This window comes from Lepidochelys olivacea, assembly GCF_965140295.1.
Source record: "Lepidochelys olivacea isolate rLepOli2 genome assembly, chromosome: 13".
NCBI lineage: Eukaryota > Metazoa > Chordata > Testudines > Cheloniidae > Lepidochelys > Lepidochelys olivacea.
Genome location: NC_140423.1, coordinates 22,468,229 through 22,612,407, shown reverse-complemented (window position 1 = coordinate 22,612,407; position 144,179 = coordinate 22,468,229). Strand labels below are relative to the sequence as shown.

General features: G+C 42.7%; 1 long non-coding RNA gene across 1 annotated transcript; it reads left to right on the top strand.

Annotated features, from left to right (window-relative positions):
- Window positions 1-42,995: 42,995 nt before the first annotated feature.
- On the top strand, window positions 42,996-130,137 carry LOC311529824. The gene is made up of 7 exons (XR_014713883.1): window positions 42,996-43,333; window positions 47,988-48,113; window positions 63,505-63,559; window positions 78,970-79,148; window positions 83,579-83,658; window positions 90,970-91,087; window positions 130,003-130,137. It is a non-coding gene; the product is annotated as an uncharacterized lncRNA (long non-coding RNA).
- Window positions 130,138-144,179: the final 14,042 nt, after the last annotated feature.

The window sequence follows — 144,179 nt, the reverse complement described above, 5'->3', positions numbered from 1 at the left end:
AGAAGGCGTAGGTGCTGGTGTAGCAAAGATTTTCTTTTACGTCCTGAGGAAAGCTTATTTCTTTGGGATCCAAAAGTCACCGGTTAAATTCTAAGCATCATAGCATGGTTCAAAACTGTGGTCTGTGCTACTCCTTTGTGCTTGCTGGAGTTGTGTATCTACACACACACACAAAATTGAATGCATTGGAAAAACTATAGATGTCTGAACATAAGAACGGCCACACTGGGTCAGACCAATGGTCCATCTAGCCCAGTATCCTGTCTTCTGACAGTGGCCAATGCTTGGGAGGAAGTGTTTTGTTTCAGTGGAGAAAGTATGTGAGGGTCTCACCACCTGGAGGTGACTGGAGGCCTGAGAAAGTCTATCATTTGCTGCAATTGATCACTAATGTGCTCTACCTCTAGTGTCTATAGCTACCATTTTTGCCTGAGAAAAAAGTTCTCGCTTCAAGCACAGAGAAATTCCCTACAAAAAATTTCTCTGATTGGTCTGCTTTAGGAGAGGTAAAGAGGAAAATTATTGACAATGTGTAATGCTGTCTTGTTATCAACGTCTGTATGCTCTTAAGTAGCATAAGACTACATAGCCTGGCGCAGTGCAGACTACTCCAGTGGTCTAGCCATTTGGGTCTGGACAATGAGGGAGCTGTGTGGTATTTTTTTATAACTATCATATGCCCTCAGTTCCTGTCTGATATTAATCTGCCTGACTGCCAGGAATTAAATCAAAGGAGGCTGTTACGGGAGAAACCAACAGCAAAAGAAACAATGACAAAGATAAAGCTATGTGGGGAAACAATAGAGACGCTATCGATTGGGGATACCCCCTGCCTGGCTCCAGCTAGTCTGCCAAGGTGTATTCTTCCCAGACCAAAGCCTCAGACCAAAAAGGATTCTAAACCTTAAAAATGCTGGCCGAAGGAAGGAAGGCTGGGAGTTGAATGAGTTGTCAGCAGACTGAGACTGACATCCAGACCAACAGACCCAAGGATGTGGAGGGTCGTGCCCAGAGGTTGGAGCAGGAGTCAGGTGCAGTGGCTGCAGCCAAGGGTCAGAGCTGGAGTCAGAGGCCAGGTGCCCAAGCCAAGGGTCAGTCAAAGTCAGGAATTGAAGCTGATGGTTAGGACTGGATTACTTGCCATGAGGCAAGACCCAGGCCAGGGCTGGCTTCAAGGCAGGAGCAGAGCTGCAGGCTGGCTCTCCCAACCCAGAGATGGGAATAACCGGGACCTACCTGAGTTATGGCTAGAGAGGTTCAGCTTAGGTAAAGAAAATATGCACGTAAGACTCCGTTGTGTAAATCCATTTTCCCTCAGTGCCGCTGGTTTTGAGTCACTTTCATCATCTAGAGCAGGCTAAACCTGGAATAACTGCGCTGGTTCCAGTGGAGTTGCTGCAGCTTTACGCTGATGTAGTTGAGGACAGAACTTGGCTCCTGTGTTTCCTTTTATTATAATATTACAACACTGCCCGTATGTTATCATGGAGTCTATTTTTGTGACTTCCGAGCAGCTTGGATTGAGGGTTTGAGGCCTCAGTGGTGTAGCTGGTGTGTGGGAATACTTTGCTTCCTTTTTTTGTGACAGGGCCCATGGGTAGGATAGACCTCAGATGTGCATGGAAGTCAAACTCTTTTATAAAGGCCCTGAGGGGCTGTTCCTTTCTTCGTGACAGACCTCGAAAGTCAACCTTTTCCCTGAGCTCAGCATCCACTCCACTACCCTGGTTCGAGGCATGTTAGGTTCCCTACACTTGGATTATTTTTTTATTCTGGCGGAAAGCATGTTCTATGCCTGATTGTTGATTTCAGCTCTATAATTAAGGTCTTGTATATGTGCAGCTAGATCATAAGCAAAAGGGGTGAGGGATGTCATCAAGTCATAATTTCCACAACCTAAAGGCATTTTTTTGTTACACCATATATTTTTTTCTTATTATTTTGGGATTTGGCAGTCCACTCCTTTAAAAGTAGGCCATCATGTCCTTTCCTATGGTTTATTATGAGTGGGCTGCTAGGAAAGCTTCGGACTGCCAAAGCCTCTATTTTGGTTTCCTTTTGCAGTATGAGGACAAAGTTTCCTTGAGATAAAGTTCTAGTCAGCGAGCTCTGCTGATGGACTACAGCATATAATTTTATTCAAAAAACAAAACAAAGGCACTATAATCCACAACACTTTCACTATATGTATCTCTATAGATCCATATAATATAGTCAGTGCTGATGGCAACCACTCTACAGTTAGGGTTGCAGAAGAGTTTCCATTATGACACCCTGTTTTCATATGCTGAGAACTTTTGGAAACATTCACCCACTTGTAAGTGGGCGATTTGTCCCACCATAGTATGGGAGTTTCTCTATGTACACAGTACCCTGCTGAACAGAGTGATATAAGGATCTGAGTCCCTGCCCCCATTCACTTACCCCAGTACTGGCCCACCTTGTGGAGCCAGTGCTCGGGGTGGGGGCAGCACGCAGAGTGCCGTAACCCGCCCCCCCACCTGGGAGCTGGACCTGGACCTGCTGGCTGCTTCCGGAGCACAGCGCAGAGCCAAGAGAGGTAGGGACCAGCCTGGCTTAGCTCCCCAGCCCCATCGACTGGACTTTTAACGGCCTAGTCAGCAGGTCATCCTATTCTGCACCCTTTGCCAGAGCTGGCTGGGTCTTCCAGACCCTCTCCTGTCCATTGCAGAATGGGGATCAAAGCGCATGCAGCATCCAGCCCCGCCAGTCTCAGAGCTCCGCTCACTGAGTCCAGCGGCCCCTAGTGGCAGCCAGAAATTCTGTGTGGGAAACAGGGAATTCTGCAAAATTGTGCAATGGCATAGAATTCCCCAGGAGTATTGGGAGCAGATGTCTGTCTGGGATTAAGAGAACAGGAACAGGCAGGGTTCAGGCAAGTAGGCAGGGTCCATAGTAACAGCCACTCAGGGATTAATCTAGCTGCTCAGACAACTTCCAGTGCCTCTTTTGGGTTTAATTAGAAGGTTGCAGCCAATTGATGGGACTGGATATCTCCCCCAATCAGAAGCTTCATGGGTGGGGTTCTTTGTGAGCTAGAGCTTCACGGGCCCCCTTCTCCAGCAGTTTAGGTGAGCTACTAGGTGACAGCCATGGTCTGAACCCTAACAGGGGACCCGAGGGCCTGTGTTTGAGGCCTACAATCCCTCACGCCTGCATGACTGAAATGTTCTGTTTGGTGATGGCCTGAAAAAAAAATGTGCAAAATCCATCTAGTCATTTTTTTGAATTATGAGAGAGCAAAAACTCCCCACAATCCATGTGTCAAGAAAAAAATTCTAACTACACTTTTTTTTTTTAAGTTCCAACTCCAGCAAAAGTGGCTGAATTCTGGGCCTTGAAATTCAGCACGCCCCTACTTCACATTGAAGGCTAGCCCCTTTATTTGATGGGGAAGTAATGCACAATTGGCATTGGCTACGATTTTAGCACACTTTAGTGCAGCACTTGCCCCATTTTGATATTACTGTACATTCTTACTGCTTAGCTTGAGCCAGTGGCTGTGTGGGAATAAAAGTTGGTTCTTTCAGGTTGCTGCTAGGAGAAGTTTCATGATGGAGATTGCCTCTCATCGAAACATAAACAGCAAAATCCTTCCCTCTAAAATTACCTTAATATCCAGGACAGAGGAAAATGGAGAGCACAATAAAAATACATTTCCCACATTAACTTTTGCCACATTCCACAATATTCTATACATCCTAAGCTTTAATTATGAAAAAGTTTTTTCCACTGTGAAGATAGTTATGAAAATGGAAGCAGATGTGCTTCTGCCCTGTCAACTAAGTTTTGCAAGATACTATCTCCAAGCACAGAATTGCATCAGCAAGATGTGAATTTTAAAGCCAAAGTGAGAGAATTTTAAAGGCTGAAAAGATTATTCATAGGATTTTTTTTTTCAAAAGAGCTGCTTCTGATTCTCAAGGATTTAATAGGCATTAAAAATCCTTGAGATGGGCATAAATGTTAAAACGGCTAGTGAGACAAGGTGAGTGAGGTAATATATTTTATTGGACCAACTTCTGTTGGTGAGAGAGACAAGCTTTTGAGCTACACCAACCTCTTCTTGGGTCTGGGATAGGTAGTCAGAGTGTCATAGCTAATTACAAGGTCAAACAGATAGTTTAGCATAAGTAGTTAGCACATATTCTAAGGGACACTTCAAGGTAAAAGGGCCAGTTAACATCTCTGTGGTCCTAGGACAAAAAAAAAAAAAAAAAAAGGCAGGGTAGGGGGTTACAGATTGTTGTATTAAGACATAAATCCAGTGTCTTTATTAAGACCATGATTTTTAGTGTCTAGCAAAGTTATGAATTTAAGCTCCCAGGCTTGTCTTTTGAAAGTGTTGTGCAGGTTTTCTTTGAGGACAAGGACTGATAGGTCCTATACAATGATCGTTTTGTGAAAAGTGTTCACCCACAGGTGATATGCTAATAACAGACAGGAATAAATGTACATGTGAAAAAATGACACAAGTGTGGTGAATCTCTAAGTGCAAACACTCAAGCTCTGTCTCCATTTTAGAGAGTCACACTGGTGCCACTGCATCAATGGAGTTACGCTGATGTAGGTGAGCAGCTTCCACATGAAGTGGGCTGTGCACCCGTGCAACTTACTACAGTAAATTACCAGAGGAAGCTGTGTAGGTGTAAGTTGCACTGGAAGCAGTTATAGCAGTGTGAATTTTCTTAAAATAGCCAAGGCCTCAGACTTTGCACATGCAGTAGAAGCAGTACTGAGTAAATTTCCCACTGTTCATTAGTAGAGCTGGGTGAAAGATTTGAAAGAAATAACACACACTTTGCACCTTTTGATGTCTGAGAATTATCTGTAATGAAACAAGAAAGTTTTTTAGCACATTCATTACTTTAAATTATTGTGAATTTCTTCAGTGAATAATATTTAATCTATAGATGGTTTATGAACAACATGTGTGATTGTACAAAGGGTACATCTACACAGCAACAACAACAAAAAACACCCCGCAGCAGCCAGTCTCAGAGTCCAGGTCAACTGACTTGGTCTCTCAAGGCTTGTGCTACAAGGCTAAAAATTGTGGTGTTGACATTCCTGCTTGGAGTGGAGCCTGGGGTCTAAAACCTGGGGAGGGGAGAGGGAAGGGTCTCGGAGCCCAGGCTCCAGACCAAATGGGAATGTCTACACTGCTATTTTTAATCTACCTAGCGTGAGCCCTAGTCAGTTGACCTGGGCTCTGAGACTTCCTGCTATGGGTGAGGGGTGGTGGAGTGTAGAAGTCTCAAATCTCACTGTTAGTTATATAAGCCATGTGGCATTGTTTCTCTTTGCTGATGGTTTGACTTGATGTAATAATCTAATCGACAACAGCACAAATTTCTAATTGCACATTGGATTCAAAATTAGATATTCTGTTCCCAATTTGGAATTTGAATGTCATGCTATTGACTATGCTGTTCAGAATTCCTTACAGAAACTTTTTGAACATTTGCCATTCCAAGTTTCTTTTAACATGTTTCACCTGCAACTTTCTTTCAAAATTTTGGCTGCAAGACATGGGTCTGATTTTCAAAAAGTGTGGTGTCCAATTGCACATGTGAAAATACAGGTACAATTGCATGCTTAGTTTGTGCACACAAAGGAGTGAGTGCACAAATTGAGCATCTGCACATATACAGATGGCTAGTTATGCATCCTACTTGCTTGTTAATAGCTTTCTGGAATCTGCTAATATCTGGTGTTTAATACTGTATTTGCAAGTGGCCAGTGATGTGTCCAAGCGACCATTTGCATTTGCAGATTGCAACTGTAGTAACTGCATATGCAAATTATTCACAATATTGAGGACCAGATCCTCCATTGGTGTACAGTGGTGTAATTCTAATGGAGTCAACAGAGCTATATCCATTTATGCCACTTGAAAATCTGGCCCTGAGGGTGCATTGGTCAGGTACAAAGCAACAAGAACAATCTATTTCACAAGAATCCTGCAATGGGGCAGAGAGTCCCCACAATGTAAAGGAGAGGATTACCGAGAGCATGTGGACACAATTGGCTCTGCAATGCTACACCTGCTGCAGATGTCAGACATGGAGAAGAGAGTTAAAAGGAGGAGACTTAAACCACTTCAGGGCTGAACAGGGAGAGCGAAGCTCTGCTTCTCCTGATGTGAGAGAAGCCTAATTGCAGTCCAAAGACTGAGGCAGTTTGCTGATTAGTTGGGTCTCCTGGTGGAAGGGATGACCAGACCCTATGAGCCTGGCCAGAGTACAGATTATTTGAAGTCAGGCTCTGAATAGAAGACCGGGGTCTTACTGAAGGTTCATTGGATGATCCTTGAGTTGTGGTTTTTCCAGATTTCTTTTGAACTATAACACCCCGGAAAGGGTAGGACTGATGTGTGCCTTGGATTGAGGGCTAAAATAACTACTTCATTGGATCCTGTGAGAGACAGGGACCTACTAGTGGAGACCGCATGACTCAGTGAGTTGTGTCCTGACAGGCCACAAAGGGGTGCAGCAAAGGCAAATCCAGCTATACTCCCTTTTTGTTTAAACAATGATTCCCTTGTCCTTCTGCATCAAAAGCTGCACTGGTAACAATAAGTGATGATACAAGAAAGAGATCAGAAATATAGAAATAACAAAATTGAATATATCTTGGGAAAATCCCAAGTGAATACAGTTGGAGAAAAACAGTCTGAAACACATTGTTTGTGGGATGAAGAAAGTGTGAGAGACTTAGCAATGACAAAAGACAAGTGATTAGACTTGTTTGCAGTGGGAGATGGTAGTAGAAAAGGTCAATGCAACTTTGGGTTTCATCTTCCGAGACATCACTGGGCACTGGCTGCATTTCACCCCACAACCTCCGATGATTTAGCCATTCATCAACAGAAAGTTGGACACATACTGGATATGGATGATTAATGTGCCATATGAAAACCATGTTGAGCTCTTCTGCCTTTGGAGCTCTGTGGGTTTGTCAAGGCTGGCTAGCTAGTCTTGTGCAGCATCCTGTTACACCGGTGGCACTGTAATATGTTGTTCAGCATGTGTTGTGTGTCACCTCTAGTGGCTGGTCCACAGACAGTATAAATTTACTAGAGCTACACACTAAAGGAGTTAATCTTTTAGCTCAAGTGGCAGCTGTACAAGCTTTTAGGAGTGCAGGTCTTGGGTTCAGTCCCTGGTGACATCCCATGGTGGCAGTCATACACTGTCACTTAATTCAAACATAGGTGACCTCTGTGTGACATGTAATAAAGATTCTCTTTTTACCATAGTGAATAAATAGGGTTTGGTGCTAATTAGAATCACTCTGCTTCATGAGCATGAGACTGCATTTAAAAGTAGCTCTAGCTGGTGTGCATGTGTAGTAGAAAAACAGTGATCTTGTGCTTTTTACAACACCCATTTCTCCCCCGTGTGTCTTGTTCCCTTTCTCGGGACATATGGTGGATTTAGCCATAAGGCCGGGCTTCCTCTGCACATCATGGACATTCCAGGGTTGAGCTCAGCTTGCATTCTAATTATTAAGCATTGGGTTTTATCAGAAGCTGCCAAGACGCATCACTTACTCTTGGGGAAAAGAGGGTGGGGGAGGAGGCAGAAATGTTTTGATTTGAATAACTGAAAGGCGCTTCTTGACAAGTGACTGACCAGCAGTTTACACACAATTATTTGTCTTTTAAATGCTTAGCAAACAGCAGGGCAGAGATCTGTATGAATTCTGGCACTGCTGGTGTGTATGATAAATTGATACAGGTTATAAGCTGGGCCAGCTTGTTTGTAGAAAAGCACAAGCCAACCCACAGAAGAGCTGCTTCGAATTTTGGATACTGAACAAAGTTTTCATCTCCAGTAGGGCCCGTATGTTTCTTCCCTTACCCCTCCCTTAAACTCCCCCTTTCCTTTGTTTATTTTATTTATTGTTTTTCATTTGCTTATTTCCCTCTTTAAATTCTCAGATCTCTAACAGCTCAGACGTGACTGGGATGCAGGCCAAGCTCCTGGCATGTGATGCCAGATTTTGCTGGCCTTTATCTGACAACAAAGTTGGTACAGGCCATGGCAGTTTTCTGAACAGCCAGTGAATACACCAAACCGGTGGGTGATGTAACCTAATCCAAGGACTTGGCTTGGTATAATGGGCCTGAGGTGATAGGTTTAAAAAATATTTGTGCCTGCTGTGACCAGCACACCAATCTGAAAATTCACCAGGTGCGAAGCCTGTTCTGCCACACGCAAATGAAGAGATGGAACTGAAATTTAGACAGTGGTTTTGAAGCTTCTTCTTATAGAGAAATGTGACCAAAATATTAGTTACTGTTTATATCACAGTAATACATAGATAGCCCAATTGATATTGAGGATCTGTTGTGCTAGGTGCTGTACAAATACATAATAAGAGACTTCCCTTGACTCAAAGAACTTACAATCTAAATAGACATGACAAAGAGCAGGGGGGAAAAGTGTATTGACATTTTGCTGATAGGGAAACTGAGGCACAGATGAACTGATTTGCTCAAGGTGATACAGCAAGTCTTTGGCCAGCTGGAAACTGAATGTGGCCATCATTCTATTCTATTCCTTATAGCCCTCATCATTATAGTATCTGAGGATTGCATTCCAGCAGTGCATTAAGTGACATGACTAATGTGTCACATGCGATCTGTTCTTTCTCTCATCCTCTTCCCAGAAGAGAATTGTGTATGCTGTGTACTGTTTCCTTTTGGTTGCCTTTTGTTCTTGGGATTTTGTTTGTTTTTATATGTACGTGATGCTCTACATTTATGTTTGCTAGTAAGAGAAATGAACTTGCATTTGGAGTGGAAGTTGATGAGGCGAGATGGTGATGGTCCTTAGTTCCTGTGGGAGTTCTTTCCCCAGTCTAGGATCAGCTCTAAGAAAGTTCTGTCTAAGAAAGTTCCAGATGAGCTTCACCCTTATGGTAGAAAGCATCATTGTGCAAGAGGAGTAGAGTTATTGACCATGGTCCTTATCCTAGAGCTGTAGATGACCTTTAAGATATGCTGGCCCTAGGCCAATGAATGCCTTGAAAAGAAGGACTGAGGCCTTGAATTTGACCTGATATTCTATGGGAAGCCTGTGTAAAGAATGGAGGACAGTTCTGACGTGCTTGCAGTAGCCCATGTTGCTGAGGAGCATTCTGTACAGTAGTTGTAGTTTAGTAAGGGCTCCTCTCTTCCTTCTGTTGCATCAAAGATTTGTGGTAATGGTAGTATAAGATCCCAATATTAGGAACTCTTGAGTTTGTGCTCTGATACAATAGTGATTTAAAGGGAGAGATACTTATAGCCTTTATCATAAATATTTGGGCTTTAATGAGATGGACTTGACTTTTCAGCCAGGCCTCATCTAGCCTTGACTTTAGTTGGTGCAGTTTTGTGCGCACAAATAAATGTGCTAATTTTTCTGAACCTGCATTCCATTTTTGGAGCAAATATAAGTGAAGTTGCTAACTACTGGCAGGAGAGACATAGGCTCAGACAGGTAGCTGTGTATCTCACTGTCTCCAGATGCAAAGGTGCAAAATTGTGCCCACAAAAATGGTGGCCAATTGTAAAAATCAGGCCCTAACTCTCTTCTGATGTGTAACAAATCAATGGCTAAATACTGTGCATTTGTATTGGAAAGCAGGGAGGCCTTGACCACTTGGATTACTCTGCTTGTGCAGCTCACCCTCAGTGGTTGCCACTAGTGCTCATATCTCTCCTCGAATCCTCCAAGATAGTCGCAGTTCCCTGCTCCTTATTGCCCTACCCTTAAACACATTCATAAACCCATCCCTGTTCAAGACCTCACTCTGGCATGTGCTTAACTTCAAACATCTGCAACCGTCCCTTTGACTTCAAGATCTCATTGATAGCAGCGACTTGGCGAGATTCAGAGAGGGACTGGACACTTAACGAGTGCATAGCAGGAATATCCAGAGCTGTTAGAGTTAATGCTAAAAACAGAACAGCCGCGAAACCTCATGCTTCAGGGCTTTAGCCAATCTGTAGCTCTTAGGGGTTAGGAGGAGGGTTTCATGAGGGGCAGATCATCCCAGATTCCCTATTGTGACGATCCTTACTCCTATCTCTGAATCAACTGATGCTGGTCACTGTCGAAGACAGGATACTGGAGATGGACCATGTGGCTATTCCTGTACAGGGATACCTTCCTGAACTGGATCCATAATACCCACACTCTGAATGTCACATCATTGCCCTGTACTTTCTCTCCTGAATCCCCCTGTCCCAACTACTATGCCATGGACATCATCAGCCTTGTGTCTCATATTTCTCCCCATTCATCCACCTTCTCTCTCATGCAACCCCTATCGGCCCTCCTTCTCAGTGGCTGAGTGGGGAGATGTAAAGGTTCAAAGAAAAGGCATTGTGTGTGTGGGTTAACCATTAAAATGCAGCAGGGAGCCTAGAATGATTTAATGTTGGGAGGGAAGCCAGCTGGGCCATTAAAAAGCTACATTTTTGATGCAACAAGGAGGTTATATTCTGTTTAACAAACTTGTACTGCATAGTGTAACTATACAAAGCTGAGCAAGCAGCATGGTCTAGTCAAATCAGTGCTGGACTGGGAGCCAGGAACTCCCGAGTTCTAATTCTGCTTCTGTCATATATCTCATTGTGTGGGTTTGGGCAAGTGACTTAACCTTTCTGTGCAGCCTCAGTTTTCCCATGTATAAAACAAAGTTGTTAATATTTCTCTTGCTCCTAGGGGTAGTTAATTCATTTTGTAAAATGTTTGTCCAGTACTCTGAGGACATGAGATGTTAATAATTGTCTATTGTTCGTAAAAAGAATTGGGATTCTCAAAAATGCATATTGCAAAATGCCACAGAATAGATAATGTTAATGAATAAGAGTGGTGTTGTTTTGTAATACCAAGTAAGATCTATTGGAAAGCTAGTTGAGAATATCTGTAGGTACAAATCACCAGATCCCAAGTCATAAATATCTCCCTCCTCAGACACTCTACAAAATGGGTTGATTTGAAACAGATCCCTACTGGCGCTGCAACCCATCCATGGGGACTTCCGAGCAACATATGGTGAGACTGTCTAAGAATTCAAATGTTCTGGGAAATGATCATGCAACTAATTCAAAAAATATTGGTCTCTCCAGTTAATTTAAATATGTTTGACTTGTTAGGTGTAAATAATGCCTCCCCTTGAAGGAAAAAAAAATACTTTTGACCTCAGCCTGTTTTTGGTGTCTTGCACAATCCATACATTCTTATCTTAACTACTTTGTTTAATACAATCCATTTCATCTTAATGACAGAGAAATTCACATGACTTAAAAGAACAAGAATATGCAGTATTTTGTAACAAGGTCCCTGTCTATCAGATATATAGCACCCAGTAAAGATGCTACAGAGCCAGTTTAACTTCCATTATTCCTTACTAAATTGGGAGAAGTTAATTTATTATTCTTGTAACATTTTTCTTCAGAGTGGCTGGAGCAAACAATGTTATAGGCTTTGCTTTCTCTCCTCTGTAATTCTGCTGATACTTATCTGTTGTATCGGTCATGTGCTTGGAATTTATTCCAGATATTATATGTTGCCTTCCTTATTTATGTCTTTACTGGATTCTGGTTCAGAGAGTTCTGCCTTTCTTTCTTATTCGGGAATAGGATATCTCCTCCTAGGCCCTGACAGAAGGAGAGAGACCTACAATTAGCGGCCATGGTAATGGACACAAAAGTGACTCTCAGTGCCACCTGGTTTCCTCCCTTTTGTGCTTTCCTTAGGGTTGGCTCTCTACTTGATGCATGTTTTTTTAACTGTGCTTATCCCATTAACACTAATAGCAGTTACGTGAATAAGTACTTGGCTTTGTTTTGAGAACCTCCCTCATGTGTCTCCCAAGTTAGAGCTGTTCATTTTAATGACAACTAGTATTTGTTTCCCTACAGAGTCCACGTGGCTGCAGGAGACCAAAATGTATCCTCTTCTGTCTCATCCACTGATATAGGGGAGAGATTTTCAAAGGCAGAGATGGGAGTTAGTCAATGAGTTAGGTACCTAACCGCCCTGTGTGCCTTTGAAAATATCCTTCAGAATTACCAGCTGCATTCTGATTCTGGAATCTTTGTAGTTATCAGCAATGTACGGAGCCCAAAAGACATACTTTGACTTCTTAGATTCCACATGCAACTTCCACTGTTGACAGATCAACCGTTTGTTTTGGCTTGGAAATATCAAATTTGATATGGAAGTCGCTGATGGAGAATAAACACAATGAGGATATGCAGTACTATCTGAACACCAGCATGACACTCTTTAGTCAGGACACTTTGAAAGGCAGCTGTTTAGAAGGCCTGATTGCTCACTATAATGTCTAAGAAGTGGACCTTGTCCTGAAGTCAGTTATTTCCACCAGAAAATTAACCCGTAAAGCATTTAAATATTAAAGGAAGCCTTAGTCAGTCCTAGTGGTAGCAGGTTGTGAAACCAAGATTATTTCTTCATAAAGGTGGCCATACTGGGTCAGACCAAAGGTCCATCTAGCCCACTATCCTGTCTTCCAACATGAATGAACAGAACAGGTAATCATCCAGTGATCCATCCCCTGTTGCCCATTCCCAGCTTCTGCAAACACAGGCTAGGGACACCATCCTTCACTCCTGGGTTGCCCATGATGGAAAGTAGCCTGGTTCTTGACCAATCCCCTCCAGCTGATTCATAGATGGAAGCATAGGGAATTCCAATATGGCCTCCAAAACCTGCAGTCTAACTTAAAAAAGCACATGATACTCCATAAAAAAAAAAATACACAAAAAGCACTTAAAGTTCCTTATAATGGGAATACTAGCCTGGGAGCCATTTTCTGCACTGCCATGGGAAAGACCCATAGGCTACAGTGTTGAGTGAGGTCTAGATAGATTGTTTGTGATCTAACCCAGTCTCTCCATGGGCCAGCAGGATTTGCCACCTGTTACCATTCTATTTAAATACCATCTAATATTTAAGAATAGAAATAAGAGCAATCTTTTGCTCACTTTCTGCCTTCCCAGCCTGTTGAAGAAATTGCCTGCTTAAATATAGGGGGTTTTAACTGTTTGTGTATGTGAAAAGCATTTTGTGGAGAGTTTAACATGCCTACTACTTCACAGACAAAATAAAACACAGGGTCCCTCTTCTAAAGATAATGGATAGTCTTGTTTTGTTGTTGTTTGCATTATTGTAGCACCCGGGAGCCCTAGTTATTGACAGGACCCTATTGTTTAGATCAGGGATTGGCAACCTTTGGCACACGGCCTGTCAGGGAAATCCACTGGCGGGCCGGGATGGTTTGTTTACCTGCAGCAACTGCAGGTTTGGCCGATCACAGCTCCCACTCGCAGCAGTTTGCCGTTCCAGGCTGCAGGAAGCGGTGTGGGCCGAGGGATATGCTGGCCGCAGCTTCCCGCAGCCCCCATTGACCTGGAACAGCAAACACGGCCAGTGGAAGCTGCGATCGGCCGAACCTGTGGACACTGCAGGTAAACAAACCGTCCCAGCCCACCAGCAGATTTCCCTGACAGGCTGTGTGCCAAAGGTTGCTGAACCCTGGTTTAGATTCTAGACTTAGACTCGGGGAAAATTACCTGACTGGTAGTCTCTATTTTAAATATACAGAATCTTTCTGAAATCAGTAATATCATCCAAACCAGAATTAACTTTTAAAGAATGCCTACTGTATATCACAGCTGGTGACCTCAGCAAAGAGGCCAAGGAATGACTGGAGTATGATGCCAGACAGCTGCCCCACGTCAGTTCTGAGGCAAAATAGGGAGCCTTGCCGTGTTGCTGCCTATACTGTACCAGTTTGAAAAATAATCAGCCTGAAGGACTGCCAGACTGGCTTTCAAAGCTTAAAAAAAATAATGATCCAGAGATTTGGTCTGAAAAAATCTCTCTGTAGGTTTTAGTTCTAATTTTTCCTCACATTTCTCATGTCCTGATATACAGATGCGCCTGGATGGCTATAAAGGTCCATGTGGAGTGCATTACACTAGCCCACCAGAACGAAAATAAGGAAAATGATTTAGCAGTGATGCTTAGCAGTACACATAGGATCCCGCCCTCTTGTTTCCTGACCATCCTGGTAAGAAAGTATTTTCTTGCACGCTTCGAGAAGGCTCTGGCCACACCTCATTTAATTTACTTTCCGGACCAATCGGGTCAAGTCCCTGCAAAATCCCCTTGGATTGCCTTTTTAAACAGAGATTTGTTGCCTTTTAAGCAAACAAAATAAAAGTTTCCTTTTCAGCTGGCATGAGCTGGAGTCCAGATGCAGGGCTCTGACCCAAAAACAGCACTCAATGAAGGACCCAAATACCAAGAAGGGTGGCTGATTTCTTCCTGTCCACCCCCCATCCCCTTTTGTTTTTTGCCTTGAGAAAATCTTTGTGATGCACAAGGCTACAGTCTCTTTAGATTTCTCTCCATATGCAGGCTTGTGTGAAGAAGAAAAGAGTGGGCGCGTGGACACAATAGGGCCTGGAAAGTAGTGCTGTTTAATCAAAACCAGTCACGAACAAGAGAAAGCTGAGGAGCCCAGGAGGATAATTATATTTCACACATCAATTAACATTCTTTCGCTGCCACTTAAGAAATCCCATTTAATTGCCCTAAGTCTTGATTGCTGTAGATGTCGTACAGAAGGTGAACGGGCTATAGCAGACGGTGCCATGTTATGCAAACTCTACAAAGCTAGATCAGTAGGAGAAGGCCTGGCTTTCCAGCATGTTAACCCTGCATGCTCCCCTGAGTGGATAACACTGAGGAATGTTTAGTTTTGTTCAGGCTCTGCAGCAGAATTACAGGCACTGATCCAAAATCTAGTCTCAGTTACTTGATTCCACTTAGATTGTTTGCTCTATTTATTCACGTATGATAGAACCTAAAAGGTCTCAGCAGAGATCCATACAAACATAGTGAGGCACAGTCCCTGACCCAAAGAGTTTACAGTCTAAATAGACAAGATAGACAAAGGGTAGAAATAGGAAGTGTTGTTCCCTGTCTACAGATGGGGAACTGAGGGATGGAATTATTTTCCCAAGGCTACCTAAGAAGAGCTAAGAATTAAGCTCAGATTTCCTGAGGGGAATGAACTCTCAGTAATACTTCTGGACCTGTGTTCTGTTCTATTTAGGTTTTTATACAAAACCCCTCACCATAGTATGTAAGCATGTAGACCATGAACCAAGACCACCAACTCATTACACCACTAAGCATCAGATAGTAGTGACTTAAAATTATCTTCTGATTACCATACCAGAACTGAACTAGTGATTTAGATAGAGGACTCCCTTTATCAGTCAGCTCAGCCCTACTTCCCCTTCTGAGCTGCTGTTGTGACATTTTTCAATAAAAAACATGGATTTGGAGGGAAGGGGGTAATGCTTATTGGGAAAAGGCATATATTTGCCCTATATCTGTGGTGTGTAATGTACTGCACAGATAAAGAGGGGCCAGGTTTTAAAAATATCCAATTTGTCATGGGCCATCTTTAGTTTGAGTGAGACTTAGGCTTCTGAGTGCCTGAGTCACCTTTGAAAATGGGATTTAACCCCCTAAGTAAAGAGAGTCGAGAATTTTTTGATTAAACATTTTTAGCCAGAAAATGCGGATTTATCGAACCTGAAACTTTTCACAGAAACGTAGCCATTGTGATAAAACTTTCAGTGGGACTGTTTCTCAGATTCAGCATGCAAGAGGGAGCAATACCCCCGGACTAGCCAATAGCCTGCTGGTCTGTGCCTTCACATGGGAGGTAGGAGACGCAGGTTCAAGTCCCTGATCTGGAGGGGGAACTTGAACTGAGTTTCCCATATCCCAAGTGAGTGCCTGAACCACCAGGCTATTGGTTATTCTGTATGTCTCTTGTTTTTTCTGTGAAACATTTTGAAAGGTCTCATTTTTGTTCTGATGGGGAACAAAAACAAATGTCCAAACCTTGACATTTTTCACCAAACAGAATTCATGTTTTCCAGCTGACATAGAGCTGTCCACACCAGTGCTTAGGTCAGTGTAACTCTCGTTGTTCAGGGTATGTGTGTGGCTTTTTCACATTCCTGACCAATGCAAGTTATATCGATTTAAGTAGTAGTGTAGACCTACCTTAAGAAATTAAAAATGCAGCACAATTGCTTCTTTAGTGGCAGCCAAGATAAATGCTCCTTTCCCTGTGGCCTGAAAGGTACAGTCACGGAGCTGGGGTGTGTGTAAATCAAAATATCAGGCGGAAAGGTCTGACTCCTTTCCTGCTTCAATCCTGAGAGAGAAAGATGGAGAAATCCTCACTTAGTGGAGCTGTTTGGTGGAGACAGCCATCCCATCCCTTGATACTGCAGCTCTGTTCTAGCTCATTTAGCACCACAATCCTCCATAAACCAAAGGGAGTACAACATGCCTAATGTAGCGTGAGGAGCAAGGCGGGGTTAGCCTGGCTGTGGAGAATTACTGCAACCCTGGAGAATGATGGGCTTTAGTGAGCAAGTCCCCCCGCCCTTCAGCATCACCCCCCCCACCCCCCCCCACCCTCGATGCACTCTAAGCCTTTTGCTTTTCCTCATTAAAAGTGCCAAGATGCATGTCAAATGCCTGGAGCAGTCTCCTGCTTTATAGTTGTATTATGGTACTATTATGACTTGTCTAATTTCTTTTTTTTTTGTGGGGGTCTTAGTGCTTATACTGCAAGTGTTTATGTCAAGTGGAGACAATCTTGTGTGTGTGTGTGGGGGGGGGGGTTTCTGCTCTTAAAGGGACCTGCATCTTTTCCTTTTTCTCCTCTTGCTGTTTATGAAAATCTTTTTCATACGAGAAAAAAGAAATGTCTTATTCTTTTTTGAGTAGTGTCCATATGGGTCCTCCACTGCACGATGTGTGCACAACTGTGCCCTCTTGACTGGCCGTGGGTCGGAAGCAGGGAGGGACTATCTTCCCCTATCACTGGCCACTGACTCTCACCACTGGGTGGTGTTGCCAGGTTCGGACTTCAATCCCCTGACAAGGATGATCATTGTATTTGTGTTTCATAAATTGGGTCATATTCATAGCTCCTTTATGTCAGTGCAAATCCAGAGTAACTACAATGGGTGGAGTGATGGATGTATTTGAGCTGTTGTAAGAGGGTCCAGTGTGTGAACACTAAAAGTTCTGACTGGGTGTGACCTTAGTCATGTGGTTTTGCACATGATGCTTGACTGGAATAGGTTAGGTGCCACTTCTGTGGGGTTGTGCCAAATGTCCCTAGGGCAAGGAAAACTTTAATGCAACTATAGCCACTGTGCAATCTTAGTTCTTGCTTCTTTGAGCCTGTCTCATCCTTTTCTCTGATAGCTACTCTTGCTAAAGCTCAACCTACCTCAGAGCTTTGGATCGCTTTCTGCACACACCTAGCACTAGCCTCCTCTCTGTCCCTTCCATCAGTCTTATCACTGTTAGTGACAGCCTTCTCCTTGGCAGCTTGTGCCATCTACAGCAGCATTCCCATAGCTCTCTGCCACATCAGTTTCCAAGCTTAATCTCTAAACATATATCTTCTCCTTGTATCTCTCAATTCTTCTTTCTTTGCTGACATTTTGTATTTAGCTTTATAAGGCATTTGGGGCTACAGTTTGTAGAAAAACACCCTGCATAATAAAGTTGTAATGTATTGTACTGTATTTCCTCCATACAGCAAAACCAAATTTGGTCTAGTTTCCTTTTAAGCATCTCTAGTTCTTTCAGCATTAATTGTTGCTGCCAGACTGGAAACCATAACAAGGAAGTGTAGAGAGTCAGAACATTGCTGTGGGGTCAGGACCTTGGTTTTGTGACTCATCCTTCTGGAAAGAAACCTTTCCACATAAAAGTGATGCTGAGATGGCACTGCTGTAAATGGGATGTGAGATAGGTTCTCAGCCAAGATCCAAGCTGTGTTCCCATTTGGACAGGAACAGGGGAAATGGACCTGCCTCCAAGCAGAACTCAGAATCCTTCTCCTGCCTTTTCACCTCTAATCCTAACTGTTGCCCTTCATTCACTAATCTTTAGAATAGGAAAAGTAAGTTACTTCCTGTTCTCAAGTTCTGGATGCTTGCTGAGTGCACCAGTGCCAGCTGGGTGTGAATGGGGTACAACTTCCCTGTAACTGGTTCAGACCTGGGAATCCCAGCCTTCTGTGCAAACTATCCTCCCGGTCCCACTTCTCTGGGCACCTGTTGTCATGTTTTGTGTGAGACATTTTGAATGTCTTGTATATCCCATGTGAGACCTGTACATTGCGGAAAGCCTGGTATAAAGCCAATTTCCAATGTCATGAGTTAATTTTTCTTCAAATCTTCCAGGAAAAGGAGCCCCTTGTTAGATTTTTAACAAGTATTGAATTTCCTACAGACTGTAACATGAAGAAATCCATTTTGACTGAGAGTCTTTGCCATCAGCAAGAATAAGCAGGGACTCCACGGCATCTCAGTTGTTGCTTGTGGTTAGTTTGTGACCTAAATGTTTGCCCACTCCAGATAACTCTGAACCACTTTGCAATGGAGACTAAGGAACGAAGAAATGTGCCTTGACAGTCTGTTGTTTTGTTCTGTGGGAACTAAACCTCAAAGGAGTACTCTCCGTCTAACAGCAGAACTGACACGAAATCTGATGCAGCTGATTTGCCATGGACATCCTTCAAGTCCTGAAATCTCGAACTCTCTAAGTAGTGGGCTGCTATGCATGGACACACTTCCTGCTAATCTCAGGGCATAAACACTCAGCGGCTCCAGACACTTGGAGAAATAAACACACTGACTCAGTATTAATATTTCATCACAACGCACTAAAGTTAAACCTCACTGATCCAGAGTGACCTGCAACCACTCAAGAAAATGCTCCGTTTCTTTTTTTAATAATTTAACTTTTTATGGGGTAAAATAAAGCAGAAATGGTTTCCTGCATGGCAGACGTAACTTGGATAAGCAAAGGCATTTCAGCTATAGTAAAGCTGCTTTTTTACAGAGACGTTACTTTGAAAGTTCAAGGAGGACAGTTAACTGATTTGGTGTTTTGCCTATGTCATCTGAGGTGAACTAACAGGATTATGTGTGTGGAATAGCAGGATTCATGATCACTGCACACTGAAAGCAGCAATTTCAGTCATATATTACATAGTAGCCATTGTTACAATGAGATACAGCCTTGAATATGTGCACATGTTCCCTCCCTTTCTCCACCTTTTAAAAAAGCACAGACATTTATTCAATGGCTAACAACCCATACCATCATTTAACGCCCTGGACTGCATGTGAGCAAAGGCCATTTCACTCACAAGCAGGTGTTAGTCAAGTGCTGAGTAGAGTAGCTTCCAGCCAAAAATAGCTGAGCTCAGTGCCAAGGGTCTGATCCCAACCCCATTGAAGTCAGTGGGAGTCTTTCCATTGACTTCAAAGGGCTATTGGGTAAGGCCCTAAATGACTTTGCCAGAGGGAGTTTTTTCCTGTAGTCATTCTGGGTAGAAGAACATCTCTCACACCAGATGGATGCCAGCTCCTCTCTTGGCTATGAAAGCCTTGGAAAACACAGCCAGTTCAAATGGGTTGGGGGACTCAACTGATTGTATAAAAAACTCCAATGTGTCTGGCCAGCAGCTGGCAGACACCACTTGGATAAATGTTCCTTAAGGTCTAAACTAAGATTGCTAATCTTTCCTTGTGCACTAAGTCACATCTGACCTGTGCACTAAGCCGCATCTCTAGAGGTGAAATGTCAGCACATAACTACTTGTAGCATCTCGCATTTGAAGCATGAACCCCAACAGAAAATATTTTTGTTTCTCTTGTAGGATAATGTAGTTGAACGAATATGTTAGTGGAGTTTCTTTTTCCATCTAGTTTGTTGATCTGTTGTTGACTGTGTTTAAATCAAGTCTTAAAGAATTATTTAATTTGCCTTGCTTTGTTTGTAATGTATGTTGTTTTATTTCATTTGACTGTAAGCACTCCAAGATATGAGCATGAAGCGTGCTATATAAGTGTAAGCCACTGATTGATTGAGGCAGGGAAAGAACAGGAGCAACATTTTCTTCTCAACAGTCTGTTAGTGGCAACCAATACCACACGGGGCAGTGGAGAGCATCAGACAGAATTGTGATGTCTTATACTGGGAAACACATACACATGGCAACATTTAGTAGTGTAGGTGCTCCAACGTTTTACCAGGTTTACAAGAGCCACGGTGAAATATAATAAAAACTCAAGTGGAATTTAAATGGTAACATTTTGACAAACTTGGGATCAGCTGGTCTTGATCGCAGTGCAGTGTGATGCAGGAGTACCACTTGTGCGTTATGAGTGGGGTGAGTAGGAAGCTTAAAAGCAGCTGTGCTGCTAAATTTGCTCACTCTCTATATTCAGACCTTGGCTTGAGAGCGCAAAGGAAATTAGATGTGTTTGCGTAACCTGGTTGCAATCAGTGGAAGCATCTACTAATTGTCTTCTGTCAGTACCACTGCTGATCTTTCAAGAATCTAACAGGGTTCCTCAGAGGTGAAGGACAATTTCATAGAAGGTTTTAGGCCTGTTCAAACTGTATAAGTTAGAATCACATTTAAACAAAGTTCTTGAGAGCATGGTGTTATTGTGGGCAGAAGAACAAGGGCTGACCCACTGAGTGTCTTGTTATAAACAGGTTTCTAAGACCTTGCTGCAGATCAGTGGTTCACAGCCTTGCCAGACTACTGTACCCCTTTCAGGAGTCTGATTTATCTTGCATACCCCAAGATCCACCTCACTTAAAAACTACTTGCTTACAAAATCACATATAAAAATATAAAAGTGTCACAGCACACTGTTACTGAAAAATTGCTTACTTTCTCATTTTGTCTGTGTGGAATGTGTTTGTACTGACTTTGCTAGTGCTCTTTATTTAGCTTTTTGTAAAACTAGGAAAATATCTAGATGAGTTGATGTACCCGCTAGGAGACCTCTGCGTACTCCCAGGGTTACATGTACCCCTGGTTGAGAACCACTGTTGTATACGGTCTCAGCATAGACAGTTTTTTGGAAAGTGGCTTATAAGGGGATTTATTCCTGTCATCACTGCAAACCAGGGGAACTGGGTTATAATACCTTGCTAGCGAGAACTCTGTTTATAGCATCATTCTTTCTATAAGGCTGAAAATCTAGTGCAGATGAAGCTAAAGGCCCTGAAGGACAGAGGAGTCGGGAGAGCTTGGACCAGTACTGAGAACTTGGAAAAGCAAGGATCCATTGAGGATGCCCAGCACTTCACAAGACCGAGCTCTGTCTCTTTATGTGTTTATACACTGCCTAGATCTTCACTGGGGCCTTGGGTTTTACAAATCCTAAATTATAACAACTAATAATCTGTGCCCTGTCTCTCTCCCTCCTGCTTTTGGAGCCCACATGTGAACAAGATCACCAATTTCCTCCACACGCTCCTGTCCTCTTACTGCAGCATCAGATCAAAATCCTCAGCTAGGCCTATGAGCACAGCACAACTCAATATGTGCTACTTAGTGGTTTGAGGCGAAAATGGGTATTGAGCATGGAGCAAGACCCCTTGGGGAATTTGGAAGCCTGTTGGCTGGAGGGTGGGTGGATTGAAGGACAGGACACTTTATGTCCACAGAGTTAATCCGGCAGCCTATCTCTTTCTACTTCTCTGGAAGGAAGTGGGTGTTTTTTCTTGTTTTAGCCCACCACGTTGAGAGAGTTGCTTTTCTACCTCTGGTTGAATTTATGCCTAAAAGCAATGAGGTTTGTCTAACTAATTACTGAACAAGCCTTCTGTGCATGCCTGGATTCTACTTGTGGTTTCCAGCAAAATGCTCTTGCTTGAATTTTAACTAAACCTCAACAGGAGCTACAAAAGACCCATGTCTTAGAAGCACTGTAGAGCTGAATACATAATCTTTGGCATGGCTACCAGTCTTTACATAGAAAGAGTCACTCTTAAATTCCAGGCAATAGAGATTGGAGCCTTTCTCCCCTGATACCATCCCCTCTTCTTCCTCCTCTAATCATGACTAAATGGTAGGTTTGTTCTCATGTGCCCCTCTCCCTCTGTAAACACAAAATTCCTCAAACAAACCCAGTGATGGACACATTTTTTTAAACTCTTTTGTTTATTAGAATGAGCTAGCTAATCCCGGTGTTTATGTGCAGTAGGGTGTGTCAATCTATAAGCAAGCCCAGCTAATGAAATTCATCTGTTGTCCACCTTCCAGCTGAAGGGAAAAGAAGAGGAGGGAAGAAAAACCCACCCACCCCTCAGTGTAACGTGGTAATATGACCAGCAGTGGTGTTTGCAACCATTTGCTCAGAAAGGGAATAGTGAGGTGGGAGGAGGTAAAGTGACTGAATGGGAGAAGTGAAGGGAAATATCCCCCCTTCAATTAGAGTAATTAAAAAGTAGTAAAAATAAACCACCCAAACGAGAGTCTGGCCAAAACAAAGTCTTAATGCACAGTTATGGTTTTGAAGAGTCTGCCGTTGGCCATCCCTGCGTGTTGGCACAGTGCTCTGGTGTCTGTCTCTGACATTAAGCAGACACCACCGCAAGAATGAGGACGGGGCAGCGTTTGGATTTCACTCGGGTATGCAGTGTAACCAAAGGCTGAGCTGGCGAGGCACAGCACTAATCTAAGAGGGCCTGCCAAATGCCAGTTTCTGTGGCTTTCATCGTTCCAGGCTGCAGTGTTTAGTTGAAGTTTGGTACACTGTACTGCACGGAGCCATTCTAGAGGTCGCTCCAGTCCTAAGGAATTGATATATGGAAGGGAATTATAAACCCGCTTGACAGCAGTATGGTTCCTAATAATTCCCTCTAAACAGGCAGTTGTCTGACTGTCATTGTTTGTTTTATTACAAAAGGACAGCTTGGTAGCTTGATATAACTTCTTGGTCTCATCATCTATTTTTTCTAGCTTTCTTGATTCATTCTGGGCCAAATCAAGAGCCACTTTATTTTTTAAATTCAATCCTTGCTCCCTTTGACACCAATTGGAGATTTGCCTGAGTGAGGATTTCAGGACCAGGCTATTTTACAAGAGATTCTCACTGGTATTTTTTTGTCAGTTCAGTGTTTATGAAATGTATCATCACACAAGCTACAGTCAGATACAGTATAGACGAGTGTTGTGGGAGTTCCTTACACATTCTGTGCTACCCAAGGAACCTCAATTCTGACTCCCAGTACACCTCCACTGATCGTCAGGCCACATTGCATGGTGGTTTTGTGATGTGGATAAGATAGAGGCACTAGGCACCAGATTGGACATTTCAAACTAGTGAGTGGAGGGTTTGAATCTATGTGAAAACGTCTTAAAACCTCTGCCTTTTTTATGCTGCAACAGGCTCTCCTGCTACAACATGTCAGTGTGAGAAACACCAATCCCTGTTACATATGTAGTGATAATATAATTACCTCAAGCTCAGAGGCAGGAGTTGTAGTTATTCCAACCACTAGGCCTTATTGCTTCTAGTGCTTGGCTGGGTTCCTAAGAAAGAACTAATAGTAAACTAGTCTTTACTAGGGCTGGTAGAGAAGAGAGGATGCAAACACTCTTTGCAAAAGTCAAAGGCTGGAATTTGCAAAGTTAGATATCTAAAGGTAGGTTCTTAATTGCACACAGACATTTAAATCTAAGTGGCCTGGTTTTCCAAGGAGCAGAGCATTTGCAGCAGCCACTGACTTCAGTGGAGTGTGGTGCTCTGCACCTGTGGGAAATTTGGCATCAGGACTGTGAAGTTTAGGATCCTGACTTTGGGCACTCAAAATGGAAATCTTAGAAAGACAAAACACAGAAGTATCCTTAAGTAAGCTCCTGGAGGTTAGTTCAATAATGTCACTTTCCTGTTTCCTTGTGCTCTCCTAATCTCTTTTATGCACCTGTTGTCCATAGCCTGACACTTAGATTGTAAGCTCTTTGGGGCAAGGACTGTCTTTTTGTTTGTACAGCACCTAGCACAATGGGAGCCGTGGCCTCTAGGCACTAGCATAAGACAAATAATCATAAAATACAAGTGTGTCTTATCAGTGAATAGTGACCCCTGTAGTGGATGAGGATTACCAAAGGTTAATACCTCTTATCACATGAAAGGAACTGGCGTCAAGAAATAAATCCAGATTGTTGTATGCATCCCGTTTATTACAGGGGGGATGCTTTTTCCTGTAGGGTACCCAAGAGGCCACTTCAAGTCTACATCATTTCCTGCTCACAGCTGGGTTAGCCAGCAGGGCAGTACACACCCGAGCCCCATCTACGCTACACCAGCAGAGCTGAGCTAGTGCAGAACTGCATCTCCGCATATTGCTGGTGTAGAGCGATGAGGACTTTAAACCTAAGCCAGGCACGATATCTCCAATAGCTCCTGTTGGATCAGTGTGCACTGCCCCTGACTGGAGCCAGTGGCTTAAAGCAACAACCTGCCCAGTGCTTAATTTGTAATGAAAGAGGTGCCGGGGCTTAAGCAATATTTTTAATTTCATAACTGATGTGGCAATTCCCGAGGTGCCGGGGCTAGGGACTGCCAAGCCTAGAGGTGCCAGGCTCAGCCCCGGCGAGCACTGGCACAAATTAAGCACTGAACCTGACCCTACATTATATTTTTGGCTTTGAAGTGCAAAATATGTATAAACACAAACAAAGGTGATTGATTTTGCTTTGACAGAACTGCCCAGGCAAACCGTAACTAAGAAGCTTGTTTTCTTTACCCTAGTTGCTGTTTATTTGGCTGCAGGAGCCGATGGAATGTAAAGTGGAGCTGGTGGGAAATCATCCAGTGGAACTCGGAGAGTGTTGAAATACAAATGTTTCAGAGACCGCTTGATTTTGTCACACTTGTGACGGAACCCAGGTAAGGTTCTGTCAGAAACCTGCCTGGGTTAATCCCAGCTCCTTGGCATCCCATGTGGCGAGGGGCTGTGGAGCACTGACTGCTAGGCTCCTGGCTCTTTGGAAGCCCCCCAGCAGGCTAACAGAAGCCAAGATCCTGGAAACCCCAGCTCCCAGGCTCCTCCACACCTTGCCTGGTGAGCTGCTGCAGAGTATGTCTCCCAGGATCCTGGCCCCACATCAGCGTCTGTGGCTCTAGAGCAGCCTGCAGTGTGACCAGACACTCCCAAAGTGGAATGAAACCAAATTTCAACATATCAACATCTTCTGCAAAATCATTCTATGCACAGCTCAAATATAAAACAAGTGGACTTCACACAGGAGGCCAGTAAGTGTTGATGCAGCCTTGTGTAATCCATCTTGCTGTCTGTCGCCTTGGCACCAGAATCTTTTCCTAGTTAAATGACAAGATCAAGACCATTCCCATCCTTACTGACGTTGGTTTGGTCAGTTTAGGTATGATTTCTATGACTGTCTCTGCCACCAATTTGCTGTACGATCTTGGACAAGTCACTTAACCACTCAGTACCTCAGTCTCCCCTTCTGGACATATGTATTACTCATAAATAAGAATAAAACCAGCTGTTTCATAGTGTGCTGGAAGTCTGCATTCATTGATGTTTGTGAAACGCTTTGAGATCCTCCGCTGGAAGGTGTTTAAAGAGTGTAAACTTTTTTTTTTTGTGTGTAGGGACAAAGTTTCAAGGGTGCCTCAGCCCAGTCTCTAAATAGGATTTGTGATTGAAATCACACAGCATGAAATCTACCGACCTAATTTGCTCAGTGGTACCCTCTTGGTATGCTTTTGAAACTAAAGGATTGTGTGCACAAATGTATCCTTGCAAATTTAGGGGCCATCTGTGAAAATTTCGCCAGTCATGTCCTTGTTTATAAAATAGCTTAAAATAAACAGTGAAACCTAAATAGAGGAAATTATTGGTTTTCCTGCATCTTTCCTGCATTTGGGATTCTTTGCCTCTGCTTTCTTGGTGGCTCTAGCAAGACCTTCATTGTCAGGGGCGGAGTATAAAAAAAAAAAAAACCAACCAAACACATGTAGTCTGGGATCAATCAAAATCACCCCATGGACTGGGGAAAGTAGAGCAAGACCTGCCAGGAGCAGAGAGGCATCCCTGGAATTAGCAGGGAGTTCCTCAGCAATAGCTGGGGGAAGAAGCAGCAACAGAGCAGCAAAAGGCCCAACTAGGACCCCAGCTCTCTGTCTCTGATAGTCACAGACCCTGGACACCTGCAGACCTTAGAACTTCTTACCATGGGACCTCCCTTCTGTCTGCTGATTGGCTATTTGTTCCAACTACCTTTCCACCCTGCAGAATCCCTCTGCCGCACACTGCCAGCCTCACTCACGCTGCCCTTCATGCCACTCAGCCTTCATCTCCATTTTTCTCCTTCCTTCTCCAGATTCCTCCTCTTCTTCCTTTTACCCCTGTCTCTTTTGCTCCCACTATCTCAACCCTCCTGCCAGTCCCCCTCACTGTATCACTGCCTTCATAATAAAATATTAAAATTATGAATGAATAAAGTAGTGTATCAGCATTATTATATGAATCATACTAACTATGGTGCAAATGTGTTGGGGGCCGTATTCTGTCTAATGCTGGTTTCAAGGTATGGTGGCCACCATAGGCCATACTTTGAAGCTGAATTCTTATGTAGCCGCAGAAGCACAAATTCTTGGTTACCCTTTGAAGTTTCAGGAAATAGGTCCCGTGATATATTTGTTTAGATGGGATGAGAATACAATAGGATAGTGGAGTCCAGAGACACCATGTGCAGGGCTTGGTGCAGAAGAACAATATGAAGTATGAAGGTCCACCTTTAATCTGAGAGGCACAGATCAAAGCTGTCTAGGAAAAAAAAATCACAACTGAGGTAGGGTTTACATTTTATGCCTGGAGAGATGCTTAGTTAATAATTACATAATCACCATAATAAAATAATTAATGCACCTATTTTGGTAACTACAGGCAATGATACTTGATAAACATCAGCAGCACTATGCCAGCTTCCACTGTGGTGTTTTGGGATAACTGAGCAAAATTATATTAAGTCACCCCTTGATATAAAGATGACATCTTGCATCAGTGACTGAGTTCTGGACAACTCCGGTTGAGTCCTAAAAGAGTAGTTGAAGTTTCTGAGCCAATTCTTAGGTCTGTGATCAGCCTGCTAGGTGCTATACTGAAATTGCTCATGCCATAGTGGAGACGAGAGTATCGGCTACTGGGAGGGGACTTGTATTGATGCAGTTGATAAGGAATCTAAATTGAAGCATAAGAGAGAAGAGGAGAGGATGCTATAATATTTAAAAATGGCAAACTAAATAATATATAATTTGCAGAAAATGACAGGGTAATGCTGAGACTATTTTTAAATCGACAGTAAATTAGAATTCAAAAAACCTCTGATAGGTTTAGCAGATGGTCTGGATCCTAGAATCAAAACCCACACACTTTATTTCCTAGTATGCTAAGAGCAAAATAATGTCATGTAGCCTATGTAACACAGGCCTGAGATTACAGAACATTTGTAGGCATTAAACTGTTCTGAAGTTAACTTTTAACCAAGTCTGGATGTACTGGATTTGGAAACCAGTAACAACTGTAATCCAGCTGGTAAGTGAGTAAGAAACAAGCTGTCTGGTATTTTAGAGCCACATCCAGATGGAGAAATTTAATATAGCTTCTGTGGATACAGGTTACAAGTCAATTCCAGGTCAGGGAAATGGGGAAGATCGGGGAATGTGATATGCAGTCCACAACCTGCATGGCACTGACTCCTATATGGTCCAAGATAGTCATATTTTCTGTTATTCATCCATTTCTAATCAAGTGGACACAATCCCATTCACCTTCTACAGAAATTCATATAAGCAACTTTTTTGTTTGCAAGGATGTGGAAAGGGAAGTGTCCTGAATACTCTTATGAATTTGTCTCTATTCATGCTGGAAATGTTCATGCAGCCATCTTGAAAGTTCACTGTGGGACTGAAAATCATCCCTCAGGGAAGTCATCCAATCAGTGAGCAGAAAGACCACATACTGTAGGGTGCATTTACACTAGGAAAACTGGTACCTGTTTTCCAGCATTGATGCAGCTGCATTCTTGCTTCCACTAGTGTAGACAGGGCTCACTGTGTCCTGAAACCCTCTCTTAGCTGAAGTTGCTCTAACTACTAGATAATTCACTTATTATTCACTTACTAGCTGGACTATAGTTGTTGCCAGTTTTCCAGTGCCCGTATCAGCAGCATTACATGCAGACCTGGTTCAGAGCAATTGGTTAAAACACCTGAGTCCTTTCTACAGCAATGCTTACATTGCTGTTAGCAATGGTACACCTGCAGCATTGCTGAGCAAAGACTACTAGTATTTCTAGTGTAAGAATAGCTTTCTGTGACTGACCACACATCCTAATTAGCAAATTCCAAATAAGAAATAGTTAAAGAAATAGTTGCAGCAAGTAGTTTCCAGTCAGTCAATAGACAGAAATACGTTGGTATAAACCATTCATTGAATAAATTAAAATAATAAACATCCATAAAAATGTAATTGCTCACAGATAATTCACAAATGTCACAGGGGCTTGATGAAGTCCACTCTGGGGGCCTTATTCCCATACACACTAAGACCCTTTTAACTGCTCAGAAAAGAGAACCTAACTGCCAGAGTGGTGTTAGAGGGTCTTAATATAACTGAGAATTCAGCCTGGCTATCAGTTGTATGGTTGGCAGGCATGACAGTACTCTCCTTTCGCAGTCTATGTAGGGTATTTTCCACCAATTATCTTCAAGATAACCACCTTGAGGAACTGGAAAGGAGCACCAGCAAACATGAGGAAGCTGTAAAGCTAAATAAACAGTTGTCACATTGCACCTGTTTTTTGTGGGGTGGAGGAGGGAGAAGCCAAATAATGGCAGGCGTTTTTGGCTCCTTCTGGGTAGTTTTTAGTACACCATCTATTCAGGCCATTCCTTGCCTCTCTTGGCAACTTCACACACTTTTCCTGGAAGTGACATTGATGGCCAAAAATACGGATTTTTTTTGTTTTGAGTGGGGAAAAGGTTTCATTCCCCATCTATCACTATAGCTATAATTATTTGTTTCAGCACACATGAAAGGTACCAGATTGACAGCCCTAGAGACAGAAATGCTCTGTTTATCCACAGAAGGGATACAGCTTGGGCAGCAGCAGTGCAAGCTTTCCCTACCTTGCTCCATCAGTGTGCCTTTACCATCTCAATGGATGGAGGGTAGTTCAGTGTCGAAAGCTGACTCGGTCATTGCCTTCTCTGCTGAAATTGCCAGTTCATGCCAATTCTGATGCTTATTTTTGGGGTGACTCTTATGCTCCAGCCAGAAGTCTGGCACCGCCAACTTATTTCATGTGATGTAACACTTTGAGCCAGGAGATACCAGCATACGAATTGTCATACCAGATAATACCAGTGGTCCATCCAGTCCAGTATCCCGTCACCAACAATGTGCAGCACCAGATATGCAGAAGAAACATTGTAGTAGACAATTATGGAATCACTCATGACAATTATGGAAACATGCTCATAAGATAAGCTTCTTCCTTATCCTAGATGGTTAGTAGTTGACTTATGCCCTGGTATTTTTTTTATTCCATCTAATGTAACTCAAAGTTGTAGTTATCAATATAAATGACTAATCATTTTTTTGAATTCCTATAAGCACTTGGCCTCAACAATGTGATATACAAGGCAATGAGTTCCATAGCTTAGTTATGCATTGCGTAAAAAACAAAATGTCCCTTTATTGGTTTTAAACTTGTTTCCCTTTTAATTTTAGGGGATATTTCTTTGTTTTGTGTTACAAGTATAAAAGGAACATCCATTCTGCCTTCCCTACCACTAAGTTTTATTGACCTCATTTTTAAACTAAACACGTCATACCTTTTCTCTCTCTTCAGATGGAAGTATTCTATGCCTCTAAACTCTTTCCTTGCCCATCCCTAGACCTTTTCTATTTCTGCTATATTGGTTTCTGAGATGGAATTACCAGGACTGAACACAATGTTCCAAGTGAGGGTGTGCCTTCAATATATACAATGGCATTAGTGCTACTCTATAGCAGAATGTTCTGCAAAAATTGGCCCAATTTTATAATATATATAAAAAAGTGAATTGGGCATTGTGCATTAAATTACAAATATTTGTCAAGTTTGTGCTTGGAGCTCCTCTGAGTTGCAACCTTGGGCTGGAGTCACCCAAGAGATTACTTGCTTTCCCCCAGGATTTGTGGGATGGAATATCATGGTGGAAGTTGGGTAGAGATATGATGGAGGCAGAAGAATTCTTCCCACACAAATTAACAGGCAATGCTCAAAGGCTGGCTCCTTAGCTAGTGTAAATCGTCAATGGAGTGATGCCAGTTTACACCAGCTAGCCCATAATCTAGATTTCCATTATTCAGAATAAGGCCAGTCACACAGATGTTGAGTGCTTTGGTTAGTGACAGAAACCTAGTTGCAGTTCCAGCTGGAGAAAATGTGGGATTCATGAAACTTTAGGAAGGTGTTAGCAAGAGTTGCCCTGATATTGCTGATTTCATTCCTGCTTTTTGTTTTATATTAGTTGGCTCACTAGAATCGTTTTCACTCTTTGCCAGGTGCAGAGTTGAATGGCAGGTCACACTCAAAGGTTCTTCTTTCACATATCCACTCACATTATAGATTTGTGTGTTCATTGTGCTCTGTGACATACAGCTCTTGAAAATAATGTCTTTGGTTTTGACTGTGTTTGGACTTGTAGTAGATGTGTTTGAAACTGTCTAGAAAGGACCAAGTGTGACCCCCATTGCAAAAAAGCAGGGGCCAAGGACTTCATTGGCCATGATCCTTAGAAGTGGATCTACCTATGAAAGGGAAGGATTTTTTGGCACACGTGCTGCTCTTGTTATACCTGTGCTGTACCTTTCCTGTGGCTGTTTCCAAAAAGAAAATAGAAAAAAAGATTATTCTTCATTCAGTGGCATTTGTTCAGCATCAGCTGTATATTTTAAGGTGTTCAAGTTTATCCTATTTCAGCCTTTTTTCTCATAATCTACTAGGAAATAGTCTAGTGGGAATTTTTTAATATCACCCTTTTGCCTGTAGCTCTCTGATTTTGATTATGCATTGCATCACGGGTGAAATTTGGGTTAAAGATAATTGTAAATATGGTATTGATATTAAATGATGTTTTCCCAACATTGCAATAATGCTTGTTTTGTTTGCTGGAGAGTTTATTACTTTTTGATCAATAGCATATGAGATTTGTGAGGGAAATTAGCATAGTGAATAACAATTAGGAGAAAAATCAATGGCATTCAGACAAATAAGTGACTTGAAAAAGTCCCATAGGTACACAAACACTCAGAGAGATTCTTTTAAGTGTAATACATCTCATTTAGAATTCCAGAAGAGGGGGAGGGCTATTTGGACCAGAACTAAAACTGATGGAGCTACAATTCCACTATTGTGGGACTATTTGTTGCTGCTTATTGTTTCTAACAGTTTGAATATATGACTCTAGTTTACCTATTGCCCCAGGGACCGCCTCTCTCTTCCTTTTCCCCCTAAAGTCTGCACCTATCTCCTCTCTGGAGATACCCCCATAGTGCCTCTTGTGTCCCACTTGAGGTGCCTCCTTCCCCACTCCAAATGAGGTTGTTGCTTCTCTTGTTGCTTTTGAGGACATGGAAACATTGAGTTCCTTCTGCCACTGCAGGTCTCCCTCTTCGCTGATCCCTTTGACTTGATTTGGTTCTTCCACTGTGCTGTCTCTTTCCATCCACATTGTTAGTTCAGGGAAGGTGTGTCAAGGTGAGCTGATCCTCTGAAAGGGTTGAGGGATGCACATGTGATGGATCTGGCCTGCATCCCCAGGTGAAAGCAATGAGTGAAGTCACTTGACAAGGGCTCAGGTGACAAGGAGCGGGGCCTACAGGGAGATAAGAGCAGACTTGGGAGAAAAAAGGACATCAGAAGGAGTCCTGCAGCAGGGGGAGGCAACACCAATGAATGGTCAGCTGCTGTTGTGTTTGGTGAAGGAGGGAGTTGAGATCCTGGAGTCTGAAGAGACTTGGAGGGAGATTCCTTGGAACAGTACCTGACCCTGGACCCCGGTAAGGGTGAGCTAGAAAAGTCAGTGAAGCTTAAAACACAGCCCAAGGAAGGAAGGCTGTGGAGTACCCTCTTCCAAGGGAGAAGAAGCTTGAGCTCTGGAAGGAAGGCAACAAGTACAGGAAGAGGCTCTGGGAAGGCGAAGTAGGGCAGGTGAGTCTACAGGGGTGGATGGCCCAAGTTATTTAGGGGTCCCAGATCTGGGGACCCAGAGTAGAGAGTGGATGTGGATTCCCCCTTTACTGCCACCTGGTTCGGTGAAGCACTGACCCTGAGATAAAGGAGAGAAAGGACTAAGCTGAGCCCAGGAAGCATGGATGTTGAGCCCAGGAAGAGAAGGACAGACCCGGCATAGGTTTGGGATGGAAGGCTGGTGTTTTCCTTTGGACTTGGGTTACCCCAGAAGGGGTTGGACTTTGATTTAGCTGGATGGCAAGGCCACCTCAGTGACTTGACCATGCTGAAACCCCACTTCACATGCAACTCCTGGTGGGTGGGTTGTGCAGTATAATCCTGCAGAAAGCAGTCTGGGATAGCTCTGCAGAGAGTAGGATGGCCCTAGCAGGAGCCCCTCTGTTAGGCTAAAGACCCAGAAGGGTGGCTGACAGAGGCGAGGAAAGAGAGCCTCTTGGGTTGTAGCCCTTGTTGGGCTTTGCTTTGTTTGGATGTTTTCTCATACATTTGGTGTTAAACCACAGGTTGTACCCAGAGCAGAGGGCCTTAGATGAACTTGGGTGATCATCTGCGAAACTTCCTGGGCTGGGGTGAGAGCCCACCAGATCACAGGAAGAGTTGGTTCAGCAGCAGGCAAATGGGCAGGAGATCAAGGCAGTCCTACTGCTGCTCTTGGGCGGCTGGGAATTCTAAGCCCCTGAATAGCTCAAATCCTTCCAGGGTCCCTACTGACTTTCAGAAACCCACTTTCCAGGTCTCAAAGGCTGTCTCTGCCCACACTACCCCATTGGTGTGCTAAATCCTGACCCAAAAGGGATGCGCTGAATCCTAGAGTGCTAAAGGAGTTGGCGGATGTGATTGCAGAGCCATTGGCCATTATCTTTGAAAACTCATGGCGATCCGGGGAAGTCCCGGATGACTGGAAAAAGGCAAATTTAGTGGCCATCTTTAAAAAAGGGAAGAAGGAGGATCCTGGGAACTGCAGGCCAGTCAGCCTCACCTCAGTCCCTGGAAAAATCATGGAGCAGGTCCTCAAGGAATCAGTTCTCAAGCACTTAGAGGAGAGGAAAGTGATCAGGAACAGTCAGCATGGATTCACCAAGGGCAAGTCATGCCTGACTAATCTAATTGCTTTCTATGACGAGATAACTGGCTCTGTAGATGAGAGGAAAGCGGTGGACGTGTTGTTCCTTGACTTTAGCAAAGCTTTTGACACGGTCTCCCACAGTATTCTCGCCAGCAAGTTAAAGAAGAATGGGCTGGATGAATGGACTATAAGGTGGATAGAAAGTTGGCTAGATCGTCGGGCTCAATGTGTAGTGATCAATGGCTTCATGTCTAGTTGGCAGCAGGTATCAAGTGGAGTGCCCCAAGGGTCAGTCCTCGGGCCGGTTTTGTTCAATATCTTCATAAATGATCTGGAGGATGGTGTGGATTGCACCCTCAGCAAGTTTGCGGATGACACTAAACTGGGAGGAGAGGTAGATACGCTGGAGGGTAGGGATAGGATACAGAGGGACCTAGACAAATTAGAGGATTGGGCCAAAAGAAATCTGATGAAGTGCAACAAGGACAAGTGCAGAGTCCTGCACTTAGGACGGAAGAATCCCATGCACCGCTACAGACTAGGGACCAAATGGCTCGTCAGCAGTTCTGCAGAAAAGGACCTAGGGGTTACAGTGGACGAGAAGCTGGATATGAGTCAACAGTGTGCCCTTGTAGCCAAGAAGGCCAATGGCATTTTGGGATGTATACGTAGGGGCATTGCCAGCAGATCGAGGGACGTGATTGTTCCCCTCTATTCAACATTGGTGAGGCCTCATCTGGAGTACTGTGTCCAGTTTTGGGCCCCATACTACAAGAAGGATGTGGATAAATTGGAAAGAGTCCAGCGAAGGGCAACAAAAATGATAAGGGGACTGGAATACATGACTTATGAGGAGAGGCTGAAGGAACTGGGATTGTTTAGTCTGTGGAAGAGAAGAATGAGGGGGGATTTGATAGCTGCTTTCAACTACCTGAAAGGGGGTTCCAAAGAGGATGGATCTAGACTGTTCTCAGTGGTAGCTGATGACAGAACAAGGAGTAATGGTCTCAAGTTGCAGTGGGGGAGGTTTAGGTTGGATATTAGGAAAAACTTTTTCACTAGGAGGGTGGTGAAACACTGGAATGTGTTACCTAGAGAGGTGGTGGAATCTCCTTCCTTAGATATTTTTAAGGTCAGGCTTGACAAAGCCCTGGCTGGGATGATTTAGTTGGGGCTTGGTCCTGCTTTGAGCAGGGGGTTGGACTAGATGACCTCCTGAGGTCCCTTTCAACCCTGATATTCTATGATTCTATGTAGAAGTGAAAGACTCTCATGATTCACTCTCTGGTTGTTGTGCTAAGAGAGCCAAGAAAGGAGACAATCGGTGCCAGTTGTGACAGTGCTATCTGCAATGTGGGCAGCTGGCCACCAGAAGCTGGGCCAAGCCTCCCAGACTTGTTCCACATAGTTCACCGGATGAATGGTAATAATTTTCTGTCACTAACACCCTGAGACCCACACAAAGATGCTGTGGTCTTTTCAAGGAAAACATAGGGTGATATAGGAAAAAGTCATTGTCCTGTGATAGGGTTGTTGATAAAAAGAGCTTGTGCCATGTGTTTTCTAAGGGGATAATGATCCTGTAAAGAAAACTGGGACCCAGTACCCTTTTTTTTTGGACATAGCTAGATGTTTGCATTCAAGCTACACATATCACAGTATCTAAGAGCTCTGCTTTCCCGCAGACCTGTTCAGGAATCGATGTTCAGAATAATGGCCCTGCTTGCCTCTGAATTGAGCTGGTTAATAACCATTGCTGGGGAAATCAATCAGTTCTATGATATCTTATTACTTACACTAATTTAATCACAGGGAACGGATCATTGCTTCAGTTCAGAGGGCAAAGTGAGTGTGTGTGGGTGGGACGGTGCAGGGGAAGGAAGCGGGGGTGAGGAGACTCAGTGAATTGCAGTACAAGACTGAAAAAATTAAAGTCATGATGTGTGTGTTTGGATTGGGGCGGGGGAAGAGAATCCTTCACAGTGACAGAATATTTTGAGGTCTCTTTTTATTGTCCAGTTTTCTGCTCATCTCAGCCTTACATGGCGTAGAAGCCACTAGATTGTGATATATAATAGTTTAGCCCCTGACCTGTCTGTCTTTACACATGATAAAGAAGGAGGATTACTAAGGAAAAAAACAACCCCTCTCTCCCCCCCACACATCAAGTCACTTCAACCAAAAGTACTTGCTGTTTATTTTGGGTCTGTCTCTGGGACACTTAGCTTACCCAGGGGAAAGGTAAATGCAGATGAATTGTTCACATCCAAAGTTGTGGACAATTACATGGTAATTACATGGTAATTACAAACAGTCTCTGAAGTAGGTGTCTACAGAAGTAAGTATAGATCACCAAATGTTCTTATCTTTGCAAAGATTGTCAAAATTTACCAGCCCAGGCACAAAGTCTACTTGCCTGTACTTTTCCAGGGTGCTGATCATGTAAAATGCCTCCTTCTAGGAACTCCACCTACTTGCTTCTGAGCAAGTGAGCCTTCTGGATAACGTGCAGGCTTGAAGTAGGAGAAATTGGTCTGCTGCAAGGGGGCTCTGCAGACTGATAAATCCAATATGCAATTATAGAATATGATTTTTTTTCTGGGCAAAGGAGTCTTCAAAACCAGAACACAGGCTTTAATCCCCACAAGGAATCTCAGAGTAACCCATTTACACTAAAAGAAAAGGAGGACTTGTGGCACCTTAGAGACTAACAAATTTATTTGAGCATAAGCTTTTGTGAGCTACAGCTCACTTCATCGGAACTGTGAGCTGTAGCCCATGAAAGCTTATGCTCAAATAAATTTGTTAGTCTCTAAGGTGCCACAAGTACTCCTTCTCTTTTTGCGAATACAGACTAACATGGCTGCTACTCTGAAACCTGCCACTTACACTAGTGGAAGTAATGTTTCCTGAGGGGCCAAAAAACATGCAAGTGGACAGTGAGAACTTCAGCTGTTAGCAGTCGAACCAGAAGGATTTCAGTGAAATTAACAAAGGGCAAGGAAGTAAAAAATGGGAAAGAGATAAACAGCTCCATTGCAATTAGACTAATATCATCAACCTGTCCTTCCTCCAGTCCAGTCAAGCACCTCTCTGAATAGATCTCCCTTATGGAAAGAAACTTGCAGCACACAGCGTATGTTAACTAGGGCTACTGAGTATTCGGTTACCAAAAAAGGCAAAACATTTCAAGTATCTGGGCCTAAAGTCAGGCAGCTGAGGGTACATCTAGATTGCAGTCACAGCATGTGATTGCAGTTCGAGTAAACATACCTGAATAAGCTTTAATCTTGCTAACTCAGGTCCCAGAGCAACAAAGCCATGTTAGCATGGGCTGTACAAGCCCGCCTGGAACCTTGGGTAGTTACTCGTGGGGCTATCCCATGCTTCAGCATGCTCCTGCCACAGCTTCCCTACTCCAGGACTGAGCTAGGTAAAATAAAGCTACCCTGGGTGTGTCCACTTGAGCCACCATCCACCCTCTGGTAGCAGCCTGGACATACCCTAAAGCCACATTTAAAGTCAATGGCCTGATTTTTCAAAGGCCCTGAGCTCTTGCAGCTCCTACTGATTTCATGGGAGTTTTCTCAAGCGGTGGGGTTAGGGCAGAAAGATGGGAATAGTCTCTCAGGAGGGATGGGGTCTCTCTAAAGGTTAAGGTTGTTGCAACTTACCCTCAACTGTAGGAAGTGTTTCCTTAGCTCTGCTAAAGTCTTGTCCACGTTAGTGAAAATGCAACCTATTAGAACAAGTGCCAACAAGCACAATTTAAAAAACTGGCTGTTCTTAACCTTAATGGGCCATTGCTTGTTATTTTGCAAGTAGTCTGAAGTCAGTGGTACCACTCATGGAATTAGATGTATGCCACTCTAGCAGGTATGTCATTTGCACTGCGGCAGAGGGGCCAGTTACCCCTTCCCCAAAGCCTTAGCTTGCCCCCCACTCCCAGACTTTTCATACCACAGTGCTGGCTGGCAAGGAGCTATGTCCCCCAGGCCTGCAGGAGCTCCTGTTCTGGCCTGGGCTCCTAATCACCACATTGTTAGCACCAATCCCCTCTCCCCACTGGCCAGACAGGAAGCAGCAGTGACATCCTGGGCTGCCGCTGAGCCTGGAGAGAACCAGGCCCCAACCCCTGCCCTGGGCTGGTCATCAGTGAGAACCCCCTCACCGCACATGGCATGCCACCTTTCTTAGAGATGGGACTGGCCTGCCAATGCCGTACAAGCAGTTGCAGCCCCAGCAGGGGAGGTAGAAGGGGAGATGCTGACAAAACTTTCCTCCTCTAAAATTTTTCTGAAATGACACCCTTGCTACTCAGCAAGAATAAGGGAGCCACAGACTGGTCCAGAGTAGTGCAAATGTTTATACTACACAGCAGTTAATACAGGACTCCATCATGATGAAAACACCACCACTTTTGTCACAAGCAGATTTCACACACAGACGAACCTAACACTGGTGCTTTCTGTATTTCTAACTGCTGCACAAACATTATCTAATCCATCTGATTAACTAGTTAATGAACTAACACCATTGTAGCTTAACTGAAATAAATAAATACATTAATGCTGTGAATTAGAGTAGCCACCTTTTGATGGCTTCTGTTATTCACATTACTTTAAAATGTTAGTTTTACTCCAACCATTGAAGGACACATCTCCTTATGCCCCAGGGAAGATCGGCAAACATTTTTATTGGCCTTTTATTTTTGTACCATGTTTACTTCATATTTTTTCCCTCCCGGGATGTTTATTTTCAGTAATGTGTTTGGCAAACCTATAAAGCAGTAAACAAGCAAGGGAAATTGTCAAATCTTAACAATGACAAGACTGAGTAGCAATTTAAATTGGGGATTTTCTAAAGGGCTCTGTGTTGGCCTAATTCTCCTTCCACAGAAGTCCATAGGAATTCTACCTTGGCTTTCAATGGGAGAAGAGTTAGGACAATGCTGAGCATTTTTGAAAATTCCACTCACTATTTGTAGTCTTTTTGCACTAAGGGTTAAATCTAGCCCCCTTCCCCACAGCCCCAAATGGCCCCTTGCCAGTAAAACAGTTCCGTTCCCTACTTTCAGGGGGTTGTGGGCTGGATGATGCGGGGAGAGCAGAGGGAGCACATCCACTGTGTGGTGCAGAGTCCAGTTCTGTGTGGCAATGCGGCTGCATCCTTCCCCGAGTTGAAGGGCTGTGTAATGCTTTATGGAGGCTACTCTGCAGTCCTGGCGCCATGGATTCCTCCCCTCCCAATCCTCTCTAACCCATGTGCATCAGCCCAGTGACCAAGCCAGCTGCTTAGGCTGGGAGGTGCATTCTAGATCTCATCTTAAATGTGCTACAACAATGGTACCCAAACTATTGTCCACCTAGCTTTAACTAAGCTAGTGTAAGGCCGACAGATCCTGGTCGTCGGTGGGCGGGATCGAACCGGGGATCTCTGGAGCTTAGTGCATGAGCTTCTAATGCATGAGCTAAAAGCCAACTGGCTGTTAGCTAAGGCTGTAGAGCAGACTCATTTTTTACCTCTCTCTAAGTTGTCTCGGTGCGACTAGATGGGACAGAACACCACTCCCAGGAGGTATGTGAGTTACCCTAGCATGGGTAAAAGTAGCAGAGAAGATGCAGTGGCATGGACTAACATACCAAAGGTCCCAGGAACACCTGTATTGCCCATGTTGAAGCCTGTACTGCCACATCTTCGTTGCTATTTTTAGCCATGCTAGCTAGATTAGAGCCAGAGTGGGCCTATCCTTGCTACAGTCACGCTTTTGATTGCAGGATGCTTAACCTGTGGGCCAAGCTTGTTAATCTCCACTCAATGCAGATTGATTACTCCCCGCTTTAATTTTTCTTTGAAATGATAAATTCATCAATTTGGGGGATATCTCTAGAAGAGCACAACTGACTTTATTTTTTTTTTTTAAATGACCCTGGAATAAATACATTAGTCTTGCATGAAGCAAGAACATAAAATTTCAACTGAATGAAAGTCTGAGTCTATAACCTAGTACACTCCTGAGATAGCCCAATGCTGCTATTACATTTATTAATGAGGGCTGTGAGATCTTAACAGGAATGCTGGCACATCATTGCCATTTTGCTCTGTTGTTTTATAGTATTGGGGAAAGATTAATAATACAGAAGATTAATTATAAGGGGATCTACTCATTGCAGTGGTTGGCTCTAGAGAGAAATGTTTCCTTTTTCATTCTGCCTAATTCTTTACCAGCTGTTATGCAACACTGCTACATTATCTGATGGTGTCCAGAATCAGGGCCCAATCCTGCCACCCATTAAAGTAGCCAGCAGTTTTATCATTGATGGAACAGCTGAGCAAGTAATTTGAGAATATGTTTATTTAAGAAATTTGGCTTTTTCTGGTCATCGCTATCAGTTGCTCTTGTTTCTAATAGGGTTGGTGGTGTTAGCTTCATTACCGTGCAATCACTGCATAATTGACTTGTGGCGCTGATGTTAGTGGGGTGCACAGAGAAGTAAACAAAAGGCAGCAGGTGTAGTGGTGTCTTCAGTTGCCTGAAATAGCTAATTTTAAAATAGCTCTTTTCCTTTGTAGATCTCAAGTAGCTTTACAAAGAACATAAGTAACAGTATCCCCATTTTACAGATGGTGGAGGCACAGACAGGTGAAGTGATTTGACCAAGGTTAGTCAGCAGACCACTAGTAAGATTGTCAAGTGGTTAGAGCACTAGGCAGGGACTTGAGAACCCAGGTTGAGTTCCCTGTTCTGCCACAGACTAGCTGTGTGGCCTTGGGCAAGTCACTTAGTCTCTTTCTCTGGCTTAGTTCCTGATCTGTAAAATGAGGATAACAGTACTTTCCAAACTCACAGGGGTGCTGTGAGGATAAATACGTAAAGGGTATGAGGTGCTCAGATACCACAGTGATGGAGGCCAGTTACCTTGACAGCAGAACCAGGAATAGAATGCAGATCTCCTGAGTTCCAGCCCAGTGCTTTATCCACTGGGCCACACTGCCTCCTATTTGAAATAAGTTATGCAAAAAGCAGGGCAAGAATGCTACTTTCCAGTTTCTACGAGGGTGTCACAGCAACTGAAGGGCAAAGTTTTTAAAATGTTTGATGAAGCCCTTCTAATTTCAGAACTAGTTTTACAAACTTGGGCAAAGGTCTGAGCTTATGAGGAGCTGAGTGCACCCAGCATAGAGCAAAACACTCAACTCCCTGTAGAATCAGGCCCAGGGTTCTACCTCCACCTCCCCTTCAAAAAATAACACTAGGTTTGCCACACACCACACGTTAGCAGTTGAGAGCAAAACTGCTGCAGCAGCAGGAAGCTTGGAAAAAAATCAATGCTGAGCATTCTTCGTGTCGCCTAAGGAAGCAGTCTCCAGGCCCCTCATATATGTCCTTCTCCTAAGGAAGTGGTTTTGTGAGGGTAGAATGTCTGTGACTCTAATTCTGGTTTTTACAGAAACCATCAAAGGGAACCTTTGCAGCAGTGATTCTGCCAAGCTTAGCACAGCACATCCTTGTGCTCCAGAGTCTCTCCTGGGCTGTGGGCTTGGAATCTTTGATCACCATTGCTTGGGTTTTTTTGCTGACACCTTGCAGCCTTTGTTTTCTCATATCCTTCTCTGCTTTGTGTAGACTTTTGTGATCATGGAAGGTGTAGAAACTTTCATATTAACCCCTTGTTTGCCCTGTGCTGTAAAAGAGCTCTAAGCCCTTTCTGGTTTTGTCATGCAAAGTCTTCTCTGTTTAGGGAGAAATCTGCCCGGCAGTGGAGGGTCCATTACAAACTTGAGCTTCAACACAACTACTGTAACCCCCACGCATGCGTTCCCTGGAGTGTAAGGTAGGGTTGCCAACTTTATACTCTCACAAAAAACCAAACACCCTTTCTGTGCTCCGCCCCTTCTCTGAGGCCCCATCCCCCCCGCTCACTCCAGCCCCCCTCCCTCTGTCTCTCACTCTCCCCACCCTCACTCACTTACTCATTTTCACCAGGCTGGCTCAGGAGGTTGGGGCACAGGGTGTGGGGGTGGGACCGTGAAGGCTCCGGCTGGGGGTGCTGGCTCTGGGGTGGGGCTGGGGATGAGGGGTTTGGAGGGAGGGAGAGGGATCAGGGCTGGGCAGGGGGTTGTGGCATGGGAGGGGGGTGAGGGCTCTGGCTGGGGGTGTGGGATCTGGGGTGCAGCTGGGGATGAAGGGTTTGGGGTGCAGGAGGGGGCTTCGGGCTGGGACAAGAGGTTGGAGTCCGGGAAGGGGATCAGGGCAAGGGGTTCGGTCACGGGACAGGGTGCAGGCTCCAGGTGGCGCTTATCTCAAGCAGCTCCCGGAAGCAGTGGCATGTCCCCCCACCAGCTCCTATGTGGAGGCATGGCCAGGCGGCTCTGTGCGCTGTCTCATCTGCAGGCACCACCCCCGCAGCTCCCATTGGCCACAGTTCCCAGCCAATGGGAGCTGGCACTTGGGCTGGGGGCAGCCCTCAGAGCCCCCTTGCTGCCCCTACACCTAGGAGCCAGAAGGGGGACATGCCTCTGCATTCCAGGAGCCGTGTGGAGCCAAGGCAGGCAGGGATGCTGCCTTAGCCCTGTTGTGCTGCTGACCGGACTTTTAATGGCCTGGTCAGTGGTGCCATCAGGGTCCCTTTTCGACTGGGCGTTCTGGTCAAAAACTGGACACCTGGCAACCCTAGGGGAAAGTGGGAGTAGAGAGGCCACAGAGAGCATACACAGGGAAATCCATAGTCCTTTCCTTATAGCATGGCTGAGCTCAATAGGAACCATTGATGAGTGCCCAGTGGGAGTGGACAGCCAGGGGATTCATGAACTGTGTGGTACAAACCCCATATATGGGGACAGGAAGGGGGTGGAGTGGATAACACACTCCTTGTGGTGCAGTAGTTCCCACAGACTGGCTGTTTGGGTGCCCTGCAGGCCAGCTTTAAAGGGGCTCTATTGGAGTTGCACTCACTTAGACCAAGACTGAATCTGACCCACTGTCAGCTCAATGCCCAGTAGAGGAGAGACAAGATTAGATTAGAGGGGTACTTTACTGAGGTTACTAGACACAGACAGATCCTGTTGTTTTGACAGTCTAGCTTCCAGGGCAATGCCTTCCTGGCCTGTCTACACTACAATCTGTATTGGTATAAACTAGATTTTTCCAATAGGAAAGCATACTGAATAAATCCAACATTTTGCTGTTATTTTCCCACAGCATCTTGAAAGGTGGATTTTAATGGGGCGAGGTGCCCCACTCCCTGAGGAAAAGGGCTAGAACAGGCCAGAGAGGCTGCGCAGACCAGCAGCCAATCAGCAAAGGCCTGTGCAGAGCCAATCAGGGTAAAGGTAGAGGCAGACAATCAGGGCCAGCTTGAGCCCTATATAAAGGCTGCCTAGCAAAGGAGAGGGTAGTCTCTCCCTGACTAGCAAGGGAGTGGCTCTGCCTCCTGAGGTAAGGAGGTAGCACCTGGGACAGAGCAGTGCTGGGCAGGCTTGGGAGAGCAGAGGAGAGCTCCGGCCCGGGTACCTGCCAGGCTGCGGCCCCTGCTAAAAAGGGTCAAGAAGGTACAAGGGGCCAAAGGGGAAGTGGCCTGGGGAGCATAGGCGGACAAGAGGGAAGCGAAGGAGGGCAGAGAGAGGCTGCCAGTAGAGGGTCCCTGGGTCGGGACCCAGAGTAGCGGGTGGGCCTGGGTTCCCCTCTTCCTCCCTACACTGCACCTGGCCACAGAGGAGTGTGGCCAAGACAGACTGCAACTTGCCCCTGAGGTGAGGGGCTAGACTTTGGGGTTGTGGTTGGCCACCAAGGCAGGTGCAAACCGAAGGACTGCTGTTGCCCCCCTCCAAAGGTGGTGAGAACAGAGTAGGGGGGCACTGCCAGAGGGCAGTGTCCTGAAGCAGACACCGCCGAGCAGGGAGCAAGGTGATTCCCAACCAGCAGAGCAGACAATGGGCAAGACACCCCGCGCAGAGGGTGCCCTGCAGCTGACAAGAGCTAATTCCCGGAGAAACCAGCAGGAGGCGCCGGTGGTGGTGAGTCCTGACCCCGTCACAGGGACATAAAAATTATTGGAGCTTTTTACTTTTAGTCCAAAATACAACTGCATTTTTTGGCATTATTTTTATGATGGCTCATTTTTGCTGATATAGTTTAAATCCTGTCTCCATTCAACCACATCCTACACCTTCTTCTTTTTTTGTTTGTTTGAAGAAAAGCAGAGCTAAGAAATGATTTAGGGCTAGTCAAATCTCTGTGGATTTTTTTTGCATAAAGATGCTGAGTGCAAAATCCAGTGCAAACAGCTTTCCATGAAAATAGAGAAATAGCCATCTCTAAATCCTCAGTCTTGCAACGAGCTTCATCCAGAGCCCCACTGAAGTTAGTGGAGGTCTACATACGGGTATAGCTCGTGACATAACCAGAACCTAAGTTCTTGCCTAAAGCTGGATGAAATTTTTTGGAAAAAATTTCACTCGATGAAAAATGCTGCTTAAGTCGAAGAAAACTATTTGTGAACTCGACCCAAATTTGCCAAGTAGTTTTGGTCAAAAAAATATTCAGGCTAGATTCACCAGGGGACTTGGGAGCCATTTGCAAAGGTGGTGAGGTACCCTTATGCCCTGTAGTTACAGCACTGCCACAGTATATGGGAGATGTTGCTTCAAGTTCCCACTGAGTCTGCTTTGTAGTATGGATTTGAACTTGGGACTACTTCCCCTTAATGCCCTAACCACTGGGCTATGGTGTGTGGGTCTCGATATCTTCTGGAGTGGGTCTCAATATCTCCTTCTGGAGCTGTTCCACTTTGGTCCACTAAATATTTAATTATGTATACAAAGAGACTCCATAGCCTGGTGATTGGGGGACTCACATGAGAGTGGAGACATCTGGGTTCCAGTCCCTGCTCCAATGGCTATTTCAGTGTCTTGTACAAAGTGGAACAGCTTCAGCAGGAGAGACTAAGCCTGTTCCCAGAATACCCCATAGCCCAGCAGTTAGGGCACTCACCTGCAGTGTGGGAGACCCAAGTTTTCAGAGCCCCGCTTTGAATCAGTCAGAATAAGGACTGGAACCTAGGTCTCTTCCCCCCCAGGGGAGCATTATATCCTATAGGATATAAAGGTGGCTACCATCACCTCTTCCTCTTGTGACTGGGGTTTCCAAATTCCCTTTACTTTTATTATTATTAATAATAATAGTTAATTAATAATTAGTAGTGATTACCTAGTGTCTGAAATAAAAAAAAAACTTTTTTGACCTGAAATCAAGGGGATATTTTTTTTTCAGTTTAGCCACCAAACCAAAAAAGAATCAAGTATTCACACAGCTCTAGTCTTGTCTACATTAGAAAGTTGAACTGCTTTGATTATATGGCTGTAGTTAAAGAAGTATAACCCCCTAGTGTGGATGCAGAATCTGTATAAAGGTGATTTATATACCTGTGAAAAGTATAGCTGTTTCTCTATGGAAAGGGGAATAATGATACCTGTGTAAATCACCTCTTCAGTAAAATAAAAACATACCCCTAACCAGTTTTTACTCTTAAATCTTAGAGGTATAGACTACACTTAATACTGCAGTAGATTTAACAATAAATTGCAGGATTCTTTGCAATTCAGCAGTGAAAAGCACTGAAAACAAAAGTGTTCCCAGTTGGATTTAAAACCAGAAATTGATTGTTTTCTTGAATATGAATAAGGTTGGTGCCATAATTAAATCACATTGTTTACTTTTATTAAGAAGGTTTATCTAGAGCTCTGAGTGCCTTACAATCTCTCTCTCTCTCTTTTTTAAAAAACCCTATAAACACTGAGGGGCATAACTAAGGGCCTGAACTTTTCTAGAAGTAAGCACAACAGATTGTCCAGGTAACTGCATGTCTAAGTACTTGTCTGCAAGCACAGTTATCAGTTTGCATGCAAAGAAGGAGTGTTTCTGGGAGGTTAAATCTGTCTTCATACTGTGTTTGCTGAGGCAAAATCCACCATCGAACGTTTGGCCCACAGATCTTAAATTGTAAATGTCTCTAAATTGTGCCAAATCAGGGAAAATCCAATAACTTGATAAGTTCTGCTTCAAAAAAACCAAAGCAGAACAGGATAGCGTTTTTTTTTTTGGCAATCAGAAAGAGTGTTTAAGCCTATTTGCTTGTCTTTTGGTTCCATCAGTCATTTCCCCATTATCAACACATCTGAAAGATGACCATTAAGTGGGAATCATATATCTGTAGCTAGGATCAATTCAGTGTGATGCTGTGTCAGTTTCTATAACCATTGACTTCACTGAAGAGCAAGAGAAGCAAGCAAAGGACAAACCTCACTTCTGCTCTGTGCTCTTTAGAAATATATATATTAGGGCTGTCAAGCAATTAAAAAAATTAATCGTGATTAATTGCACTCTTAATAATAGAATACCATTTTTATAAGTATTTGTGGATGTTTTCCACATTTTCGAATGTTGATTTCAATTATAACACAGAATACAAAGTGTACAGTGTTCACTTTATATTTTGTATTACAAATATTTGCACTGTAAAAAACAAAAGAAATAGCATTTTTCAATTGACCTATTACAAGTACTGTAGTGCAATCTTTATCATGAAAATTGAACTTACAAATGTAGAATTATGTACAAAAAAACTGCTTTAGAAATTTTAAACATAAAAACAATGTAAAACTTTATGCACCAAAGTTATGTCATTATGTCCATGCTGATGCGGGTTCTTCTCGATAATAATCCAAAGCAGTGCGGACCGATGCATGTTCATTTTCATCATCTGAGTCAAATGTCACCAGCATAAGGTTGATTTTCTTTTTTGGTAGTTCAGAGTGCTGCTCTTTTAAGACTTCTGAAAACATGTGCCACACCTCATCCCTTTCAGATTTTGGAAGGTACTTCAGATTCTTAAACCTTGGGTCGAGTGCTGTAGCTCTCTTTAGAAATCTCACATTGGTACTTTCTTTGCGTTTTGTCAAATCTGCAGTGAAAGTGTTCTTAAAATGAACAACATGTGCTGACTCATCATCCTAGACTGCTATAACATGAAATATATGGCAGAATGTGGCTAAAACAGAGCAGGAGACATAAAATTCTCCCCAAAAGAGTTCAGTCACAAATTTAATTAATGCATTATTTTTTTAACTAGCATCATCAGCATGGAAGCACGTCCTCTGGAATGGTGGATGAAGCACAGAGGGGCATACGAATGTTTAGCCTATCTGGCACATAGATGCCTTGTAATGCTGGCTAAAAAAGCCCCATGCGAATGCCTGTTCTCACTTTCTGGTGACATTGTAAATAAGAATTGGACAGCATTATCTCCCATAAATGTAAACAAACTCGTTTGTCTTAGCGATTGGCTGAATGAGAAGTAGGACTGAGTGGACTTATAGGCTCTACAGTTTTGTATTGTTTTGTTTTTTTGAGTGCAGTTATGTAACTAAAAAAATCTACATTTGTAAGTTACACTTTCACAATAAAGGGATTGCACTACAGTACTTGTATGAGGTGAATTGAAAAATACTGTTTCTTTTGTTTATCATTTTTACAATGCAAATATTTGTAATAAAAAATAATATAAAGTGAGCAGTGTACACTTTGTATTCTGTGTTGTAATTTAACTCAATATATTTGAAAATGTAGAAAAACACCCAAAAGTATATAATAAATTTCAGTTGGTATTCTATTGTTTAACCGTGCGATTAAAACCGCGATTAATTTTTTTAATTGTGATTAATTTTTTTGAGTTAATCGCATGAGTTAACTGCGATTAATCAACAGCCTTAGATTAATCGACAGACCTAATTTATATATTTTATCTATAAAATATGCATGCATGCTAGTGAAAAATTTCACAAAATTCTTTCAAGTTTGCACAGTGCCCCTTCTTTCTTCTCTTGCCCCAAATCCTATAAAGCTTTCCTGTTTTTCTTTCAAAAATTTAACCTAAAGAATTAGTTTCCTTCAGTGCTAGTGCTGAGCTAAAAGAAATGGCTTCTTCCTGCCAATGTTATATGCAAATCATTGGATTTGCTGGATGCATCTTGGGCCATCAGTTAAATGACTTCTTGGTCCATGCTTGATTTAGGGATAATTATTGTTAACAGTAATTGAATTAGTACCTAAAGGCCTTGACCAGCTCGGTGTCCCACATACACACTTTAACTGAGCTTAAAATCTAAAGAAATAAGATGTAACAGGTTGGTGAAACAAACAAGCAGTCAGGTGTAGAGGGAAAGCAAGGACACAATCATAGGAAGTTTACCATTGACTGGCTATCAATTGTGCACGCTGCTAACCAGTAGCAGCGATCAGAGCTCACCATTTGTCTAGCCATTATATGAGGGTAGTTTTTCTGTAGGTGTCACGGTGGAAGTGAGTTTTAAGGGCTTATTTACTGGTGTAGTTTTAAAAAATGGTTAGAGGAGGAAACCATATATTTTCAAAGAGGAAATATTTCTGACCTATGTCACCACAGGTTAATGAAGGGATAGAAGCAACTTGATTGTATAATGCTGAGGTTTTCAAAGAGGGGATCTTAGGGAAGTGCCCAATTCCCATTGATTTTTCAATGGCAATTGAGTGCCTCACTCTCTTAGGCTCCTTTGAAAAATCCCAGTCTAAATAAACAATAATGCAAGCTCCATGAGGAAAACTTACTCTTTCACTTTTCTGTTTTCCTTCCAGATCCTCCACTTCATAGATTTTTAGCTGCATCTGGGCTATGAAGGGGAATACTACTTGGGAGAAGTCTCATGCATTACCACTAAAGTTCCAGGGCCAATTAAGAACACATCTATAACGTGAAGTGAGGTGAGAGAGCTAGTAGAGTGGAAGACCAGCTCTTCTTTCAGATCAATAGATGAGCTGACACTGAAGCTAGAGGACGGATAGAAGTAGTGGAGACGATAGACTTATTGGGCAGATTTCTGAAGGCATTCAATAGAATGAAACAGAGATGGTGCTGATAAATCTATAGCTCTAAGGGCAGATTAGATTGATGTTCTGAATGTATATGGAACTCTTCTAGCCGGGAATACCTGAGCAACCGCTGAGGGAATAGATAAGCAGAGAAACAATTTCATATTGTAATATCATTTTAGTGTGGCTTTTATTTAAAGGCAATCCTGGAAATTCAAGAGTGGTTTCCTCTTCACAGCTGGAAAGCTAGATCATACAATGAGATGGGGTTGTACTGCTACCCTTTATGTTCCTTTTGCTGGTTGTTCTGGACTAAGTTAGCATTTATGAATAAGTTATTGTTTGTGACAAAACCATTTGATGCTAAGGTTAACACCAAGCCATAATTGGGAGAATTGTGCTGTAAGTTCATTGGCAGAGCAGGAGTTGGCCCTATCTCACAATGTATATTATTTGTGCGTGGGTGTTCTCCAAAGCATATGATTGTAAGGAACGCATTATGGCAGAATTCCAAACCATGTGGTCACCAAGACTTGGGGCCTAATATATACCACCACTGAAGACAATGGGAGTTTTGTCATTGACTTCAATGGGAGCAAGACTGGGCCCTTATATACAGGACTTCGTACTGCTATTGGCCAATCAGACTGCCCCTCCAGTCTATGCATTTTATAAGACGTCATCAGCAAAAACAAACCAGCCTTATAAAGTGACATTAATCATCCTAAACTGCCTGGGCTGATATTGCAGCTGTTGAACTGTACTGATTAATATTATTCAAGTTCTTCCTTGACTCCTCCCCATCTTCACCCAAACTCTGCTGGAAGTTCAACTTGAAAAGTTTTCAGATTGGTGCTGCTCTTGTGTTCACCAGATGCTGAATTAAGGGATTGTTTGCGTTAGTGGAATCTTTAAGCAGCCTGCGACTGAAACATCCTGGTGTTCAGAAAACTTAGCAAAGGTGGTTCTAAGCCACTATTTTGACTTCCTCTATCCTGAGCTTGGCCCAAAATGGACTCCAGCACAAGCCTGAGCAGCCACAGGTCTTATAGCAGATAAAATGGTAACTCGAGAGGCTGGGGCTTGCCAGAGAGTCTGTTAAATGAAGATGTATATTACCCCAAAGTATTTTTCAAAAAGTTCTCATACCCTCTTGAAAATACGAAACCCCATTGATATAAAAGGCCTGTGAAGGAGGAAACAACATTGGTGCAGTGAAGTTAGTGGTTTTGTTTTTACTGTGCATACAGCTTCATCATAGACTCACAATGTATAATCCAGTGGCTCTCAAACTGGGGGTCGTGACCCCTCAGGGGGTTGCGAGGTTATTACGTGAGGGGTCGCGAGCTGTCAGCCACCACTCCCAAATCCTGCTTTGCCTCCAGCATTTATAATAGTATATTACAAATTAAAACCACATTTTTTATATATTTAAGGGGGGTGGTCCATACTCAGAGGCTTGCTGTGTGAAAGGGGTCATGAATACAAAAGTTTGAGAACCACGGTCTAATCTGTTGCCAGCAAACTATGTCACAGGAATAAAACAGTCCTGAGACATTTGCATTCTGCAAAGCAGTCTTAGTAATACTTTGAAGGCTCTTGCCTCTATCCCTGCTGTGCTTGTTGTTGGCAAAATTGTCTCCTCCAAGATCACTGCCCCCCAAGGTGTCAACAGCAGGTAAGGCTGCTGCTCTGCAGGGCATTTCAATTAATTAGACTGTAAAACTGGAGTCTGGTGCAGGTAAAAACCAAGGGGAAGTGAAGATTAGCAACAATTTAGGGCTTTTATGAAATGCCCAAAGGGACTCCAGGATGGATTTCTTTACTCTGCCTTTTAATGGGTGATGGGCCTAAGCTGCAAATTTCAGATCTAGATCCAGATTTTCAAACCCCTTCCCACAAAAAGCTTGTGGATGTTCAGAAAAACGGGGTTTGGATCCACTGTCTGTACAGATAGAGGTGATATTTGGAGCTGGATGCACTACAGATTCCCAATATCCCAAAGGCGTTTGGCTCTGGATTTTTAGCTTGGTCGCATCTCTACTTTTAATCAAGGCAGCAACAGAAACATTGGAATAGAAATATCAGTTTCTCCACCAGACACTTGAGGGTGAGTATTGGTCTTAATTCCCTTGTGTGCGCACACCCACACATGCTTCTCCTTTCACAGTATGATTGATAAAATAACTACTTAGAGTTTACTAGAATCATGTATGATTTTTGTGGCCAACTGATGACATGCCTAGATTACTTTTTTGGAAGTCCTCTGAGCAGCGGGGTGTGTGCGTGTGTGTGGGGGGGAGGTGAGGGGGAGAGTCTGTATGGCTTGTGTGCTTTTGGATGGGCTGTAGACCCTCCAACCAACAATTAAAATATGGTCCAGGTTGGGAGTGGCTGATTAACAGATTTTTCAGGCCAAAGCATTGGCAGCTTTGGGGCAATGTTTGTTCTTGGGTTTTCTGCCTGCTGTCTTGACTGTGAGCAATAAGCACCCAGGCTGATTTTGGTCTCACTGTGAAACATGCATATATGATGCAAAAACAATCTAAAAGTTACCAGTAGAGATGGAACTAAGCCAAAAAGTTTGGAATCAAATCTGCTGGGATTGGGAGGGGGAGAAATGGACAGAGAGAAGATAGAGAAATTTCTCTATTTCATTAAAAATCAGTTAATCTAAGGCATTTTAAGGATTTTGGTTCTAATCATCATCAACTGGTCAATTCACTGCATCACTAGAGGGCAGAATTAAGGTTGTTTGGGTGCATTAACTATGTGTATATCCATGTTATAACATAACTGGATTTCTTTTTAGTTTCATCTTAATTCTGAATTTTCTAGATTTATAATGCTTATTTAAAATAACTTTAATAGCCCTGTCATGTATTTTACTCTACTGGGGTGTGTGTGTGTGTGTACTCAGTATTAACTCCACTTTCACATGTTTTTTGTGTGGGAATAAATATAGGTGATACACTGACTGGTGGCTCTGGCTCTGGCCTGGGACCCAGGAGATCTTCATTCTCTTCTTGGCTCTGACACTGACCTGCTGGGTGGCCTTGGGCAAGTCACACACTTCTTTCTGCCTCTGTTTCCCTGCTCTTCTCCCGCCCCACCCCCTACCACAGCATACCTTTGTTCTGATTTGTCAATTTAGAGTGTAAGCTCTTTGGGATGGGGCATGTCTTTCTATGGTGTGCACAGTTTGATGCAGGCTTGATCTTGGATAGGGTCTCTAGGCACTATTGTGATACTACTAATAAACCTCAACTGAAAAGTTGATGGTGGAGCTAGTTGCAGACGTATCAGTGGTTTGAGTACAGACTACCATTCATGAACCCAGGAGTTAAGAATAACCTACCACACACACATCTGCTGGGATTAAACTAAACCATGGGGCTAAATTCTTCCCTGGTGCAATGTTACACCAGCATGGCATTTGGCCCATTTCATCTGCAAATTAAACCAAGACATGAGTCTAGATTGCTAGAGGTGAATGATTACTGCACTGTTCCCCAAAGCTGCCACCCCCTTGGGTTGGCTGGTTTTTAGTTTAGTTTTCTTTTTGATAGCCTGACCTCGACTGGATGTGAAGACAGCGGCTCTCGAACTGAAAGGCTGCTGTCTCCCTCCTTACCTCCCACTTTTCCCTCTCCCCACCCCAGTCCTACTGCGTTCTTCAGCTACTGTCCAGCAGCCATTACCATCCATCATCCTAGCTAACATTGACAGTCTCCTGTCCAATGTGTTCTTATTGCTTCTGCTGCATTGATGTCACTGACAATAGATGGACACATTTGTCATAATTACATGCAAATCTCCATTAATTGGAAAGCATGTTGCTTGCCCTCAAGTCTGCACAGCTATCGATGTCAGATCACTGCGCTGGAGTTCCCTCGGGACTCTGTATCCGAGAGGAAACAGAACAGCTTCCAAAGAGCCTAACAGCTGCACCCTGTCAGCCTGTTGAAAAGCAATCTCCTTTAACAATAGACCACAACATTAGCTCTACTGCATAGACATCGCAGGCTTAAGCTCACTGAGCAGTGTGTTTGTGTATCTCATGGTTGCCACATTCAGGACCTTTCCCATCCATCAAGATCATCACTTGGGGGGGGGGGAGCGGCGGGGGAGGGAGGGAGGGAATAGCAGAGATGTTCCAAATGGCTTCTCACTAAAAGGAAGCGGCAGGCGTTGTGTTGGGCATGGTGCATTGGAAGTTCAGATGCTGGGCGGCACCTCTTGCCACAGACAGGCTATATCAATCGCCTTCAGGACTTAGCGTCCTTAATTAAAACTGGCAATTCTGACTGCCTCCTGCTTAGTGAAATGTGACTGCTTGTGAGAGCACAAATGTGGGAGCCTGTTAGCCCCCACCAAAAAGGTCTCTATGATACTACTGAAAGCAAAATTAGCCCTCCTTGTCTTGGAACTTTGGGCATCGTTAAAGAGAAACAGCTCCCTCAAAATCAAAGGCTCCCCTTTTGTTAATACACCCGAGCTCATGTGGCAAAAATCCCAGTTTGTTTTCAGAAAACTGGTTGATGATTAATACTGCCCTAACTAACTGCACCCCCCAGCACCGTTAGAGCTCTGAAAATCAAACTGAACCCTCCTCATGACGGCATTGGCCCTCTTCCCAGCCCCGCAACCACTGCAGAGTTGAAGCTTATTGCAAACGTAAAATGACTATCCAAGAACAGAGCAATTCCTAACTGCCAAAAGCAGATTTATATCAGCACAATAGTTGTTGGAAACTTGCAGAATCTTGTATTTCTGATGAGGGCTGGCTGAACCAGCTCTGTCTGATGGTATTACTCCTGTTGAGTTTTACACCAATCAAGCTTTGTTACTTCTGGTTTTTCCAATTCCTATCCAACGAGAGGTACAGCCACTAACAGCATTTGGAACCAGTGGCCCTGGCTTGCTGGCTGGTACTTAAAAATCTTCAGCACTGGGATTGAAGTTGAGATGTTTTGACTTCCCCGTTGGTTTCAAGGAAAGAGGTGGCAGGGAAGGAGGGTGGGGGAAGAATCACACTGTGCTACTTCAGCTTAGATTCTATAGGACAGGGACTAGATGAATAAAGCCAGAAATATTAGATAGTTACATAGATGTGTCCTGAAAGTCAAAATGAAAGGCACAAATATGTTAAACCCAGCCACTACACCATTTGAAGTGAGTTTCTATATTCAGAGGAGCCCTGGATTTGAAATAGCAGGAGGTTTCTACAGGTTCAAAGTAAGGTTTTGTTAGCAGAGTGATCAGAACGTAGAGGTAGAATAGCAAGGTTGATGTTGAAGGCCAACATCGAAGTGTAATGGTAGACTGTGGGGCAAAAGTAAAGGGAGGACTACTAGACTACCTGAGGGTATTTCAGTTCAGGGTTGAGACATGTTGCCTAACCTGTGTATGGGGAGCTAGGACGGCAGCAGTAGAAGATGATGCAGAATGCCAAGTAAACGTGAAGTATTGAGCAGTTCAGCAGCGGGAAATACTAGACCATATATCCAAAGACCAAATAATATTTTCGTGATAGCCTTATCTAGTGTTACCTTGGTGCATGTGTTGCAGGGCAGTGTTGGGGCATTGTTCTCCCCCACAATTCAAGCAAAGGACCATGTTTTTCAACTCAAAAGCCACTCCTACGATATTTACCCTGAACACAAGAGGACGAGGCATGGGAGCTGTTCCACTGTCTCTGTGCCACTGGAAGATCTGTCTACAAGGAGTAATCCTCCCACAAACAAATAAACTATTTTTTCAGGCACAGTCTGCTACAGAGCACCCAATCTGGGGAGTTCATTGCCACAAAACAGAGTCAAATAACATAGTAAGATTGTAAAAGGGATTATACAAATTGTGTGCACAAAGAATTCATCTGCATTTACAACAGATGAGTTTATAACACTTAGCCCTGGTCTACACTAGGAGTTGAGGTCAAATTTAGCAGCGTTAAATCGATTTAATCCACACGACAAAGCCCTTTTTTGACTTAAAGGGCTCTTAAAATTGATTTCCTTACTCCACCCCCAACAAGGGGATTAGCGCTGAAATCGGCCTTGCTGGGTCGAATTTGGGGTACTGTGGACGCAATTAGACGGTATTGGCCTCCGGGAGCTATCCCAGAGTGCTCCATTGTCACCGCTCTGGATAGCATTCTCAACTCAGATGTACTGGTGAGGTAGACAGGAAAAGACCCGCAAACTTTTGAATTTCAATTTCCTGTTTGGCCAGTGTGGCAAGCTGCAGGTGACCATGCAGAGCTCATCAGCAGAGGTGACCACGATGGAGTCCCAGAATCACAAAAGAGCTCCACATGGACCGAATGGGAGGTACGAGATCTGATCGCTGTATGGGGAGAGGAATCCATGCTATCAGAACTACATTCCAGTTTTCGAAATGCCAAAACATTTGTCAAAATCTCCCAGGGCATGAAGGACAGAGGCCATAACAAGGACCCGAAGCAGTGCCGCATGAAACTTAAGGAGCTGAGGCAAGCCTACCAGAGAGGCGAACGGCCGCTCCAGATCAGAGCCCAAAACATGCCACTTCTATGATGAGCTGCATGCCATTTTAGAGGGTTCAGCCACCACTACCCCAGCCGTGTTGTTTGACTCCTTCAATGGAGATGGAGGCAACATGGAAGCAGGTTTTGGGGACGAGGAAGATGATAGCTCACAACCTGCAAGCAGAGAAACCGGTTTCCCCGACAGCCAGGAACTGTTTCTCACCCTGGACCTGGAGCCAGTACCCCCTGAACCCACCCAAGGCTGCCTCCCGGACCCGCCAGGTGGAGAAGGGACCTCCGGTGAGTGTACCTTTTTAAAATACTATACATGGTTTAAAAGCAAACATGTTTAATGATTGATTTGCCCTGGCATTCATGGCTTTCCTGGATATACTCCCAAAGCCTTTGCAAAAGGTTTCTGGGGAGGGCAGCATTATTCCATCCACCATGGTAGGACACTTTACCACTCCAGGCCAGTAGCATGTACTCAGGAATCATTGTAGAACAAAGCATTGCAGTGTATGTTTGCTGGCGTTCAAACATCTGTTCTTTATCTCTCTGTGTTATCCTCAAGAGAGTGATATCATTCATGGTCACCTGGTTGAAATAGGGTGCTTTTCTTAAGGGGTCATTCAGAGGTGCCCATTCCTGCTGGGCTGTTTGCCTGTGGCTGAACAGAAATGTTCCCCGCTGTTAGCCATGGGGAGGAGTGAGGGGTGAGGGGCTAGCCACGCGCTGGGGGGAGGCAAAATGCAACCTTGGAACAAAAGCACACATGCTATGTATGTAACATTAACAGCAAGGTTTACTGTGAAAGAGTGTACCCATTGTTCTATAAAATGTGTCCTTTTAAATACCAATGTCCCCCTTTTTTTTTCTCCACCAGCTGCATGTGTTTCAAGGATCACAGGGTCTTCTCCTTCCCAGAGGCTAGCAAAGATTAGAAGGACGAAAAAAACGCACTCGCGATGAAATGCTCTCTGAGCTCATGCTGTCCTCCCACACTGACGGAGCACAGACGAATGCGTGGAGGCAGACGATGTCAAAGTGCAGGAAAGCACAAAATGACCGGGAGGAGAGGTGGCGGGCTGAAGAGAGGGCTGAAGCTGAAAGGTGGCAGTGTGATGAGAGGAGGCAGGATTCAATGCTGAGGTTGCTGGAGGATCAAACTAATATGCTCCAGCGTATGGTTGAGCTGCAGAAAAGGCAGCAAGAGCACAGACTTCTGCTACAGCCCCTGTGTAACCAACTGCCCCCCTTCCCAAGTTCCATAGCCTCCTCACCCAGATGCCCAAGAACGCGGTGGGGGGGCCTCCGGCCACCCAGCCACTCCACCCCAGAGGATTGCCCAAGCAACAGAAGGCTGGCATTCAATAATTTTTAAACTTTTAAAGTGCTCTGTGGCCTTGTCCTTTCCTCCTCCACCACCCCTCCTGGGCTACCTTGGTAGTTATCCCCCTATTTGTGTGATGAATTAATAAAGAATGCATGAATGTGAAGCAACAATGACATTATTGCCTCTGCAAGTGGTGATCGAAGGGAGGAGGGGAGGGTGGTTAGCTTACAGGGAAGCAGAGTGAACCAAGGGGTGGGGGGTTTCATCAAGGAGAGACAAACAGAACTTTCAAACCGTAGCCTGACCAGTCATGAAACTGGTTTTCAAAGCTTCTCTGATGCACACTGCACCCTCCTGTGCTCTTCTAACCACACTGGTGTCTGGCTGTGTGTAACCAGCAGCCAGGCAATTTGCTTCAACCTCCCACCCCACCATAAACGTCTTCCCCCTTACTCTCACAGATATTGTGGAGCGCACAGCAAGCAGTAATAACAGTGGGAATATTGGTTTCGCTGAGGTCTAACCGAGTCAGTAAACTGCGCCAGCACGCTTGTAAACGTCCAAATGCACATTCTACCACCATTCTGCACTTGCTCAGCCTGTAGTTGAACAGCTCCTGACTACTGTCCAGGCTGCCTGTGTACGGCTTCATGAGCCATGGCATTAAGGGGTAGGCTGGGTCCCCAAGGATACATATAGGCATTTCAACATCCCCAATGGTTATTTTCTGGTCTGGGAATAAAGTCCCTTCCTGCAGCTTTTGAAACAGACCAGAGTTCCTGAAGATGCGAGCACCATGTACCTTTTCCGGCCATCCCACGTTGATGTTGGTGAAACGTCCCTTATGATCCACCAGTGCTTGCAGCACTATTGAAAAGTACCCCTTGCGGTTTATGTACTCGCCGGCTTGGTGCTCCGGTGCCAAGATAGGGATATGGGTTCTGTCTATGGCCCCACCACAGTTAGGGAATCCCATTGCAGCAAAGCCATCCACTATGACCTGCACATTTCCCAGGGTCACTACCCTTGATATCAGCAGATCTTTGATTGCGTTGGCTACTTGCATCACAGCAGCCCCCACAGTAGATTTGCCCACTCCAAGTTGATTCCCGACTGACTGGTAGCTGTCTGGCGTTGCAAGCTTCCACAAGGCTATTGCCACTTGCTTCTCAACTGTGAGGGCTGCTCTCATCTTGGTATTCTTGTGCCTCAGGGCAGGGGAAAGCAAGTCACAAAGTTCCATGAAAGTGCCCTTACGCATGCGAAAGTTTTGCAGCCACTGGGAATCATCCCAGACCTGCAACACTATGTAGTCCCACCAGTCTGTGCTTGTTTCCAGAATCGGCGTTCCACTGCATGAGCCTGCCCCATTAGCACCATGATGCCCACATTGCCAGGGCCCGTGCTTTGAGAGAAGTCTGTGTCCATGTCCTCATCACTCTCGTCACCGTGCTGACATCGCCTACTCGCCCGGTATCGCTTTGCCAGGTTCTGGTGCTGCATATACTGCTGGATAATGCATGTGGTGTTTAATGTGTTCCTAATTGCCAAAGTGATCTGAGCGGGCTCCATGCTTGCTGTGGTATGGCGTCTGCACAGAAAAAAGGCGCGGAACGATTGTCTGCCGTTGCCCTGACGGAGGGAGGGGCGACTGACGACATGGCTTTCAGTGTTGGCTTACAGGGAATTAAAATCAACAAAGGGGTGGCTTTGCGAGAAACTGAATGGCCCCCTCAAAAATAAAACTCAAAACCTCAAGGATAGAACTCAAAACTGGGTTTAGAAGGCCATTGATTTCACAGAGGGAGGGAGGGAGGGAGGAGAAAACAAATACAAAACAAATCTGGTCTATTTCTTGTTTTGAGCCACTTCATGTATCTTTATACATCTTGCTGGCAACAGACTGTGCAGTACAACAGCTAGCCATCGTCATCTCCTGAGTGCTCGGCAGAAGACGGTGCAGTATGACTACTGGCCATTGTCTTTTGCTAGCTGCAGATGAAAAGACAGTGCACTGCCGGTAGGACTCAATCGCCGTGAGACGAAACAAGGGAAATGACCTGGCTGAGTCACTCCCATGTTTGCCCAGGTGCCCAGTTAAAAGAGCACCCAGGACTACGTCGACGACGGCTACCAGTCATACTGCACTGTCTGCTGCTAAAAGGCAATGCAGTACTGCGTCTGCCAGCACCCAGGAGACATACGGTGATGGTTAGCTGAGCAGGCTCCGTGCTTGCCGTGGTATGGCATCTGCACAGGTAACTCAAGAAAAAAGGCGCAAAACGATTGTCTGCCCTTGCTTTCGTGGAGGGAGGGACGATATGTACCCAGAACCACCCGCGACAGTGTTTTAGCCCCATCAGGCACTGGGATTTCTACCCAGAATTCAAATGGGTAGCAGAGACTGCAGGAACTGTGGGATAGCCAACCACAGTGCAACACTCTGGAAGTCGATGGTTGCCTCGGTACTGTGGACACACTCCGCCAACTACATGCACTTAGAGCATTTGTGTGGGGACACACACAATCGACTGTATAAAAATTCTTTCTACAAAACTGACTTCTATAAATTCAACCTAATTTCGTAGTGTAGACATACCCTTAGAGAGGCTACCAGTCAACAGGCTTCAGGACATAAATTCATTAGCTACCACAGTCAGGAACAAACTTCTAGAGCTGTGCAGGGGACAGAAGTTCTGCTTCATGAAGTACCTCACATTTTGAAATTTGGCTTCATTCTGATTTGGAATGAAAATTTAAAATTTCCCACAAAGGAAAATTTCCAATGTTTTAGTTTTGGGTCCATTGCAGTGTTTTATTTTGACAAAAGCATAATGTTTCTTCCTTTCAATTTTTACTTTACATTTTTGTACTATAAAAAAATACAAAAAAAATCAAAACAAAGTCATTTCAAAACAAAATTAAAACATTTTGTTCTGCAAGCATTGGAATGGGCAATTTCTATTTTGTGGGAACTTTTTTCAGCTTTCTTCCAAAACAAAAGGTTGGTGAAATAGACCAGATTTCAAAACTTTTCAATTTCCATGGAAATACATATTCCAACAAAATATTGTTCAATCAGAATTTCTACAAGCAGCTTTACAGATTTCCTCCATGCTTCACAGATGTCCAGGTTTATGGGTTGGTAGCTTTTCCTTTTGGATTTCCTTCTGAAGTGTCTGTGTCTTTGTCAGACAGTATGATATTGGACTACACAGGCAAGGCTACACTCCCAGTCTGATACTCTTCACCACCCAGTACCACTGTATTTTAACCAGCAGAGGTAGCTACCATATCCAGATATTACTGTTTCATACATTGTGTTATATGTGCAGATTTGACAAGTAAAGCATTTTCTGACAAACAAAACCAAGCCTTCCTCTTCTGTCTCGCTAACCTTTAGACAGCTGATTTAAAAAAAAAAAAAGGAAAATATCCTTACATAACAACAGCCATAGTTGGTCTAACCAATGGTCCATCTAGCCCAATATCTGTCTTCTGACAGTGGCCAGTACTAGATGCTTCAGAGGGTATGAGCAGAACAGGGCAATATTGAGTGATCCCTGTCATCCAGTTCCAGCTTCTGGCAGTTGGAGGCTTAGCATGGGGTTTTGTCTCTAACCATTTTGGCTAATAACCACCGATGGACATATCCTCCAGGAGCTTATTTAATTCTTTTTTGAACCCAGTTATACTATTGGCCTTCACACCATCTCCTGGCAATGAGTTCCACAGGTGCACTGTGTGTTGTGTGAAGAAGTATTTCCTTATGTTTGTTACTTTCATTGGGTGATCTCTGGTTCTTGTGTTCTGTGAAGGGGTAAATTACACTTCCCTATTCACATTCTCCATACCATTAATGATTTTATAGACCTCTATCATATCCCCCCTTAGTTGTCTGTCTGAGGCCTGGTCTACACTGGGCAGGGGAAGGGGGGGTTTCTATCTAAGTTCCGCAGCTTCACTACGTGAATAACGTAGCTGAAGTCGATGTACTTAGATCTACTTACTGTGGTGTCTTCACTGCAGTAAGTCAATGGCTGACGCTCTCCCGTCGGCTCTGCCTGCGCCTGTCACCCTGGTGGAGTACCGGAGTCGACGGGAGATTGCTCGGCGGTTGATTTATCGTGTCTAGACTAGACGCGATAAATCGACCCCTGCTGGATCAATTGCTGCCTGCCGATCCAGCGGGTAATGTAGACAAGCCCTAAGATGAGCAGTCCAAATCTTTTAAATCTCTGCTTGTATGGAAGCTGTTCCATACCCCTAATAATTTTCATTGCCCTTCTCTGCACCTTTTCCAATTCTAATATATCTTTTTTGAGATGTGGCGCCCAGAACTGCATGCAGTATACCAGGTGTGGGTGTACCATGAATTTATATAGTGGCATTGATGATATTTTCTGTCTTATTACTTTCCTAATGGTTCCTAACATTCTGTTAGCATTTTTGCCGCCAGTGCATGTTGAGCAGATGATTTCAGAGAACTATCCATGATCTCTTACTTGAGCAGTAACAGCTAATTAAGACCCGAATATATTGTATGTATAGTTGGGATTATTCTTTCCAATGTGCATTTCTCTGCATTTATCAACATTGAATCTCATCTGCCATTTTGTTGCCCAGTCACCCAGTTTGGTGACATCCCTTTGTAACTCTTCATAGTCAGCTTTAAACTTAACTATCTTGAATGATTTTGTATTATCTGCAAACTTTGCCACTTCACGTTCACCCCATTTTCCAGATCATTTATGAATATGTTGAACAGCACTGGTCCCAGTACAGATCCTTGGGAGACCCCACTATTTACTTCTCCCCTTTGAGAAAACTGACCATTTTTTCCTACCCTTTGTTTCCTATCTTTGAACCAGTTCCTGATCCATGAGAGGACCTTCCCTCTTATCCCATGACCACTTAGTTTGCTTAAGAGCCCTCGGTATGGGACCTTGTCAAAGGCTTTCTGAAAAGCCAAGTACACTGTACATTGGCCAAACTGGACAGTCTCTATGTAAAAGAATAAATGGACACAAATCAGACGTCAAGAATTATAACATTCAAAAACCAGTCGGAGAAAACTTCAATCTCTTTGGTCACTCAATTACAGACCTAAAAGTGGCAATTCTTCAACAAAAAAACTTCAAAAACAGACTCCAAGGAGAGACTGCTGAATTGGAATTAATTTGCAAACTGGACACAATTAACTTAGGCTTGAATAAAGACTGGGAGTGGCTGTGTCATTGCACAAAGTAAAACTATTTCCCCATGTTTATTCCCCCCCTCCCCCCCTCCCCACTGTTCCTCACACGTTCTTGTCAACTGCTGGAAATGGCCCATCTTGATTATCACTACAAAAGGTTTTTTTTCTCTCCTGCTGGTAATAGCTCACCTTATGTGATCGCTCTCATTATAGTGTGTATGGTAACACCCATTGTTTCATGTTCTCTATGTATATAAAATCTCCCCACTGTATTTTCTACTGCATGCATCCAATGAAGTGAGCTGTAGCTCACGAAAGCTTCTGCTCAAATAAATTTGTTCATCTCTAAGGTGCCACAAGTCCTCCTTTTCTTTTTGTGGATACAGACTAACATGGCTACTACTCTGAAACCTATATTGACTAGATCACCCTTGTCCATATGCTTGTTGACACGCTTAAAGAATTCTAATAGTTTAGTGAGGCATGATTTCCATTTACAAAAGCTGTGTTGACTCTTTCCCCAACTTATTATGTTTATCTATGTCTGATTATTTTGTTCTTTACTATAGTTAGAGCCCTGCACAGATACACGTTTATATACGCGGATGTGGATATCCGCAGACATAAATCGGTATCCATGGAACCGCAGGGCTCTTCCGGGAACCACAGAGGTGAAAGGAGCAGAATGTGGGGCCGCTGCTCCTGGGAGCCAGTGCCCCACACCAGCAGGTCCCCTAGCGAGGCTCTTCCGCCGCCACCCCTGCCCACTGGGGTGGGCACCAGACTCGCCGACAGTTGCTCCTGGTCACGCTCTTGTGTTCAAGGGTTGCACAGGCCCCCAGACAGGAGATGTGGATAGCTGCATGGAAGGGACAGGGACAGGGCTGTGAGCGGGGGAGGAGGAGGAGCTGCCAGTGCAGGGCGCTGGCTCCTGGGAGCAGCGGCCCCACGTTCTGCTCCTTTTGTCGCTGCGGTTCCTGGGAGAGCCCTGCGGTTCCGCGGATACCGATTTATATCCGCAGATATCTGCATCCACAGATATAAATTTGTATCTGTGCAGGACTCCAACTATAGTTTCAACAAATTTGCCTGGTGCTGAAGTTAGGTGTATCAGCCTGTAATTGCCGTGATTGCCTCAAGAGCCTTTTCTAAAAAATTGGCATTACATTAGCTACCTTCTAGTTATCTGGTACAGAGGCTGATTTAAGTTATAGGTTACATATCATAGTCAGTAGTTCTGCAATTTCATATTTGAGTTCCTTCAGAACTCTGGGGTGAATAGCATCTTTTCCTCATGACTTATTACTGTTTAATTTATTAATTTGTTTCAAAACCTCTTCTTTTGACACCTCAATCTGGGACAGTTCCTCAGATTTGTCACCAAACGGAATGGCACATTTTGTCATCAGAAATACTATTTGATCAGTGGCCAAAAGGCCTGCAGTAACCCAATTTTGAATTCTAGCAATTTGGTCTAATTGTGCAAGGTTTTATTAAAAGTAGTATTTGAGACTTTAGATTTACTTAGGGTTGGAGCAGGGTCTTGTTTTTACAGAGGAAGAACACATGCATTTCAGGAGCTCATAATTTCAAGGATGATTTGCTACTTCAGAGGTATATTCTTGTTTCTGTGTGTTTATGGAAGTGATGCATTTGGAGACTTATAACTGAGATAAATTCTGCAAATATAAGAAGAGTTGTATGCAGTTCCCTTAACTTTTGGACTAAGAACATGCTGCTCGCAGCATTTAGGATTAGAGAAATTTACAGTTCCAGTGGTACTTGTGCAAAGCATTGTCTCCATAGAACAAGCTGCTGGTGATGGGACAATGTATCTGTAGCTGTATAGTGAATTCTTCCTCCCTCTTTAGTGTGATCACTGCAATCTTTTTTCCTTTTGTTTAAAGGGATCAATGAAATTGTGTATATAAAAGCAGAGAAGCCCAGGGGCATCTTGGAATCCTCTTAAGGAAATCGGAAGAAAAATAGTAAATCATTTGTGCTAAGAGATCGAAAATTACTCTTCTCTCTTTGTAAATTCACCTACTTATCCTAAGCTTTCCCCTACCAGAGTAGAATTGGAGACCACAACTGGATTCAAGTCTCACGTGCCCATTTAAATGATTTAATTGCAAGAGGGGCGTGGTTGTTGTTGTTTTTTGGTAAATCTTTGTGTTTATATTTTGAAGACTTTGAGCAGAGATGAGAAAAAATCATTGTTACATTTCCTTGTGTATTACAGCACTGACAATTTTGGACTAAGAGCTGATCTAGAAGAAGAGTTGATCAAGGAAAAGGTAACGTCCATCAATTCTATTAATTCCCTATATTGTTTGGACAGAGCCTGAAGCCAGTACCTGTCTGTATTTCCCAGGTGTGTATGTTTTGTCTTCTTTTGCATTCTCAGAAAGGTAGCCAGGGCCCTGATTCTCTGTTGACCTGTACCTTGTAAAGTGAGTGTTAAATTAGTGTAAAACGCTGCCAAACCCTACTGATGGTATGATCAATTACTAAGGCTGGTTGGGAATCCTTGTTGCCAACTCTTGCATTTTTATTGCAAGTCTCGTGATATTTCGTGTTTTCCTTAAAGCCTCAGTTGCTGGAGGCATGTGAAAATCTGTGAATCTCAGCTTTCTTATTTTTTTAAATAAAAGTTTAGCTATTATGGTGGTGGAGAAAAACTAAAAAAATGTGACCTCCAAAGGCTTGAAAACCAGAAGGATTATTATTTTAAAAATCTCGTCATATTTCAACAAGATGCCCATCTGACTCTAAATCATTTTTGAATTCTTGGAGCTGGTAATATTGGGAATTTTTCATCAGCATGTTGATGGAAAAAGAAAAGGAGTACTTGTGGCACCTTGGATTATCCAATAAATTTGTTAGTCTCTAAGGTGCCACAAGTACTCCTTTTCTTTTTGTGAATACAGACTAACACGGCTGCTCCTCTGAAACTTGATGGAAAATGTGGCTTCTACAAAACAGACATTTCCTACACACACAAAGGTGTCAGTTTTACCAAAGTGTTTTGATTTCCTGACAGAAAATAAAAACTGTTTTGTGTCAGATAGGGTCAGCCAGAAATGAAATGTGTTATATTGGGTCAGCTCTTCATTAATCTGTGTCTGCCTCAGCTGCTGTGGTGCCTCATGCCGACATTTTACCCTGTGGGCTGGACTCCCTCGCAGGACTACACCTCCCATGATGCACCACCAGGGCTGACTCCAGGCACCAATGGGGCGGCAATGAGAATGGGGCAGCAGTCCGTGTCCCGCGGTGGTAATTTGGTGGCAGCTCTGCCACTGTTGTGGCAGTGGCAATTCGGCGGCAGCTGCTCGGGGCGGCAAAACTGGCAGAGCCGCTCCCTGTGCACCGTGGTCTCATCTCTGATGGAGCTGCTGGTGTGCATCATGGGAGTCCGGTGTCCATGGTGCGTGTTACACAAGTTGAAGGAAACTGAAAATCAGACTCAGATCTGTTAGAAACTACCACCTCTGTTCTTAAACCATCCAGGAGCATTTCCGTTCAGAATACCCATCCCTTCAGGAGGAATTGTGTTCATTTAGTAGGAGTGAAAAGGTTCAAGCTGTCTGCTTCAATCTTCAAAGTAAACGCTGTGAAGGCCACAAGCCCATTTGAGACCCTTGTAGGGGTTCTTAGTAGAAAAGCAACGACGTAAAGGTGCCTGGAGAGGTACTCGTGTACCCTAATCCTGATCTGGAAGTTCATTGGCTAGCAGGTAAATGTGGGGAAGTCTTCACTACATTGCCCATGCTGTACTTATCCTGTGTATCAATAATAGAGATGACCTAGGGACATGAACTTCCAATAAGGAATCAGAACTTTTCCCATATATAGGAGAGTTCAGATGCAAAGCTCCATTTAAGGCCTCTACGAAAGATAGACCCAATACAAGCTTTGGGCCAGGAGCTGTTTACTGATCTGAACTTCTTCAAAGTTTGTGGAGTTTTTGAGCTAGGATTCCCAGTTCAGGCGCATACCTAACAAGTAAAGAATGACCGTCTGCAGAGCTATCTAGCTAGGAACTTCAATGGCCTCATTTATTTATGGATTCCTCAAAACAGCCCTATGGAATAGGATAGTCTCCCCATTTTCAGATGTGGAAACTGAAATACAGAGGTTGTGACTTGCCCCATGTTGCACAGGGAATCTCTGGAAGTTGATCTCACTCACATCTTATAAGTCCCAGTCCAATGTCTTTAAAAATAAGACCATCTCTCAGTCTGGGTCCTTTCACCAACACTGAATTCACACAGGAAAAAAACAACGAAGGAATCTGGCATGTTAATGGAAGGCAGGTGATGCAGATATCATCAGCGCCACATGTACAGGAGGTTCTACAGAGCTACCCATCTGTTCAAAGTGTATGAACTTTATGAAACTTATCTCCCCATGTGTTACACCATCTGGACAAATGAGATCTGAAATATATTTAGGCTGAGATTTTCAAAACCACCTAAGAGTTCCAATAGTATCCAAATCTGTCAAGCAGCTTTGAAACTCTCAGCCTTAATGTTATCTGACTCTAGAGAGCTGATGATGAAATTATTTTCATTTCCACCCTTCTGTTTACTGTACCAATTTCTAGGATTTATGCACTGAGGCCCAGATTTTTAACAGTATTTATGCATTGCTCTGCTCAGCGTTGCAACACCCAAGTCTCAATTTAAAAGGTGGCGTTAAGCATTTAGGAGTCTAACTCCCATTGACTTTCAATGAGACATAAGTGCCTAAGTCACTTTTGAAAATTAGATTTTGACTCCTACATCAGTTAGGTATTGCAATGCTGTGTGGAGCAATATATAAATGCCTTAAAAAATCTGAGCTCAAGCTCTTTGGAGCAGGGATCTTGTCTTCCTGTGTAGGTAGGGTGCCTAGAACAATGGGGCACCAATCTTAAATGAGCCTCAGGAAGCACCATAATCTGAGCTTTTTTCAGATTGGCTTGAATTTTAGAATTTAGTAACTTTTTCTTAACCTTTGATTTCTCTTTCTCAGCACAGAGAATGTACAAAATCGTCCAGATAATAATCTAATCTATCACCTAACTGCTGATAAAGCACAGATAAGAGAAAACCAGACATGAACGTAGACACAAAATTTCAACTATGAACTTGTTTGACCCTCAAAACAAGAATCATAAGTTCTCTAAAAAATATTTTCCATTTTCACTCAGCTCACTTCCTGGTTATGCCTGGGAACAAGAAGCAAGGAAGTACTACAAATCTTGTGAAAAAGTCTGGCAGGATTCCTAGCTCAGTTTTGCTGATGCTTGAGTTTTGGATCATTTGGATAAGCGTCCCATAAATACCCAGACCTGTGTGCTTCTCCAAATCAAATCCAAACTTGAAGCCTCATGAAGCTGACCCATCACTACTGGAACTGTCTGAACTATGCCCTCTGTTATCCAGCTTTCATTCATGTATGAAGCACGAAATACAGTTGGTTTGCTTTGTGGATGAACTTGGTGCTCATGTAACTTAGTCTGATAGGACTGACTAGAGCCAAGCATAATACAAGCAGCTGTTGAGCAAGCTTCCTTCACATAGCTCTGCCAATGCACCTTCGTCCTGACCAGTGATATTTCATGCTATTCTGTGATTGGGTTTCTCCTGAGCAGATTTTACCAGTTACGCACAAATGTCCACTCAGGCTTAGATTGCAACTATGAAATAATTTTTCCTTGTGCAACCTAAGCTCAATTTGAACCCAGAAGAAAGAAGCTGCTAAAACTGACTATTGGTATTGCATTTCAGCATTCTTCTCTTCCGTATGGTCACCTTAATAGTGATCTGTGGCTGGGAGAAGCAAAATAAATGGTTACAGTAGGTTATTTAACATAGGGTACTGTGGAATTTAGAGTGAGGGACTATGCATACAGGTATATGTATAGTCGCTATCCCCAGGTATATTCTCAGTATTACTAATAGACTACTATTATTCTTGAGGGCCACATTAGTCCTGGAAGAAACACAGTATTTGGTTAGTGTGGTACCGAGAACACACTGCCAAAGGGGTCTACCACCTGTCACACCTTGACTTGTTGAGCACTAACACAGCCGCGGGGATCAGAAAGCTGTCAGTACACAGCATTAGCATAAGAAAAGGAGCGCCCCTCATGTTTTGGCATGTCACACCCCAGTGACAGGGAGCACAAATACAGTCAGACACGCAGAACAGTGCAAGTCAACATCGGCTTTGACAATGTTGGGCACCAAGGCTGTCACTCTTTTGACACGACCCCTCCTCTTCCCCTACCCACGCTGCCATTTGAAACAGCAGCTCGCCCACCGCTTTTATTTCTACACAATGTGTCAATAATTACTTGTCAGGCCTCTGCTTATAGACCTGGAATGGGGAATAAACGCTCATTATGCCTGAAAAATGTTGCAAGCTTTACCATAAATCTTGTGTTACAAATGCACACAATAGGGGCTATTGACACAGAGGCAAAACACTCACATTAACATGTAAAGTCATGCTGCCGAGAAGGGGATTTGACAAACTAACTTGCAGCAAAGGAGTTTGTTGACCTTTTCTTTGCCTTCCTGGCAACAGAGCTAGGTTTGTCTGAATTAAAAATCCTGAGGAAGGAGAGAAGAGAGGGTGTTGAGTAGTGGATTGTTTATCTCCTTCTGTGCCGAAGCTTCAGGAATGGCATTGTACGTAATAAAGCTGCAAAATCACTTAAGCTGTAGGCACATGCTGAGGGCCAACCATTGAGTTTTAACTAAAGCTGACCACAAAGTTAAATATAAACCATGAATATGTTTGAATTCAGCTGCAGGTAGAGATCTGCCTGTGCTTACATACCTAGTAGGGGCCTGTAACTGGGTTGTCGTTTGGACCCACAAACTGGTCATGGATTCTCTTGGCCAACTACTGTGCTTTAGCTGCATATCTCCTAACAGTTTGAGGCTGCTATTTGCAATGCATTTGGGGTTTGAACCAGATTTGTTGGGGGTAAATCACACTTGCAGTGTCCCGTACACTCAAATGTTCAGAAATCATGAGTCAAGGCCCCCACCCTCTCATGCCAAGATTGTCAAAATAGTTTTTTTTAAATACTGCATTTGCCTTCTGAGCTTTAGGATGCACTTGGGTCATATTTCCAAGCTTTTCTCCACAACCTTGAGGGCCAGATACGTTTTAAAAAATTAAAGCTGAGATTCTTCTGTAAGCACATGACTCCAGGAGCTGGAGCTGTAAGAAAAAACACCAACTGTCATCAGACTTGTAATAAAATCTCGAGACTTGACAACACTGCACATGGGAAAAACACATGCTGTTTTCTAACAGGGCCAGTCATTTCTTTTGAACATTTAGGTGCTTAGAAAAACACTGTCGGGTTAAAAATCATGTTTTAAGAAATGTTACAAATAACTCCCTGGAACTAGATCCTGCAGATAGCTCCATGGAGACAGCCTGCTACATCCACAGGGGTCAATGGGGCTCAGCACAGAGACAGAGCTATGGGCCTACGGATCCCTCTGCAACATCTAGCCCTTAGATAGTATTAATATTTATGCTATTTGCATTTATTTTATAATGTGCCCTAAGGTGTACCAGTGATTTATAAACAGTCAAGAAGGCAGGGCTGTGCCCTGAAGAATTTAAACTCTAAGGCCATAATTTTCAAGAATGGCCAGTGGTTTAGGTGACTGCAGTTATCAGGGGCCACTTTGGAAAGTGTGACTGCATACACAGAGCCATACACAACACAAGATTATTTCCCATTCCATTTTTTCTATATTTTTAAAATGCTTCCCACCTTGTTCTGCCTAACGTGCCCATTTACTTTTATTATCCTTTGCTTTTTAGTCATTTAACCCATGCCAATTTGATTTGATTGCCAGTCTGTAGTATTCCCACTGTCCATTTTTAACCCTTTCATATTTTCATTCATACTTTTCAACCTTTCTTATTTTCTGTGTTTTTCTCAGCTTGGGTGATGAAAACCTAGTTGTCCAATACATTTAACTCTCCAACTGTCCTATACTAAACACCGTAAGGAAATATTTATTTTTATTTAAAGAAATACCGAGTCCTTTTGATTTCTTTTAAAAAACCAAGACCGTGTTTCGATTGGTCCCAAATTTTGTAGAAGTTTGTTTATACAAAGACTAAACTTTGGAACACATTTCACTTAATTCCTTTAACCAAGCCCAACACTGATTGGCAAATAAATTTTATGCTGCATATGTGGACTAATGATTTATACATGATTTGCCATAATACATACAACAGATGAATGTATAAAGTCGTGTATGCAAATCATTATTTTAAATCACATACATCTATAAAAACCTTTCAATTTACTTTTTGTTGCAAATGAATAATACAAGTCTTAACAGCAACATTCAGCTTTGGAAAACCCTACACACGCTGATCCAAAATCTTACCTGGTTTAGGTTGGTATAACTCCTTTGATTTCAGTAGAGCTATAGCAATTTATGCCAGCTGAGGGTCTATCCCAGGGGTGGGCAAACTTTTTGGCCTGAGGGCCACATCGGGGTTCCAGAACTGTATGGAGGGCCGGGTAGGGAAGGCTGTGCCTCCCAAACAGCCTGGCCTCCACCCCCTATTTGCCCCCTCCCACTTCCCGCCCCCTGACTGCCCGCCTCAGAAACCCTGACCCATCTAACCCCCCCTGCTCCTTGTCCTCTAACCACCCCCTGCCAGGACCCCCCGCCCCTAATCTCCTATCCAACCCACCCTGCTCCCTGTCCCCTCACTGCCCCAACCCCTATCCACACTCCCAGCCCCTGACTGCCCCCCGGGACCTCCTGCCCCTTATCCAACACCCCCATTCCCTTCCCCCTTACTGTGCCACTCAGAGCAGCAGGACTGGCAGCTGCGCTGCCCAGCCAGAGCCAGCCACGCCGCTGCACTGCCCGGCAGGAGCTCACAGCCCCGCCCTGAGGCTGTGAGGGAGTGGGGACAGCAGGGGAGGGGCCCGGGCCTAGCCTCCCCAGCCGGGAGCTCAAGGGCTGGGCAGGATGGTCTCGCATGCTGGATGTGGCCCGTGGGCTGTAGTTTTCTCACCTCTGGTCTGTCCCATGAAGTCTAATCCTACATCTTTTACTCACATGAGTAATCTATACTCACGGTAATAGTCAATTAAAGTCAAGGAGGCTACTTGTGTACATATAAAGGTTAATCACATGTGTAATTATTGCAGGATCAAGTCTTTTTTAATTATTAGAGAAATAAGCACACATATAAACAGGTCTTTTTCATGCAGGGGAATGGCTAAAATTCTGACACTTGTCCATCATGAGGGATGTGTGATGAGATGACTTTCTACCTCAGTTGTCTCAGGCTACATTCTGTTTAGTTACACTTGCATAGGTTTGGAATAAGTTAATTGATTTCAAGATCAACATCAGTGTAGATCAGACTACTATAGCAGAAGTATTGCTCAGTTGTTGGAATCATACTCACCATTATAAGCTAGGAAACTCACCTTTGCTTGCTTGTTCGAAGGAAAGAAACCTGTTGCTTCACATTAGACTCTAGGTTTTTGTTTTAGCCAGTTAGGAATTCTTGATCATGTAGAAGCACACAGGAATCTTCCTTTAGGTGCAACTATGTGTGGAAACTGTTTATACAGGAAAGTACTAAGGTAGAATTGGAGGCATTGGCCCACCCAGAGCCTTTCTGGGTCTACCTATTCCTGGAGTAGAGGTAACAAAGGCTAGCTGCAGAAGGTAGGTGAGTTTATTATTTCTGTATGAACTTTGGGTTACAGCAGGTCAGAGAGAAGGATGAGGGTTATGGGGAGATTATGCAGTGTGGAGCAGATTGGCATGTGTGAGAAACCCATTTTGCTTTACCAGATGCTTAAAGGGGGGTGTGTGTGTGTGGGGGGGAGTGCATGTGTTTTGTATTTTAGGATTTTTTTTTCTGTAATTATTGTATATTGAATTCACCCCAGGACAGAGGATGAACACAAGGCCAATAAATCACTTTAGTCCTCAAAATAGAGCTTAAGAGGTGCACAGGCTAACAAATCAATCTGAATAAATAGCTTTGTTTATAGAACATTATGCTAAATTAGAGCAGTTCTGTGTTTAATGACTCCACCTAACAGGTGACAAGTATGGTGTTTTGTTTCGTCCTCTTCTCTCCATTAGCAACAGCCCCAAGTTATTTACTTGTATTTTAGTAACCCAGATGAAATTGTTAGATGTCCCTGTGTCTCCTGCTGTGATTAATTTAAAACTCTATGCAGGCATAATAAGTCACCCTGAACGTCTGGGTTATTTGTTCATACATATATATACATCCTTTCCACCTTCATCCAAATGCAGCTAACCCCAGGGTGGAACACAGCAGCTGCTGTTTAAAAGCACGCAGCTTTGGCATTCCAAGACAGGAAGTGAAGCAGCATATCTGATATAACAAACTGGAGGGGGAATTCTAGGCAAGCAGCATTTAATGACCAAAACTGGAATTTGGCTTGAGCAATAATGCTAATTCCCTGTCTTATAAAAATACTGAACACAAACAGTCGGGATTTCAATTTTACATCCGAATACTCCCAAACGAAGGGTGTCTGGTTCTTGTGCTGAACAAACATAACAGCCCTGCCCTGGACACAGATATGTCGTTTTAAAATCAAGAAGAATATCCCCATGTTTCCCTCTAGCTGTTATAGCCACTTCCAAAGTTAAAATGGTAATATCACAGAAAATAGAAAGTATGGTGGGCTGTACACGCTGGTTTGTTGTTGTAGGGGTCTCATTGATTACTGAAGTGATGGCACTTTTTAAAAAAAAATAATGAGCTACCGAAGCATTTGTTTATAAAGCAGAATGATGTGAACTTTACAGAGACATGGTGGGTGAGGTAATATCTTTTGTTGGACCAGCTTCTGTTGGTGAGAGAGACAAGCTTTCAAGCTTCTCTGTGTAAACTTGAAAGCTTGTCCAATAAAAGATATTATCTCACCCACCTTGTCTCTCTAATATCCTGGGACCAACGTGGCTGAAACAACACGGCATGGTGTGATCTTGAGAAATGATGAGCACCTTGAACTCCTATGTAATCAAGCCCCCAGATAGATACAAGAAGGGAAAAAATATAAAATAAAATAAAATAAAATGGAGGGTTGGCCAGCTTTTTCTCCTTAATTTAAAGCAAAAACATAATTTAAATACACAATGACTCTGCTTTTAAACCCAAGTGGTAGTAAGGACTGAGCGGAACTTCAAATTTGGTTGCAGCTGTTTTCCTGTGGAAAGTTTCTTGGAGTCTTTGTTTGAAGGGTGCAAACAGAGAGGTCACTCAGACTGGGATATCTTGAGAAGGAACAGGGAAACTATAGGCTTAAGGTAATCACCATTTCAGACTTCTTCGAGGTGTTCCTTGGATCTGTCAGCAGCATGACTTCTGGTTTCTTCTGGTGTGAGTTGCTGGATATTTCCTGAAATGAGCAGTCATTCACACTGCTGGAAACATAAGATGCATTCTGCATAATGTTAAGGAAACCCAGAGGTAGTGATGGCCACAGCTTTTTTTTAATGTGCTAATTTAATTAAAGCTACCACACATATGTCTACCTGAGCTGGCAATAACACCCCAAGCTTCAGGGTAGATGTACCCTTAGTCTCTCTCTGCCTCAGTTCCCCATCTATAAAAAGGGAATACTAGCACTTCCCTGCCTCACAGGGAAGGGATGTTGGGATGATAAATACACTGAAGATAGCACTATATTTGTGGGAGCCATGTAAGTGCCTCAGATAGATAGAGATCAAAATATCCCAGGTTAGTAGGGACAGTCCCTATGTATTCAAGAAAAATATTTATACATTTTGTCTTCTAAACCCATTTAAAAAAATCCATATTTTTCAATGCACTGGAAGGGAGCTGATGGAGTTGCCTGTATTTTTGCTTTCCAAATATTCCTGTTACTTTAATTACTTTAGTGTTGAATTGTGTGCCAAAGTGAGTGAGTTCTTAATTATCTGCAACTCCATCGCTATAACTACCACTGATCTAAGACAACTTTTTAAAATTACATTGCAGTTATGGCAGGTCAGTGAATTATGTCCATTTCCCCATCAATGGCTTCCTTAGTCAATTTCCTCAATTTACATGTCAAAACAAAATAACCTTCTAAAATGCTAGTGTGATAAACTGTGCCTGGCACCTGAAAATCAAACTGAGCTCTTTTCTGCTCTATGCCGTTGTCTGCATCTCCTTGCCTTTAGTAAAGACTGCAGTTGGAACACACACCTCCATTCTGTTGTTGATGTTGTGCATAGCAAAAAAGTATAAAACTCACTCTTCAAAGCCTCTATAGGCTTTGCACAATGGACAGCAGCAACATCCTGGTTTTAGTGAAAAAATGGATCAGCTAGGACTTGGAGATGCAAAAGAAATAGGGTATGGGCAGTACCACAGTGCCATTTTTAGGGAATCCCTTTATTGAACTTAACCACTTTTAATACAAATTCTGGAGCACCCCCGCTCCCCTTGTTTCAAATTCTGCTTTGGATCCTATCTCCTTCCCTGGAGCTGATACAGTCACAGTGTTAAACAGCTTTGGGAATTTTAATCTGAGAGATATTGAGTGAAAACACATACTACAGAGTAACACCTGATCCTGATGCCAAATACTCCATGGTTTGGCTTTGTTTTGCTCTGAGTCTTTTTCAAGCCCCATTATAAAGGCAGAGGGACCATTTTCAACTTTCAAAGCCTGATCTAGACTGGAGTTTCATACACACTCCAGAATTGGTTGCTCTGCCTCTTACAGGTGTATATAGAGGGCTCTAGTCTCAGGCCAAAGGATATAGTAACTCCCATTGAGTTCAATGAGAGTTACTCAAGCCCCTCGTGTATACAAGAATTGGTCTTGCTTTCTACATATTTACAGTAACTAATCTGCAGTTTTTGTGTGCAATTACAAAGAATTAAATCTGAGGAGCAATAAAGAGCAAGATTAAGAGAAAAACTTCCTTTCTTGTTTTTCATAAGCACCAGCATCCTGTGAGTCAGTGGCATATGACTGTGTCCTTGGAGGTTACAAATGTGGGATGGGGACAAGTAGAACGAACATTCTGTTGTCCTGAGTAGAAGAGCACACTTTCAGCAGATTCACTGCCCTTATCTCTTCTTGTTTACAGTTCCTCTGGGAGGATGATGACCTTCTATCTCCTTTTCCACCAAGGGTGGATTCTATTTTGAAAATATCATTTTCTAGATTAGTGCCACAGCCAATTGGAGTCAATTTCATAAAACCTTACTCCTCAAAAAGGCAGCCAAAATGCAACGCTAGCTGATTGTTGTTTTTGACTTGTAGTGGTGATATGTACCATAAATTTGGAGTGTGTTAACCTCTCTGCTGCTGCAATTTTATGCATTTCGCTGTTTGTTTTGTGAATGTATTTGTCTGAATCAGGTCTAACTGCTGTGGAACAGAAAACCACAATTTTAAGTGTAGACTACTATAAAGTACTGTTTTTCAGTCTCTTGTATTGACATGCCATTGCTACAAAGCAGAATGTATATGCAGTTACTTCAGATCACAGCCTTGTCTTTAACTCTTGAGGGTAAAATGTATACATTTAACTAGTTTATACATAAAAAAAATCAATGTCTCTAAATCAATGATCTATATGTGCTATTAGGAATTGTCAATTAATTCTTTTTCTTCCATCAAATCCCTGCAGGAAATTTGAACTTCCATTCTAGTAAGAGCCATTAATAACTTAAACCTTTAGAGGACACTCTGTCCCTGTGCCTTACTCCTTGCTATATGTGAATCCAATCTTTGGTAACTAGTGCTTCTTTTGGCAAGTTACCTGTCTTTGGTATGTTTGCAAACAAGCTTTCTTACAAAGAGGCCTCTATCTTATCCTGTTTCTATGATGTGATCTTCCCATTCATTCCTTCAAGAGTTGTCCCCAAACTTTACCAATCAGTCTTCCCTCTCTGCCACTCTGCTGATCCCTGATGTGGAATGAGACACAGATAAGCTGGAAAGAACAATATCTTCCTCTTTGGTGGGTTTTTTTTGTTGTTGTTGCTTTTTTTAAATACTAACTTCTCATGCCCGCCAGCCCATCCAAAATGCTGCTGCCATAATCCTCTTTCTCACCTGTCGCTTTGACATGGTCCCCTGTCTTTGAATCATTTCACTGGCTCCCTGTTGCATGCATAACAATTTAAACTTCTAGCCCTTGCCTTTGAGACTATAATCATATAGCACCTGCCTACTTCTCTCCCCTGGTCTCCCACCTTCTGCCTTCTCCACTACATTGATGCCAGTTTCAGGAGCTCCTTCATCTTATTCCCTGAGGACTATCCATACTTTCATCCATGCTTCCTCCTCTGCTTTGAAATCTTCCACCAACCTGTTTGTCAAGCCACCACCTGCACCTCCTTCAAATCCCTCCCCAAACCTGACTTCCTGCCATCTTGCCTATGAGAAAAAGAGTCTAATATTGCCTCATTGCCCTGTCACTGTCACACTCATCCTTCATCTCCCAGTCCCATTTTTCTCTGTTTAATGACCCTCACCTATTGTTGCATTTTGAATATAGATTTGTAAGCTTACGACTAATAGTTTTCTGTTATGTGCCTAGCACACTTACAGGTACTCAAAAATAGTAATAATGATAATACCACACCACTTCTACTGCATCTTACTTTCCTGCCTCCGGGTAAGATTTCACAGGATAAGAGCTTGAAGATTTTCTACTTTTAAAAAAATGTATCTCCTCTTTGGCAGGCATGGGTTTTATGTCTTAGAGGTTCGATATCAATACGCACGTTTTTCCATTCACTACTTAAAAAGAAGGAGCATTATCAGACCTTTTCCAAATCCTGCTGGGACTCTTTGGGGGAAATGGAGGGACCATGAGAACTTCTTCCATTTTATCTCAGCATTAGGGCTCTCCCACCCCAACATCTTGATTAACATACAAGGGACAGTGTTTATTTAAACCAAGCATCAGTCAGGACCTTCTTTAACCATCACTGAAATACCCTAAAACACAAGCCAAGAGGACTTAGTAGTTTCTCCTTTACATAGACTGAATTTTGCTGCCTGCACTCACCAGCAGTAGAAGTCAAATGGATGCCCTGTTGGCCTTGGTGTATATGATTGCCAGTCCTTACGCTGTGTCGGCGGGGGGAAGGGAAGGAAGGGTCACTATCCAATACCAAATTGGACCTCCTATGTGGAACCAAATTTAATAGACCAAATTTATCCTGGATATACTAGAACTTCATTGCATCATGGAGTTGCACTGGGATGAATTTGGTCCACTGCTTATTTTTAGACCTGTCTGGGTTAGTTCATCATTGAATTTTAGAGGTTTCACAATTGTTGCACTGACAGGAATTTCTCATCCAGCTGGCAAAACTGGGACTGGGAATAAGCCAAACTCTGTGCTAGTCGGAAAAGCAGAGCTGTACTGAAAACATGCAGTAAGGGCTGCATTCACCTACGATGTGGTCAGTGAACTCTGAGGATTCCAGCGTATATAGCCATCCCAGTCTCCCTTTTCAAGAGGTGCTATGGGAAGCAATGGCAAGACAGGAAAAGATAAATGTAGAATTAAAGGAGAAGGAAGAGAATGCTCCTTTTGTTCTTCAAAGCCTAGGTCCATGCCATCTACTTTGGGTAAATGAATAAAACTACCAATCTAAACAATACCATTCTCCAGTAGGTGCCCTGGAGAACAGACCCTACTGTCAGAGTCAGAGATCAAACACATGCTTGGCACATGCCAACAAAGGAAACCACTTCAGGCCATGTTGATCCTTCTGCCAGTGCCCTTGCTTTTGATGTGGCTGCCACATGTGCACAGCTTTGCCAGGACCCAATCAGGCAAACATTTCATTAGAAAGAAAATGGTCAACCACTATTTTTACATGCTTCTAAGAAAAAATGTCTCTCTCTCTCTCTCTCTCTCTTCCCTACCTCCACTTCTGTTGTTTAATGAGAGCGAAGCTTTCTGAATTCAAAACTGAACAGGTTTTTGATATTGTGTGACACCAGAACCAGATTTATTTAAAAGATTTTGCCACTTTAAAACCAATACAGCTACCTTAGGGCCTGTGACTTCAAAGGGGAGTTCTATGTGGTCATCTCCTGGGATGATAGGTCCCCTGGTGTCTTAGTGGATCTGTGCTTTGGAAAACTAAGAACTGAGGTCACACTGAAGCCTTATCATCCAAGGGTTGGTGGAGCTCAGAACTGCTGAGGAGATGAGGGCAGGGAGGGAGTCAAGTGCTGTAATTCTGCCGCTCAGTGCGTTGGTATCCAACGTGGAAGAGGTTGCTCGGTTACCCTTGTGTTCACAGCTGCCTAGAGGGAATGTTGGGTGTGATCTATTTTGTGTGATCTTGAAAGTATTATGGTTCATTGGAGTCACGTGTCCACGTGTTCATTTAATCTGTGAGTCAGTATCCTGGATACAATTATTTGGTTCTTGTTTTGATCTGAATTCTTGTCAAAATGTTCAATGACAAAAGGAGCTCATCAGTCTCTGAAATCAGCCAAGAAAATAGGGAATTCTGGTAATCTCCTCAGTTAACTTGTTACATACAGCAAGATAAGCATAAAAGGTCATTATAATGTAATCCTATTGTACTCTGAGTTACCTAACAATATAACACACAGCATTGAGACTAGACCTGGGCAAAAAAAATTCAGCCGAAACTCTTTTTCAGTTAAAAATATAGTTTTGGGTCAACCAAAACATTTAGCCAATTCATATTGAACTTTGCCAAATTGTTTAATTTAAAAAACAAAAATAACAAAACCAAAAAAAATCCAAAAAATCAAAATGTTTTGTCTTGACATTTTTTAAATGAAACATTTCAATTTTTTTATTCAAAATTACTTTCAATTTTATGGACACAACAAAAAACAAAACAAAGAAACAAAAGGAATATTTAATTTCAGCTGAAACAAAACTTTTTGTTCTACCTGAAATTTCACATCCATCTGAAATGAAACTTTTTTTGATTGTTTTGGTTCAGCCACTGACCCTCCCACCCCCAATCAGTTATTTGCACGGATGTCATCCTGACATATCACGCAGCAACTCCATGGACTTATTGAGAGGGCTCTGTAGTACCAGAGTACCCCATATACTATGTCAACCTGTATTGCAATTTTATGAATGCTGAACTCCCAGCATGCCCAAGAAAGGGAAGAATGGACAGATCAGAACACCAAAAACGGAATAATACAGTAATTTAAAGAAGAACAAACAAGTAACTGGGGCTGGTTGAAAATTTTCCCATATAAACTGCTTTGGATGGAAATTGTATTTTTGACTAATTAACTTTTTCACAAATAGTATCTGATTTTAGCAGAAAATGTAAACTTTTAATTGAAAACCTCAAGAAATCAAAACCTTTTTAGCCAAACACCAAAATCTTTTTGGTATTTCTATTAAAACTCAACACTTTCTCTGGAAAATTTTTAACAAAAGCAAAATATTTTTGTTGTTACAGAAATGTCTTGTGGAAACCTTCCTCCACCCCACACAATGTTCCAACTCGTTTTGTAAAATACCACACAGATAGGGATGGATGAACTGGTTTGGAAATAAGTCTCCTATCTCAAAACAAATACTTACAACTCCAACTGAACCTTTGAAATAAAGGTCATTTATCTGACTTTTATATTTTGCCTTTTAATGCTCCTGTACACTTTCAGGTTCTGGATGCAATTCTATGCAGGAGTATCAAAATACTACAAAACAGACAATCCTTGTGGTATTTTTATTATGACCGGAAGCAGGAATTACTGGAAATCTCCTGGAAAAAAAACTGTCCTCATGAGAGATCAGACCCAACTATCAATACTTTTTGAGGCTCACCCATCATTACATGCAGGTACTTGTAAAACAGTGGAGAGAGAGAGATATCTTCATTGGGGTTTCATAGGCTGACCCTTGCTTTACTATTTCACCTCCCATATGGTGGTGTAATGATTGTGTCTACACTGCATGAGTTTTCACACAGCAATGACTCATCACCCCAAATCGTGCCCTGGGCTCAATGGAAATCATGGTATGCATTTTCCTGGGATGTTCCCTTCTTTTGGTGTTCCATAGTCCCAGTTAGGAATGTGGAGGGATCCATTTTTCTACCCTAATCCCCTAAAACATTATAGAACCTTTCCAAATTCAGTTTGAAGTAGGTTCATTATTTTTTTCCCCAAGCAGAGGTCTTTGAGTTCACAGCATTTGAAGGTTTGGAAAGATTCAGGTTTGAGTTACTGTTGTTGTCCTATGTTTAAATGTCCTACAGTTAAATCATAGAGTAAGTTTCAGTTTGATGGATGTAGCATGACATTCAATCTTTCACTGGAGATGGAACAAGTGGGGATAGTGGAAAACATTGTGGCTATATCTGTGTGTGTGTGTGGGGGGGAGCGGGTTCTGGCAAAAGCAGTTTAAACATATAACTCACCAGTGAACAAAAGCTTATAAATATTCACAGATATCCCAGTAGTGCAAAAACCTTTGCACAGCAGTTCAGAGACCAGAAAAGTTTGTACGAACCACTACTGGCCCATAAATGCAGACTGAATTCAAACCCAGGCTCATTTTGCATAATTTTGAGGTGAGAGATGAATGTTTTACACAACACTGATTGAGGCCACTTTGACAATTGGGCCAGAGCTGTAAAATAATTTATTTACTGTAGTACGCATTGTGTTGGGAAACAATACGAGGCATTTTAGTTACTGACTGGACTTGAGAAAGAGAATATGTCTTAGAAATACTCATGTGGTTTATATGGGGCCTGCTCGATCAGAATATTTAGGCACTTGGTTTATACAGAGTGTTTTAGGACAGGTGTGATGCAGTGAATTAAATATGTAGGAATCAGACACATATGAGTTCCATTTTCAGCTCTGACACTGACTCCCTCAGTGAATTTAGATAAATCACTTAACCTATTAGCCCTAAATTCCTTACTTATAAAGAAAGGGAATGATTGTGCTTACCTCACAGGATGAGGATTAATCAATTCATGTTTGTAAAACCTGTAGAACATGAAAAGCTTCATGTAAGTGCTAAATGCTCTTACTGAAGTAGCACCAGTCTGTGAAGAATCATCTGTGTCTGAATAAAACACTTTCCATTAAATGACTTCAGTTCCTTGGTTAAACAGAATCTGAGTGTAACTGGGCCCACAAAGGACTTGAATCTGTGATGTATAGTACCAACAGAGTGATGATTGACTGCTTGAGGCAAAGGACTATACTGGTCAGGTCTGTAAAGTTATGTTGGTGCCTAAAGATGCAGATAGTAACACAGCGTGATCTTCAAAAGCACATAGGCAGCTAACTTCCATTGTTTTCAATGGGATTCCCACTAGATCCCTATCTGCATCTTTAGGCACCAACATAACTTTACAGACCTGACCCTAAGCCCCTTAGCTGGAAGGAGTAGCATACTCAAACTTCTTACATGGACTGCTTGTAGAAGGGGACGAAACCCATGCTTTCCTAGGGCTTGTCTACATGGGGATACTTCAGAACATTAAGATGAATTACTAAAATTGTGAAAAAAGAAAAGGAGTACTTGTGGCACCTTAGAGACTAACAAATTTATTTGAGCATAAGCTTTTGTGAGCTCACGAAAGCTTATACTCAAATAAATTTGTTAGTCTCTAAGGTGCCACAAGTACTCCTTTTCTTTTGATGGATACAGACTAAAACGGCTGCTACTCGGAAACCTAAAATTGTGAAGTGAATGTGGATAAGTTAAAGTGCATTAAACTTCCATGTGGATTCAGTTAGTTCACCTTCATCCTTTCTATAACACCATCCATGACACCATGTTTTCAGAGCAACTCCAGAAGTGCCTCCTCCCCCCATAATCAGCAGTTTCAGGAATCACTTAAAAAGGCAGAAAAAGAGGATGGCCCAGTGCAGTGATGAGATCTGCAAACACCACTCTCTGTAGGTGGCTGATCTCTCTTCTAAGGAAGCCATTCCGCATGGTTATTCTATTAATATTTGGTTCTTCTGTATTTTGACTGGCTGAGAAAACCACTCCTTTACTTGCCTCTTTAATAGACAGCTCTATCTAATCCCTTTTCCAGTTGTTGATCTGAGGGGAGAAATGTCTCCTCTTATTTAAAATGTGCTTCGATAGGAAAAAGGCAAATGGGATCACCTTGCATGGCACAAGCAAAAAACGAATAAAAGCAGTTTAAATAAAGTAACAAACGGGCTTCAACCATGATGCAGATCCCAGTCCGCCCTTCAGACTCCAACTGCTTAGAATCCTTGACCCATTCTAAAAAGGTCCATATATTTCCATGTGGTCTAACTTGACTGCTACAGAGAAGAAGGCATAGTAGAAATCTTTCATTTAATGAAAATAGATGTACAGATTCTCAATCAAGAATGAGTTAAAATTCATCCCAGCAAGTGATGGATACTTAGGCCTTGATCATGCAATTGGATCACTGGTGTGGACAGCTGCCTCCTTGCAGTGTCCCATTGACTTCAAATCAAAAGTTAACACAAAGGAACTGATTGCAGGACTAGAGCCCCAGTTAACTCTAGTCTAGAATAAACTCAGAAGTGGATATCACTATAAATGTGATTAAAAAAAAATAAACCAAGAAAATCAAGGTAATCAATAATATTAGTGACATGTAAATAAAAGCGGGTTGCATACACATGCAGTCTGAAATGGGATGCAGTAAAGAGTGAATTGAACAGGAGTCCTGTAGTCTCAGTCCAGCTGGATACTAAAGATGTCAATCAAGCAAACGGGAACCAAAGGAAAAATCATAGCTAATGGAGAGGACTGTTGGTATCTGAAGTCTGGTGGCTTAGTTTATTGCTACTATGGGTGGTGACTGGTTCATTGAATGAGTGGCTAAGTGAAATTTTGTATTGAAGATTGTAAATGATGTAGCAGTTACTGCAGGTTTTAAGTGGTGAGAAGTCACGAGACTCTGGGACCAGATGTGGATCAATCTAAGTAAGTAAAACAATTGAGGGTGAAAAATTTACATTTGCGATTTGTGGGTGCACAAAGGGAGACATGCTTTGGAATATTTGACCCACCCTTAGTGTATTGAGTATGTGATTATTAAGTAGCTGAAAGATGCCATCACGTACAGAGATAATAGCAGAAAAGAAACAAACTGCATCCAAAACATTTGGTGACAAAAGTGAAGAATTTTACATAAGGTAAAATTTCACGCAATTTCAGTCACCTCTGTAAAGTTAAAGCCATTTTGTGAAACTGATGAGCACAGAGTGATTGTGAGATTTTTTCTTCTCAATCCTTTAAAAATGCAGACAACTTGTTGATGTTTAATTAGAGAGGTAGTGGTTTTTCTAACAAACAAATGTGTCTTTGATACTGAAAAACAGTGTTACAAATCTGAGTGGAGCCAGAGGAATAGCATTCAGTAAACACCAAAGAAAGTACTTAGCCGATCTATTTATCTAGAGTATGTACCCTTCACTGATGACAAAGACAACTTATTACAACCACTGTAGCACTTTCATCTGAAGGCCTCAAAAACATTCTACAGTCATTCATTACTTAAGTCTCACAACACTCCTGTAATGTAGCTGAGTATTATTATAGTACCCATGTGACAGATGAATAACCTGAGGTTAAGCCATTTGCCCAAGGTGTCACAGAAACGTAATGACAGTACCAGCAATAGAACACAAGTCTTTGGAATCCTGTGCTCTAACCTAAATCTTTGGCAAGAAATATGGTGGTTTTTTACCTACAGTATCACATTTTTAGAGGGCCAGTAAAAAAGCCCAAATTTACTCATTTTACTTTGAGGAGGAACATTTTTCACAGCTCCACTTAGTAAAGTAATTGGAAGCCTGATCCCTTTCCAGTCTAGCAGGTAGCCATTGGGGCTTGTTTATACTTACCATACCACAATTTCTTTTAACCTCTTGTTGGGATTCAAAGCAAGGAAAATCCAAATCCGTTCTACAGTCAGTGAGTGCATTAGGATCACAGTCCCCTGGCATGTGGTATTCTACATTTTCCCCACATTTCTTCCATACAGTAGGATAACTGTAGTTCCTTCTTTGTTTTCCTCTCTAAGTAGCTGAAAGATATTGCCGGTAATGTGTTCTGAGTCTATCGATCTTTCCTTGTCTTCCCAAGCCCTGGAGGAGGTCAGGAGAACAGGGGCTAAATAAACCACAAGTAAAAAGCCCAACCCTCTTGCTGAAAACATGACAGTGAGATTATATATATTATATGTTTCAGCCACTGTCTGAGTTTTAATTGAACTAATGCTGTTCTCTTTTGCAGAGCATATCCTGACAAAGGTACAAGAGGCTATGTGTGTGTCTTTTATGGAAGAGGAAGAATTGTAAGAGTGAATAGAAAAGGTATAGGACTTTTTTATACTTTTATACTTTTTTATACTCAATGTACTTGATCACACACTAGTGTTCGAAACAACAAATTAGTTACTGACAATGCAGTGCCAGTAACTGTGCTATAACTAATGTGTTAACCTTACGGAAGTCATCGAGAGTTCACACACTGCATTAGATATTGACATCTACCCCAGCTAGAGAGGGAAGGTTATCAGAGAAGCAACTCCCTTATTTTGGGTTGAAACATGTCTCATTTTGTTTGAAAGTGTCTTGAGTTTTTTACCTTCCTTCTAAAAGGATATTGGCTTACCGTGCCCAGGACAAGATAACTATAGAGCCATAGTTGAACAAAGGGAAAATTTTAGGAAACATTTTTCACATTTTCAAAGTTGTTTCCATTTCTCAGACTTTGAAATGGACCCATTTACTCTTTCACATGATTTAGTGATTGTTTTAAATAAAAGTTTGTATAGATATTATTGAACTTTATTCAACCAAAATCACTGTCATAACCATTATACAAATGTTTCATTTATTGAAAAACACATTTTTACAATTAAAGCCAAGTTTTTGGGAAAGGAAAAAGGTGAAAAATTTTGAAAAAAAAATCAAAATATCTCATGGAAAATTTCAAAGAAACAGCTAATGTCAACAGTTTTTTCAGAAAAAGTTTAATTTTTGAAAAAAAGAAAAAACCTTTTAAAACAGAAAATTTGTATGAAACATTTTGACAACCTGAAGATAATACAGTGCTCAGGGGAAGAGGTGTGAGATTGTGTGTTGAAGAAAATCTGGTACATCTAACTGAGTATCTGAATTTCGAATCACTGTGGGTTGCAATCATTTGGACACTTCACACTACAGGAAGGTCTGGGTCGCATATTTTGGACCTGGAATTGGATCTGAATCTAAACTTTAGAGGGATTGGTTCTTGTGTTCTGTGCTGGGTTCATTTCTGCTTCAAACCTGAAAAGATCCTAAAGCATTTTACAAACACCAGGATCACTTTGTCCATCACAGAAATACAGATGCCTCACCCCTACATAACACTTTAGGACAGGTTTCAAAGTAACAGCCGTGTTAGTCTGTATTCGCAAAAAGAAAAGGAGTACTTGTGGCACCTTAGAGACTAACCAATTTATTTGAGCATAAGCTTTCGTGAGCTACAGCTCACTTCATCCGACTTTAGGACAGGAACCTGAGAACTGAAATTCAAGGAGAATTTTAGGTAGACAGATGTAATTGCCCAAATTGGAATTTGGCCAGTACATGGGGTTAGCGCTTTTACTCTTGCTAATAGTGCCCTGAGGTACTTGAAGGCCATGGATTTCCAAAACCTTGGTTTTACATCTGGCATGAAGGCCAGCTCCTCAAGCAGCACCATGCCATTTACTACGACCAGGCTGGGGTATTAGTTCAGGCCTAACTCAGAGGGAAGAGATCTCCTGGCTGAGCCACCAACATCACTTCCTGGAGGATAGAGTCTGCCCTGTGTACTCGTTTTAAAGGATCCTCAGGTTACAATGCCTGATTTATTGCATGGGTTTTGATGTAGTAGCAACAGAATATATTCTGTTACAGTTATAGGTATGGGGAAATACTGGCTATTTCCTACAATTACATTTTGACTGGATATGAGGAAAGACTATGGGCATTTGGAATTTCCCAGAACAAAGACTGGCCCTTTCCAAGAACAGCATTATGGGCAATTAGTAATTATTATTTGGGCTTTACTGCACATTAGAATAGTGAAACAATTATTTGGCACATGGGAACTTCACTTTTCACAAAATTGGCAAGAGAAAAATTCTACTACAGCCCTCAGTGAACAGTTTGCTGGGGTGAACATTTTTGTTCTCTCGATTACATTGTTTCCCTCCCTCTCTCCAGCCTCTCTCCCCTCCAAGTCTGTGTATAGATTAGGGATTTAGGACTTCTGTATGATCTTGGGAAAATCACTTAGCTGCTGTCTGCCTCAGTTTCCCCAAGGAAGAGGGACAATAGTACTTATTTGCCTTATAGGTGTGAAAATTAATGTTTGTAAAGTGCTTTGAGAAATGTGGATAAAAGGAACTGTATGAGTGTAAAGTGGTGTTATATTTTATACATCCCTTTAACTGGTGTTCTTATGACAGTGGGGTGCTACTTGGTAGCAGCTCCTGAGTTCTGTTACCAAGAGCGTTCTTGTGGCTGCCTTCTGGCTCTCAGGACCCTTACAACCATCTGTGGCCACAGTCGAGGCTAAAATAGCTCCTTTCGGTGTCCAAGATCAATAGCTTTAAAAAGAAATGAGAGGGACACAAGAAGCCACTAACCATCATTTCTACCAGGCTCAATTGATTTCTGAAGTGCTTCGGCTAGTTTCCTTTGAAGTTGCATTTCCATCTTTTATAAGTGTCCAAAACTCAGAGGCCCACCCGCATCTGTCTTGCAGTAGGCTTGCTGGGCTGGCTGTAGCTGCTCAAGAGAGTCTTTGCTGTTTGGATGTGGGTGGGCCTCAGTAGTGTTTTGGGAACCTCTCCCAGATCCTGGAAATATGATTTCAGAAGCCAGTTGAGGTGGTTCCCAAAGCACCATGGCCTCAGTGGAAAGTGGGCCTGCTGCTGCTGCTTTCCTATCTGAATCTTGGATTAGGAAAAGAAAGAAAAGGGAGGAAAGGAAAACAAAATTTAAAAAAAAAAAAAGCACCACTCTACAAACTCACAATCGAGTGTGGTTCAGATCCTCAGCTCCACTGCAAGACTGACTGAGAGGAGTTGCTCCCACCCCATCATCTTCTCTGTACATGAGTAAATAAGTCATTACATCAGCAGCCTAAGGCTGGGCCATTGGAAATAATTTGTAGGTTTCCAACAAGTCATCTACAAATTCCCCTGGTCTCTTAGGTTCTGCTATGCTCAGCTACAAGGCTAAGGGCTGCTAGTACTATAGTTTTTCTCTCTCTCCCTCTCCATTTAGAGCTATGCAAAAGGTACACCTAGAGTTCTGAGTCCACGCAAATTCAACCTCAATGCATCATCCCTTTTTGTGAATTCAAATGTACAGTTGCAGATTTTGCCAAGTGGGTGGCTGGGCCCTCAGCCCTTTAAAAATGTACATTGTTATGCCTGGGGCCAGATTTTCTAGTTGTTTGCTCACAGTTGCATAAACTAATCCTTTATACTCAAAAGTGTACATTTGTACAAATCCCACAGGTGCCTGATTTGCAATTGATTTAATTCTCAGCTTGTATGTGCAAATGAACGCCATGTGTATAAACTCGGTCAACAGTATATATATACAATAACATGCCCAGTTGAACATGCACAAATAGAGGCCAAGTTTTGAAGATGTGTCCTATTATGTCTTTCTGTCAAAAAGAGATGCCATCAACACGTCACTGAGTTACTAGGTAAGGGAGACACTGATAATCTCACTTCAAGAGATACCTGCTTGAAAAGGGATTGTATAACATTGCCTTTAACATGTTATTTATATTTACCTTTGCCCTTCCTGCCTTCCTACCTGCTGCTGCAGAAGGCTATTATCATGGTATTTGCAGTTTGGGTGAAAGCAGGTTGGACCAGAAATGTCTCATAAGGGCTTGATCTAGCAAGATTTCCCTCCCAGATTTACAGCTTTATGAACTGTTGGCTACTCATCCAGTCCAAACTGCCTGCCCTTTCAGGGTTCACTCTTTACAAAGAGTCCAGCAAGGATGACCATCTCCCAGAAAGAGAGAGAGAAATTCCCACATTCAAGCCAAATGCACAAAGAGTACACTGGAACAAATGAGGAGGAGGGCTTCATCACAGGGACAGACATGTACAAACAAAATTAAAATGTTCACATAGCAGTTACAGTAAAATATGAATATGCAAAGACTGGGAACATGGATTCCCAAGTTCCTCTAACCACTTAATAGCAGGTTCTTGCGTCTCATGCACGAGTTTCCCTGTTGGAACTGATCCTGTTATACAGGGGCTAAATGATGATGGCAGACTTCAGTGGAAGTGGAGCCAAATAGATGCAGGCCCAGGAAGATTTATGAGAGCGACACCCCCCATGAAGCATCTCTCTCAGGGAATGAGAGCCATGATGTTATTTTTGGACAATATCCCCTCATGTAGAAGTGATGCCACCTTAACCCACTTCTGTTTTATTGTCTCTTTCTCTCTGCCCTGGAATATCCGTTGTGCGGTGCCCAGAAGGAGGGCATCTGCTTGAATTATACCATTAGAGAAGGCTCAGACTCCAAGACTGGGCTCTGAGGCTTTTTTTGCCCCATTCTCTCTTTTTTTTATTATTTTTCACTTTAGCTGATATAATGAAGTTGTTTCCTGCTGCATCTTCCAGGATCAGTTTTAATCATAAGAAAAGCAAGGAGATCCCTCTTCTCTGGAGACCCCACATGTCTGTGTTTCTTGGGCTGGCTCTTCTCCTGAGACAGCAGAACTGGAAGAGGAAGCAACAACTAACTGCTATGTCCCTCCTCTCTCAACTGCCCCCCTCCCAAGGAGCTCAAGCCGTGCTTCCTCCTTTCCCAGCAGCTTGAGACCCTGAAAATCTTAAGGCTAGTGGTAGTGCTTTCCCACTTGGATCTGGACACCAGGGAGGACTTGGCCAATTAGCAGAGCTTCCCATGTGATGGCTCTCTCCGAGCGTGCATATGTTTGGCATATCAGCAAATCTGAGACTCGACCTGGGAACCTCAAGGCCTTGTAGGCAGCAGCTCTGTCAACTGAGCCACCAGGGAGCCTCAGTAAATGATGTGATTGGTTATGCATAAGTGCCAATGTATTTTCTGCATGGAAGGCATAGAAAACATTCTTGATGTTGGACATTATGGTGCCAACAAGCATAATTGAAATTCCTGGTCTTCTGTCTGTTGGCCCCAAAGTCTCTTCTGTACACCTTCATGAACTCACATGCTTCCAGTAGTCATAGTGCAGATTTCTGTACAGTGGGTGCTTCCAGTGGGCGATGTCAAAGATCCACTGGCTACCTCATCTGATGACAACAGGGCAGAACTCTGAGTGAAATCCTGGCTCCATGGAAGTCAGTGGCAAAACTCCCAAAGACTTCAATGGGGCCAGGCTTTCACCGTTAGTCATCGCTGACTGGCTGGTATGGGAGCCCCCCATATAGCCTGAAAAGAATGTATTTCACAAACCAGTTTGTTTGTGAGGAGAATGTTTGAAACCATTAATTTCCAATCACTTTGCACGCTGCTAATATAAAAACAGGCAAGTGATTGTCTAATTTGGATGTGGAGAACATGTTTGCTCCTGGGGCTCTGAACTTGCACTAGATGCCAAGTGTCAGCCTAGATCAAATATTTACAGATGAGTTATGAACCCCTAAGGCTCACCTAACCCTTACTGAAAAGAATGAGACCATTCACTTAGAGAGTGAGAGAGGCTTGTTAATCTTTAGGAAAAGGTTGCCAATCCATTTACCACCTCCTTTTACTTGGATGCATTACTCACCCCTGTTTCTTGAGAACTCATGTTTTGTAACGTTTCTTGTTAACTGGCCGTTTGTCATAGATATAGATTTTGCTACATCATCACTAATGCTATGTATAATTGTGGGGAACAAATGCTTGTGTTTCCACTGAAGAGTCTTAGTGACACCAAGGTCTCAACTTTCTCCATTGTATGACCCCAAGTTACAACAGCACCCCTCCCATCTAGCTACAAAGAAAAGGAGGGTGGGCCTCGCTCTCACCCCCACCTCTGTTCACAACCACCGGCTTAAGAGTCCATGTTGTTAACCAGGTTTTTTTGTCCAATCAGAACCTCAGGACTAAATTGTACTTGGAAGGCCTGTTGCTCCATTGTCTTGGACCTTGTTCAATCAGCTATGCCTGTGCAAAGTGGATGTGAAATGCTACCTGATCGGCATGGTAGCATTTTATGCCTCCTTTGCCCAGGCAACACTAGGTATAGATGGTAGGAAATCAGGCTCCCATACTGGCTATTTGGAGGGTATGTCATTTAGTAAATCAATTTGTAGCTTTCATTTCTACTAATTTGCAGTCTGCCCCTTGTTTTCTCCTCCTTCCTTTTCTCTATTTCATGTTCTTCTCTCCTGGCCTCATGGAAGCCAATGGGAATTTTGCCGTTGGTTTCAGCAGAGCTGAGATTTCACCCCATGCATGCATCTGCATGGTGCAAAATATGTGCACAAATGGGTGACTGAGCTTGTGGCCATTACAGTTTTTCCCTTCCCCCAGTTCAGAGAACATGAACACTGACATTCTGGTGACCTCCTGCACTGACCTCATCTAGAGAAGGATCCCTGCAGTTTCTCCATCACCCTTCTTCTGTACATGTACAAGAGCACCCACATTCTTGGCCTCGTTAAGTAGAGATGACTGGAAATGGGGATCCCAAATCCTAACACTCTTGCGCTTTGGGGAAGGTGCTTGAACTTGTCTCTGAATCTGGATTTGGATTTTGAGACTTGGGTTCATCACTGTCCGTAAGTACCCAGCCCTCCGAGATGCTGAATCTCCCCTAAGAGGTGCTGAGCTTGCCCAACTCCTGGCTGACTGCAATGTGCACACAGCACCTATGGGGAAGTGCTCCGCTCCTGCCACAGTTGGACTGTAAAATGTGAAGATTAAGAGTTACTGACATTCTCTCTTGGGCAGGCCGACTAACCAGTGGTGTAAAACATTCTTAACAGCCTTATTATCCACCCCGTGTGTTTTGGTGAGCAGTCTCCTGAATGAGGAATATTTTTACATGCTACTTTGCAGGTATCAAAATTCAGCCCATTTTAATTCAAGGGCCATTCTAATCATGTCTCTTACCTCCAGAGTGCCTACAAGAGAGTGTGGCAGGGTTCTGTCATTCTAGCACCCACTTTAATCATTGTGGTGTCACAATGGTCTGTCATAGTACATAGCTGTAGATGCTGGAACTAGTTGCTGGGGTGTGGCAGCACCCCCTAGCTTGAAGTGGTTTTCATCCTATACAGGTTTACAGTTTGGGTCAATGGCTCTCAGCACCCCCATTATACAAATTGTTCCCGCACCCCTGTACATGGCCTAAAGTTCCTCTTCCACAGTTAACAGAAAAGTCCCAAATAGCAAACCCCAAAGTCTAATGACTTTGAGCCTGGTCCTCAGCCTCCATCAGGGGTGCATGATTCCCAGCCTCCTCACCTTCTGATGCCTGTACTTTTCTTCTTACTCTGGGGAAGTGTAGGACTGCTGGTCCACTCTCTTCTCCTGGTCCCCTGTTTTAGGTGGATAAGGACTGCTTCATCATCCTCTCCACTCCTTCCCTGGACTGCTCCTACCTTCACCCTGTTTGTTGATGTCTCTCCTAGGTCTCTGGAATCTGCCAACCCTGCCTGGGATATATGGTTCCTCGCTACTTCTTTGCCAGCTGCAGCTACCTCCTCTAAGCCATTCCCTGCCCCTCTTGCAGCATCTGGGCTGTGACAGGTAATCCTCCATCTTTTGCCTTGGAAGAGTCCATCTTTCCCTCCCCCAAGAAGGAGTTTCTCCACTCAGCCCTCTTCCTCCAGCTAGGGTTGTGATTTAAGTCAGCTGCAAAGCTTTTGCCAACTCCCTTCAGCTGAACATCTTTCCCAGTTAGCCTTCCACTTCTCTTATCAGTGTCCAATTCCTATGAGGGAGAAGGCAGCCTTTATGCTGAGCCCCTTCTCCCAACTCCTTCCCAGTCAGTTGGATGAGAGGGGAACCTTGCCCCACCCTCTCTGCAAGGTGTCAAATCCTTAAAAGTACACTGTCAGGATTCCTTCCCCATGCACCATACATTCCCAGGACCGTAGGTCTCTCTGTATATCTGCTGGACCCTTCCAACCCCAAAAAGATCTATGTCAGGTGGCAGGGTATGCTGACCGCTAGGCACTACTGCCCCCAATAGCAAACTAATTCATTGCAGTCATATTCTCTGAAGGTGAAAATTGTAGTCCATTAAACTTCTGTGGAAGGGCATAGAGCTGTGCCAGTTTACACCATTAAAGAATTTAGTCTTAAAGATTCATGGGATTGTTGACAGTACAAATTACTTTCTAGCATACGTTTTAGAAGAGAAGATTACAAAGAGAGGTAAGGGAATACAGCAGAGCTGGAAAAGTATAGGTTAGTTTTATTTGTATCATACCCCTGGGGCCTTATTGTGTTAGGCACGGTATGCACACATAGGGAGGGTCCTCCCTGAAGCACTTACCATCTAAATAGGTAACACAAGGGCTGGAAGGGGAAATGGATAAAGTGACTGGCCTGAGGTCACGTCTGTGGCAGACTCAGGAATAGAATCCACCTCTATTGACTTCTACTCCTGTGCTGCAACTGCTAGACCACACTTCAACCCCAACTTACAGGAAAAGAAATGAAAGAAATATATATTTTAAATGGGAGACGTATATCCCCTCCCCCCCAAAGGAAAGATTTAAAAATGGGTGAAAGGGGGTTTTCAGAAATTTCACTGTTGGGCAGAGGATAAAGTATGGAAAAATGTAGCTCTAAAGATTATTTTCTTTGGAAAATTGTAAGTGTAAGAATATAAGGATTTTCACTGAAATCGTTTAGCATGCATCTGCGGCATGTGTTTACTACCAGTGAATGCTATTTTGTGTGTATATGTGAAATGATTTTATTCTTGTTCTTCATTATGGTTTGTTTCTGAAACAGTCCATTCAGTAGTCAAGAAGGAAAAACCATTGGGGTGAGGAGGGGAGGCTATATCTTCTTGGGTGATAGATGATCAGGTGTTAACTTTGGCATAAGCACAGGTCTCTATTTTCTGCTGGCTAACTGAAGTCCATTGTATTTATTCCTCGGTGAGGTAGTGTCTGCCTTGACATCTCAACTCACTGAGGTTTCTAAAACGTATAAAACGCATGAAGATACTTCTCTCTTGCTCTCTCTCCCCTTCTCAAAAAACCTTAAGGTGTTGACTAGTGCCTCACTGTAGCACTTAGTATATTACCAGCCATTCACACCTCTCCTTGCCTACTGTCCCCACCTATTCTCACACTTTCATTTTTTTTGACAACTGTGCACTGTCAGGTAGTTGAAGAACGATGTGTTGCCAAAGTAAACTGTATAACGTACTGAATATATAGAAAGAACAAGGGGGTATTTCATGACTGAGAGTTTGGGAGCTGGTAGAGAAAGAAAGAGGAAACTGCTTCTGACACATCTAGCAGCTGTGTTATAATAGAGTTGTGTGAATGCTGCAAAATAGAGATCCTGAACGTTCATTTGAACACGTAACTCTTCAACTCAGCAAGGAGAGGAAGGACAGTCCAGTGGATGTAGTGCTAGCTTGGAACTCAAGAGACCAGCATTCAATTCCCTGCGCTGCCATAGGCTCCACTGGGCAAGTCACTTTTCGGGATGTCTATGCTGCAGAAAAAGACCTGCAGTAGCAAATCACAGAGGCTGGGACAACTGATTCAGGCTTGTACTACAGGGCTAAAAATAGTAGTGTAGACATTCACACTTGGGCTGGAGCCTAAGCTCTGAGACACTTGCTAGGTTTTGGAGCCCAAGCCCAACCATCTACACTTAGGGTGACCAGACAGCAAATGTGAAAAATCAGGACAAGGGGTAGGGGGTAATAGGAGCCTATATAAGAAAAAGACCCCAAAATTGCGACTGTCCCTATAAAATTGGGAGATCTGGTCACCCTATTTACGCTGCTATTTTCAGCTCCATTAGCTTGAGTCAATTGCCCGGAGCTCTGAGACTCGCTGCCATACCCTTAGTCTCTGTCTGAGTTCCCGACCTATAAAATAGGGATAATAGTATTTCTCTACTTCCCAGGGGTGTTGTGAGTTTAAATACATTAAAGATTTTGAGGCGCTCATATGCTGGGGGTGGCCAAACATGCTGACCCTCCGAGACCCATATGATACTCTTTAGAAGTTCGAGAACTGGGAGTGCCTGCCAGGGCTTGGAGTTTCAGACCTGAGGGGCACATCTGCCAGGGTTCCTACCCTGCCTTGCAGTGGGGTGGTGGAGGTAGGAAAGTCTGCCCTGAGTCTCGGCAGGCACCTCCCATTGGGCAGAAGCCCCAAGCCCCACCCACTCCATTGGGCAAGCTGCAGTTTTGCCACAACTGTCATAGGCTAAAGTAATGGGAGCCATATAAGTGTCTGAGATAGATATGTTTGTGCCCCTTTTTATTCATGACCATTTGCATAAAAGATTGGGCAATGACTGTTCATGTGAATGACTATATTCACCAGGAACAATTATGCATGAACAAGATGATTTGTTCTTCTATTTTAAAAATTCCTAAAATCCAATCAGGGAGCAAAAACAATGTTCCTGTGACACAGGTGACCAATCAAACACCACAAATAATGAACAGCAAAATATGAATTGCAAACAACTTACAGGCTGAAAATTGTTCATTGAACAATACTGAATATTGTTCCCCCAGGGAACGGATGGGTAGGATCCCCTGGGGGGCTAACATGAAGGGGAAAGGAGTCCAGGAGAGCTGGCTGTATTTCAAGGAATCCCTGTTGAGGTTACAGGGACAAACCATCCCGATGAGTCGAAAGAACAGTAAATATGGCAGGTGACCAGCTTGGCTTAACGGTGAAATCCTAGCGGATCTTAAACATAAAAAAGAAGCTTACAAGAAGTGGAAGGTTGGACATATGACCAGGGAAGAGTATAAAAATATTGCTCGGGCATGTAGGAATGAAATCAGGAGGGCCAAATTGCACCTGGAGCTGCAGCTAGCGAGAGATGTTAAGAGTAACAAGAAAGGTTTCTTCAGGTATGTTGGCAACAAGAAGAAAGTCAAGGAAAGTGTGGGCCCCTTAATGAATGAGGGAGGCAACCTAGTGACAGAGGATGTGGAAAAAGCTAATGTACTCAATGCTTTTTTTGCCTCTGTCTTCACTAACAAGGTCAGCTCCCAGACTGCTGCGCTGGGCATCACAACATGAGGAATAGATGGCCAGCCCTCTGTGGAGAAAGAGGTGGTTAGGGACTATTTAGAAAAGCTGGACGTGCACAAGTCCATGGGGCCGGACGAGTTGCAACCGAGAGTGCTAAAGGAACTGGCGGCTGTGATTTCAGAGCCATTGGCCATTATCTTTGAAAACTCGTGGCGAATGGGGGAAGTCCCGGATGACTGGAAAAAGGCTAATGTAGTGCCAATCTTTAAAAAAGGGAAGAAGGAGGATCCTGGGAACTACAGGCCAGTCAGCCTCACTTCAGTCCCCGGAAAAATCATGGAGCAGGTCCTCAAAGAATCAATCCTGAAGCACTTAGAGGAGAGGAAAGTAATCAGGAACAGTCAGCATGGATTCACCAAGGGAAGGTCATGCCTGACTAATCTAATCGCCTTCTATGATGAGATTACTGGTTCTGTGGATGAAGGGAAAGCAGTGGATGTATTGTTTCTTGACTTTAGCAAAGCTTTTGGCACTGTCTCCCACAGTATTCTCGCCAGCAAGTTAAAGAAGTACGGGCTGGATGAATGGACTATAAGGTGGGTAGAAAGTTGGCTAGATTGTCGGGCTCAACGGGTAGTGATCAATGGCTCCATGTCTAGTTGGCAGCCGGTGTCAAGTGGAGTGCCCCAGGGGTCGGTCCTGGGGCCGGTTTTGTTCAATATCTTCATAAATGATCTGGAGGATGGTGTGGATTGCACTCTCAGCAAATTTGCGGATGATACTAAACTGGGAGGAGTGGTAGATACGCTGGAGGGCAGGGATAGGATACAGAGGGACCTAGACAAATTGGAGGATTGGGCCAAAAGAAATCTGATGAGGTTCAATAAGGATAAGTGCAGGGTCCTGCACTTAGGACGGAAGAACCCAATGCACAGCTACAGACTAGGGACCGAATGGCTCAGCAGCAGTTCTGCGGAAAAGGACCTAGGGGTGACAGTGGATGAGAAGCTGGATATGAGTCAGCAGTGTGCCCTTGTTGCCAAGAAGGCCAATGGCATTTTGGGATGTATAAGTAGGGGCATAGCGAGCAGATCGAGGGACGTGATCGTCCCCCTCTATTCGACATTGGTGAGGCCTCATCTGGAGTACTGTGTCCAGTTTTGGGCCCCACACTACAAGAAGGATGTGGATAAATTGGAAAGAGTCCAGCGAAGGGCAACAAAAATGATTAGGGGGCTGGGGCACGTGACTTACGAGGAGAGGCTAAGGGAACTGGGATTGTTTAGTCTGCAGAAGAGAAGAATGAGGGGGCATTTGATAGCTGCTTTCAACTACCTGAGAGGTGGTTCCAGAGAGGATGGTTCTAGACTATTCTCAGTGGTAGAAGATGACAGAACAAGGAGTAATGGTCTCAAGTTGCAGTGGAGGAGGTTTAGGTTGGATATTAGGAAAAACTTTTTCACTAGGAGGGTAGTGAAACACTGGAATGCGTTGCCTAGGGAGGTGGTGGAATCTCCTTCCTTAGAAGTTTTTAAGGTCAGGCTTGACAAAGCCCTGGCTGGGATGATTTAATTGGGGATTGGTCCTACTTTTGAGAAGGGGGTTGGACTAGATGACCTCCTGAGGTCCCTTCCAACCCTGATATTCTATGATTCTATGAATATATGTGTAAAATCAAAGTTTGATGGCAACAGGAGTTGGTCATAAATCAGCAAAAAATGCCGTGTAATATTTGTTGAACTATTTTTGCTGCTGGTTAATTGAAATGTTGATGAACATTTTAATCAAAATTTTACAAGCTCAAAAAATGTTGAGTAGCTCTATTTGTATATATAAAAACGAAAAAGTGAAATTAAATCAATAAATTTTGCTCAGTTTCGCATCTGACTCACAAACTCACCATTTTCACAGTCATTTCAATGCAGAAAGTGTGCACTGGCCCAGGTTCACTTTAAACTGTGGTCCAGTTTCATTTGAAAGGTTTGTGATCCTTAATTGGGCTTTGAGAGGACCTGGGCTTAGGGTCATATCTGTAACTGCACCTCGAAACTGAGCAAATTTTTGTACTCCCTTTGTATACAGCTCTTCCCACTCTTCAGAACCTGACACTGCAGTGATGGTGCAAAACTTTGATTTTGTTACATTTCCTAGCACTCAGAATTTTAAACAATGGCTTGGCCCTTTAAACGCTGGCTGCACTTGACAGGTGTGTGGCAGTACTTTGTTAATTGCAAACAGCCCTCCCCAGTAGAACCTCAGCTAGATAGAGTATTTGTTCAGTGCACATAATTCTCTCTCCCTCATTCTTTCTCTAGTATTGATTCATGTGGAAAAATATGATTAAAACATGAAGGTCTACAAATGATTCAGAATAACAAGAGAGGAAAGGCCACTGTGTTTTGCATTGACTGTACCAGATTACTGTAATTACAGATGAATGGTTTTATACCTCTCTGTGTCCCTCACAAGACTTTAAGACCCTCCATAGCCCACGGAAGTACCATTTAAAAACAATGTTTTCCCTAGCTAGGCTGTTTCCTTGACCCATTAACAACCTTTACCTTGGCACATGCTATCTCTGGCATAAGGTCATGCAATGTTGCGCACACACAAAAAAACAAAACCCAACCCTTCAGACATCTGCTCTGGTGTTTCGGCCAAGAACCGGAGCGAACCCTGTGCCAGTTCAGCAGCCGCTCTTGCAGACTGCAGTTGGCTTATATGCATTGCCACCGTTAATAATGCAGGCTTCCTGCTGAGTGGACGGCACTGCCAGGTTTCTAATTAGAATCTGCTAAAGGCAGCTACGGCTTAAGTGGTCATTCTTTTTCCTCCTCCACCCCCCTCCCTTCTCCAAATATAATGTTTATTCAGCATTTTTATTTGGGTCATTTAGCACAATGTGAGGGAAGAGGTAGTGTCCCAGAACCTCTTTCCATGTCCTCAAATAAAACAGTCCAGGAGCTTGATATGATGAGGATAAGGGCCCATGCACTTGAAGGTTTGTTCACTCTTACAGCTTGTGCAGACTGCTAAGTTGGACATCCTCCCCCGTTTCATTATGAATTTAACTGGGACAACCACCCCACTTCCCTGGGGACCTATGTCATTGGCAGGTACCTAGCCAAAGCAATTTTCAGTCACTGCCCCACATCTGTTGCACCCAAATAATTAAATGGAACAAATACTTCCTCCCCTCAACCCTTAGTCATCTATTTAGACTGTAAGCCCTTTGGGGCAGCAGCTGTCTTTTACTATATGCAAGCACAGCATCATGGAGCCCTCACTCTATGTGTCAACAACAGAGTTGTCTAAGCACCAGCCTAGTTAAGTCTCTTTTGGCCAAAGGATGTGCAAAGTGGGTAGGCTTGGTTTCTCTCCCCTACTCTTGAGCCCTATTTAGAGAGTTGTCAGCCCTCCTCTCACTGGAGGATGGGAATGACATTCTAGAGGAGTTGTTCAATCCTGATCTGCTACAGCCACTTGGTCAGCGCTGGGCCAATCAGCTGGGTTGGATACCCTTGAAAAGGGCATGTGGGGAGGGCGGGGAGTGGAAGAAAGGGATTGCTGGGAAGAGGCTATAGGCTACTGGCAAAGAGCATGAGCTGCTGTTTGTATAGATGCAGAAGGCTGACAGATTAGCCCAAGGAACAATCAGGATGCATGGCCACAGCTAAGCCTAGAGGAACCAGACCAAGCTAGAAGACAGGTGGAAACCATTAGCCCAAGGGAACCCCCTGCACAGCAGGGCCTGGTTCTTGCTAAAATGCTACAGAGGCATCTGCATTTGATGGGAGAAAAAGAATATTCAGGATAGGTTTTTCTGAATTTATCTTTCCTCAAGATGCGTCCGAAATGACCTTTGTGAGTCAGAGTTACTTGTCTTGGTGGCTCATTGAACTTATGAGTGGGGGAGGAAGGCACGCAATTTTTGGCCAGTCATTTTCTGACCATATGGACTGAAACTAGGTGATGCTGTGCCACTTCCATTGTTTTACTCTGAGTTTTTGCTTTTGTTTGAACCTGAAACTCAGGGCATATGACCTGGCACAAGTCAAAACTGAAGGAAAAGTTCCTGTGAACTCTTGCCAGCTGAAGTTACTGTGTTTCCCACGGCTCTTATATAACTGGTCGCTAAATCTGTGGTCAGGTTCTAGCCTGGGAAACAGCAATAGCCAGCTAAACAATCACTGTCCCCCTTTTTACTTAAATAGCAATCTTTGGTATTGCCATGTCTTTTCACAAGTAATGCAGTGTGATGTGTATTACAGTACTTGTCCTAAATATAGAACAATCTGAGTTGTTTAGCAGGAATACTCTAATATGAGCCCATAGCCCACTATAAATACAGTTTGATTGACTGACTTTCATGAAGGGAGGGAAACTTCTAGTTCTTGATACTCACCAAATGCTTATTATAAGCCAGTAAATACCATTTAGTTAGTGAATTATTTCAGTAGATGGCTATTTGAGTCCTGTGAAATGAAGCCATGCCAACGAGTGTTTTCAACCATCTGCTAATTAAGGTTATAATATTTATATTACATATAGGCACTAGAGAGGGCTTATAATGTATGCATATGTACGCATAAGCGAGAACTAAGGAATGCTCCTCTCAAGTAGAAACATCTGATGGAGGAAAGGAAAAATGTGCCTTCTATGATGGGGTTCTCAAACTTTTTCTTTCTGAAGCCCTCCCCCCCCCAGTGCTATAAAAACTCCATGGCCCACTTGTGCCACGACAACTGTTTTTCTGCATAAAAAAGCCAGGTTTGGCATGAGGGGGTAAGAAGCAGGGCAATTGCCCAGGGCGCCGTGAAGCTCAGTTGCACAGGCTTCAGCTTCAGCCCCGGGCGGCGCGATGGAGGAGCTTCAGCAAGTCTAACACCCGCCCTCCTTGGCGGATCCTCTGAAACCGGTTCGCGGTCTCTCAGAGAGCCATGGACCCCTAGATGAGAACTGCTGCTCTATAAGGTGGCAAATGAGTAGCTTTGGTAATATGGTACCTGTGTAATGTTTCTGAAATGGCCACAGTTAAAGTTCATGCTGCATTAGGAAAGCAAAGTGGTTTACATTGAAACTTAATAGAAGTCAATTGTGTTTGTAACATCTGATGCAGAAATATGGCAGCTTATGTTTTATGGGAACAAAGAGCTGCATATTTTGAGCAAATTCTGTTTCTAAACATACAGGTGCTCTCTCTATCAGTTTGAGATAATCGAGGTCTGGCGTTTGCCCAATCACTCGTTCTAACTAGAATTACATAAGACATTTCCCATTCCCTACACACACACACACAAACACCATGGAACTAAGCATTTATTTGAGATGAGGGTGGTCAGGTACCCTTTTTATACAAAAGTCTTAATTGTTTGTACATCTCCATTGTGATAATATCCTCTTAGACTGAGAATAATTATTTACCAATCAATCCATTTCCATTTGAGAATTCCTGTTCTTCTCCCTTCCCACCCCTTCATGTTTTTATTGGAGCTGATATTAACATGGTTCTTGATGCAGAACTTAGACTTCTGAGGTTCATATTGTGTTTGGCTCTAGCAAAATACAATCTCCGGACTGCTGTAGCTCTGTTTTATTCCCCTGGTTATCCTGGAAGCAGGACAGAATTTATTTTCTGTCAAGAATATTTGTTTCTGAATAGACATAATTATGGATTAACCTCTGAGCCAATGGGGTAAATTTTCACCTAGGCATATACCCAGCTTCCACTACTGTAGGCATATAGTGATGTGCACACTTCATTGTGCCTTCACTTTACAGGTACAAATTCTTGGGCAGGCGTGTGAAATAGCCTAACATCTTTTCACCTACATCTTTTAGAATTCATACCATCATAAACCATTGTGTAACTCCTGAAAATGCAGAAGACATTCTTACATTGTGGAGGTGCAAACAAATACTTGGTTAAGTGTGCGCATGAAATTTTTAACATGCAAAAGGGGAGCCAGCCTATGAAAATTTTATATAAAATAACTTGCACTTTGGTAGCATCTGAGGACCTAGAAAGTTGAGGACCAAATCCACATTCCTGAGCTTTAACCACTAGAATATGCTTACTCTTTCTAGAAATGGCCAGATTGTCAGAGAAACACTTTAATCAATCACATATCTTTTTTGAGGTTCAAAATAATTCAGTAAATGTCTCTTTTAATACATGGAATTTCTGCATTTCATTGTGTTAATTAGGGCAGGCAGGGAAGCCAATATATGAAAATGTGTGAGGCTGTTCTTATGCTTTCAGCACTCAAACAAGAACTAGAAAACTTGTGATAATCTGATATGGTTCAGGTTACATGCATGGATAACGTGAGTATCAGTACCCAAACCAAACTGTACCTTTTGATATTCAGGGAATACATGGTGGCATAAAATCTTTATACATATTTTAAAGAAACCATTTAAAAAAGTAATCCCAATTTTTTTTGTTTCCTCTGCCCCTAAAACCAGGTCCTTGATTTTGCATCTGCTGATGTCAGTGGCAAAATGCCTGTTGTCTTCAATGCATTGCAGATTAGGCCCTATGAATCCACTTGTATGGGGCTATGTGGGAGCCATAAATCTCTAATAATGACCTAAAATAGCTTTAGGTGCAGTAAAGCTAGTGCAAAAAGGTCCAGCAGTAAGTGCTGTGTGTTTCACTGGGAATCTCCTCTTTCCAGTTGGCAGTTTCTGCTCCTAGATCTGGAGAATTGCTTGATGTCAGACGTAGGCCAAAAACATTTTCAGATGAAAATATTTGGGCTTTGGTTATTGGGCAAAAAGTTGAGATTTTCCTTGTAGGGATTTTATTTTCCCAACCAGTTCTGTTATATAGTTGATATTAGCTAGATATAAGGGCATTTCCCATGCTTTACGTTTATCTTTAATTAGCTATGATTAATGGAATTAAGATAGGTCTTTTGAAATGCACATATGTTGTGCACTAAAAAGGTGAGCTTCAGCCACTGCCCTGATTCAATTCACAGATGTTACTAGGAATGAGTCTTGGTCCAGAATTGGGATCTGCACAAGTCATGGAGGCCAGACTACTATATGGTATATTTAATGTGCCAGTGTAGTAAAATATAGTCTCCTAGAAGCTATTTATAATAATATGGAAATTGGTCAATTTTGTATTGTTTTAGATCTTGCCAAGTTCATAAATAGAAGGACAAGATGTATCATGAAACAGTCTAAAACTGTGTGGAAAATATTTCACTCCGTAAGGGAATGTGATAAAATAGTGAACTGTGGTGTCAAAACTCTACAAACTCTGCTTTAACCTTACATTTCCTGGGGAGATTCATTGTCACCGTATTAAGGTTGCAAGTCAACCTCCATTATGACTCCCTGTTTTTGTTGGCTTTTTCAGCATTTTTTCTTTCTGTTCTAAAACTTCTCGTGCATGGTATCAGCCCATAGGTGAACATGTGAAGGTGGTTTTACAGTTAGATGGGAGGAACAACAATATCCATTTCTCTTTTAGGGCCAAATTTTGCTGCCCTTGCTTACACTGAGCAGTACCTTACTTCTTGAGTAGACCCACTAATTTATGGGATTACTTGGGTAGTAAAGTATTGCTTGACATTAGTGAGCTGGCACAATCTGGCCCTGAAATATAGCTCCAACCACACAGTTCAAAGAGAGCTTAATTTTAAAGCATCGTATTTTGATGGCTCATCCTTAATGAGCAAGTTTCTAAGATTCAAGAATGTGCAGCATGGAATTTCTGCTAGGCTTTAGTTGTGTGATTTGATAGTCCTATACCAAGTTCTCAGACTCTATAGAGAGGCTTAATTTAAAAACTAGGGTTTCAAAGTTTATCCCTTTTTCCTTTCTTTTTATTCTTTTGCCACTTCAAAAGAAACCAATTAATTGAATTGCAAAACATTTATGTTAATGCAACTTAAAAGTTGTAAATTAAAACAGTGTAAGGAAGGAAATGCAGTATTCTCATGTCACCATTAACATTGCCATATTACACATACAGTATTGCCAAGTCTCAAGATTTTCTTGTGGTATTGGAAAGTTTTCTTTAGCCCCAGCTCTTGGAGTCCTGTGACTATGTGAATTTCTAGCCCTCATGCTTGCAGAGGAAAGTATGAAAACTTGATCCTCGTGCAACTGAAAGGCTCAGAAACTAGAAGGCAAATGAAAAGAAACCCCCAAATTAATACTTTTTAAAGCCAATCTTAAGATTTTTTTTTTTAAATGCTCAGTGTTGGCAATGCTGCTCTGGCCTCAGTTGTGTAACCTTTACTCCTGGTAGTGATTACTTACCTGGGTAGTTCTATTACAGCCTCTGTACGGTTGCACAATTGGGCACTTTATATATGTAAGAGTAAGGCTCAGTATTGCCCCGGTACTGAAATCCAGGAAGGAGAAAAGACAACTCTTCTCTCTGTGCAAGCAGTAGGGCAGGATCCCTCCATTACACTAGAGGGCTTGGACAGATGGCCAGATTGTGTGCCAGTCCAGGCATGACCTCCCCAAGGGAATGTGGGCCAGGTTAAGGAGTCATGACAAGTCCCCCACAGCTGGCTAGCATGAATGCTGTCGTCAGCAGCAAGTACTAGCCTGGAGCACACACTGCGCCCACTCGCAGCAGACGCAAAGTGCACTCCCCAGCACGATGCCATGGCCCGTGGAATCCTGCTCAGGCGTGTAGGAGCAGAGGGCTCTCAGAATATGTCTCTCCCCCCTCCCCGTGTGCACTGACCTGATTAGCAATTGAAAATGCAGGTGAGCCCATGTTGCTGTGCAAACCTTCATGCCCATATTTCCGGACTCCTTGGAGTTTAACTTCATAAGGTTAACATTGCATTAAACTGGAGGGGGAGAGGATGTTCCCCCGCATTGTATAATTTCATTTTCACGAATCTCTTTCTATCGCTGCCTCTCTGTTTCCTTCTTCCCCTCCCAGCCCTACACATCAGTGATCACAATCCTTGACTGCTAACTACGCTCTCTTTCTCATCTGCCAGACTCCAAAGAGCTGCAAGGGGCTACTTCCTGCAGGGCTGTGCCAGGCATGTAGCATATGCTAGGCATCCATAGGCAGATGAGATTGGTTAGGGCCTGTGAAGCATGAGAAAACATGGGCTTTGGGAGGAAGAGGCTAAAGCACCTCAGCATGCAAGTCAGATGGCATATCCCAGCCGATGTTAGCAGCTTGTTAATGTTCCCTGCAGTGTTCACAGGTCAACACGATAGGTCAAGGAAATTAAGAGCTATTTTCTTAAGGAAATGGAAGGCAAGGAGGGTTAGATAAATGCAGTGGGTACAGGATTCAGTGTAAGGTACGGCCTGAGAGAGGGGCAAGGGGAATGCTTCACTTCAGTCACTGCCTGACTAGCTGGGACCCACCATCTGTCCACTTTTTACCTGGGATTCTCCCCATGCTGGGTTGAAACTCACTTCATTAATCAAAAGCAAACTTGCCCAATGGCACAAGACATTGAGAAGCAGCTGATTCAAGACCCAGCCAAAGACATGGGGAGGAGGAAAGAGGGCTTGCCTTTGAACCAGGCTGTGTAAACATATGGTGGGTCATGTACTTTAGGACTTGATCCATATGCTCCACTTCAGTGCCCATATGCTTTAGGTATTTATTTTAATCAGGACGAGTCTGTGATCTTAGTCCTCCTCTTGCTGTTGTCTATAATTACATTTGCTTGTGCTAGTGGAGATAAAGCAACAAGGTTAGAAATGAACACCAGCACTCTCAGCTGCATCCCTTAGCTCTTTCTCATCCCATGCATTTAATGTAGGGGATTGTTGTCCAAGTGAATGATCTTTAATTCTATTAGTTTACATTTCTCCTTCTTGATGCTAAATAAGAATAGCTATGAAGTAGAGTTTCATTGACGTTACAGTTAGGAGAGAGACACCAGAGCATTTTACAAACATTGACTAATCCTCAAAACACCCTGGAGATAGATAGGTACGTCCTTTTATCCCTGTTTCACTGGAGAAAGTGTTTTAAGAAAGAGTGGCCCAAATTGTGTCCTTATTGACACCCTTCCAGTCTCCTACCAAGTGGAGCGGAGTTTGAGCCAAGATTTGTAGGTGAAGTAAGATGGCATCAGTCACTCTTTGCATTCCCTTTGCTATTGTGTTGAATATTTTGGCTTCAGTAAGAGATTATTTGCTTGTATTGTGTCTCCATACAGACTAAGCAAAATAGGCTTTCAAACAAAAATGTATCACTTTAGATTAAGGAAAACAGCAAGAAAGGGCAAAAGCTAAATGTTCAGAAGAGAGCATAGTGTGTGTCTCTCCTCAACAGACTTCCCTGAAAACAAAATGGCTGTGGAACTCTGCACATGGGAGAAGTTCTTGGGGAAGGGTGGGAAATTAAAGGTGAAGTACAGACAACAAGAATTAGCTACATTTACCTAAAAATGTTTGTTTTTCTTCTTCTTCTCAGTTCTTCTTTAGTCTGCAATAGGTCTGGAGGGCAGATTTCTTTCTTTAGGAACAGAGAAGAGAACAGAAGTTCATCTCTGAGTCAAAGAAGTTTATGATCAAATTATTTCAAACCCACTTGTCTTTTTATTGTCCTTGCTAATCCAATTAATAACTAGATCTGATGTTTTATTGTATTTCCAGAGTTCTAATCTGTGCAACAAAAAGATTCCTATTTTGTTTTTGCAGTACTAAAATGCAGTTCCCTGGGAAGGAGTTCATTGCACACACAACCACTAGCTAATGACACTGTATTCTTCTGAGGATTCACCCCAGTAATTAAATGCATATTCCCCACTTTTCGTTCATGGGGATTGAGTGTTTTCTGCATGAATTGATAACATCTGTGAGTTACTTTGAGGGAAATGTATGCCCTTATTGCAGAGTGGTAACTCATGTTAACAAACTTAGAAGTCAATGGGAGTTTTGCCTGAGCATAACACTTTGGCTTCTTAATGATTTTATCACTGGAGTTTTTACAGTCACAAAATTCCGAGACATTGGGAAGCCCCAGTGTCCACAAGGGATGGAAAAATGGATCTTAAAAAAAGAACTGCCCAAAACCTTTCTCTAAACCTTGACCCAAACATTTTTTAGTATGAAAAAGGTAGTAAATATTTAGTTGTCATTTTCAATTTTTACATTTCCTCTGAATTTCTTGATTTGTGGAGATGAAAGTGCCAAAATATTGCATGAGAGGCTAGTGTTTCTGATCCCATGAGAAGCATTGCAAATCTGATAAGAAAGCTGGTTTCCATGAAATTTTAGAGCCCATTTTCCAGCCTGAAGAGGTTAGAAATATAGCTGGTCAGAAAATACCATTTGTGCAAAATCAAAATTTTCTACAATGCAAATGTAGCACAGCCCAGAGAGGAGAATAGGGCCATGAGGTACTCACACTACAATGCCCGTGAGGCACCACAGCGACTCAAGAGGCTGCAGTTCAGCCATGAACCGTATCTAAATGAATTCAACTTGGGCATGTCAAAATGGGGTTTTTCAGTTGGAAATATCAAAGCAAAATATTAAACGCTCTTGAATTGTGTTTCACAAAAAAATCCATATTTTTGACTTTTTGTGCTGATTTGGGATGAAAACAAATGTTGAAATATTGGAATTTCCCAGGGAATGGAATTGCCTATTTTTGACCAGCTCTAGTTAGAAAACATGGCATTTGAACTGGGGGCTTATGCAAAAGGAACACCCCAGCTCCAAAACTTAAGGTTTATTCATCTTTTGTAGGTACTTATGACTCCCATTACTATAGCTTCTGAGCTCTTCACAATATCCTTGTGAGGCAAGGAAATGGACCCCAGTCTCCTGAATTCTAGGTGAGCCCTCTGGACCAACCTTGCTTCCTTCCGCACTACCAGACACACAAAGGGGAAGCCACTGTTGGTTTTTCTAGCAATGGGAGATGAGAACAAGTTGGGGGCTTCGCTGTAACTTCGTGTAAAAGCAAAACATGATCACTGAATCCCTAGTAGCCAGGACAGTCACAGCCCCACTTAGATTCATGTGAAAATCTTCATTATGTGTCCAGGACAAACCAAGGTATATTTTACATTCTGAGGAAAGTTGCACTGTACCTGTACCAGGGCAAATCATGGAAAGCATCATCTCTTTATATTATGGCAAGCCTGGACAGGATTTATCAAGCATAGGTGGACGGTAGAGATCAAAACTAGTTCTATTTTGATTTTAATAATCCTTCTCAAGTGGGGTGCATTCTTAACACAAAGCAAAAGAAATCAAGGTAAAGAACAATGTCGGCGGGCTATGTAAGGTGTGTTGTTGACTCGCCCCACCCTGGAATGTCCTGTAACTGGATGTGGCATGCTGAGTTCTGAGTAAATGGAGACCATGGTAACAGCTGCCTTGTATGGCTATAGGGATCTCCATCCATTCTGGCCCTCCCCATGCAGAATTTGATAAGAATGCTGGACAGTGTTCATACTTCGGAGGTTCTCATTGCCCTGAGCAGGAGGAATAAAATTCCAGGGCTTGTGTCATTTGTCCTTCTTTTGCCACTTGCAAGGAGGTGAAATGTGAACCAAACTGATCTGCAAGTGTCTCCCGCGTCGAGCCTTGATTCACTCTTGCTTTAATTCACTGCAGTGAAAAATGGGCTGGTGTCCTACTGTGAATTTAAATACTCCCAACCCAGGAATAAATGGATCCCATGGCTCATTTATCTTTCAGCCATTAATTAATAGTGGTTAATTGTAGTTATGAACTGCAGTATTCCAGTCTCCAGCATCTATACATTTTATTTAATATATTCTGATTAAGGTGGAGTCAGCGAGTTGGAGAATAATTAAAACAGCCCCTCACTATCAGCTCCCTACAAAACCCCAGGTCCCTCATGAATCCCTTCCTATGGGGAATGGAAAGGATGCTATGTCCACCTTTTTAGTGGGAGGGTTGTTTTGTGGCTGAAGCATAGGACCCTCCATTTCCCAGGGCTGCAGCATCGGGAGAGGTACTGTACCTACAGCCGCAGTTCCTGGGATCACGTGATGAGAACAATGTCAGTTTTCATTTTTAAAAGAGGTTTCTATCCTTCATGGATGCAAAGAAATGTTTGACGATGGGAACAGTATAACCCATATCAGCCTGACTCTGCAAACAGCCTGAAACAATAGCTCCAAGAGCTGTGAACTAATCCCCTTCATCTTAACTCTGAAACCTGCAGCCACCCTAATGAGGGGTGGGATCCTGGTGCAGGGGTGGGCTACATATGGGGCATACTGCCTTAAAGTGCCTGGGCCATTTCCCTTATGTAAAATGTAACTAATTCTCCCCTGTGCTGTTCTGAGGCTTAGTTTGATCAGTGTTTGCATTTCCCCTATGGGATTTCAGTGTCTTACAAAGTGCGATGTTATTTTAATGAGTTTAAGGTCTTTGATTTCAGAAAGTATACCAGGGAGTGTTATTTTGGGTGCAGACCTTCATTTGGATCCAGACACAATGGGGGCCCATGTAGGGTGACAGGTGTTACCTTGCAATGCATGTGCAGTTTAAGGGCTGTTTCCTATGAGACTTCCTGTCGTGTCATCCTTCTAGAGCCAGCCATTGTTTCTTTAAAAGAAAGCTATATCCACTCTGCATGCTGTAGCAGCCTGAACCACATGTAATATGCAGCAGAAAAGTTGAGCTCTGAAATGGATGTGAAGATAAAACCTTTCTTTAAAATGAAGTATTCATGGCTGAGCCAATCACTCTGGCAAAGGGACATCTTGGTGGAAAATCCACTTCAATAATGAGTGCTATGCTGGAAGCCCTGTAGTCAATACAAACAAACTGGTTTCCTCTCTGAAATTGCTAGCTCATCAAAAGCAGAGCCACTTTATTTCTATTATGGCATTTATGTTCTATTATGTTCCACTGAGGTGGAGATTGGTTTACAGTGTAAAATCGTGGCCCTATTCAAGTCATTTGCAGAACTCCCATTGACTTCATTACAGCCAGGATTTCATCCACAGTCGCTGCATAAAGTTCTTCACTTCCCATATAAGTGAAAGTTACTTTTCTTGCTTTCATATTTGAATGAACAAAAATTACATTAAGGCTGAGATTTTTCAAAGCTTGTTGGGGGGATTTAGAAGCACAATTTGCATTAATTTAAATAGGAATTGTCTCTCTAATCTAGGCATTTCTAGAACTCTTAGGAACGATGTACACTTTCTATAGCACAATGGTGGTCTGATTGGTTTCAGAATAGCAGCCGTGTTAGTCTGTGTCCGCAAAAAGAAAAGGAGGACTTGTGGCACCTTAGAGACCAACAAATTTATTTGAGCACAAGTTTTCGTGAGCTACAGCTCACTTCATCGGATGCATGCAGTGGAAAATACAGTAAGAAGATTTTATATACACAGAGAACATGAAACAATGGGAGTTACCATACACACTGTAATGAGAGTGATCAGTTAAGGTGAGCTATTACCAGCAGGAGAGAAAAAAAACCTTTTGTAGTGATAATCAAGATGGGCCATTTGCAGCAGTTGACAAGAATGTGTGAGGAACAGTAGGGGGGAAAAATAAACATGGGGGAAATAGTTTTGTGTAATGACACATCCACTCCCAGTCTTTATTCAAGCCTAATTTAATGGTGTCCAGTTTGCAAATTAATTCCAATTTAGTAGTCTCTCATTGGAGTCTGTTTTTGAAGTTTTTTTGTTGTAATATTGTGACTTTTAGCTCTGTTTTTCCCACTGGAGTCAGTGGAATTACAACAAATTAATTATTCCCCTAGCTTTCAAAGTGCAACTGCCATACGTTTCGATACCTCACTGTATACAATACAGTATAGTATACCTTCTAATACCCCACTGTACACAAAAAGAAAAGGAGTACTTGTAGCACCGTAGAGACTAACAAATTTATCTGAGCATAAGCTTTCGTGAGCTACAGCTCACTTCATCGGATGTAAACAATATGCCATACCTTCCAACCCCCCCACTATATACAATACAGCATACCTTCTAATACCCCACTCTGTGTACTCTATTTTCAGAGCTTGCAATTTATAAGCTCCTATTCGGTGTCCATGTATTATAATAGAAATAATATTGAAGTATGTATGCGTGTAACACTCAGCCACTGCAGGGATGGGTGCAGTAAGGTGACACTCAGGATCACTACACACCTGTTGTGTACTTTGCACCTGGTGGGAGAGAGCAGCTAACAACACTTTGTCCTTATCCTTTCTTGGCAAACTCTTTGCAGTGAAAACATTGCCATCAATGCAACTTTCTGTATTTCCAATGTGGGCTGGAAGTGGCTCTTTTGTTACATAGCAAGACCACCAAAATGCTACTATGGGAATAGGGCGTGTATGCTGTAGACCTACAGAAATCAGAGTGCTAATGCTAACAAACCACCTGACCTGTCCAAACTTCTTCAGTCAAAAGACTTTACATATGAAAAGAGGTGCCACCTCGGAATGTGCTGCTAAGGGCATAGCGTGAAAGGAGGCCATCAGCTAAACATGCTGAACAGTTCTTCCAACATTAGATACAAATCACACTCCCAGGAGAAACAGGAAAGGGGTTTGTGGCTCTCAGAGGAGCCTAGAGTCAGCAACTGCTTCTGTCTCAAGGCTACGAGAGAGGGTGAATAATGAAAACCAAAAGACACATTGCTGGAAAAGTTTCAGAGTAACAACCGTGTTAGTCTGTATTCGCAAAAAGAAAAGGAGTACTTGTGGCACCTTAGAGACTAACCAATTTATTTGAGCATAAGCTTTCGTGAGCTACAGCTCACTTCATCAGATGCATACTGTGGCAAGTGTAGAAGATCTTTTTATACACACAAAGCATGAAAAAATACCTCCTCCCACCCCACTCTCCTGCTGGTAATAGCTTATCTAAAGTGATCACTCTCCTTACAATGTGTACGATAATCAAGTTGGGCCATTTCCAGCACAAATCCAGGTTTTCTCACCCCCCCACCCCCCACACACAAACCCACTATCCTGCTGGTAATAGCTTATCTAAAGTGACCACTCTCCTTACAATGTGTATGATAATCAAGGTGGGCCATTTCCAGCACAAATCCAGGGTTTAACAAGAACGTCTGGGGGGAGGAGAGGGGGGAGGAAAAGACAAGGGGCAATAGGTTACCTTGCATAATGACTTAGCCACTCCCAGTCTCTATTCAAGCCTAAGTTAATTGTATCCAATTTGCAAATGAATTCCAATTCAACAGTTTCTCGCTGGAGTCTGGATTTGAAGTTCTTTTGTTGTAATATCGCAACTTTCATGTCTGTAATCGCGTGACCAGAGAGATTGAAGTGTTCTCCGACTGGTTTATGAATGTTATAATTCTTGACATCTGATTTGTGTCCATTTATTCTTTTACGTAGAGACTGTCCAATTTGGCCAATGTACATGGCAGAGGGGCACTGCTGGCACATGATGGCATAGATCACATTGGTTGATGTGCAGGTGAACGAGCCTCTGATAGTGTGGCTGATGTTATTAGGCCCTGTGATGGTGTCCCCTGAATAGATATGTGCTGGAAAACACACCCACAGCCCTGGAATAGATAGATTGCTGGAAAACACACCCACAGCCCTGCTTATTACACAATAGAGCAATTTCCCTCTGTAAAGCCTATACCTGAGGGAAGAATGGAATGTGGGGATATGACATTGACCCACCCTGTCTAGACTAGGAAATAGGTTGTATTGAAAACTGTGATAGTTCAATCATGTTAGCAAACACGTTTTTAAACAGTGCCTATTTCCCCAGTTTAGACCTCCTCATTCAGAAGAGGGGCAAGGAAGGGGCATTGGGCATGTTAGAAAGTCCCAGTTCAGACCACTTGAGCATCCAACTAGAGAGCTCAAGCAGTTACACCCCAGCCCAGAGAACTCAGCTGGCCCATGGCCTTGAACCACTCTTGTCAATCCCTATAGCAGGGGTCTTAGCAAGGCGAAGTTCACTTGTCTGCAGACATGATGGTATGAACAGAAAATCCTTGGGATTTGTGGTCCCACCATAGTTAATCCCGAGGGAGGAAATCCAGGGTATTTTAATTCTGACGTAGGATTCTTGGAGGGCAATGGAGTGAGTGGGCGAGCATTCTCCCCTGGGCTACCACTACATACACAGACTCTACCTCTTATCCTACAAGCCAGAGAGGTGCTCATTGCTTCTCTTTGTTTCAATCTTTAATAAAAAACAGATGCCCATCCAGCCAGGCTGTAACTCCCCACCCCTTCTGGAATGTGCCCCCCTCCCCAGGCATTTGGGGAGGGGCATGTGACCATTCCCGTCCCTCCCTAGCATCGCCCCGATAGCCATGATCTTAATGCAGAGCTGAACGTGTTATGTTAGCAAATATAAATGCTTGACTCCAGGAGCTCGGGCCCTAAGCACAAGCTTGTGCTGCACATGCCTTAATCTGTTCCTGTCCTCAGCTCTTGAACTAGCTCTCCACTTGCTCCAAAATAGTCCTAGTTTATTTACCTTCAGTGCATGCTGTAAGGCTCATCCTCTGCGCACAATTTCTGAGGGAATTGTAAAGGCTGTTGTCAGAGGTTGTAAAGCTCTTTTGCTGGTGGGTTATTGGTGATGGCTGTGAGGTGTGTTAATTAATGGGGGGAGGGATTGTTTTCATAGCTGTGTGTTCTCTCCCTTTACCTTATTCTGCGTCCATCTTGTCTTTTTTAGAGAGTATGCTCTTCAGTGCAGGGACCATCTACTACTCTGTACCACACCCAGCACAATGAGGCCCAGACTTTGGTTTGTTCCAAGGTACTCTTGCAATAAACGTGATTAGTAATGCACACATTAATCTAAATGAATAAAGCACACTTGTAACCAGAAATGCTTTGAGAAATTTCTTGTGTCCTGAATCTCTGGGAACAGGACTCAGAATGGAAAACTCAGCACTTGGGTAACTACAGTACTTACCTTGGGGTAGGTGCAGCTTCAGAGACTATTTCACCTGCGCTTTCCTCCTTGCTTCTCTGTGCTGCCATCTCTGCTTAAAGCTTCTGCTCATGACTCCAATCAAGCGAGCACCCAAATTCCTAGAGGAACCATTTTCTAGCAATGTGAGCCTAATTGTTTCTAGATTGAATATTTTCATGGGATATCAGTTTCAGAGTTCCTGGAATTAGCATGCTCACTGAAGGATTGAAGATGCTTATCGGGCCCGACAGTTTTAGTGTCAGCGGGATCGTCGACAGCTCTGTGAAACTGTGCGGGCTGGTGACAATATTTATTTATGCGGAATGGAGACATATGGGCAGAATCATCCGCTCCCTTTCCTCAGTAATTAAAACATCTGGGAGCACAAAAGGGTTGCATGAAGAAAATCCTCTCTGTGCTAAATAATACAGGAGCGTGGTGCCTTTGCATAATTGTCAGGGCTCTCTCTTGCAATAGTGGCAGTGTCCCCAGAGGACCACCTCTCTCTTATGTTTGCCGAATGTGTAACAGCCAACCTGAGTGCAGCGGGACTGAGGACAGGGCTCAGACTTTTTGTTAATGCAATATAATTTTCCTAAGGAATGGATTTTAGTCTTCCTGAGAAGAATCACAGGATTATTTAAAGAATAATGGAAAAAGAGTAGCCTTCAACTCTCTTACAGTCCACATTATGTTGATGGTTTCCTCTGTCTTTTTGGGTGAAGAGGTCTATTGTACATGTCTGTGGGCATACAGCTTTTCACCTGTAGCTCTGAGGGTCAAATTCAGACCAGGTCAGTGATGATGGAAGCTGTTACTAGGTGCTAGATATTCAGTGGCATGTGCAAAATATTTCAGTAGTTCTGCACAGCTTCCTTGAGGTGAGATGTTCACATCACCAAAACTTGCTATCTCCTTGATGGCCACTGCTGTATATATTTAGCTATAACACCATTGCATCATCAGCTCCCATTTTATCAATGGGAGTTGAGTCCGTTCCGTAAACGAGGGTCCTTATTTTTGGTGTATTGCACCTTTAAATCTCTGAACTCTGTCTGAAGCGACAGGCCACCATTTTTAGAGGTAGAGTTATACCTGAGTCGGTTATACAAGAGATGCGTCCACTGTACAGCTGGGCAAATACCTGATTTTTGTGGTTGGGCCAGCAAACCAAAAACTCAGGAAAAATATTCATCTTCAGTTTTTGTTCTGAAAATGTTAGCAAATTGGGAAAGTTTGGTTTGGGACAGCAAATTATGTCCATCTGGCCCCTTTTCTAGCCCGGTGCTTAGGTCACTTGTCTCAGATGCAGGAGAGACACAGGTCTGGATCTGGAGCAGGGAAGTGAAAACAGATCTCTGCCTTCCTTGATGCTCATCTTAACCACCATGCTATAGGCTAGGCTGGGGTGGATTGCTGTCCTTGTCTCTGTTGAAGCTCTTTCACTTTGTAAAAATACTTAAATATTAATTGGGCCAAGGAGAGAGAGTGAGTGTGACTCTCTAGCCTGGTGACCAAGGCACTTTTTGGGGAGCTATGAGATGAAAATTCAAGTCTTCTCTCTGCTTATTTATAGGCGGGAATTCAATTCCCATCTCCGTCTCAGCACAGAATTTGACTGCTCCCTTGTGGCCGTAGAATCTGGGCAGGTGAAACACATGGCCATCCTACAGGTCAGGAGTGAGGCAAACAAATGGGGTTCAGGGGGAATCTTGCCTTCTGGCTACCTGTGCTTTTGCACCTGCAGTATTACTCTTTTTGTGGGTTTCAAGTAGCCACAACTGGTTAATCTAGCACTTTTAACAAACACTAAACTAATAGCAATAAAAGATTTTTGGCCTAAAGAAAACTCACCACAACAGAGTGCTAGTCAAATACGTTTATATTACAAACAATGGAAGCCTTGGCTATATCTAGCTCAAGGATTCAACTGAGGCCAATCCAGTTGTACGTGTAGTTCCTAATTAAACTGTCTGACATCCACAATGACATAAATACTTATTCTTTATAGACCATATCCTTAACAGCAAAACAATTGTCCCCAACAACATGAAAAACATGAATACTTTCCATGTGATGACTCTATTAACTGCACTAATAGCTTAAGTTTCAGCAGGTGTCATTTTGCAAACTGGGGAAGAATCTGTCAAATGTATTTGGAAGAGGTTTAACATAGCTGGGGCATTGCCAGTTTTAGTGTGAGAGTAGCAGATGTCTGTAAGAAGTCCCTGGGTCCAATTCTGCAGCTCTCATTGGAACCTAATTCTCAGTTACACTAAGTCCCTTTGACACCGCTTAGGCAGTGTAAAGGACCTCAAAGTAGGTGCAAATATAATGACTCTGAAGTAGAGCCCTGCGCAGGACTATTCCTTAATCCCACTATTATGGTAGCAGGTCCTGTGGGACCTGCGGGATCCCAGTCCCACTTCAGGACTCTACACTTGTCCCTCACAGGGCTTGTCAAGGTTCCTCCCCCACTCTGAACTCTAGGGTATAGATGTGGGGACCTGCATGAAAAACCTCCTAAGCTTATCTTTACCAGCTTAGGTCAAAACTTCCCCAAGGTACAAAATATTCCACCCGTTGTCCTTGGACTGGCCGCTACCACCACCAAACTAATACTGGTTACTGGGGAAGAGCTGTTTGGACGCGTCCTTCCCCCCAAAATACTTCCCAAAACCTTGTACCCCACTTCCTGGACAAGGTTTGGTAAAAAGCCTCACCAATTTGCCTAGGTGACTACAAACCCAGACCCTTGGATCTTAAGAACAATGAACAATCCTCCCAACACTTGCACCCCCCCTTTCCTGGGAAATGTTGGATAAAAAGCCTCACCAATTTGCATAGGTGACCACAGACCCAAATCCTTGGATCTGAGAACAATGAAAAAGCATTCAGTTTTCTTACAAGAAGACTTTTAATAAAAATAGAAGTAAATAGAAATAAAAAAATCCCCCCTGTAAAATCAGGATGGTAGATATCTTGCAGGGTAATTTAGATTCAAAAACATAGAGAACCCCTCTAGGCAAAACCTTAAGTTACAAAAAAGATACACAGACAGAAATAGTTATTCTATTCAGCACAGTTCTTTTCTCAGCCATTTAAAGAAATCATAATCTAACATGTACCTAGCTAGATTACTTACTAAAAGTTCTAAGACTCCATTCCTGGTCTATCCCCGGCAAAGACAGAATATAGACAGACACACAGACCCTTTGTTTCTCTCCCTCCTCCCAGCTTTTGAAAGTATCTTGTCTCCTCATTGGTCATTTTGGTCAGGTGCCAGCGAGGTTACCTTTAGCTTCTTAACCCTTTACAGGTGAGAGGAGCTTTCCCTGGCCAGGAGGGATTTCAAAGGGGTTTACCCTTCCCTTTATATTTATGACAGGGCTCTACTCTCAAGCCCATTTTGCCTAATGGGAGTTGCCTCCGTGTGCAAGCTGCTGAGAGCCATTCAACGCTCATTGTCCTAGTGGGAGCTTAGTATAATCGGCAACCTAAATGAGGCCTGAACTGCATCCTTGACTTATCATACTTCAAGAGGCCACAGGGTCCTAATTGCCTCCTCTCTCATCCCAACCAACACTTCATCCCCATCTGCCTTCATTTGTTTTTTGGCCTTCCGACCAGGCTAGAAACTGCCCAGTCTCCGTTCAGTTCCAATGTCATTACTCACTGTTATCTCTGCCCCACAGTCTGGTGCAAACCAGTGTTTCCCAAAATCTCTAAGGGCCACATTCACTGCTTTGCGTAAGTCGATGTAACTTCTGGCTTTGGAGTTTTTCCTGCTTTCCACCAGCGGTGAGTTTGGCCCTATGGCGTCAGGAACCTATACTCTGCTAATTCCAGGGTTAGGCCACAATGAGGTTTAGCATATTCTAGTCCTGCTTATCCACCAATGAAGGGAAGAGCTCAGATTCAGAGACCCCCTGCTGACAAGCAAAAGCCAAACCAGAGTAAATGAGTCTAAACCAAGATGTTATACATTGCTAAGCATTTCCGCTGCACTTCTTTAGCAGCTTTCATTTAACTCCCATTCCCTTCCCTTGTGCTTTAGCTGTCAGTAGAAATAAAAGAACCCAAAGCATGTGACAGCTCAGCAAACAACATACACTTGCATTTATCTAGAAATAGGCATTTATTTTTAAAGGAGTAAATAATCACTCAAATCCCTGATTCCAAGCAGGAAGAGCACAAGTCATAAATAGTGCAACAAGCTTGGTGCTAGGTGAGTATCTACATATTTTTTCCATTTACCACCCTTTCCTCCAGTGGCATTACAAGGACTTAAAAATCAAACTCTTTCTCTCCACATTTCCACCCCAGCACAATAGCTTGCAAAGCGAGCACCCCCTCTTCCTCTACCTGTCCACCTCAATTGTTTTTTGTGACACCTTATGCCAGAACATGTTCCATGCGCGGGTACACTAACAGAATATGGCAGTGGCTTTGCAACATGCTTTGTTCATTTAGAGCAAGGCTAGACAAAGGTGTAAAACATAGTTTCTCGCCAGGGGAAACTCTAGTTCTCTGCCTCTTTTTCCCAGACAGATCTCTGTTTGAAAGCGCACTATTAATAGATCCCCATGGAGATGTTTATCAGAGAGCAAATGGTAGAATGGGGAAACCAACAGAGCCTTATCACAGAAAGCATTTATCGGACTTGTTACTTGGGAGAGAAGCCTGTATTTACACTCCATGGCTGTGTAGCTGGTTAGTGTTAACATTGCTTCTGCAAGCTTAGGGGGAATTGTAGTAAATCTTCCAAGAATGGAGAGCTAGTTTCATCCTGTTTGACACATTGGTTCCTGATAAGAACTGCTGGGAAAATACTTCAGCTCAGCAAGCTTGTCAGACCAAGCTTGCTGAGCTGCCAGGAGAGACTCTGAACCCACAGGGTCCCACAGGAGGTGGGGATGGGAGAGGAAAGAGCCCAGATCAGAAGGGAGGAGGGGACAGATTGTGGAATGGATGGACATTGGTGGCAGCTTTCTGAAATATGGGAAAATATGGATGTGACTGGAAATCAAATGTCTGTTTGGCAGCAGTAGAACAAAGGAAGGGGAAGCGTGGGTTTTAATTTTCTCCATGATTCCCTGCCTCTTGCGTGCTGCTACTTTCTCTTATTAGTGCCTCTGCATGGACTCTCCTCTGCTGAGTGAGAATCTAGGTTTGAATGTCTGTGTTTGATTCCAGCTGACATACATAGAGGCTGAAAGCTGTTACTATCAGATGGTGACATGGTGGTCTGCAGGGAATGAGCTCTCACTCTAGTACCCAGTGGATACAGGTGGCCATGTTACAACTGGCACTAATTTTATACCCCAATTGTCAATCTCTGCAAAGGGGACACAAATGAAGTAGGCCATGCAGACTGAATTCCTTTTTCGTTCATCCAGACCATGGTTGAGGGGAAGAGGACTGACCTCCTGTAGGCTGCTCACGTGCTTAACGTTGGGCACATTCTTGAATGCCTTGCTGAATTCAGGGCCGGAAAGAACACCTATCCAGTTGCAGACAGAAGATGCAGCCTCAAGAGGTGATGTGGGCATCAAGTAACTCAGGTGTAATAGGAAAAGGCTAAATCACCTATCCTTAGGTCAGAGAGCTGCAAAAAAACCCATAGAAAATACAGGTCAAAGGTGAGGTAAAGAGTAAAAGGTGTCTGTCACCTTTTTAATATCAAAGAATTCCCAAAAAATCCATGCCCCTTCACTGTCCCAGCACCATATGAGAGATTCAGAACTTACGTGAAATTCCTCCTCGTCTCTTGGTGTCTCAGATACTAGCACATGCCATTTGGAAAGAGTCACATTTCTAATGCCCTTTGGCTAATTATTAACTCTGCCACTGGGCCCTGTTGGAGACTTAAAACAGCCTGCCATGCCCCAGAGGACCTATTAAAATCTTGAGGCTGCAAAATATTTTTGTAGTTGCATTTAGAGTTCCCATATGTCCAAAACGATCTCTGAAGATCCCACTGATGCTCACTGAAATAAGTCTGTGTTGCAGAGTGGAATGTATCTGAACAGTGTGTGTGTAGTGCATATTCTGAAACCTCAAAGCATGTTCTCTTGTGGATTTTTTTTTTTAAAGGAGAATCATACAATATTAGGGTTGGAAGGGACCTCAGGAGGTCATCTAGTCCAACCCCCTGCTCAGAGCAGGACCAATCTCCCATTTTTGTCCCACATCCCTAAATGCCCTCCTCAAGGATTGAACTCACAACCCTGGGTTTAGCAGGCCAATGCTCAAACCACTGAGCTATCCACAAGGTCAAACCCCAGCCCCTGTTTACTGAAAAACTTACTAAAACTTTGTCATCCTGTATTGCAAACCATGGACCAATTTTTCATGAGTTCCATGTGATTTGATTACAACTAAGTTTGTTCAGACTCTGAAAGTCAAGAGTTGCAAGCTTAGATGAAATAAAACAGAGGACAGAATTCCCATGAACCCCTGTGAACTTCAGATTCAGTTTCCCAAAAACTCTCAACTGAGTCATATTCAGTCCTGAACTACACTGACTTCACTAGAATTAGAGTGGTGGTTATAAAAGGCAATGGGAGATGTGTGTCTTCAGCACCTCTGAAAATCAAGCTGCTTTATTCAGATGCCTAATTAGGATTTCTGCCCCTTGGCAAATTTTGGCTGACATGTTTCTTCTGATCTGAAAACTTGAACTGGGTTGAAAGGTATTTCCTATACATATAATGGGCAATGCCAGTACAAGAAAAAAAGTTGAAAGCAACGTACACAAGGGATATATTTGGCCCAGTGTGTCAGAATATAGCTAGGGCTAGCAGTCTGCTTTGCATGAGATAAAAAATCGCTCTGAAATGTTTTTGTGTCATTCTAGCAAAGCACCTATTTTATATAGAATGTATACAAACAAGTGACACCCAATGACAAAGGTTTTAAAAATAAATGGACATAATTTTCCAAGCAGTTGTTAAAAACGTAGATACATGTCGGAAACCACCCCAGTGATGTCTCCTCAGCCTTCTGCATTTTTCACTACCTAGCCCTCGCTGAATTCTGATACACAACCAGCATAAGCAGAGATGCATTCCCTTTACAAATTAAGTTGTTAAAGCAAAATGGGAACTGGAATGAAAAGCTTATAAATTACCTATGAAGTTCTGTAAACATCAGATTGCTGCTTTTTTCATTTAATTGCTGCTTTAAATGTTTAATTCGGAGACTTTCACAGCAGACGCTGTAGAGGATACTGATGGAAATGCTGCGACACAGAGTCCTGTCTGTCAAATGGACAGCACTCCCAGAAATAATAATCCAGATTCCCCAAAAGAAATCTGTGTCAAATTGATGCTGAGCTGGTCTGGCATCTGAGAAGCATCTCAGGATGATGATATTAACCTCCAAGATGCCCTGGGGTACACAGTGCATGTCATGTGAATGTAAATGCTGCCAACTTCAGGCGGGGTATGGAGCCGTGTGGCACAAAAAGACTTTATAAGACTGGCTAAGGGCTAAAGTTAATTCTGTACCCTCTCCCCACCCCCAGGTATTTGCCGTAAGAAGAGATACTAGAGTATTTCAAAGCGGGTATAGACTGTGTGGCATCCTTTATGGTCCAGTCTTATGAGACACTGAGCATCTCTTGTAAGTGGCTGAGTACCTTCATCTCCTACTGGAATCACTGGGAGTTGAGTGCTTAGCACTTCACAGGGGTCACTCAGCACCATGCAGGGTTGGGCCCTTTGGTGGTTGAATGGCCCCATAGGGAAATATTCAATACTAAAGGAAATCATAATAGTGAAGTGACATTAGTCATTCATGTTAGAATCCCTATGCTAGCCATTGCTACCTTGATACCATTAATATGATTCTTGAGCTAAAGAGCCAGATCTTCAGCTAATGTAAATTGGCATATCTGCATTGAAGTCAATGGAACTAAGCTAATCTATGCCAGATAGACTTGGCCTTTGTTACATATTACTAAGCTAAGAGTGCTTTGCAGTTATAGATATACTGGTTTACAGTATGGCACAGTGCTCCTAGCATGGACAAAGCTGGTACCGGAAAACCCTGTGCTGTTCCAGCAGCCCCAACTTCCACCTGCCATTTCTGAGCAAGAGGAGCTATACCAACAAAAGCACAATATTGGTGGTATAAGTGCACCTATGCTAGGCATCGCGTCCCCACACGCCCAACGTAGAACAGTTCATAATGCAGGGAATGGGATTGTTATATTGCTTGACATGATTATGAGGTTGTCACTATTTACAGGGGAATCTCATAATGCTGAACTCGGATCTTAGTGTGGAGGTGAAACTGATTTTCAGATATTTTACTTTTTGAATATATTGTTCCACTGTAAGTCTACACACAGAGAATTAATGGTTTGGGATCCTTAATCAACTTTAGTGAGCCGGAGGTTATGGAAGCTCCTGCACTAGAGGATTTCAAAAGGAGGCTAGATAGCCATCTGTCTTGGATGGTTTAGACATAACAAATCCTGCATTTTGGCAGGGGGGTTAGACTAGAAAGCTCTTGCAGTCCCTTCTAGCGCTATGATTCTTTTTTTTTCTGGTTTATTCTAAGACCCTTTAACAATGCACTGGCTGTGTTAAGAGATGTTATTGTAAATGAGACTCAGTCTCTAATATGCTCTTTGGGAGGTAAACTGCAATCTTCTCTGTGACCATTGAGAGAGTTGTTTTGACATTTTTGTGCATACATTATCTTAAATGTAAAGCACTAGGGTCTGGCTGCAACCTTAATACATGTAAATGGTCCCACGAAAGTCAAAGTGCCATTTTTAAAAAGGGACTTAGGCTGTTAGGAGTCCAAACTCCAATTGAAAGTTAATGGGACATGGGTTCATAAGTCACTTGGGACCAGATGTTTAAAGGTATTTAGGTGCCTAAATATGCAGATAGGAGCCTTGTGAGATTTTCAAAAGTACCCAGGCAACTAACTCCCTTTTAATTTCTAATTTTTCTGAAGTGTCCACCACTTTTGAGTACCTTTGATTTTGGGTGCCTAAGCTAAGAGTTCTAAGGTCTAATTCTCAGGGGTGTGGGGCACCTGCATTTCTCATTGACCCCCGCTGACCGCAGGAGTTGTAGATGCCTAGCCATACTGAAAACCAGCACCTACGTGTGTCAAGTTAAGTTACCCAACGCTACTGGGCACTTCTGAAAATGCTGCCTCTTGTGAAAAACACATTTATTTGTGGATGCCAAAATGAAGCCATATGAAAGCAAAATAATGACCCCAATTTGGGGGCCTCCAAAAATATAAGTCACTGAGACATCTCATGAAAATAAGGTCTGAAGGATCAGATTTCAGTGTAGGTTGAACAAAGCACTGTGCTTGGTTTATCAAGAGAGTGGAAGCTGTAGTCACTTAGAGAGCAAGCAGGTTTGAGGTCTTTAGATGTCTGTCACTTACAGTGCGGAAGCCCTTTCTTAAAGCTAATTAGAAATGTAGCAGTGATACTGTTAGATGTTGGGAGAGAAGAACAGCCTCATTTGACATGAAAACTTCATATTGACCTATTCATTGTGATCACATATAAAGACGATCAACCCATTAGCCATAGACCTTGCTCTATGTGAAGTCACCTATACCTCCATTTCTGTCCGTCATCAATACCTTGAACTTCTAAACTGGCATAGAACAGAATGGTTTACATCTAGCAAATTAGATCAATTAATTTCTAAAGCAAATGTAATGGGCATTTTAGAAGAGGATTTAATGTCTCATTTATTCGCTATAGCTATATTGTTAAATGCCAATTAAGTATCTAAATATTTCTTACAAGCTTAATGAATTACAGTATAATAAGTAATAAGTGATTACCAGCTTTTGCTAATGTATTGGAGTCTCCTCTTCACTTTGGGACACTACCATTAAATTTCTCACACACACTTGTTTGTATCATTACGGAAATTATTTTTAACACTCAGATGATGCTTTATTAATGTGGAATAACTGGTTTAATGTAGAGCTTATACTCTAATAGGACACTGTCAAATAGTAGACATAAAGCCAACCTCAAGAGTCAAATGTGAAACAAGAAAAGGAGTACTTGTGGCACCTTAGAGACTAACCAATTTATTAGAGCATAAGCTTTCGTGAGCTACAGCTCACTTCATCAGATGCATCTGATGAAGTGAGCTGTAGCTCACGAAAGCTTATGCTCAAATAAATTGGTTAGTCTCTAAGGTGCCACAAGTACTCCTTTTCTTTTTGCGAATACAGACTAACACGGCTGTTACTCTGAAATGTGAAACAGTTTTAGAAGCTCATTTGTGCTCCTAAATAGTTCAAACAAATATTGCAGTTTTACCTGATTGGCTATCTGCACATGTAATTAACCTATTTTTTCATGCATAATTGCTCAGGTAAACTGTCTGAAAATCTGGACCCATATTTATTAAAACCTGAAGATGATTGCCCTGTGGAATGTAAGAGCCAAACTTTCAATGTTCCAAATTCCTTTGCATGTGTACTGAATACCTACAAAATTTGTCTAAGATATTTTCACTTTTTTATTATCATGTCTTATTATTTGATTGTGGGTAAAAATAAAAAAGTACTTAAGGGTAAATTTTACTTCGGCTGAGGCCCTGCTTTCCTTTGTTTATAGGTACAATTTATACAATAAATATCTAACTTTTAAACATTGTTCCATTTTGTTCTAAAGGGGGGAAAAAAATCCCAATAGTCAGTATGAGCCAAACACTTCAGCTGGCTTATGTGGCAGTAAGAGGTGAATAAAGCCACAAAAGGTCATGCTAACTGGGTATTTTGGTGAAGCAGACAAATGCATAGGAAGGAGCAGAGATACAGCACATGGCTGTAAATGGTTGATGTAACAAATGCATCAGCAGTTCAGGCTTTCCCAATAATTAATTGTCATTGTGCATCAAACTGGAACATCTCCGGAGTGGAAACTTCATTCTCCATGACCCACTCAGTTCTTAACCCTCTCTCCTGAAGTTACCATTAACAATGCCACTTTTCATGGAGATTTTTCTACATGATGTGCAACTGTTCCGTAAAAAACAGAAAGGAGAGCCATCAAATCGCTTGTAGGCAGGACCCCAAGCAGCCATCAGACAATAAAAAGCCTTCTGTCAGGTTTCCAAAACTGCTTAGTGCCCACAATTGGAGACACCCGCTCCCATGGGGATATTTAAATGCAGTGGGTGTATTTTCAAAAGTGCTGCTCAGCAGCTCCTGTTGAGAATGATGGGACATGCTGGGTGCAAGCATTCTTGAAAATCTCCCCAATTCATTTAGGTGCCTGCATGGTAGCTGTTGGGTGCTGAACCCTTTTGAACATCTGACCCTTTGGGCTGGGATTTCCAAAGATGCCTTAACGAATTAGGTGCCCAATTCCCACCCAGAACAGTCCTTGATGATCAGTTGTACTAAGACATTTTTATCCCACCTTACATTAAAGAAAATGCAAATATCTTTCAGGTTGCTGATTCTTTTTTTAAAAAATATCCCTTCTATTTATATCCGTGGTTGGTTTACTGTAAAAAGAAGGCAACAGAGGAAGCACTGCAGCCATCTGGCTGTGCAGCTCCCTAAGTGCTTTTTTCCAATTTAGGAAATAAACAAACAAACAAACAAAATAACCTCCAAAGTTAAACTAATATGAAATGGCCCCAGCATTTGAACTTGTCGCACAAAGCTGGTTTAAATTTTAATGTGAGCTCTGGAGTAGATTTGTGTAAGGAAAGGTAAAGCAAGGTCCATGAAATATTGATTCTGTACATTTTCTTATGAATTTTTATACTCCAATTTAGTAAATTTTTCATCTCGCCTGCACTTAGAGGTTGCCTATAAAGTCGTTACTACCAATTGTATTAACTGTTGTAAATAAATCATCTTGGTTTGGGCTATTTGTATGAACATGGGCCGACAGGACTCAGTTTTGTTCAAGCTCTGACATTTCATGGCCCCAGCCTGAAAGGGCTAAAAAGGGATAATCAAAATTTAAAACCCGTCATGGCAGCAGAGATGCAGTCCATAAGTGACTAACAGAAGCAGACTGCTCTCCCTAGCACTGCCCATTTAGAACAAACAATAAAACATGCAGAAACTCTATTTTATTACAAGCCTCCTGGAGTTCCTTGCTTTGTTCCACTTTGAGAAAGAAAGAAAGAAAGAAAGAAAGAAAGAAAGAAAGAAAGAAAGAAAGAAAGAAAGAAAGAAAGAAAGAAAGAAAGAAAGAACGAACGAGGGTCTTCAGCTGTTTCCTCATCCTGCAATCCTTACTCACTCAAAAATGCCCACTGATAATGCAAATAAAGACTACAAAGACAAATAAAGACTACAAGACAAATAAAGAGGATTTAGTTTTGTTTGAATATAGCCCAGATGTTGCAAAACCCATCATTCCTCTAAGGTTTCAGCCTAAAAGGGGCCACAGGAACAATTTATCTTTCAAGATTTCCATCATTCAGGATTATGCTGATTTGTGCTGAAACTTCAAGAGAGTAGCTCATCATTTTCTGAACCCTATGTCTTTATTCTGGACGGAACCCAAATCGGGCCCCTATACCAAGCATAGTTCTGCTCTTAATGCTGCTTCCTCATCTCTAATTATTACATATTAAATATGTATGTAGATAGCATTTGGTTCATAGGTTTGAAAATGTAACTCTTCAGCTTCTTGTACTAAATGAGATAGAACTAAGGTTTTCTGGCAGCTTTCATATTAAAGGTATTTCAAAGCAACTTTAACAATATGAGGTAACATTTGGTAGTGAAAACTTAAAATTTGAGTGCTTAAATGTTAGTGGAAAGAAAGCAGGACATGAGAATATTAAAACAGATTCTTTTTTTAATTTTGAACTGATACCCATGGAACTTTGCGTGGTTTTTTTGCTTCTTGTTGTTTTATCCCCATATCTATGGATTAAGGCCCCAATTTAGCATGTCTTTAAACTTAAAGTTAGATACATCCAGAGCTATCTCATAGACAAGGCCTCAACTCAACATGATAAATGTAACACTGAGAGATCACAATTGTCAGAAGTTGTGTTATATGAGGGCTTAACTCAGGGAAGCTTGTAAACATGTACTTATATCCCATAAACTTTAAAAGAGCTTAAGTACATGCTTAAAGTTAAGCAGGTGCTTCAGTATTGTCCTGAGGAGGGTTGCGCTCCTGAATTAGGGCTGACCAGGGGTAACCTGTAGGTGTAGACAAGGACAAACAGTACTTACTACACTTCGGCTAACTGTGATTATATTTCTAGGTTTGCAAATAACCATGATGTATTGGTTTATTCAGAATTACTTGGCACTGGATTCCTATGATTAATGTGTGGTGCAGTTTATTCCACAATAAGTTTTTGAAAATTAAAATTCAGGTTATTTTGATTAGAAAAACAGAGGTCACATAGTAGATTTTTGTTCCTTGCTCAATTAAGTGTAACTCTTACAATCAGCTTTCTGGTGCAATGGCTCGTAACTACAAACTTGAAGTTCACTTTTGCAAATATCCTAAAGTATTCATTATTCTGGAGAACTCTCCTGTCAGTAAAATCATGTACTGGAGTGGTGAGAGAAAACAAAGACAAAAGAGGTGAGAACGTGGCTAAAGCCAGTTTATTTTAAAAAAAAGAAAGAAAGAACACTCAGATTTTCCTGTCTTTATTTTTCTATCATCAGCTCAGTTCTGCTCACAAAATAGATACATCCTGATGTCTGGTGTGCTGCTAACAAAGTTGATATTTTAAATATTAAAATACTTAGATTTTTAAAACTTAATTTTGGAATAAAATTATAAAGATTAATAAATAGTCATTAATTGCCCCCCCCATATCCCTTTTTAGTTTTTTTAAATTCACTTTATTGTTGTGCTTTTAAAGAGAATCAGGCCTACATTAGTTAAGTGATATTCCATGACAACCCCCTCATATTTAATTCCATTTATACTAGAATGAAACTGACCTTTTGGCTGTCTGTGTATTTTTACGTGTTTGTGTAAACAGCAAAGGATCCAGTTAATTACAGAGCCTTCCTTCCATTCAGCAGAGTGATGTCTGGCCTTCTCTGATTGCAAGTGAGATAGGAGAAGGCCACTTGGAGACAGGAAAGAGCCTGCAGAAAGGGAAAATGGCAGTCAGGAGACACAGAAGAGTGCACACTAAACTAAAGGAAAGTGAAATACAGAAGGGCAGAGAAGTATCATCTAAAGTGGGCTTTCAGGAAGCTGAAAGGGAAATGTATAATTGTAGGGATAAATTCTCCACTGGCATTTGGTCTGCAGAGTTCACATGACTCAAGCTGTTGAAGTTTAATTCTGCATTTGAAGTACAACATAGGGGATTGACAAACTGGTTTCCATTTAACAGGAACGGATCTAGATTTCTCCTTCAAATTCAAAGCCAGCCTGAACCCCAAAGATTTATTGAGATTCAAAAAATTCACACTTTCATGCACATCCCTGCACGGTCATTGGCTGACTGATCAGAAAGCTGTCTTCTTTGCTCACGAGTCTTGCACACTTGAGTTTGGCAGTTCCGTTCTTCCGGCTGTTGTGGGAGATCATGAATCATAATTGCACAGGGAGAGCTGGCCTCCATGTGAGGTGCCTATTCTTGGGAGCCATGGACTTTGCACAGAACAGTGGAAGGAATATTTCAGTGGAGAGTGGGGACTCATCCTGGAGTTGGGAGCTACAGTTCCTTCCTTACCAAGTGTCTTGTATCTTGCCTTAGAAAGATGGAGTCCTGTAGAATGATGCAGGTGATTATCTAAGAAAAACAAATTATGCCCAGTTTACAGTTATGGCTGTGTCCAATAAGCTATTATAGCTCTTCACGGGGGGCCTAGTCCTGCAAGGTGCTGAGTGCTCTCAGTCAGTAATGCTCAGTACCTATCAGTAGCTTTCGAGACTGGTTCCCAGGACTGGTGCAATGATGATATTTTGCTAGAATTGGGGCGGGAGGCAAAGCCCCTTAAATTGGTAATATTTGGGAGACCATAGGACCTCACTCTTCCACTATACACTGGGGTTTTTCCTTTAGTTAGTTTTCAAGATGAAAGCAAAATTCTACCTTTTGACTGGAATTGGAAAACTGTAGCTTGATCAATAATAAATGTAAGCCTTTGGAGAGCAATTAGAAAGCAATGCTACCTTAAGGCTACATATTTGTGCTTTATTTCTGCTAAATGTAGCAACAGCCTTTATTAGCCATATTTAAACTAAAAAATCTTATTTGCTTATGATGCTTTTGTGAAACTAATATAATTTATAATGTACATTGAATATATCATTTTCAAATACGATCAGTGCAAATAACTGATGAAGGCACAGCCAGTTAATCTGTGGATAGTATGTCAGAATTGAAGAGGCAGTAGAATATATTTGCAGAGCACCTCAAAGATACTTAACCTAAATGTGAGAGTTGGGAACCAGGAGCTTTCGTTTTTGCTATGATCTTTGCATGAACTATGGTCCTTGGGACTGGCTGCTTCTGAAAGTGATGCTGGTCCAATATGATAAAAATCATCCTCATTATAATAAGGCTCCCAGCTATAATGCTTTATACTTACATAACAGCTTTCAACTGAGGGACTTAAACACTGTGTAGATGTTAATTCCCTAAAAGTGTCCCTCTTCCGCTGTGTGGTAGGCCCTGCAAGTAGTATTGTACCAATTTCACAGATGGAAGAAACTGAGGCTCAGAAAGCTTGATATTATGACACAAAGATAGTAGTAAATGGCATAAGTTTTCAAACCTGGGTTCTTTAATTCTGCATTTGGGTGAATAATGGGTACTTGGATGCCCAAATACTGGTTTTAGGTACTTACATGCTGGCCTGATTTTGGACACCTAACCTAGGCATCTGATTTGGAAACTTATCCTCTGATGTGAGCTCCCTTAACTACCATTGCTGAGAGCACTCAACTTTCAGAGTTTTAAGGTGCTCTGCACCTCACAGGGTCAGGCATGAAGGCCTGCTATTTCCAAAGAGCTCTCTAATTTTGGGTCTCTTGACTTGAGGCCCCCAAGCCTCGACTTTCAGAGGTGCTGAGCATCCACATCTCCATTTAACCTGCTTCTGTGATGAACACCAGAATTCTATGAAAGAGATAATGAGATCATTTCATTAAAGTACACTTATCCTACACCTGTGTAGGATCAAAAGGCCAGAATCTTGTTGATTGGCCACATTAGTCTTGAATTTTTCAAACAACTTCAAAGGAACATATTTTGCCTTCCAATAATTGATGTGGGAGACCTACAGGGCCTGGGCTCACGTTTTACACATAGACCCATCAAAACAGAATTGCATCCACTCACTCTAAAGCTCAACTGGTGAAAGAGAAAAGAACATACCACAAGCACACGTGATCCTTCTGACTCCCAAGTTCATTATACAGCAAGTGTGTTTCAAAGGACCTTGAGAGCATGTTTCCAAGGGAGGGGGCAAGGTCGATGCTTGGATGGGAGAAGCCAATTGAAATCAATGGGAATTGATTTAGAGTCTGGGGGCACTGTGTTAAAATCTCTAGTCTTGCCATATAGCTTCATGAATATTAACAGGAGTAGAATCAATAACCAGCTGATTTTCAGATGCAAAACTGGCTCCTTTTTGTCTGTAGATTAAAGAAATGGCACGCTTTCTTTAGATAAGGTTCAGAACTCCAGAAAATGGTGGCACGGCATTCAAAGCTAATGCTGAGGATTATTTAATATGGGTTTTTAAATGTGTATCTTCCTGATAATATTTATCCCCGGGGCTGTTTGTCCTGTCATCTGGCAAAACACAGGTCAGGGGGGTTACTTTCTGGGCCGGGTGGTATTAGGATGCCTTGTTTCCAAAGGTGGCCATTTCCACATAAAGGCAAAAATTTTATTTTACTGCACTTCCAGAGTTCTGGAGGAACCCCAAAGGATAATTCTCCTAATCTCCTATCTGCCAGCAGATGGCTGCCATTCTCTTATTGATGGGTAGTTTTGCACTATACATCTTCTCTTGTGCTTGGTGGAAAGGTGAACAAGGGCAAGTAAGTTTTGGATTTGTCCTCATGTTCTAATGGCTTGCTTCCCAAGTTGCACTCCACCCATGTGAATGCCCATCCCATCTGCATCACATGTGTGGAAGTAATGGGAACTCTTCAGGGTTCAAAGGCGGAAAATTGTCTTGCTACTGATGGGAGTGCATATGCTGAAAACCCACAGAATTTTTCCAGTCTTGAAGGCTGCAGCAGCTGTGAACATGGGCTTCACAAAGGTATGACTTAAGAAGAAATGCACCTGAATCAAAACATCCCGTTTTTTGGACCATTTTTGGAAAGTTCAGATATGGGTCAGGAAGAGTCAGCTGGTACTGATTTCTCTAATGGGCTGGAAAATCACCCCAAATCCAAACAACTTACTGAAAGTTTGGGAATGTTCAGTCCAGCATTTTTGGCTCTTCTCTAGAGCCAACAAAGATTTCATTATTCAGGCTGGTTAATAACAAAGGATCATGTCTGAGTTTAAAATAATAAAAAACAAACAAACCCTACCCTAAACAGAGAAGGATTTGGGTTAAGCTCTGGAAAATTTGTTTTCACTGTTTTTTTTGTTACCAGGAGTGTCACTTTAAAACCTCCATGAGACTCTACCTCAAGAGAACACTGTTAAACAGTGCCTGCTTAGCAGCTGAGTTTTAAGCAAGTGTGTGTGTGTTTGCGTGCGCATGCTTCTTCCCATATTGGAGCCTTCAGGACTGTGTAAGTTTACAAGTTGTTTCAAGCTTATTTCTGTTGGAATTAATAGAAGCAGTTCAGACTCTGGATATCAGGACACTGGGGAAGGGGAAGAGAGAAGGAAAGCAATCCTCTCATTTGTAGGAAGGCAAAACTTGAAGAAACGTAGTGAATGTTCCTCAAAACAAGCCTTTAATTTGAGATCAGCCCAATCCAAATCCTGAGCTCTGAGAGGGGAACAATAGATCCACCCCTGCAGCCCTACATTTCAGCTTTTCGTTTATTTAAATAGCTAACACTACTTCTCCATTTCCCCACATTTAGGCAGTCGTGGTACATGGTCATTGTTACATACTCTGTTTCTTGAGCTTTGCGTCCTCTAATGAAAATTTAGGCTATATTAACACTACATGTTTAACCCTGGCTCTTTACCTGGGTGTTGGCCTTAGGCCTCCCACCCAGCCATCATCCACACAGAAAAACCTCCAACCTGAGTTTGGAGGTACTTTAAGTCTGAGCTGGCTGACAATGTGGGTTAGAACCTGAACTCTGCTTTAATGCTGGCTAGAACCTGCCCTCTTTGCGTGCCGATACAGGTAAAATCACTTGAGCGCTGATAGTCTTCCAATGTCTTCTCACTATTTCCCCCTGAAGGACAGACAAGTTCTCCTGCAATTGAGTGGAAAAGAATCCTAGAGCATCTCAGCACACAGAACCATGGGATAGTTTCCCCGGGCACACAGATGAGTGTAGCACCAATGAGGACCCAGTAACCCAGGTAGGGCTTTGCTGTAAGGGGGCTCACACAAAGGGCAGGCTAATCTTGGAGCTCAGCTATGCATTGTAGCCTTATAGTTAACCATATGTGGTCCCTTGAGTGAGTATCAGTTGTACATCCTGAAGTATCCAATATATGAATAATATGGTAGTGCTCAAATCCCCTGTCAGGATTGTGATTGGTGCTGCTGTACACAATTTAAATAGAAGGCAACCCCTGCCTTGCAGGGCTTACAGCATAAAACTTTCAAAAGCACCAAAGTCCCATTTTCAAAGTGACATGAACACATCTTCACTGCCCCCTCCCAACCCTCCTCCCCTTCCAAAAAAGCTCCTCCCATGAGTCTCAGAGCTAACTGACTTGGACTCATGCTACGGGACTAAAAACAGCTGTTAGGCATCCCAGGCTCTGAAACCCAGCCAGGGTCTCTGAGCCCAGGTGGGAACATTTACAGTGCTATTTTTAGCCCTGTAGCATGAGCCAGAGTCAGTTGACCTGGGTTCTGAAACTCGCCACCACAGGTCTTTGTTTTGCAGTGTAGACATACCCTAGGGACAGATCCCAAAAGGAGCCTTAGGTGTTGCAATGCTTAATGTCTAGGTGCCCTGATGCCTGGTGGGATGCTCAACCTTAAGTTAGGGCCTAGGCTCCTCATACAATGCACGGGGAGCATGAGTAGGCATTGAAAATGGGATCCAGAGAAGCCAGCAAGCTGAGTGGGGAGCTGCCTAAACTAGCCACTAGGAAATGCTGAGGAGAAGGGTGTGGCCTAAGCCCCACCCCTCAAATATAGTTAGGCACTTATCACCACTCAAGATTAACAGCTAGGATCCCTCTCCTGGAGTAAGATGCTGAAGCCAGGTCAGTCCTCTCTCAATAGCAAGAGACCCATACATGTGCTGCCATCCTATCCCCTCCATCCATTATAGCCAATAACCTGGTGGTAAGGAGACCTATTTTCAAATCCCCATTCTGCCTGAGTTGGAGCAGGGATAGAGGTCTCCTGAATCCCAGCTGGGTGCCCTAAACACCAGGCTATAGAGTCCATCTCTTTCTCTGTCTGGCCCAATTAATATTTATTTGTACAAAATGAAACGGCTTCAAGAGGAGCGATAGAGACCCACACCAGAATACCCAGAAGCCTGGGGGTTAGGCCACTTAGTTAGCATGTGGGAGATTCAAGTTCAAATCCCTCCTCCAAAGCAGGCCAAAGGGGGATTTGAGAACAGGTCTTCTGCATCCCAAGTGGATGCCCCAACTAGTGGGCTATTGGGTATTCTGGGGGGGGGGGGGGCACACATACCCCTGCCCAGAAAATTCCTGCTCTAGTTACCCCCTGCTGTCCTTTTCATGAGGTCTGATCTGGCTGGCATTCTCTGAGCAAGACTAATGGATTAGGCCCTGCAGATAAGATAGGAGGGGGAACACCTAGCTTGAGAATCCTGCCAAGGCTTAGGTGTAAGATGGAGTGCCATACAGCTCAAAAGTGTAAGGAGGTAGACAGTTTTGTGTATGCCCACTGGCATCTCCAGGTTGGTGGCAGCTGAGCAGGGGTTTAAGGATCTCAGTGGTGCCTAAATGTTGGATTTAGGCACCTATCATGGCAGTTAAGTGTGTAAGGCCTTTTGTGGATCTAGCTCTCAGTGCCTGTTTTTGAAAATGGGGCTTAGGCTCCTAAGTTACTCAGGTTCTCTGGGAAATTTTACCCAGAGTCTTAAAAATCAAGAAGGTTGGGGAAGAGAATATCCCGTGCAAATGAATATGGTGAAGAATTAGTAGAGTTCTGTTAGTTACATGTATGTCCTTATAATAGGGCTTTAAGGCGGCTTCAAGCTGGCCTTTAAGTGACAGAATTTAAACATCTAAAGGGCCCTATCCAAAGCCCAATTAGGTCAATTGAAGATCCCCCGTCCTTCCAATGGGCTTTGGATCTGGCCCTAACTACAGTGGAGGAATTACAGAAGCTAATTTCTGTTCTAAAGATGTTACCAGTATTCCCCATTTTAAGTATACAGAAGATCACTGAAAATATCTGTAGATCATTTTAAATGTACTCATTGCAGCTTATTAGCCACTTGGTTTAAGGGCCCAACCATCAGACTAGATGATCACTGCCCTTAGAGTCCATGAATCCATTTGTGCCTGCAATGTGCCTTGCATTGACGCATTACATGGTTTTGCATTACATGGTTTTGGAAAACTTTTCTGAAATGCCAGCCCACTATAAGAGGACCTTCATCTGGCACAACAAGAGGCTGCAATAGGGACTTAGCGGCAAAGTTGGTGGGTTTCTAGAGTGGGCTGAAAAATTATTTTTTAAATTTTTTTTGACAGAAAATAGCTTTCTGAAAAACCAGATGTTTTCATGGAAAGTTGTTCATTTTCATCAAAATTTTTCAGGTTTTAGCCAAACCCCCTCATTTTTGCTAAATGAGGTTTGGGGGTTTTGGGGTTTTTTTTGGGGGGGGGGTTACCAAAAACATTTATAACTATATATATATATATATTTGTTTTCATAGAATTTTTTTGTTTTTCATAGGGAAAATATTTTTCTCATCCGCTCTGTGGGTTATTCATTTATCTCGTGTATGGAACTAGAAACAAATCTCAGGTCCTCTGACTTCCAGCTTTGTCTTGGCTCCTGTGTTATGATTATGCCTGGACAACCACCAAGCCTAGCATGTAGTATTTATTGTGATGTGAACAAACATTCACTAAGGACTAGGCAGAGATCATGGACTACTAATTCACTTATGACCTATCCAGAACATTAACCCAGGTCTTGGAGATAAAGTGTTAATGCACTAGTGTTAACGTTCCTTGACACGGCACCCTGGCATGATCTCTTTTAACCTACAAGGTAATAAAGTCTAATCCAAACATCTTAAAAATGACACTTGTTTTAGCAACTAACTGGGAATCTCACAGCCTGTGTAAATCTTGAAACAAATGAATATTTTAACAAGGCAATCAAACCTTGCTTTACCATAGTGCACATGAACACAGCAATAGCTAACTAGGCTATGGTAAATATTGACAAGGTTCTGGTGAAATTGAATTTTGCTGCAGTTTTTTAAAAGCTTGGCTTAAATTTTCAATAGTGACTAGTGATTTTTTGGGGGGCGGGGGCTTGTTTATTATTATTTTATTTTGGATGCTCAACTTAAGACTTGGAGCTTAATGGAGTCTGATTTGCAGAAAGAGCTGAGCACCCTTCCTCTGAAAATCAGAATTCTTGAAGGTTCAAGAAACTGATGGTTTTGAAGGTTTTAAAAAAAATTGATGCTCCCCAAAAGCTAGTCAATTAGGCCTTTTTTCCCCCAACACTATTTTTTAAATGCTTCCCATAGGTTTTTAAAGGCCCAAACAAAGACCTAATCATGGCAGTTTTTGAAAAGAAAAAGTCTTAGGGAGGAAAAGGCAGTAAGCAATATAACACTATATAGGATGAGTTCTGAAACTTTGCTTGTCCATACATTATTCATTGCGGCTAGCGAAAGGCAACTTGGCTTCTGTTATGTTGTTGACAGCCAAGTGGAAATGCTGAAACTGTTTGTAACTTCCATTGTGTTCTCCTCTAATTAGACGAGGCAAATAGTTTATGAAGAGCAAGGGCAGAATTAATCATGGGCTTTTGCTCGTCACAGCTGTGTTCTGAATGCCTGAACAGATCCGCTTTATGGCATTTTTTTGATGTATAGAACTAGATGTACAACCAAGCATGTCGTTTTGTCGAGCATTATTGGTGGCCCTGTGCTGATTTTTATTTTAACCTCAATTACTGAGCACAAGCAATTGTCGGTGGCTTCTGAAAATCTCAGGCCCTGACTGGCCTTTTAAAATAGGAGGTCTGAGGTCAGTATATAGTTTTGTGTGTGCATTTTTGTGTGTGCATTTTTTGTGTACATTTTCATGTCCAATTCCTGTGACTGTGCAAACAAATCTGGTATATTGTGAATACAGATGGTTAGCTAGGTGTCTAGTTAGCTCTCTAGTTGCACATGCATAAAAATAATGTGGCCTTCAGGCTACTGATTGGACTGAAGTTCTACTGGTCTCTGAATACCTATAGCTGAAGCCTATATATATATGAAATTATAAGTATGTGCATGTTATTTCGAGGGCTCTGGTATAAATAAACAAGACACCTAAAATAAATTATTGCTCACAGATTTTAAAACTGACATCACTTACTGGTGTTTTTACATTTTTTTATTTATCTGCTCTTCCATATTTTTTTTTTCCTCAAGAAAGGGGGCAGGGGTTAGTGGATTACAGCTTGTGATAAGCCATAAATCCAGTGTCTATTAAGTCCATGATTTTGAGAGTTTAGCAAAGTTATGAATTTCAGGTCTCAGGCTTGTCTTTTGAAGGTGTTTTCTTTGTGGATGAGGACTGAGAGGTCAGATATGGAGTGATCGCTTTGTGAAAAATGTTCACCCACAGGTGATATGGAATTTTTTGCCTTTATCATTTTTTGGGTGAGTTCATTTGAGAGCATAGTGATTTTCTCCTTTCACCCATGCAGTGGATTTATGTGCACAAATCCTTCTAGCATGTGGAAATCTTAATATTTGCATGTGTAAATAATTGTGCACACACACTGTAGAAGCTGGTTTAACTTTCACAACTTTCAAACATTGGATCACTGTATAATTGTGAAACATGATCTGTCAACATAAACACCATTTTATTTTGATGTGATGACCATGGCATGAATCAACTATGTAGCCACTAGGGATGTTGAAACAGAATGGGGGAGGGGGACTCACATGAATTAACCTTGGCTCATTAGAACAATATTCAGACCCTTTTTTTTTTGTAATATACTGAAATACCTGAATGTTTTTCCTCTTCTCATTTCCTGCCAGTTCCGGGTCTGAAATATTGAAATTTTGCAAGAAAGTCACTACTTGCAACACTTCCATTGCAACTGCACAAACTCCAGAGTTTCAGACAGTTTATGTAAGTATCTGAATATTTAGATGCTTTGCTAAACCAACATTGATCTCCAAATCTGTTGAGGCTCCCCCACCCAGTAGGATTTATGCTTATGATGGATGGATCAAATGTAGTCTTAATGATTCATTCTAATGCACCAGTGTTTCTAGAGGGGGAAAAATTACTCCTGACTCCATTATACCTCCTAAAAATCACAGCAAATTAACAAAGGCTGGCCTGTTGTTAACTCAACAGCTTTCAAACACAGTTGTCAATTTCAATGTTAATTTCTGTTTTTCACCTGGCATAGGCAAAAAAAAAAAAACTTCTCTTGGGGAAACAAAGAAAATTCCTGATTTCACAGGAGCTCCTTCTTAAAAGAGGTCTTGTTACTTTTTAGCTCACGAAAGACAAAAGGGCTACTGCTTAGTGGGATTTGATGTTTATCTCAGCGTAGCAAATCAAAGTTTTACTGGGTTCAGAAATGCCAAAGCAGCACATTTTGTACTCTGCACCAAAAAACAAACAAACAAAAATAGTGTCTGGAAGTGAAAAACATCTGCATCTAAAACAGGACAATTAGCAACAAGACACAAGTGATGCTAACGCTTTTGGTCTATTTTTGCTCACAGGCTACGTGATCAGGAAAAGCAAAGAATGTAACTACTTTGGTTAACTCTTCTTGTGCCTCTTTCAGTGCATTTCTCCTTATTTCCAGTGACAAAATGTTTGGTCATATCCTTGTCTGCCTTTTTAATTAGTTCTGTGCCAGCACTCTGGCAAGGGCTTGGCTTTTGAGAACCCCATTCTCGTATGTCAAGTAATGTGCCATCACATATGGAATATATCCCTGGTATTGGATTGGTTGACCTTAAATTACCTGTTCATTCGTGCAAATAGTTTGATTTAACTGAATATAGGATTTCACCAGCTTAAAATTAACTTCCCATGAGTATCTATTAGTAAAGCTCAAATTTTCAAATGCTTGAGTTAGATTGCCATAAAAAGGCTGTAAACATGGGTGAAGCAAATTCATTTTTAAATTCAGGTATAGTCACACATTTTTTTATGGTCTTCAAGTAACTTCCTTATTGCATATTATACCTTACACCTGTAAAATGGGCATATGGCACTGACCTCCTTGGTAAAGCACTTTGAGATCTAACTAATGAAAAGTGCTATATAAGTGCTGTGTGTTAATACATCCAGAAGGATCCCAGGGCACTTTTATAAAGAGTATGCAGGGATCACAACACTGTTTCTGAAAATGCAGCAGCCTCTAAGGTGAAACACAACCGTTGTTCGACAGCTCATAACATCATTATGTAATAATTAAGGACAGAAAGAAGAAGAAAAGCTGATTAAAACTAGTTACCTGAAATAGAACTTATCCAGGATACTGGATTTAATCACCCTTATTCTCATGACAAGTTCCACGGGATCATTAATGGTCAGAAGTAGGCAGAGCCTTAGTTTTACTTGTTTCCCCCTCAAAAGGGAGAAGGCCAGATCCTCTGCTGGTGTAAACTGGTGTAGCCACTTTGAAGGAAATATTTTTGAAAATTGGTCCCCAGTTGTGGTACTGAGCATGAGGGAATTTTGCCCTAAGCTCTTCTGAAAATCTCTCTTTAAGAGTAGTGTATTATTCTCCAAGCTTCTTTTGCATTGCTCTACAGGGTAATCTCTGTCCTTATTTATGAGATTTGCTATTCCAGTCCTGGCTTCCCTTCAGCCATGCATGCCCGTGTCTGGAGATTCCCAAAACTATCATTGCTGCCAGATTGTCTGTTTATAACCTGTGGCGCATGTTCAGGGAACTTGGATGGAAGCCATCAAACTTTATATGAATTTACAGTAGGTTTCCAGAGAACAGAGATAAAGGTCTAGTGTAGTTGGCCACTATTTGGACCCTATACATCTCTTGATTTATTTATGTTGGGGCAATCTTCTTATAATACAATAATTAGGCAAAGGCACTATGGAAAACATGATGCAAATTACCATAAAAGCAGGGGTGATGATCACTTTTGATTGCACATCATAACATTTCTTCTAAGCCATTTTAACCTTGGAGCATCTGCGATCTTTTGGCCACTTGATAGAGCTTTTCAGGAGCACTGAATTATCGTGGACAGATTCAAAATTTCAAAGGGCCCCATGCAGCAGCAGCAGCTGAGACTGCAAAATGTGGCAGCTTGCATATTCAAACAGCTTTAGGCACTCACTCGTTTTCTGTGCTTGCACATGCAAAAGCTTATTTGCATGCAATACTATGCCATTTGCAAGTGGAAATGCAAGGGTTTGTGGGCTTATCAGGGGCATAAATATCTGCCTTGCTGTTATGGTTCTTTACAAAATGAGTCCTAGGAATCTTAGAAAAACTGCACTTGTCTGAAAGACTTGTTCCCTGCCTTTGGAACCTCACCTTCAAATTGCTTTGATTCTTTCCCCCCCCCTTCTGGATGGATGGATAAGGCCAGTAGGAGACCCTGAATAAATTCAAAAAAGGGCATAAATTAGGATCCTGGTGGATTAAATACAATACAGTCGACTGTAGACTTTTCCTAGGGACCAAACCAAATGGCACTGAGTTAATCAAAAGACGGTGCCTTCCCCATTAGGACGCGGAATGAACAACTTAGCCCTCACTAATAAGGTTGTATAAGGACATAATAGAACTGAGAAAGTACTGATGGCAGAGAGTGCTCTGTTGGAGCTCACATCTGTCAAGAGCCTTCTCAACAAGGCATGTCAAAGAATGACTAGTTTAGGGCCTTTAGATGCTCGGGAACTGCATGTGTCAGACTCTTTCCTTACAGATTAAAGCTGGACTTTCTTGTGAGTTATACATTATTTAGAGCTTTGTCTGTCTACTTTTAAACGAATGGGCTTTTGTTTATTTAAATTCTTTTGCTTTTGGGAGCACTGACATTGTGTAAAGGGGATTTTGTAGAGCTTACCACTTCTCCAGCACACTGGCTGGGGAAGAGAAAGCATGGAGCCAGCCATCAGCGCACAGTAAAAGGCGTCATAGGTCAAGATTTTCCGTGGTGAGGGTGACGAGTGATTTGGGGGATTCTGAATTTTTGAGTGCCCAATTTAAAACACCCAGAAAGAGCCTGAGGGTAGATGCTCAACATGTTCTTAAAACCAGGCCCCTAGGTGTGTCAAGATGGGTACCTAAAACTTGAGGTATGCAAAATCACTAGTAGCTTGTGAAAATCTTAACCTTAATAGCGAAACAGCCAAACCTACAAATTCTGCCTGTGAGTGGCATTTATTCACATTAGTAGAGTAACCAAAATTAATGAGATCACTCACTAGTCAGGATTTGCAGCAGGCCCTAATTATGGAGTTAATTAATAAATCAATCATTTTTGTTCACTTTAAAATATTTTACTAACCTAAATTCTCCTTCCATTTCCAAGTAGATACAGTATTTCCCTGTACTCCCTAGATTATTTGGTGATGTTTTTGTATGCTACTAAACTGCTGGTGTTTCACTAAGGGCATGGCTACATATCTGTAGCTCACAGGGGTGCTGGAACAATTTTTATAGTGGGGGGTGCTGTGAGCCATTGAACCAAACTGTAAACCCTGTATATAATGGAACCCTCTTCTAGCCAGGGGGTGCAGAAGCACCCCCAGCACCCCTCGTTCCAGGACCTGTGGTATCAGGTGAAATGAATCCTGTGTACAAGAAGGGCAAGGGAGTTAATCTGAAAATTCATATATGGAATATATTAGTTATTGGATTGTTGCTCTGTTTAACACATGCCATCCAATGGGGGAGCAGAAACAGTACCATGTGACACAAATGACCAACCACATGACACAAATAATGAGTAACAAATAATATAAATGAACAGTTCACAAACAACTCATCATAAATAAACTATTCATCCAAACTATATTGGGGGGAGGAATAGCTCAGTGGTTTGAGCATTGGTCTGAGTTCAATCCTTGAGGGGACCATTTGGGATCTGAGGCAAAAACTGGGGATTGGTCCTGCTTTGAGCAGGGGGTTGGACTAGATGACCTCCTGAGGTCCCTTCCAACCCTGATTCTATGAATTCTATTCAGTCAATATGTAGGGGGAAACAAATGCACTTAAATCAGGAACAATTCCCTAATCCAAATCAGGGCTAAGTGTGCAATGAATATTCTACAAAATGAAGGCTTCAACCAGCTTTAATATTTATACATGGAAAGATTCATTGTTATTTGCATGAATTTTGATGGAGGAGATCAGGGCTAGCTTGACTCTCACCTTGAATGGGTTCACAAGTCGGAATAGGGCATAAAGATCCACATTCCACTCACAGCTTCCCCTTGCTCCCCCATGCAAGGGTCAGGCACAATCTCAATCCTTTCTATCATGGCATGGGAGGGCCAAGGGAGTTTAGTGGTGGAAAGCCCATGCAGGGAGCGGGGAATGGTGGGGTGGAAGTATGCTCATGATCTGAACCAGATCCGAGCTGGTGCTGAGGGAAATACAAACCCATTCTATTAAAGGTGTAGCCGCAGCTACTGCTATGTATAGTGGTGTATTGTGATCTGATCCCAAGGATTTTGAACTCAGTGGAAAGACTTCCACAGACTCCACTGGATTTTGGATCAGGTCATTAATGTTCCTGAAGGCATTGCATCTTCATAAGGCAAAATACCTTTGGGAGATGCTGCCTTGGCAGTGTCCCCTACTTGACAGCCCCTAACTATGAGCTTTGCCTTAAAGCCACAGTCTAAACTTGGAAGCTTGATTTGCAAATATTTTGGTGGTGTTTTCTCTCAAACACTTAGCAAGATGCTAATTGTTTGTTCAAAATGTAGCATGTGGAAAAGTCTAGACTCCTATCAGGGACACTAACAAAATCCTCTTTCCTAAAATGATTTTTGGTTTAACTGGTGATCAGGTAGAAGTGACAACAAAAGTGGGGCACCTGTTCTCCTCAAATTCCAAGTCTGGTATGTTTGTAACTTTCCCTCTGTAAATTTGGATTACAAATAATGGGAAAACTATCTTTTTGAGTATGGAGTGAAATGTGTTTACTGATATTTACTATTTAATCAGAATCCTTTCATGCCAATTTATTGGACTCTCAGATAAAGAACAGAACACCCTAGCAACAAACTCTTGTTTTTCTTCTCCAGAGTACATAGATTTAAGGTGACTGCTGCTATCCCATTATATCTGTTGGACTTTTAAAAGGGACTAGTTATCCTATGCAAAACGACAGAGAATGCAAATCAATGAGGCTACCTAGCTGTGTTAAGCCAAGTCCCTGAACTAGGGATGGTATGGGTCTGCACCACCTCAGTGGAAATAAAGCCTCCATGTTGCCCTTAAAGAGCCTGATCCAAAGCCCTTTAAAGTCAATGGAAAGGTTCCCACTGAGGTAATTTGGGTTTTGGATCAGGTCCTAGGAGGTTGTAGTGTACACTTCCTTCTGGTATGGAGCTGTCAAGGTTCCTTCCTCACTCTGAGCTCTAGGATACAGATGTGGGGACCTGCATGAAAGACCCCCTAAACTTATTCTTACCAGCTTAGGTTAAAAACTTCCCCAAGGTACAAACTTTGCCTTGTCCTTGAACCATATGCTGCCACCACCAAGCATCTTATACAAAGACCAGGGAAAGAGCCCACTTGGAGACATCTTCCCTCAAAATATCCCCCCTTTCCTGGGGAAGGCTTGGTAAGAATCCTCACCAATTTGTACAGGTGAACACAGACCCAAACCCTTGGATTTTAAGAACAGTGAAAAAGCAATCAGGTTCTTAAAAGAAGAATTTTAATTAAAGAAAAGGTAAAAGAATCACCTCTGTAATATCAGCGTGGTAAATACCTTACAGGGTAATCAGATTCAAAACATAAAGAATCCTTCTAGGCAAAACCTTAAGTTACAAAAAGACACAAAAACAGGAATATACATTCCATCCAGCACAGCTTATTTTACTAGACATTAAACAAAAGGAAATCTAACCCAGTTCTAGTTAGATTACTTACTAACTAACAGTTGTAAGGCTGCATTCCTGATCTGTTTCTGGCAAAAGCATCACACTGACAGACAAACCCTTTGTTACCTCCCCCCCCCCCCCCGCTCCCCTGCTCCAGATTTGAAAGTATCTTGTCTCTTCATTGGTCATTTTGGTCAGGTGCTAGCAAGGTTATCTTAGCTTCTTAACCCTTTACAGATGAAAGGGTTTTGCCTCTGGCCAGGAGGGATTTTATAGCACTGTGTACAGAAAGGTGGTTACTCTTCCCTTTATATGTATGACAGGAGCAGTGGCTCTGCCTCTTCCCTGCCCTTCCCCACTTCCTAGCAGTATGAGCTAATTGAACTCCTTGTGCCTAGCAAGAGATACAATTGTGGCTAATCCATGCTTGGGAGGGATAACGCAATAGGGACAGAGTCTCCTTTCCAGTCTCTCTTTGCCCTTTCCCCTTTCTTCCAAACCCATTCAAGGGCCAGGTACATTCTGGTCCATAGTCTTTGTATCTTGCTCACAACCTCTCTCTGGCCTGGTCTACACTATGAGTTGATGTCGGATTTAGCAGCGTTAAATCGAATTAACCCTGCACCCATCCACACAACGAAGCCATTTTTTTTGACATAAAGGGCTCTTAAAACAGATTTCTGTACTCCTCCCCAGTGAGGGGATTAGCGCTGAAATCGACATCGCCATTTCGAATTCGGGTTAGTGTGGACGCAATTCGAAGGTATTGGCCTCCGGGAGCTATCCCACAGTGCACCATTATGACCGCTCTGGACAGCACTCTGAACTCTGATGCACTGGTCAGGTGTACAGGAAAAGCCCCAGGAACTTTTGAATCTCATTTCCTGTTTGGCCAGGTGAGCACAGGTGACCGTGCAGTCCCAGAATCGAAAAAGAGTTCCAGTATGGACCGAACAGGAGGTCCTGGATCTGATCGCTGTATGGGGAGAGGAATTCATGCTATCAGAACTACGTTCCAAAAGACGAAATGCCAAAACATTGCAAAAAATCTCCGAGGCCACAAGGGACAGAGGCTTCAGCAGGGACGCAACACAGTGCCGCGTGAAACTTAAGGAGCTCAGACAAGCGTACCAGAAAACCAAAGAATCAAACGGATGCTCCGGGACAGAGCACCAGAAATGTCGCTTCTACGCTGAGCTGCATGCAGTTCTCAGGGGGCCGCCACCACTACCCCTCCCCTGTCTGTGGACTCCGATGATGGGGTACTCTCCGCTATGCCTGAGGATTTTGCAGACGGGGAAGGTGAGGAGGAGGAGGACAAGCTTGGGGAGAGCACACAGCACACTGTTCTCCCCGACAGCCAGGATCTTTTTATCACCCTGACTGAAATACCCTCCCAACCTAACGAAGCCAGAGAAGGGACCTCTGGTGAGTGTACCTTTTAAAATATAATACATGTTATAAAAGCAAGCATTTTTTAATGATTAAGTAGCCCTGAGGACTTGGGATGCATTCATGGCCAGTACAGCTACTGGAAAAGTCTGTTAACATGTTTGGGGATGGAGTGGAAATCCTTCAGGGACATCTCCATGAAGCTCTCCTGGAGGTACTCTAAAAGCCTTTGCAGAAGGTTTCTGGGGAGAGCAGCCTTATTCCATCCTCCATGGTAGGACACTTTATCACGCCATGCTAGTAGCAAGTAATCTGGTACCATTGCATGACAAAGCCTGGCAGCGTATGGTCCTGGTGTTTGCTGGCATTCAAGCAACATCCGTTCTTTATCTCTCTGTGTTATCCTCAGGAGAGTGATATCGTTCATGGTAACCTGGTTGAAATAGGGGAATTTAATTAAGGGAACATTCAGAGGTGGCCGTTCCTACTGGGCTGTTTGCCTGTGGCTGAAAAGAAATCCTCCCCACGGTTAGCCACGCAGTGGGGGGTAAGGGGCATTGGCGCTGAGCTGTTCGCATTTGGCTAGCAGGGATCTTCCCTGATACCAGCCATGTGGTGGGGTGAGGGGTAAAGCAATCATCCCAGAGAATTGGATGGGGGGGGGGTGTTAGTTTGGTTTCTGCTGCTGCATGTTAACAGGAAAACTGCAGCACTAAATGGCCAACTCAATGTGCTTTGCTTGGTATGGGAGAGGAGGGCGCTGCTGTTATGAAGGTTGCAGAAGCCAAAAGACTATGGCTTACCACGGCCACCTGCAAGCCGAATTCTGTTGCCCAGCCCTGCGCGTGTGATCTCTAAAACCAAAGCCGCAGGCATTCAATACAAGATGCAAAATGTGACCTTGTACCAAAATCACATGTGCTATGTAATGTGAATAGTATTGTTCACTGTGAAAGAGTATAGCCATTGTTCTGTAAAATGTATCTTTTAAAAT